This window comes from Physella acuta, unplaced genomic scaffold, assembly GCF_028476545.2.
Source record: "Physella acuta isolate Inbredline_101_S28 unplaced genomic scaffold, ASM2847654v3 ptg001947l, whole genome shotgun sequence".
In the NCBI taxonomy this organism is placed as follows: domain Eukaryota; kingdom Metazoa; phylum Mollusca; class Gastropoda; family Physidae; genus Physella; species Physella acuta.
Genome location: NW_026733452.1, coordinates 16,290 through 160,468, shown reverse-complemented (window position 1 = coordinate 160,468; position 144,179 = coordinate 16,290). Strand labels below are relative to the sequence as shown.

Sequence of the window (144,179 nt, the reverse complement as noted above, 5' to 3'; positions counted from 1 at the left end):
AGATCTCGAGTCTAGATAGGATATATTGTGCGAATAATATGAATAACTTTTTGTATAATACGATTACCGATTTACTTCCGGTGTCAAGTTAGCAACACTGTAAACTGAGGCAGTGCTATGCTATTTTTTCATGATTCTTTTGTGATTGTTATGGATCTACGTTTTACAATTGGAAATTTGTTTTGAACTGAAAGTTGATACTGCCATTTAAAAGATCATGGGTAGGGTTTTAAAGTTAGTATGTGTGACAGTGTGTGACTGTGTTGTGTTGTGTAAGTCGTAAGTAAGTACTATCTAGATCTAAAAGTCATAAAATGTAGTTTAAAAAAAGTTAAGTAGATCTACATCTAGAATCTAATCTAGATCTGATTCTAGAAAATCTAGATCTAGTTAACTAGTAGTACTACTAGTCTCAGTCAGTAGTACTAGATCTAGAATCTAATAATATAATCTATCTATTTTGTTTCCTAGATCTAGATCTATTTTCTAGATTCACCAGATTGCCCTCTGAATCTAGATGCTAGGTTCTGTCTATGATTTACTTTTTTCGAGTCTACTTAGAGTGACTTAGACTGACTTAGAGTACTCAAACTCTTAAATACCACAACTACGTCTTTTGTGCTTGATAAACAGTTTACTGAGTTTAGTCAACTAACTCTCTAGATCTAGTTGAAGTAGTTGTTAGTTGTGTTACTAGTACTAGTCTTACTCTTATGATGATTACTACACAGTGAGTGACCCGAGTCTCTTACTAGATCTTATACTACTTAGTACTTAAGGGGTCATCCATAAATGTAAATGACGTCATGCTTTTTTTTGACGATTTTTACCTCCCTCCCTCCCCTCCGTCACACATCATCACAAAAAGCCAGACCCCCCCCCCTAAAATGATGTCACACCTCAGCCCACAACCCCCCTCAAAATTGCAGTTGAATTTTTTTTTAAACATCGATATTTTTCCAAAATCTTGTCTGAATTCTGTTGAAATAGAGTATTTTAATCAAATTCCTATTACAATTTATTTAAACAGTTTTCTAAAACGCGAAATAACGTCTAAAATATGTTTTCTAACATTGCTTTTTTATAATGCAAAAGTGTGACGTCGCACCATCTGACTCCCCCCTCCCTGTCACCGTCACAAAATTATGGACCCCCTCCCCTCTACAAGTGTGACGTCATTTATGGACAACCCCTAAGTACTTTAGATGTAAAAGACTAGAACTAATTCAAGATCAACTTGCAGTAGACTGAGTAGTCAACATATATTTAATCCCATTATTTATTTATTTTTAATTTTTAGGCCCTAATATTTAGATTTTAGATATTAAAGCCTATTTACTAATTTTATAACTTTGTCAAAAAAATGCAAATTAATTTGAAATTTTAATGATTTAACTTTGCCCATCTGTACAATTCATTCATTGTTATTATTAAAAAATCCTACACTTTGTTTTTAGGATTTGGAGAAAACATTTAACTCACTAAATGGGATATGTGTTATACCACTCTCTGATAATGTCACAATAATGGAGTCTTCTTTTTATGTAAAAAGAGCTTAGATTACTTGTAGTTAACTTGACAGAAATGTTACTTGCTAATGTTAATGCCATCTTCAAAACCTGAACTTTAGTCCTATCATAGCGCTAACTCAATAATTTCTGATCATAACATTAAATCTGAGATTACAAAACTACAATCTAACACACCTATTTTCAGAAGAGTATTATCAGACATTAGTAGTACCAATACTCCCACTTTATAAATATGTAATAATTAAAGCAAATAACTTGATAGATACTCATATAAACCGATCACATTTAATTTTAGATTAGAAAAGAATTAGACTGAAATAATGACCAGTAGGTAGGTGATAGTGATAATTTTCTAACATAATAAAATAGGCTAAATTTGAATTTAAAAAGATATAGACCATAGGCATTGTGTTTTAAAAGTAGTTTAAAATGTATTACCTTTTAACATTATCAATCTGATTATGTTGTTTTGGTCAAAGTATATTTTTAAATAACTATTTTCCAGACAATTTAATGGATTTGTTGTCAAAGATGAATATGAATGACTCGGATAGTCTGGTTGAAAAGGTTTCACAGCTCATCAAATTAGTGTGTGAGCTAAGTAAGTGCTTACTAATTACTTACCAATAGAACGTATTTCTAAACTTAAGAATATGAGCTTTTACTTTTCTGTTTCAAACACAGCTTAGTTGTATATTTGTAAAATCATTTAATATTTTTGCCTATGTAACTAGATATTTCTTTCTTCTCATTCAAGATGAAAGTGAGTCAGAGAAAGACAAAATACAAGATTCGATCATACATCATAGTTCTATGGATCTCGTTTTTAAGAAACTAGAGAGTGAGAGAAAAGAAGAGGAATCACTCTTAGCCAGCTGTGCGCAGTTGATTGCTGAACTTGCTAAAACAGGTTTGGGAAAGCTTAAACCTGAATGTATGCTACAGCGTTTTTTTTAAATTCTGATTGAATCATTAAACAACTAATGTATTATGACATTAATTTCTGTTATAGAGAGTTTAAGAGAACCGCTAGTGGACAAAGGTGTGATACCCAGTTTACTCAAGCATCTAACGAGCGATAACATTTCCCTGGCAACTCAAGTGTGTCGGGCACTAGGGAATATATGCTATGATAATGGTGAGTTGTTATAAAATAGATGCTATGATAATGGCCATTTGATATAAAATAAATGTTATTATAATGGAGAGTTCTTATGACAAATGTGGTATGATAATGATGAATTTCTATGAAATATGTGCATTGCTAATGGTAAGTTGTTATGAATTAAAATGTTTTGATTATGACAAATTGTTAAGAAAATTGTGCTCTATGGTGATTTGCAACAGTCTTCTAAAAATACGATGAGTTGCTTTTCCTTTTAAAAAATGTTCAATAAATAGCTTTATTTGATTTTTATTTCTCTATAATTCGTTATGATTTTGTTGTACAGACCAAGCTCGTATTGCTGTAGAGAAAGAAAAGAGTTTACCAATGATATTAAATGTGCTGTCTAAACAAAATAATAGCACAGAGGATGGGGCATCTCGTCTGCGAATTATTTTATGTGGCTTCCTTTTGAACCTCACCAACAACTGTGGTAAGTTCAGATATTGATGTTTTGTACTTATAGCAAAAACAAGCAGCTTTGATCATTTAAGTCTGGTTGCTTTTACAACTTGGATTCTTACAACCAGGTGAATTATATAAAAGCCTAATGTTGGTTTTTTTAAAATTGATAACATTAAACACAATTTTTTTTTTGGGGGGGGGGGGGGGGGGGAAGTCTTTTTATGTAGCTAATTTCTATGTCTAGTTATAATCCAAATGCCACTTAAGTTGCCTTATGTATGTTTTCTAGTAGTGCTGACAGTGGTATATGACATTTATTCTAATTATCTAATTTATTAAGTTGAGTGTGGCAACCTTTTATTGATGTGGTTTATTTATTATGTTAGGTGATATTTTTGTCACTATCATAATACTTATGTTGCTGTTTTTTTCTATTATCCTAGATCCACATAATTATAATTCACTGATACATTCAAATGATTAAGCTATATAGTTTTTAATTTGACATGCATTGATGATTCTATATGGTTAAAATATCATTTCTGAAAAAATATTATTTCTGAAAAAAACTGAAATGTAATGATTAGTCAAATAAAAATGTTATTAACTTAGTATGTTAAAAAAAGAGGTAAACTTTGAACTTGTTAGATGGAAAGTAAAAGCTTCTGGTAAGAATTAATACAGGAATTCTGTTTTAGCAGTTCTGTATAATATTCAAACACTGTTGATTTGTTTGTGAAATACTTGTATGGAATAGTCTAAAATTATTTTTCTAAATGGAATAATATCTTTAGATACTTGTTCTTAAAGTATTATCCATAAAAACTTTAGCTATATTGTTATATACTATCTCTGTTATATAATTTCTTGATTCTATTGTTATTAATTTGTTTTGTTGAGTATTCACTAATATGTTTGCTTAACTTAGTATCTCACGTTGTAAATATGTACTCCAAGAAGTCTAGTCATGTTCTTGTAACGTCCCCTGAGCTTAATATGTATGTGGTTTATAGAGAATTAAGCTCAACTTTTCCTAAGACTGTCAAATTTGTATGCCAGAGCTAAGAGAGGTGGGGCGAAAGGGAGACAATTCTGTTCACTGTGAAATCATGTTTTGTTGGTTCAGGGAAAGATAACCACTGTAATGGGCTACAGCTGCTACACTGCCTAGATGTGGCAGACATTGATTTGAATAATGAGATTCCCCCTGTGATGCCAAGCCCATTTTAAATTCCATTCTTCAAGACTGGACTTCTGTCTTCTTCAAGATGCAGGCATATCTTTAGATGTCTACTTGAATCATGTTTGTTATTGTTTAACATCAAGATGGGCTCAAAATCTTTGAATGTCTACCGTAATCTTATCTGCTACTCTATACATATCCTTTACAGAAATCAAGTTTAAAACAACAGTAACCTTTAAGCTCAATACACATTTAGTTGTACATTTTGATATTTAAATTTGAAATCTTTAACTGATTACAAGGTTTTGCTTCTTAAATTATAACTATCATTTCCTAAATATTCATTAACTTGTCCAAAAAATCATGCCCTAAATGTTCACTTATACTTCCTACATGTTCTCCAACATTTTCTAAATGTTCACTAATTTTTCCTAATTAATGACAAACATGTAACAGTATCCATGTAAATCCACTAACAATTTCGTGATTCATGACTAAGTTACTGATTGACAAGATGAAACAACCATCACCTACTTATGCCTCATTTAAGTATTGAATGACGTGAATCACCAATGATATCCATTCCCATCAACCCCTGTTGTATCAGGGAGCCTTTCATTACATATTCACTCTGTAATGGGGGCTCCTTTCATTACATATTCAATCTGTAATGGATAGAACTAAATTATTGATCAATTCCCGGCCATTACATTGTTCATGATGTACTGATTGATCATAGTTAAGTAAATCTAGTTCTCATTTTTTTCTCACTCTGGTGCAATAGCGTAGACAGGATCGTCTCATGTGGGGGGGGGGGGGGTTCAAATTTTTACCCGGGGACAAACTTTCTATTTGCACCCCCCTCCTCATACTTTATATATATATCGAGGGGTCTATGGGGGGGGGGGTTATGACCCCCCTGCCTACGCCACTGCTCTGGTGGAGTTCCCCAGTTTCAGGCATATACCAGATGGTCACGACTTGGTCAAATAAATAGAGTACATTTTGTTTTTCGCCATTCTTATAACAAGATAGATGGCCAATCAACCTTTAGTTATCATCTGAAGTATGAAGATGGTTGATTTATTCACTTTTAATGTTGGTTTTTTAGTCAGTTAAGGTAGGGCTGTGTGGAGTCACAACTACACCTGTTTTAAGTACAGTCAAACAGCACTAGGGAAGTAGCAACATGTTTGTCACGCAGATATTTCACCAGATAACTGTGTTTTTACTGAAGTTGTCAGATATTTCACCAGGATAACTGTGTTTTTACTGAAGTTGTCAGATATTTCAGCAGATAACTGTGTTTTTACTGAAGTTGTCAGATATTTCACCAGGATAACTGTGTTTTTACTGAAGTTGTCAGATATTTCACCAGGATAACTGTGTTTTTACTGAAGTTGTCAGATATTTCACCAGGATAACTGTGTTTTTACTGAAGTTGTCAGATATTTCACCAGGATAACTGTGTTTTTACTGAAGTTGTCAGATATTTCACCAGGATAACTGTGTTTTTACTGAAGTTGTCAGATATTTCACCAGGATAACTGTGTTTTTACTGAAGTTGTCAGATATTTCACCAGGATAACTGTGTTTTTACTGAAGTTGTCAGATATTTCACCAGGATAACTGTGTTTTTACTGAAGTTGTCAAGTATCAACTAGGAATTATGTAGGCCGCCTTCTTGTACCAGATTATCCAGTACAAAATGCTTAAGCATAATTTAGCAACATGGGAACCAAGTATAAAATAAATCATACTTGTCTAGCTTTGCATTTTCCATTTTAAGTAACTGGACATTCTAAAGAGTTGATTTCTGTATCATTTACCATTCTTTAAATTCTTTAAATTCTTAGCTACATTTAAAAAGGTAAACATTGTTGCAGCATCGTGTAACTAGATCATTTACCTACTAATTATCTTATTTTTATCGTTAAGTCGCTGTTTTTGACATGGGGGCCGAGTTGCTTGTTGCAGGAAGTTATCTCCCTTTAACCAAAGCAATTTTCTCTGATTTTCTCCCCTGTTCATTCCCCGAGCGTGGTGTTGTGTTCCGGCTAAATTAGATGATCAATTACGATAAAGTTGAATGTGTGGGCGGCAGGCTGACGTCATTGATTTTTGCTGAGGCTATCGTTCCGTGAACTCCAGGGACCAATGATAGGCTGGTAGTTTAGCGGTAGTACTGGACCGTTTTTTTGTTTCAGATCTTTTCCTCTTGATGATTTTTAAACTAGCCGACTGTTTGCATCGACTTGACCACTCTACTTTCTTCTCTTTAACTTGATTTACAAAAGTTTGAGTGCGACTGATATTATAATTGAGGAACCAATTTTACAATAGTATCGAGGGAAAGTATATAAAATAGGTTACCTCAATATAGCTATATCCGGTGAAGATACCAAAGCCCAGTTTTAAGCCCTAAGGTGTTGTTCATGTGACTAGGTGCCAAAATGGGTTGCAAAAAGTAATCGAAAGTTTGAGGGGGGGGGGGGTGCAAATCGAACGTTTGAGGGGAGGGTGCAAATCGAAAGTTTGTCCCCGGGCGCCGGGAAGGGTCGCTACGCCTGTGGGGAGAGGAAAGTATGACCAGACACTTTGAAATTTTAAAAAGGAACTTTTTAAAGAATTCTTAGAAGGCGCAATTGAAAACCTTTTTTTTTTTTTGTAAATTGAACTAAAAATATATTAGTATTATCAGTATACTTATACCTAATATTGACCCAGCTCATTTAATGTGAGAACAAAATTGCCGTTTAAACAAAACGAAACTTGCGGTGAGGACGGGGGAGGGAGGTATGCTGCAGTGTGATATTTTCTAAAGGGGGTCAGACTTTATGACGCGGGGAGCCCAGATGTCGTTTAAAAAAAGCGTGACCCCTAATCTCAAATTTATAGAATAGTCAAAGAGAAAACGGAGTATCGTAGGTGCAGTGTGTCTTCCAGACACTTGATATTTTCGGGGGGAGGGAGGGGGCGATCAACATTTTCAGGGGGGGGGGGGCGGACACTGGTAAAAGTATATGTTTTCTATATAAATTCCATTTCGCTCGAAGAGATGTCTGGAAGAAACTCTGCGTAGGTGAGGTGCTGACTGAAGATATGTAGCACAATGAAATAACGGCTGAGAAACTCAGCTAGTCTCCATCATCATCACCAAACGCCCCCCGCCCCTACAATCAATCTGTATCAGAGGGTCGCTTGGTCTGGTCATCGATTTGTCTGAGAGTTCTGACCTTGGAACTCGTCGGCTGCGTGGGAGTCATAATCATCGTTACCATAATCGTGTGTGGGGGAGGGGGAGATATGATAACAATACAGGGGGAGGGGTACGCCACACAACTACTGAACCACTAGATAAACTTGTGGGAGCGAGTATCTCCCCTTTTGAATGGTACCCATTTATAGCTGCCTGCTGTAGATGTCCATCACTTTGATCATCGTGTAATGACACCCCGCCCCATGTCTATGGTTGGGGGTGAGGGGAGACGCGTATGCCTATCTTCACATGCTCCTTATCTTGACGACAGCAACTAGAAGCTCTACACTGTGAGTCCCCTTGACATGGCCAGGTATTTGTCAGAATTGCTGTCAAACCTGAAACATTTCAACTGCGATTCGTTGTCAGAGACCACCTAACACAAAACATTGAAGAGCACAGAAGATCTAGCATTGTTCACTCGGGGTGTTTTTATTGGTACTGTTCTACTACTATGGTTTTTTTTTTTTTACTTTCTTGAAATCCGAGTACAAGGTGGAAGTATTTTAATATCGAAATCAAGATTTTGACAAATCTCGGCGTTTTACACCTTTCTGGGTGGGAAAAAACGAGGTTTGCAATCTTGTATGTATTGGTGTGTCTCTGTGTGTAAACACGATCTAAAGTAGCGTTTCAGTTAGGTTGATATTTCATATATTAGAATTAGATCCTTTACATAGCCTTCTATAAAATTTTGGTGATTTCCGGTGACGATATATTTTACTTTTTTATTAGCGGTTTCCAAAAAAAAAAAAAAAAACGAGCGGTTTCGTCACACACTTACCCTACCAATTATTTTACTAGCCCAATACCACTGGAAGTGTCCATTCTACATCGATCTACAAATAGACAAATAGACTAGAAAGTTAGGGGAGCTCACTCCCACTTCTTAAAATCTCACTGTTGTAAAGTTAGGGATCGTATTTTGAGTTTATTTTCGACAACTCGGGTCAATCAAGGGAGGCTAGCAAAATCTACTGAAGACAACTCCCGGTTACTTTTTTTTTACTCCCCCCATCGACTGTTTACTTTTATTTGATGACTCAGCTGTTTAGGCCTAGCTCGTATCCACTCTGGTAATATCAAATTATTAATCTATTGTGTGTGTGTATGTATGCGTGTGTGTAGGCTACTAGCATACACGTGACTGGGGGCTCATGTAGCTGTAGTGGACCAATGCAAGCTAGATAAAATCTACATCGATTTCCTGGTCCTATGCTAGATAGAGGAACTTGTAGACGTGTAGCCAACTTGTGTACTGTATTCTGTTTACGGCTTCTGTCCTTATATATTGTTACACATTGACGTGTGTGCTTGCTGCTCATATGACCTTTTTATAACCTGACCCTCAATGGGTTAATGATCCACTTGTTTGGACATTAAGGGTTAATGACTCACATATTAAGACAGAATAGGGTTAATGACTTACATATTACATATCAGAACTGAATAGGGTTAATGACTTACATATCAGGACAGAATAGGGTTAATGACTTACATATCAGGACAGAATAGGGTTAATGACTTACATATTACATATCAGGACAGAATAGGGTTAATGACTTACATATTACATATCAGAACTGAATAGGGTTAATGACTTACATATTACATATCAGGACAGAATAGGGTTAATGACTTACATATCAGGACAGAATAGGGTTAATGACTTACATATCAGGACTGAATAGGGTTAATGACTTACATATTAGGACAGAATAGGGTTAATGACTTACATATCAGGACAGAATAGGGTTAATGACTTACATATCAGGACTGAATAGGGTTAATGACTATCATATTAGGACTGAATATGGTTAATAACCAATTTATTTTGACAGGAGGATTTAACAACCTATATATTATGACAGAAATATTTAATGTGACAGAATGACCAACATTTTGTGACAGAATGGGTTAGGATGTATCTTGTTAGAATGCATGACTTCAACAGAATGCTGCCATCAGACATGTACTAGGCTAGGGACCCTCCCTGTAAATATCAAGTTTACTTGATTAGGGCCCCTCCCTGTAAATATCAAGTTTACCTGACAAGGGCCCCTCCCTGTAAATGTCAAGTTTGACTTAAGATGTCCGTTATACCAGTGAGGCTACACTATGCCACATCCATGTAGTGTCCTTGAGTCCCATCCACTGATGCTATGCCACCCCATTTTAGTGATACTTTACAATGCTCAACTCTCTTTGAGAATATTAATAGTTACCATTTTATACTGTTTATACTATTGCATTGTATTGGATTGTAAGTAATTGTAATAAGAATGAGATCTTGACAATATTGTTACAACTGCAATATTTCTAGTTTTTTGTTGTCTTGACAGAATTACTTCAGGATAGTGCAATAGATGAGAATGTGTTTGTCTCTTGTCTTGACAGAATTACCACAGGATAGTGCAATAGATGAGAATGTGTTTGACTCTAGTCTATTCTTGTCTTGACAGAATTACTTCAGGATAGTGCAATAGATGAGAATGTGTTTGACTCTTGTCTTGTCTTGATAGAATTACTACAGGACAGTGCAATAGATGAGAATGTGTTTGACTCTTGTCTTGTCTTGACAGAATTACTACAGGATAGTGCAATCGATGAGAATGTGTTTGACTCTAGTCTATTCTTGTCTTGACAGAATTACTACAAGACAGTGCAATAGATGAGAATGTGTTTGAGTACCTCAACACCTGCCTGAGCTCACACATGGAGGACGGTGACCTAGTCAACATGGCATTACTTACCATTGGCAGTATTACAGAGTCAGGTAGGAGCTCAGCCCTATTTTTTTACCAGCATGTGTTTGGAAGGCAGTAGCTTTGGTTTTACTTGTGTTTATACCTGTGTTATTATACATCAACATTGAGGATGTGTTGGAAAGGGGGAGTAGCAAAAATCTTTATTTAAGTATCAACATAGAGCATGTGAGCCATATATTCATCAATAGTCAGTATTCTTGTTTTAATCAATTAAATATTAGTTAGTTTGTTGATGGCTTGGTTTGAGATCTGTAATAAGAATTGGGACATTTTTTTTTAAAAAGATTGTGTTGCTAAATAGAAGCAGTTGACCTGTTGTCTTGATTAGGTTTGACAAAACTTAATTTAACTTGAATTTTAAAGAAAGAACACATACAAGAAAAACATGGAATTTTATACATACATTTGACATGTGAAGGATTAGAAGGCTTTAAGTTGGTTCTTATGTTGACTTTTGTTTTCAGACTCAGGGAAGGCCGCAGCCATCAAGTCTGGACTTCTGGACACATTCAAACAACTGCTGGACACATCAGTGGAAGAAAATATTCTGGTCATGATAGTGGACCTGCTGGCCAATCTAACAGAATCAGGTCAGGGGGTCTTCTAACTCATTTTATTTCAGGTCAGGTTGGGTAATTCACTAACTGATTATGTTCAGTCTTATTGGATTTGTTTTCATCTCATCCTTATTTGACTTGTAAAATGTTTATATTTGCATTCATAGAGACCGCTAAAGACATAGCAGCTGAGAATGGACTGTGTCAATGTCTTGTCAACATTGTCAACTCTGATGCCCATGATGCAGAGCTGGTCAAGACAGCCTCTGATGTTTTGGTCTCTATTCTAGTAGGAGGTTAGTTTATGTTGACTTTATAGTGCAGCCTCTGTTTTGGTCTCTATTCTAGTAGGAGGTTAGTTTATGTTGACTTTATAGTGCAGCTTCTGATGTTTTGGTCTCTATTCTATTAGGAGGTCAGTTTTTGTTGCTTTTATTGTGCTAGAAGTCAGTTAATCCACTGCGGATCAATTTTAATTATCCTAGGGGTCAATATCTTTTGCATTATTCCCCCTAGGTTTTACTTACTTAACCCTGCTTAAGGCTAGTCTCATTTTCTTTAATCCAATAATAGACAAACAAAGCCTTGCTCTGCAAAAAAAAAATATGAATTCCATTGTTAATGTAAACAGCATTAGTGTCTGCAATGATATTGTTGTTTACTGAACTGAAATTTGATTCTTAGCTCTTGTGATGAAGAGGTATTCAAAAGTTTTAGCACTATGAAGATTGTATCAGAAAAGAGGTGTCATGGTGTGTAAGGTGCATTAAACTGGTATGGGCTGTACACGACTGCTGTAAGGTGCACCACACTGGTGTGAGGTGCACAAGACTTGTGTAAGGTGCACATGACTGGTGTATGGTGCACAGGACTGGTGTAAGGTGCACCAAACTAGTGTAAGGTACACCAAACTTGTGTAAGGTGCACATGACTGGTGTAAGGTGCACCAAACTAGTGTAAGGTACACCAAACTTGTGTAAGGTGCACATGACTTGTGTAAGGTGCACCAAACTAGTGTGAGGTGTACAGGACTGGTTTAAGGTGCACCAAACTGGTGTGAGGTGCACCAGACTGATGTAAGGTGCACAGGACTGGTGTAAAGTGCAGCTACATGTGTGAGGTGCACCAAACTGGTGTAAGGTGCACCAAACTGGTGTCTCAGTTGAACTGATAGTCATGTGTCTTCCTAGTCTATTAAAAGTTTTTTATCATCTCTTCTTTTATACTACACTGGCTGATTAAAATATATAGAGAAAATAAATAATGAAGAGATTAAGTTGGAGGATGTACTGTGCAGGTAAAAAGGGAGGGTGTACTGGAAGTCCCCCCCCCCCCCCCATCTGTTTGACACCCATTAGAGAACACCTTGTGTTGGAATGTTAAGTGGAACCACCTGTCTAGATGGTGGGAGAGTGAGTTGTTTACCTGAGGTGCCCTGCTCACACAGTCCTCAAGGTGATACAGTCAGGTTGTTGTGGTCAGGTCCTGGCTGCTGTCTCACTTGTAAGCCACTAGCTGGGCTTTTGTAGTGCAGATAGGGTAGGCTTTATTTGGCAGACAGGTTAAGAACATCAATGAATCTCAGCCTTTGTAATTTCTGTATCATATCATAAAGATCTTGCTCCATGTCACATGATCTGGTACCATGTCACATGATCTGGTACCATGTCACATGATCTAGTACCACATTACAATGATCTTGCACCCCTGCAGATAACAGCATGGAGAAGCTGTACATGGGTGGGACAGGACCAATCCTTCTACAGTCTATAGCCTGGCTCTCCTCAGAGAAAGACACCCTCAAGGCTCTAGGCACACTGGCCATTGGCAACTTTGCTAGAAGAGGTAAGTAGAGGTTGACCTTCAGGTACACAGCATCCAGGTGTTGACTTACCTCCACTGTGAAGGTGTGTTGTGTTGACCTACCCCCACTGTGAAGGTGTGTTACCACCTGTGTTGACCTACCCCCACAGTGAAGGTGTGTTGTGTTGACCTACCCCCACAGTGAAGGTGTGTTGTGTTGACCTCCCCCCACTGTGGAGGTGTGTTGTGTTGACCTACCCCCACAGTGAAGGTGTGTTGTGTCGACCTACCTTCCACTGTGGAGGTGTGTTGTGTTGACCTACCCCACTGTGAAGGTGTGTTACCTCCTACCTCCACTGTGAAGGTTTGTTACCTCCTACCCCCCCCCCCCCCCTGTGATGCTGTGTTGTGTTGACCTACCCCCACTGTAAAGGTGTGTTATGTTGACCTACCCTCACTGTGAAGATGTGTTGTGTTGATCTACCCCCACTGTGAAGGTGTGTTGTGTTGACCTTCCCCCCCCCCCCACTGTGAAGGTGTGTTGTGTTGACCTAACCCCACTGTGAAGGTGTGTTGTGTTGACCTACCCCCACTGTGAAGGTGTGTTGTGTTGACCTACCCCCACTGTGAAGGTGTGTTGTGTTGACCTACCCCCACTGTGAAGGTGTGTTATGTTGGCCTACCCCCACTGTGAAGATGTGTTACCACCTGTGTTGACCTACCCCCACTGTGAAGATGTGTTGTGTTGACCTACCCCCACTGTGAAGGTGTGTTGTGTTGACCTACCCCCACTGTGAAGGTGTGTTGTGTTGACCTACCCCCACTGTGAAGGTGTGTTGTGTTGACCTACCCCCACTGTGAAGGTGTGTTACCTCCTACCCCCACTGTGAAGGTGTGTTACCTCCTACCCCCACTGTGAAGGTGTGTTGTGTTGAAATAACCCCACTGTGATGTTGTGTTGTGTTGACCTGTGAAGATGTGCTACTCTCCTGCAGACACCTACTGCCTCCAGCTGGTGGAGATGGGCATCATAGAACAGTTGGTGACCCTCCTCAAGTCTAGTGGGCCAGGACCTGATTCAAGTTTTACATTACAGCATGCAGTGCTGAGTACACTGAGGAATCTGGCTATACCAGGTACTCATTTTCTCTAATACAAATATATGCCACATGAACAGTGTCATGATTTATTATTTTAACATTGTATCATTTCATGCTAAAAAAAACTCACATAAACTGCACAATTATCTTTTTTTGTTACATAATGTTTTATATATACATAATGTCTATAATTAAAATATTTTCAAATGACTAATAATAATACTACCTGTTATGTGAAAATAAATTATAATAAGTTTTTTTACAATAGTCATTGAAAGTTTGAGGTTTTTAAAAAGTTAGAACATGAACTGACTGTAGAATATTTCTAAACAAACTATGGTGTACATTCTCTGTTACCTTTTAGTGGATAACAAGTCTCGCCTGTTTGAGGCCGGAGTGCTAGAGGTCTGCATGAGTCTGATACATTCTGAAGTCATGGCCGTGGTCTTCAAGCTTCTGGGTGTTCTACGCATGTTGATAGAAGGTCAAGGTGAGATGCCTGCTGCACATGTGTGTCATTGTTTTTTAAGTAAATTTTACACCAATTATTATGATACACTGGTTTTATTCCTAAATACAGCTGATCAATGTGCAGTTTATAGGTTTCAAAGTATTAATGAAGTATTGCTGAATTAGATGCCAAGGGAAGTAATAAGTTTCCATTTTGTTATTTCACCATCTATTCCTGGCAGTCAATTTTAATGATTTTTTTAAAGAGAGGAATTTTTTTTAAAAGTAAAGGCAGTGAAACTATTGAAACTATAATCAATCAGAATGTCTTGGCTGATGAATCAGACTTCGATTACAATGAAAATAGATGTAGTTATAGTGCTTTTCCATGTTTTTTAGCACTGTCTAGGTTTGATACAAATTTTTTGAATATATAAATATCATTTCATTATTTAAACTCAAACAAGACTATATTCTTATATAGTCTTATAATGCTTTAATTTTTTTTTAAAGTATTATGGTTCTTGTCATAACAAAAATAATGCTAAAAATTATTTTTTAAAGTTCAGAAGTTAAAAAATTGTGAGATCTTTTTACATACTGAATTTAGCTAAGGTAGAAAGTCTACTTTAATTATCTGTTAGCCTTTTCTGTTCTAGATTTATTTAATCAACCAAATATTTGTATGTGATGATTTTACTGGAGCCCTTAGCCATCTTGTATAAAGTATTCAATTGCCCCATGTTATAATCCCATTAGAGGCTGCTGCTATGTTGTATAAAGTATTCAATTGTTCCATGTTATAATCCCATTATAGGCTGTGGCTATCTTGTATGAAGTATTCAATTGCCACATGTTATAATCCCATTAGAGGCTGTATAAAGTATTCAATTGCCCCATGTTATAATCCCATTAGAGGCTGTATAAAGTATTCAATTGCCCCATGCTATAATCCCATTAGAGGCTGTATAAAGTATTCAATTGCCCCATGTTATAATCCCATTAGAGGCTGTATAAAGTATTCAATTGCCCCATGTTATAATCCCATTAGAGGCTGTATAAAGTATTCAATTGCCCCATGTTATAATCCCATTAGAGGCTGTATAAAGTATTCAATTGCCCCATGCTATAATCCCATTAGAGGCTGTATAAAGTATTCAATTGCCCCATGTTATAATCCCATTAGAGGCTGTATAAAGTATTCAATTGCCCCATGCTATAATCCCATTAGAGGCTGTATAAAGTATTCAATTGCCCCATGTTATAATCCCATTAGAGGCTGTATAAAGTATTCAATTGCCCCATGTTATAATCCCATTAGAGGCTGTATAAAGTATTCAATTGCCCCATGTTATAATCCCATTAGAGGCTGTATAAAGTATTCAATTGCCCCATGTTATAATCCCATTAGAGGCTGTATAAAGTATTCAATTGCCCCATGCTATAATCCCATTAGAGGCTGTATAAAGTATTCAATTGCCCCATGTTATAATCCCATTAGAGGCTGTATAAAGTATTCAATTGCCCCATGTTATAATCCCATTAGAGGCCGCTGCCATCAAGTTGGGACAAGAGAGAGCTTTTCTTGACTGTTTGAGTGACTGGTGTGGGGTGGAAGCCCATGCTGGGGTTAAAGGTAAGAGGTCAGATTTTCTTGCAAAAATATAATAAATACAAATATAATAAGAACTCTGCTTCATCTGTCCAATGGATTGCTAGGCTTAGAGAGGATTCTATCAGGCATCTTTTTAAACTCAATACAACAAAGCTAATTTTTGCTATAGAACACAAAAATTAGTGTTGTCACGCATTTGTGTTCAATGTTTGCCTTTTTCTGATCAGCACAAGACATGGGATTAAGAGTTAAATATGGTATGTCATGGTAATACTGGTTCAAAGTATCAGTATGTTGATTATAAAAATACAAGCCGACCAGCGGTGTAGCTTATGCCTCTATTTAGTTGTTTTATTTTCTACTTTTCAGTAATTCATAATTTGGGAATTCAACACTACCAATGTTGCGACTAAAAATATTTTGCTTTAAAACACTGGAGAGCGAGGAGGGAGTGGTGGGAGGAGGGTTAGAGAGTCTAGAAAGTTATACAGATAGATGTAGGCCTACTGATCATTTGTGTGTTCTAGGGGAAGCAACCAGGGTAATGGCATCCCTGGTAAAGAACAGCAGGTCCTCAGCAGTTATACAGAACCTCATCAGAGCTGAGGGCATCGGACATTTGGTATCTATGGCAACCTCAGAGCATCTAGTCATGCAGAATGAAGCCATATTGGCACTGACCATGATAGCCAGTACAGCACTTGGTATGTAGTGTTTCTCATGCGGAAGTTAATGAGTACTCTGTACATGACTGAGTGACCCTAACCTTTATAGACGTCAACAATGTATGTAGTTTTATTGTACTGAAATAACTCGCAGAGTACTGTGACCTCTAGAAGTGACTCTACATGACTGAGTGACACAAACCTTTAAAGATGGCAACAATGTGTGTAATTATCTCCCCCCCCCCCAGCTGAAGCAGCTATACCACTGAAGGAAGCCAACCTGGCAGAGACCATAGTGACGCTGTTGAAGGATGAGAAGCTGCCTGCGGAGATGGTGTGCAATATTTTTAGTCTCCTCAAGTCTCTCTCCAATGCAGGTAAACATTCACTGTGTTTAGTATATTCTACAACATACGGTTTCAGTTTCAGTGACTGTAAAACAAAGTAGGAGTGACTTTTTTCATACAGGGTGATATGTTTCTACACTCTGCTAGAAAACAAAATGACAGGGTTAGTTAAAATAAAAAATTTGCTTCAACCAATACCTTTTAGTCTAAATCTCATAGCTTTTCAATTTTTTCCTTACTAACCTAATAGAGGATCTATTGAAATTTTGAATACTTCAAACTAGTTTAAAGATTGTTTGCTTAAAGTAGTGAGATCTATCTAGATAAGGGTTTACTGTGTGGCTCTTTTGTATAATGTGACACTTTTAATTAGGGTCATAGTCTAAGAAAAAAAAATTTCATTTGTATAAAACGATTTTCTCTGGAGTTTCTAGAATCTATATCTTATCAGAACTAAACATAACTTTCAGTATCTTAACATTATCATAAATAAATATAACTTTCAGTGTTGCAATAACAAAATTATCAACTACTACAGGTGACTGACCCCTGACACAAACCAATATTTGACACTATCTATAAGGTTACTGACACCTGACATTTAACCATGTCTACATAATGTCCACTGTGTGATCTGGTATTGTTGATCAGCTGCTACTCAGCACATCACATGGTAGTCATTCCTCTTTGAAAAGCCCCTCCCTCTGTCTTAAGTTTTTACATGATTTTTTTTTAGATTTGTATAGATTAACCTTATGATTCTTCCCTGTAACTTATTATCCTATTTCCTATTAGGTTAACTGTACATTTCCAGCTTTCTATAGATTAGTTAACCTTATCATTTAACTCCCCTGTTTTTGTTTATCTCCTTTGATATCTAGTACACCCAACTGTTTAAAGATTTAGCAAACTAGGAATAAGAAAAAAAATGTTTGTTGGATGTTGGTGGTGTATACAAAATGTTAGTCTGGCAAACTGTTGTGACTAACACTGGCCATTATTTCAGCATCCTTGTCTGTGCATCCACCCTGTGCGCTACTCGCCTGCACTGGTCTTATGCCCGACGTTCGCAGTAGGCTCCCTTTCTTTTTTCCTTCTCTTCCTCTTGTTTTTGGGTTGAGACTTCGCGGGCACCATGGTAATATCATCATTATATTTCCACAGTTAGCCCGCACTCTTTGCATCTTTGACATGTTTTTAAATTGTGTGGCCACAATTCAATACTGGCACAAGTTATTTAATTAGATTTTAAAGTTAATTAAAACCAAATGTAAACCTGCCCCTGAAGTCTTTACATGTTGTTCCAACTCTTCCTGTCTCACTCAGTGATGTGTTCATCTTTTTACGTGCATGCTTATTCACTTCAAATAAATATTATTACTGCAGAAAAAATGTAAAGAAATATTTGTTTTCTTTATGTTTTGTCTTTTTTTATTTTTATTTATTCAAAACTTTTTGACTAAGTGAGATAAAGGAATCAATTATAATTTCTGCTTTTTTTTCTATGCTTTATTTTTTTCTATACCTTTAAAAATTATTTGATTCCTTCCCTTTCATCATAAATTTGCTATGATAATATTAGTTTATTATTTGATTGCTTCCCTTTAAACATAAAATGGGTAATATTTATTTAAATTAAATTTTAAAGTAAATAAAAAAAAATTAATTACAAATTTTCAAGAGATAGGAATGTTTGTTCTTTGATGTAGTAAAATCTATCAGTTTTTCTGCTTTGTTTAGGTTTTTTAAGGTTGTCTTAAGGCAAACTATACTCCAAACCTTCAATTTGTCCTTTTATAAAGTCTTGGTAACTTTATAATTATAAAGCAAAAGTAATAATTAATTCAACATCTAGAATTTTAAAAATATCAGTTACTTATAAAAAACTCCATCATTTAAAACCTTGTATTTATTTTGTCAAAAACTAAAATGATTTTTTTTTTAATTGCATCATTTTAGTTTTATTGTTTGTCAAAGTACCAAAAATAAAGTTTTTTAAAATTGCTAGCCTTCTACCACTATCCTTGCGCAGATACACCTGTTTTCATAGATCATTAAAGCACAGCATAATGAAATCAATACAGCATGCCTTAACATGTGATCATTTTGCTAGCCGCTGATAATTTATTTCATGCAACATTTCCACGTACCTATTGATGTTTTAGCTCCTCAGTTTTTATAGCCTGGTGTAACAGGTGTTTGCTAGCTGTTGATATGTTTTCCAAGCTTGCCTGGCTGAGTTTTGTTCACAGTTAATCCTTTCAAATATTGACCCTTTACTGGCTGGTTGTTTTATGTATTCTGTATGTTTCAATGTTTAATCTATACTTGCCTGGGAGACTAGAAAAAAAGATGTTAGCCCAATTGATTGAAAAGCTGACTCAGTAATGATTTCTTCTTGTTGAAAGAGTTTGTTATTACTCCTTATGAGCATAAATCTTCAGCTACTGACCATTTGTTATAACTAATATTCAATTAACCGGCTAAATAAGAAAACATTTGTATTCTTAATTAATGAAGATAATTCAATTATAATACTTTTTTTTAATAGAGAGAATGATTATTACTTCTCATTCAAACAGTTCCTATTTTGTAATTAATTGAATTCTCCTAGTTTTAAGCACTTGTAAAGTTCTGACTGTGTATGTGACTATTACTTAATTTTTTCCCAGGAAACCTTCAAGAAGAAATTTTAACCTCAGGTGTGATAGACCTGGTCCGATCTGTAGGTGAACGTCACGCAGACCAGAGGGTCAAGGATGCAGCAGTGTCCACACTGCATTTATTAGAAGAGTCCATGATTTGTAGCTGAAAATGTTCCCCTCACTCTTGCTGAATTCTTGATATAACTTGTGTTCTAGAAGCATCTTATTGCTTGGCATTCCTAAATTAGGTCAGTGTGCCCAGTGTTGGAACGTACTTCCTGTGCTGCCTGCAAAATTAGCTGCCGTAAAAAAAAAATGTATGTATAGCCAAGTATCCAATTTTGGTTTATTCAGAGAATATTTGTTTGATTAGACAACACTGTCTAAAAAATGTTCTGTTTGATGCTGTCATTCCATAAATTAATAATTTTTTTATTGTAATTATTGGACCATGTCCAAAAAAACTGACGACCTACAAATTAAGTTGTTTGATTCATGTAGAAAAACCATGTTTTTTTTTTAACATTACGTTGATTAAGATATATTTTATTGTCTATGCATCTTTAAAAATGTTGCATGTTTGGTTGTGTGACTTTGAGGCTCACAGTGTAATAGAACATATATTAACATCTTGAGTGTGTTGCTGTTAATTTTTCCTCATCAAATGTCAATGATTTTTTAAAATTTAAATGTAATTTTGAAGGAAATTGAATCTTCTGAAACCAAAAAATTGTAAACTTACACTTAGTCACTACTTTACCATTGTTTTTTTTTTTTACCTGTGGAACTTATTTATCAAAGTTTGTATGAAAATCTAGTATGACTGCTTATTTTTTTAAAAAGCTATAATTAATTTTTTGTTTAAATCCTTTCTAGTCATATGATGGAGAGGTTCAAAGTTCCTATGTAATGTAGTGGCTGGACATGTGAGGTTTGAAGTTTTGGTTTTGTGTGCAGCATTTGCCTGATACAGTGGACTAATCAGCATTAGAACTATTTGTGTCTTAGTAAGTCTAGCAGATCAAACCTTGGCAGTGAATAGAAAGTTTGACAATTGAAGGCCAGGCTTAGAAAGTCTGGCAGGCCAAAGTTCAACTATCCTGCAGTGCATTTAGCATAAAAATGTGTCAGGCCTTGCTGACTTTCAAATGTTTGGCCATGCTGATGTGTACAGTTGTTGACATTTTTCAAGTTTCTGAATTTTTTTTTCTGTGCCAATTTATAAATCACAATAAATGTTTGTGTTTGTTATAAACTTTGATGTCAAATTTCTAATGCTTGGGTGTTTTTCACAAGTTCACAGCTGTTTGCTACAAGTGCTTTTTATGCCCTGTCTCTGTATCATTTATAAATTTAGACTTAGATGGTATTTGTGATAAAAACATGATTATTTGTTACTGTGTGGTCAATTTTCATGCAGATGACATGCATATTAGCATCCATTTTATTTTCTCCTTTACTGTCTGTTTTGTTCTTCTGGGACCATAGAGTTGCTCATTAGTTTTCCAGATTTTTTTGTAAATGCAAAGTGTTTTGTGCCTTAAGAATTTCAAGACAAAAAACACTCAAAATCATTCCTTTTTTTTTCCCATTCAAAACATGCACAAGATCCACCAGGATAGTAGAATAAAAAAGATATTTCTGTGTAATACTTTTCTGTATTGTTGAAAATTAGATCAGTGCAGGGGGTCGGTGTGGTTGCGCAGGAGACTGTTTGATTGCTAACTGCAATAGTGCCGAGTTCAGACCCTGAGCAGATGAGGCTCATTAGCAACCCATCTAGGAGAGAAAACTCCAAAATCAAACGATAGCTGTCTTGTTTGTTCTTGGGTTGACAAAGGCTATGGAAGCAAATCCATAAAGAACAGTAGGCTTAAGTCTGGGGAAAACAAGCCATATGATGCATAAAATGGGGGAGAGTTAGAAGATCCCTGCTGCCCAGACCATTTGACCCATGTAGTCTCACATCTTCTTATACATCTGAGTTTAAACTTGTCGCCACCTTCTTTGAATGATTGTCAATGTCAGGTTTTAAATTGGTCTTCCACATATAACATGTACCAGCTTTCCATTAACCATTTAGTTGAAACGACTTTAGTTGCACATCTGGGTACTAGACACTTGTCTTGCATGAATTTTCTTTTTTCAATTGTCCAACCTCTATGAATTTTATAAATACTAATGATGTTTATTTTTGTGCAATACGGGCTTGAGCAAAGTTGTTTTCCAAATTGAACATCACTTTTTCAATCTTGTTTTCTTGTCATAAAGGTCACAAACTATTTTTTTATGATGGTCACAAAACACTAAATGATGGACAAATGTCTTTTTATTTTTTTAATTAAATTTGCTGTTTCAAATAAACTGTCATGGCAATCTGCTTTAGCATTTTAAAGCATTTGTCAGAAGTTTTGCTTTTAGAATTAAATATAATTCATTGTCATTTTTTTTTCTTGCAAACATATAGAATCTACTATTATACTATATTAAATACAGTTTTATCCATAATTAATTAATAATAAACTTAAAATGAGTAGATCTAGACTCTAGACCTTCATAAATTTAAACACCAGTGATTGTCATTTTTCCAATTATTTTTACTTTTAATAAATGTAAATTAGTATTAAATTATATTAGGCCTATTGTGTTCTAATACTATGAAATTATAAAATATTCAATATTGATTATTATTCATCAGACATCAAATCATTAATATTATTTTTAATATTTAGAATTAGAATCAATAAAATTATTAAAAGTTGACTTCAATTTGAATATTAACTAAATTTTAGCCTCTTTGCTTCAGCTGCTTGGCCAGTTGATTTTAGATTTTTAAAAGTGTTTATAATGAAAAGCATTAGATGTGATAACATAAACAAATTTGGCTTATTGTTAAACTGGTTTTGTTTAATTAAGCTTTCACGAGCCTTTGTATTATTGTGTTGTGCTTTGATCGTTGCCTCAACACTCTGCAGGTAAAATACAATGGCCAGATTAAATGGTAATACAACATGCCATATAAAATTAGTCTCATGTGCCAAATCTGACGTTTAAAGTAATTCTCTCTCGACTTGTAGAAACAATGATGTCAACGTGTATGTGTTGTTTCGCTCTTACAAATTCCATGTGGAAAATAAACTTTTTTTTCTAGCATCAACATCTTGTCTTTTAATTATTTGTAAACATGTTTTAGTTATCATTTATATTTAATATCTATTAAAAACTTGTTGGGTTGGCTTTGTATTCGATTTGTATTTATAAATTAAATAGGACAGGGAATACGCCAGTGTTTCTTCCAGACTTTTTTTTCGGGGGGGGGGGGGGCGGACACTGTTAAAAGTATATATTTTCTATATAAATTCCATTTTGTTCTGGGGGGGGGGGGGCTGTAGACGTCTTGAGGGGGGGGGGCAGTCCCTGAAGAGATGCCTGGAAGAAATTCGGGAATACGCCAATAACGCCATGGTTTGATACGTTAAGAAATATTGTATTGGGGTATGTTACATTTTGGCCAAACTCAGATTTCCTACTACAGACTTTTATGCCTTTTAAAACCAACTTTTCACTTTGTACAATTGTTGAGAATCCAGATCTGAGATGAAGCTCTTTAACTTCAGGGGGTCTATGGTTTAATTTCGTCCATAAATGACTTCGCACTCGTAGATGGGGGGGGGGGGGGGGGGGGGCTCCGTAATTTTGTTACGGGGGGGGGGGGGGGTAATAGATAATGTGACGTCAGACTTTTGCATTATAAAAAAAATAATGTTAGAAAACATAATTAAGCCGTTATTTCGCGTTTTAGATAACTGTTGTAACAATGAATTATAATATAAATTTATTAAAATAGTCTGTTGACCTAGCTATGAGGAGATTTAAGTTAATTATCGATATTTTAAGAGAAATTCAACTGCAATTTTTAGGTGGCCCCAAAGTGACTGATTCTAGGGACAGATTAAGTAGGTCAGCGTTTTTTTTTTTCTTTTAAATAACTATTTTTGCGTCCACCCTATGGTCACAAAAAGACAGACATCCCCCCCCCCCCCTTAGTTAAAATTACTTTTTAAAAATTGAAACCGTTTTCTTTCTAAAATATTTACTGAACTTGGTCAATATGGCTATTTTATTTAGGGTTGCCAGGTGTCCAGTTTTGAACTGGACAGTCCAGTATTTGAGCAGACTCTCCAGGATAAAATAAATATAAATACTGGACAAGTATATGAATAATACTGTTACCCCCCTTCTTCTGCTTTGCGGCATACCTGAGAAGGGAAGGATGGAAAGGTGTCCAGTATTTTCGGAAAAGGTATCTGGCCAGGGGCGGAACTACAGTGCCGCCAGACCCCGCAATGCGGGGGGGGGGGGGCCCACGCCATTTAGGGGCCCACGGCCGACCCTAATAGTTTTTATTATAGTTTAAAAAATCTAATTTTCTTGCAATTTTTTACTTGATGTTTGTTTTGTAAAACGATTACCATAGCTGCGGTTTGATTATCTTTATTCTATAGACACCATATATTCTTGTATATTCTTTTTCCGTTTCTTTTTAAACCACTGTGAAAGCCAAGTCCTCTCTCCTCTACAATTAAACTTAACAAAGATAAGGAAACGTTCAAACCACTTCCATGACTTATTTCTTTTTAAAATAGTCAAATTGGGGTGCTCATAAGCTCCTTTTAATATAATTGTTCTAAACAAATTAAAAAGCAATTACTTCTCTTACTAAATATTTTTTCATAAAATACTTTCTAAAGAATGACCTTTGTATAAAAAGGAAATGTATTTAAAATTAATAATATAAATACAAAAAAACATAAAAATAATCACAACACGAGACACCATTACTTCTACAAAGATTTTATGTTTTATATTCTTTTGACCAGTTAGATGTTAAGAGAATCCATAACAGATAAAATGAAAACTGATTTTCTCAAAACACACTAAAGCACGTGCACACATGACATGTAGTAATTTGTTTTAATTGAAAAAAACCCATTTTTTTTTCAAAACCTGAACAGGTCAGCAATGAGCATCCTATGCTCTGCTCGTATTTTGTGTTTATATATATATATATATATATATATATATATATATATATATATATATATATATATATATATATATATATATATATATATATATATATATATATATATATATATATATATATATATATATATATATATATATATATATATATATATATATATATATATATACATATACATATACATATATATGGGTGGGGGGGGGGGCCTAAAATTTTTTTTGCGGGGTGGCCCTTTTTTTCTAGTTCCGCCACTGTATCTGGCAACCCTAATTTTATTTGAACTATACTACAAATTACAAAAACGTTTACAAACGCGAAATAACGGCTAAATTTCTGTTTCGACAATATCTTTTTTAAAGACTGACCCCCCCCCCCCCCTACGAGTGTATCCCGTTGGGCGTCTTGACTTTCCTCGAATTTAGTGACCTACTCACCGTAGCTGGAACCGAACTCGACCACAGTTTTTACAAATAGGTCAACGTGTGCTCGATCGTACAGGGGAAAAAAATATCGCAGTATTTTCACACCTAGATCTAGCTATCTCAACTAGAATCTATCTGTATTGCAAAAGTCACTTACCGATGACTGAATCATTGCACCTTGCTATCTGTAGAGCTAAAAATTACCGATGACAATTGTTGCTTTGGTCGGGAGTTGTATTTATAACAGTGTAGCACTGAATTCAAATGTTTGTTTTTGATAACACAGTACGTGTGTAACATGTTAGATACACTCACAATTCAACAAGTGAACTGTTTTGATACGTGACCGTGTTACTGCGTGATAGCTGCCCAGTGTGACGTCAGTTACAAGACCTACGGAGTTATTGACACACTTTTTGAAATGTAAGATTGATTCGAAGCTCGGAATTTCATTTTTTTTAAAGAGGCGCTGGTTGGGCGATTAATGGGTTTTTTTACTTTCTTGATCGGATTCAGAAATGTAATTTGGCATAGTTCATAACTGTAGTGTATACTAACACTACCAAACAATCGTGATTGAATATGTTTTTGTAAAGAAATCCTTCGCATTTTGTAAACATTTGGTGTCGAATCCGCCAGTAATACAGCCTCCTGGGGTGGGGCCAGTGCTTCTTGCAGACTTTTTTTCTCCGGGGGGGGGGGGGGGGCGGTAGACTTTCTTCGGGGGGGGGGGGGGGTAAAAAAATTTCCCCGAAGAGATGCCTGGAAGAAACTCTGGGTGGGGCTACTGGATATATTCTTTACTATTCTGACAGATAAAATATAAACAGTTTGCTGGGGGAAAAACAGCGATCAATGACCTTTAACTTAAATCTCAGCCACTGAATTTGGGGCTGCATTCATGAAACATTCTGCAAATGCAAAGACAATGCGAGTAGAGAATCGGCAAGACCCCCCCCCCCCCCTCCATATATTGAGATGTAGGGCCGATCATATGGGTGTTATCTCAAATTTTCTGCCATAACTACCCACAGTCGTTCAGTTAAGACAAAGACACCTACCTAACCAAACCATACATTTTTCTTGTCTAGTTTATCCACCTACCTAACCAAACCATAAATTTTACTTGTCTAGTTTATCGTTCAGGCTTTAGTACTTTTCACATCTTGTAGGCAGATACCTTGAGTCTCCATTTATCTGAGAACCACATGTAGTGATTTAATATGGACACCATGAACAAACCAAGTTTCAAGTAACAAGAAAAGCGTGTTTTAAGTTTGAATATTTGTCTAGATTTATTGGCTTAAGATCATCACATAGACTGGGAGCTGAACACTCGCCCACTGCATCAGTTGTACACAGCGCTACAAGCACTGTGCTCAACAACAAACGAACAAAGATTCTTTACATTTTACATCAGTTTCAAAAGAACAACAAAACAAAAACAAAAATTAAATACAATTAAAAAAACATGTCTAAAACTGAGTTATTTAAAAACATGGAACCCAGATAGTGTAATGTACAGAAATCACACAAAACAAACATTCTCCACAATTTGTGTGTGGGGTACAGACAAAGCTAATCAAATCATCATATGCAAATCTGGTTTCATTCAGACAATGGATGCTCAGTGGGGATCAAAGAAATTCTGTCTATTAGATTCTAAATGAGTGAGTGATCATTTTTACAGGACATTCAAAGGCATTTAAAAGGGTCTGACTCCTACAGTAAATACTTTTAATAGTTTTTTTAAACAGTTTTCTTTTAAAAATCTGAAATATAATATACAATACCCATTTTGTTTTGACATAAAAACCTGTTTGCACTAACAATGTTACTGAGGCAGAGACCAATTTTTCAACACTACACTGTTGCTTCCTTCCATACATATACAGAATATGTTATGTGTTCAACTAATTTTAACAAACATTACAAAGAGAAAAATAGAAATTTCATTCTCAAGTAGCGGGGAGGATTGTTTTAAAAACGTTTTGTACAATTCTGCTGTTTAGTATACGTATTAGTTTAAAAGACATACAATGACTATTTCATACATTAAAGTTATAATACCAAAATGTCTTATTAAAGCGTTCTACTGGGGAACAATGAAAAACTAACTCATGTCGTGTCGGTCCAAATCAAACTTAAATTAATCCTCTATTCAAATCCATTCATATTCGTGATAGTCATTTCAAAACTGAAGCCAAGTATTCTAGTACATTAAAAATTTCTGTTTAAAAATATAATGTAATACAATTAGGTAACCAAAGAAAATTGAAAAGTGCCTTATAAAATAATTTCAACAAAAATAAAATTTGTATACCTATTTTTAAATTGTTACAACTTTTGAGATAAAATATTTGATTATTAAATATGCCTTTGAAGAACACTAAGTATTAAGGAGAGCCATTCTGGTTGTAATGATAGAATGAAATAGGTTTAGATGGAAACAGGAAGAGTCATTCTTTGCACAGGATCTGTTTCGAATAGGTCAGAACAATTTCTTTAGCACTGAAACATAAGACAGGCAAGGAAATTATGGGATGGAAAACTAAAGAGTCAGAAAGAAAAAAATAAATAAATTAAGCCTTATATAGAAGATATTACAAAGGTGAGGGAGCAGGTCACAACGACCTGCCCCAATACTGTAATTGTCACAAATCAAAGCTGTACACAGGTCAAGGAATAAAAACAAGGTCATGTGGTCATCAAAAGGTCATCTTGTAAATCAGGGAGGGAGGAGAGGAAAAAAAAGATAAATACAAAATATTGGTTTCATATGCAATAAATTAGCCAGATAACGATTGAAAAACATGTTGAATCAATTAACCAAATGATGAGTGTACACACTGATCAGTGTACATGCTGATAATTGTACACATGCATATGTCAGACAATCAGTCGCTTTGTACAAAGTGTTTTTTATTTTCACAACCAGACTTAATAGCATCAGCCCTCTGACAGATTCCCCCCTACCACTGCTGGACATTTGTGTTCCCTTGCATCTTTTGTTTCCCACTTGGGAAGATTGAAATAATAGAGATAAATTCTACAATTATTTTGTCTTTATTTTAAATAGATCTGTGAATTATAACCGTAACAAGGTTATTACCCTCCATCAGTTACAGGAAATATTAAGTTACAACTGTTATCTTTGTGTAAAGACTATTCAATGCATTTTTTTAAAACTTAGTTTTACTATTATTTACGTTAAACAATAAAAGTATCTTATTTTCGTAAAAATCGAACTAAAATTTAAAACATTTTTAAATAAAAGATGAGGCTACTAACAGCTATACTGTTGGAAGTTGGTTTTTCTTTAAAAGACCTACACTATGTAAGTTTTAAAAAAGCAAATTAATTATCTGCAGACATAAACCAGAATTTAAAAAAAAAAAGATAATTGCACAGCTTGTTGAGGAGACAAATCATTCAAAAATCGATTGCATAAAATGGAGAAAAAAAAAAATTTACTGCACTTTATTGTTTCTGCAGCTGGTGGTTGCATTCAGATTAGGGGGGGGGGGGGGGGGGAAACTAAAAACATGATAAATTAGGGAAATAGCTTTTGAAACAAATCATAATTAAACCTGGGAGAATATCTAAAAACATGATAAAATTTAAATGGGGAAAATAATTAGAAAGACAATAGTATTGTATATGTTTTACCATGCTGTTGAAAGTATTTAATTCCAGGGAAACAGTGCATGCCAGTCCTTGATTGTAACAAAGCTTTACTCAATGCTTGCTTGCAGTGGTTTAGAGCACTAGGGGCTAGGCTCAGAAATTTATAGGATTGTTAAACAAAAGATGATTTTATTTGAATTGAATCCCTTCACACACAGGATTTTTTTGTTCTTTTACTGACAAATTTTAAAAGATATCTAAAAATAAAGAAAATGTCTGCATATAGTATTGAAATTCTGCAACATTTTGGTAATATGTCTGAGAAAAGATTCCTTCTCATCGTCAAAAATGCTATTTATTAAACAAATACTTGTATCTCTTCTTATTCCATATAAAAATTCCAACATTTTTTAAACATTTATTTAAAAATTAACTTTCTTATCAGATTTTGATAGATTTAAAGTAACCAAACCTTTTTATTTAAAAGAATGGGTCAGTTTAAAAATTCACAAATGTCACCGTCCTTTAAAAGTATTTTGATTTAAAAAATATATATAGGACAGACTGAATTGCTTATCGTGTCCAAATTTTCTAAACACTAAAATAACTCAACCAACGTTTATCATCATAGATATATTTAAAATTTGTTTTAAAAAAGGAAACAGATATTGCTATGTAATTTGCTAGTTGGACAACAAATAGTAGAATAAAATCAAAACATTGATAAAATCCTGTACAAGACATTCATTTACAGATATTGTAGATAATATGTATAGATATTTAAAATAATGATAAAACTTTGTACAACAATCATGTAACACAAGAAAAAATGGTTGCCTGGATGGCCACTGAGAGCCAAATTTAAATACTTTTAAAATAAATGTTATGAAAACGTGATGATAATAAAATGTCATGAGAAATTCTGATATGATAAAACCAATGTATAAACATAGATCTTTGTGATGAACTTTCAGGTGACTGGGATGATGAAGTGCTGTTGTGATTTGCTGCCTAGGAACCTACCAGTTCCATCAGTTTTTTTTTTAAATTTAGAAGTTAATTTGTTAGCCAAATATTTAACATAAAGCACACACAAATCCTTCAGTACTGAAAAATAAAATTATTTTTTTTACAGTAACAAAGAAAAGTAAATCTTCAACTGCAGTGAATATTTGATTAGTAAATTTATATAATGAAAATACATTGCTATAAATACTCTCTACATTAAATACTATTTAAATATTTTATGCTTCTTGCTTTTGACAATAAATATTAAATATAGCCGAGTGCACTGTCTTTAAAGTTACTGAATTATTTATTAAAAAAATGGATTCTCTTGATTGTTATTCTTGCTATTCCCTGAGCTTTATACATAGCAGAAAAGTTATATTCATAATCTAATAAAGTGTCTGCGGACACTTAAATTTTATACACACATTTTTTTTAATGGCAAAAAAGTTATATTAAAACTTTTGAATACTATTTCTAATTGCTATCGCTTTTATTTTCAGTTGTAAGACTTGTAATATGAACTGTCTATTTAACAAAATTTTGATGAGGTAATGAAATGACTATAGTGAAATTAATCAAATGTATACAGCAAAACAATCTGCTCTTAAAACAATTACTTCATGTTTTAACTGCACATCAGCTATTGCAATTTATTTCTTTATTCCTATTTAAACTCATTCCTGAATTTTAAATATCAATACAATTACAATACAGAATAAACACTATAGAATCAGATGAGCTTTGCTGAATTGATATTACACTTGAAAAATTTTTTAAAAATTTAAACAGTTTCTAGTGAGAGATCTTTTAATCAAAATCTGAATATATAGCACATTACGTTTATTTAATCCTATGCTGAAAATTTTTAAACAGTGCAAGTAGTTGCTATATTTACTGTGATCAGATCAAATAAATGTTAATTGTAAATCAATTTAAAGTGAACAGTATAATAAATTTAATAAACTGTTACACAGAAGGTTATTCAAACTCATTTTAGTTTGCCATTGCATTTAATTTATATAGTTCATCATTCTAAAATTAACTATATATATATATATTTATAATATATATAGTCCAAATCAAAATGACTGTCTTTTAGATTAAAGTTATGTTTTAAACAGCAATTTTATTTCTCCTTACACATAGCCAACACAATGAGATTAGTTTCAACAACAGGTCATCCAACTAAGAATTGTTTATATCCCAGCTTTAGTCTGTTTCAAGTAAGTAAGGAGGACTACAAATATGTAACACACTCTAAAAACTGTTCCACATTTTAAAAAATAGTTTTGGAATCTTGAGCCATGGGCTCTCACTCTTGCGAATACGAAGATAAGTAATTTAAAGCAGAACCCCCTTTGTCTAGTCCCACCTTGACGAAGGATGAAAGCACTTTTATCCATATGTGCATATTTAAAGTCTGATTGGTGATTGTAGTACTTGTCATTTTTTTGATTGGTTAGCAGGGTGAGGGGTGAAAATCTGCTTGCGAGGTTGTCAAGTACAAGTGAACCAGCAGAATACTTGTCCCTGGCGATATCATTGGTGGCACAGAGCTGTGAGATTCACAACTGTGATAAAAGATCTCAAGTTTTAACATTTGCTAGTTTTTTTCTCAGTCTTTCCCCAGCCTTGAAGGCAAGGAGGGTGTTTTAAATCTCCTGTTGTAAAGTTAGCTTGTTGTTTGGTAGCATTATACTCCATGGCTACTGAATGAAATCACAACAGTTTCACAATCACTTGCAGTGGCTCCAGCAGAGACAGGCATGTAATCCAGTGAATAATCCCTACAAGTGTACAAGGGTTGATGGCTGTTGACAAGCCAGATCAGGAGCCAAACCATGACAGTTTTCATGGGGTAGGCACTTCACCTATGCGAAGATGAATGTAGAATTTGTACTCTTGGCTTCTACTGCATGTGCCTTTATGTCAGGTTGATGATGGGTCAGTAATAAGGTCAGTCTCACTTTGGTTTTAGCTTGAATTTTTTGTATTAAAATAGCTTCATTGCCGAACAAATGTGTTGCTCACTGGGCGATGGTTTGAAGAAATGCATAGCATCTCACCACGGACTATCAAGTAAATACAACCACGCTGCAACACTCAAATCAGTGGGCAAATGAAATGTCATTTGTGACGGTGCCAAGTTCTGCTAACAATCAAAAGTAAGCCTGAGACTTGCAGCTTCGACTGGCAAAAGTCTTCAGCAGAACTGTTGGGTCAGGTTGATGAAAGAACGTTTGCTCTAGTTCTCAAACAAAGCTAACAGGTCATCCCCAGTGCTAGAAGAGTTCTGTCCATTGTCGCCCGTAGAATCTGAGGGTCCCAAATACGCAGTCAATAACTCCATATCACTGAGATTGTCTGCCAACAACTGAGGACACAGTGAAATTTACAAATTAATTTCATCATAATCTGCTATTTCAAAAAATTAAAACTTCTCTATTATAAAAATATTTCATATCTAAGACCTAAATTGAACTTAGTATAGTACTTAAATATATAATCCTTTAAGACAAGGTACTGCACGAGAAAAAAAAATGGGGAGGGAGGAGTATGACAAATTAAAGACTAAGGTTAGCAACTTAAGTAAAAAGATTTTGATTCAAATTAAGTGTGAAGAGCCCATTGGAAATTACTTACATCAAGCCCCTGAGCAGCACTCGTGTCTCCATTAATGATTGCTGTTGGGTCAAAGTTCAGATCCCCTAACGAATGACAGTCAGTTGGTAATGAGCTGTTCATACTATTGTTAGAGATACCATTACTTAGGTTGTTGTTGCAGTTGTTGGGGGTGGATGATGTGTTGTTGTTGCCGGGGGATGGGTGGGATAAGTTGCTGAGGCTGCCGTTCTGTGGATGAGGTTGTGATGATGGACGAGGGGTCATGTGATTGTTGCTTGGGGGTCTTGAGGGGTCTGGATGCCTTAAACCCTGGCTCATTGGATCTCCTGAAATGATTAAAAAAAAACCATAAGTACTTATAATTTAAGGTTTTGGAACATAGAAAACTACATTTGTTTTCAATAAATCAATTAAGCTCATGTATTCTTATTTTAATGAAAGCACGTATGAAGAAATTACTGTAAAAATTTCAAGAACTGACCAGGTGTAGATGGGGGTGGAAGGTTATAGGGAGATGCCTGAGGTCCTGCATCCCAAGATGTCATTGTTGGCAACTGCATACTCGATGGTGACATAGCCTTCATCCAACTATTTTGACAAGAATCTGGATTTCCTGAAAACAAATTTCAAATATTTATAGATACAGTGAATGCAAAGTTTTAAAAAAAAAAAACATTTACAAACATGTACAAATTAACAAGTTTTAAAATATTTATAGATACATTGGATATTTTCTTAAAAGATGCTATTTGAAAAATTATTTAAATTTTTTTAATATATTCAATTATAAATTAACATAATGTTCAAAATTTAAACTTTTTCATATCAACCAATTATTTTTTTTTAAAACTGGCTTTTTAATATAGCATTATGATATAAAAATAAAATGTAGGGTTAATGTTAAAAATGTGAACAAAATGTTTGATGAAGCAGTAACTAGATAATACAAGTAAAAAAAAAAAGCAAAATGTTAAATTACAACTGTATACATATAAAGTTGAATAACAATGTTTTTTAAATATATCTAATAAATGTTAGTTAGTAGTGGTGTTAAATGGGTTAACGTTGCGAAATGCTCTGTCAATGATAATTTCATGTTCTAATACCGATCATTTGAAATAAGAATCTTTTTTTCCCTCTTTATTTTAGCTAACTATTTTTTAAACCAAGCTAGACACACGATTGACATCCACATTTTGGGTGAGCTTACTTGTTGGTTAGGGTTTTAGCGTGAGTTTAACGCTAGGTCAGCAAGTAAACACAAGGAATTGTTCTAATGACATACCATACAGGAGACTAGGACAGCTGGACCTACCACTATCTTCCTCTTTGACCATAGATTTGATAGGGACAGGCTTCCAGCTGGCTGTTTGGTTGATGGTCACCTCCTCAAACTGTTGATTTGTCATATTTGTTAAAATGCCCCAGATGTACTGGTCAATTTCCAGGCCTTCCAGCAGTGCTGATTTACTGCAGGTGAATAAACACGCTCTTTAAGCATTGGTTTTACATAACTTGTATCAAAATACCCAATTAATATTTTAGCGGTAGATTCAAAACAAAATTATGCATCAAATATCTTACTTGCACACTGGGCACTTCCATAAGCCTTTGTCACAATTTAGCTGTAGGTAGGATTCAAGGTCGAAACACTGTAAAGAAATGTTTAGTTGTATTAAGCTTTACATGACAATAGAAGACAATACTAACTTAAATATACAAAAGATGATAGCCAAATGTTGGTCAAAAATCAAACCAGTGCTACCTGTATGTGTTTACAGTCATGCCCTCTAGCTGGTAATGTTATTCTCCGGCATGTGATAGGACATTTCAATGGTACTTTAATTGCTGTTTGTTCTACCCCATCTTCTCCATTCACTGCATTGTTAGGTGGGACATTGGAGAAATTTCTTTTGACTGGAAAAATTAAAAATTGATGATTATAAAAAAACAGAAAATTATTTAGTTGTCAATGTACATTTTAAATTGAAGTTTAATTCTTGAAAATTTTGTATAAATTATGATAAAACAAAAGACTCACTTTTTGTGATACAGTGTTCAGCAGGTAACAAACGTTTCCGCAACAAGCCTTGTAACACTGATCTGATACTCGGCCGGTGGACTAGTTGAAGCACAAACAGGTGAGACTGTAACAAGGGAAATAAAGTTGAGTTTCTTACACTTCTTGGTTTTTGATACAATCAATACATCATGTTGGGGGTGGTCATGTGGAGGGTGGAAATAAAGACTTACACAGCAGCATGCAGTCACTGTGATCTGTATGGTGTTGCGCCCTGCTTGGCAGACTTCCTTGAGGTAAAGTGGTTTATGTGTTGATTTGTTGTCACCCCTTTCAATGTTCAAGGGTGTGGCATTGACGCTGACCGTGACAGATGCTGGCCAGTTGGTACTCATTTGACGGTCTTCATGATGGAAGCATTTTAATTGCAGTTCAAGGTCAGATCTGAGAGTGTAAATTTTTTGTTAAAAATATTAAATTACACAGCAGTTAATGAAACAATCTAAAATGTTTACTTCTGTGAATTAATTAATTTGGACTTAAGACTGAGCTATTTTAGGTCTCACCTGTACATAAGTGTGTTGTACACTGTGTCTCTCAACTGGAACACATGGTTACTAACTGCCAGATTGTGTTCCAGCCGAAATGGAGGTAAGACAACTCCATCTCTTACAGGGAATGTAAGCCGTAATTCGTCAGGACCTTTCAAAACAAAAATCAAATATAATAGGTGAAAAGTTTTACTAGGGGTTTTAAAAAGTTTATTTAAAAGATAACATTTCCCCACCACAAAGACTCTAAACTTCACATTATGTCAATTTATAAATAACTTTTCCTTACCATAACCAAAACTTTAAGTTTATCTGAGGTAAACATGTGTGATGTAATACTTACTTGATTTGACAACCATGGGTTTTACATCCGGTGGATAACTGGGTTTCATATCACCTGGATAACCTGGTACTGACCCGGGTGTGATTGGTGGTGTTGGGTTGCCAGGTATGGGCGAGTGTGGGAAGCTATTGGGCTGGAAAAATTCATTGAAAAATTCAAGTATTGGCTATTTAAACTTAAACCATACCATAAACTAAGTTAACCGTTGTAATATATAGCAGTGAAAGTATTCTCTGAATAAAGATGTTAAATAAAGCCAGGTATTGTTTTGGCTCAAATAAATATATAAACACTAAAGCAATGTTTCTTACTGTTTGCCCAGGGTATTGGCTATAGTTTGGCGTTGGGCCTGTAGGTCGCTGGGGATGACCGTATTGCCCTTGCGTCATGTACGGGTGCTGACCATTGGGGTATGGTGAAGGTCCTCCCTGCCTCATCTGTGTCATGCCCTGGGGCATCACATACGTGGGGGAGGGTAGGGGCTGCTGGGCCGGAGGGTAGCCAGGCTTGCCTGTGTATTGCTGATGTGGCATGTAGGGGCCATGTGGGCCGGGACCACCAGAGACAAACTGAAACATCAAGCACACTGTGTTAGAGCATGACAAGCTACACCACCAGTGATGTATACATTGGTAAACTGCTGGCTACACAACAGCTGTTGGCCTGATTTTATGAATTCATTAAACAAAGATCCATAAAAATGTACAACATATTGCTAGCTTTAGCATAAACAGGTCTGTTGTGTGTCCAAATTAATTTTTTCCCTATTATACAAACAAGCTTGTATGTCGAAATGTAGATGGTTATTTTAGCTAACCATTTTAGTTTGAATACATTTTTTTAAATGGGTGCTGCATTAGCACTTTTTAAAAATGTAAACAGGTAATAGAAAATTAACAGAGTTAAAATTGTGACAAGTCATGAAGTGATAAGGTAGAGTTAACTAGCGGTATACACACCTCCATCTGTGCACCATTTTGATACATTGGTGGTCTCTTCTGGATGTAAGGGTTATGGTAGGGGGCTGGTCGTCTGTGGTACATGTTTGGCTTCATAGGGCCTGGACATGGGCCACCCCCCATAGACATGGGGGGCCCCGGATGTCTCTGGCCTGGCATACCAGGTGGATACTGGGGCCCATATTGATGCTGGTTGGGTGGCATCTGAGGATAAGATTCCATATACTTATAAAACACAGGCATGACACTGTGTCCAGTTGAATAAGTGGAAACTTTTAACAAACTGAGCATGTTACAATTGTCATTTCAATCTTAGCACCCAATTTCAATACAAGTATAAACATGCTCATTTTGTTGTATTTTATATTAAGCCTAATAGAATTTCAATGGCGAGCAGTGAACCTCTAGAGTCTGTTCATACCTGCATGCCAGATGCGTACTGGTTATTCATGTTCATTTGCATGTTGATGTTCATCTGCTGCTGATTCTGCTGTTCCTGGATGGCCACCATGCTAGCTGTGGCCGTGGCTGTAGCTGTGGCCGTTGCAGCTGCAGCCACATAGGCCGCTGCTGAAAGTGCTCCAGGCGGGGCCGTGTAGTCGTTGGGGGCTCCACCTGACATCTGCGGCTGGTTAGAGCCAGGTGTGTTAGGGGTGGGTGGGTAGCCACTGAAATCACATTAAATAGAGAAAAATTTGATTATATCCCAAGTGTCAATTTTTGGTATAAAAAAAATCAAATAAAATGATTTTGATATGACTTTTTTGAAATAAAAGTTGGGAAAATCTGTATGATTAGATTTTCAAAAAGTTGTTATGCCTAGGCCATTAATTTTTTATATAAATGCTATGCTTGTCAAATTTAAACAAGTCTAGAGACAACACTAGACAATCTATACCAATAAACCTACAAGAAACCAAGATTGAATGTGTTGACAAAACTCACTTGTAGGGTGCCATAGCTTGGGGGTTGTAGCCAGGTTTGTTCATGCTGGGGTACCCCTGGGGCGGCTGACCATGACCAGATGCTCCAGTCATGGTCGTGTTGGCAAAGCCGGGTGTGTTGTGTGTAAATGGTCCACTCTGTGTCGTGTGTACTGGGAAGATGGTGGTGACAACATTCAGTTGAGTCTGGCCTGGATTTGGTCCTCCCCATCCTGCATTTGGGTCTCCACTAAAGAAAAAAAAATTAAAATTAAACATTTGTTTTAGAAAACTAAGAAGGCAGTTAGTGCCTGTAAATGCTTTTCTTGGTAAAAAGTAAACCTTAATCTCATAGCAAAAAGTGAATGTTCACATAGCACTAGTATCATATTCAAAGTCTGAACATCCAATACTTTTTATGGCTACATGCAATGTTTAATAGAGCTTTAATAATATTTGAATGTAATAAAAACCTTGGGGGAAATTAACAAAGCAAAAGAGAAGTGTTTCTAATAATAAATTACTTTTTGGGAAAACTAAGAGATAACTTGTTTGCTCTAGTCCACATCCCCCCTTCCCCCCCCCCCCCCCCCCCAATTAATTTAGTCAATGTTGGTTATCATAAAAGGTGACAAACCCTGTTGACTCAAATACTAAAATGTTAAAAATAGATTTCTGTTTACAATACTGTTGTAGGATACTGGTTCAAAATATAAAAAAACACAATGTTTCAGGTGATAAACATGTACAAATTTAACTGGACCAGAATATTATAGATCAAGAACTATTCACTAGATCTAGATGTTGATTAATGATTTAGCACAGCAGCAATACATAGACGTCTAATTCTCAGTGAGAGTAATAAGTCAATGCAGGTTAAATATATAAATCTAGACTAGATCTAGATCTAAATAAAAACTAGAAGTCTACTGGTTTACCAGGTTTTAAAAAAAGCTTATGCCGCCTTATGAGGCAATATAAAAAAAATGTAAATATGTAATATGCCAAGATTAGCCAACTGGTAAACCAATTAGCCAGAAGAGAAGTCCTTGTATTTTATCTTTGATTTCTATCTCCCAATTAAAAGGGGGCAGGCCATGTTATGTATAATAAAATACCACCCATTCCCTTATCTCGCTTCTCAGCCGAAACCTGGTTTCAAATAAAAATGTCAAAAGTTTAAGGTTTCTCTCCACCTGTTTCGGTGGTTTCAAAAGTAGGTGAAACAAGGCGAAAATTTCTCCGTTTGATAAATGAGTTACACAATTCTGGTCTTCCCCCATGAACTACTGTAAGGTGTTTTCATTTTTCTCCCTCCAGAGAATGTTGTTTTGTTATGGCGTACACTCGGACTGTCGTGTCTGCCATCTTGTTCGTTTTTTGGGACAAGTGACATGGAAGTGGCCTCCCTTGTCATTAAATAAAATATTGGATGGCTTCACGTCCGTTGTAACGGGTTGCCACATTGTAATATATTTTGCTGAACAGCATTTTTTAAAAATACAGTGTTTAAGTCAAGACAACATAAGGGTGAAATGATTAAATAAACGGCATAAAATTATTGTCAACGTGGTAAACAATTTAAGTATTCACAAGTGTACTTTTCAGTTAGCAGTACCATACAATAAAAGGCGTGTGTTTATCACAATCTGATATATCATATAGGTCTACAAATATTGAACTTAGGGTTTGGAATTTAATATCAACAAACTCTGTTTGAATAAGGTTTATGAAACATGGGCAATGAGAATAAATTAAGAAAAAGCTAAAAACAACCACCAAGAGGCGATGACGTCACCCGCGTGTCGAATTTCCCGACTGCCCTACCACAAACAATCATTCACTGGCAGTCAACAATCTATTGACATCCCAGAAAGTTCTGGAATCCTGATAACGCCCTGTTTACGGGCTGGATGCTCAACTATCGTGTACATGTACACCAAACCACCAGGAGTCGGGGGGGGGGGGACACTGTTAAAAGTATATATTTTCTATATAAATTTCATTTCGTTCGGGGGGGGGGGGGGCGGTAAACTCTGGACATCAGGGTGACTTAACCATTCGTTGGGTGACTGGTACGATTGTCAACACCAGTCATACACCTGTTGCACTGAGCGAAAACAAATGCTCTGGTGACAGCTTCCTGCCTAACACCACGCCAACACCAACAAATGTCACCACTGCAAAACATCAAATCACCCACAAAATGTCACTTAAAACACCATGTCACTACTACAAAATGTGTCACAAATACAAAAGAACACGTGTCACCACACCAGTCTCACCCCTTCTCTCCAGAACAACGACATAAATGTTTTCAACGGGTTAGCTATTAGCAATTGTGAGCATGCACTGCAAGTCCCCCCCCCCCCCCCCCATCACAAGTGTCACCAACACACATATCACACAGACACTAACACCATTTTCTATTATTTACTGACATATAGTTTTAAAACAATAAAAAAACAACTATTTCGTCACACGACAAAAAAAAAATTAAACTTTAAAATTTTCTAGCAGAAGACAGTGCCGACGTCAGAGTTCGCGCCGCGACCTTTCCCGCCCCAACACTTGTGATTTCCCTCCCCCTCCCCCCCCCCCCCTCTCGCAGCCGTCAGTGGCAAAGCGTGATGACGTCACGTAACAGAAATCAATTGGTAATTGAGTTTCCGTCATTTAGACGCAATCTGCTTATAGGCAATTTAAACTTTTTCTTTTTTTGTTTGTTTCATATACGTGGGCGAGTGGATAAGGGGACAAATAGTGGGGGGTCACCATTGCGGAAGAAGGGGGTGGGGGAGTGTGGTTACGACAACAAAGCGGTGTCACTATTGAGGGGGTGGGGCCAGTATGTCGCACCCACTCATCCGCTGGTTATTAAACACCACCAACACCTTGCGGTCGACAACATCAAATTTTATGTTCAATTACAGCAGGTGATCACAGAGTGATTTTTTTCGATCACTGCCATCGATTTTTTAGTATGGAAATTGGATCAGCGTGTTGCCGCAGCACAGGTGAAGGAAATTAACGTCTGCTAATTCAGGTCTGAGAGGTCATTTGTTCATGTACAACTGACAATGTACGCAAGTGCTGGTGTACATAGCCGAACGTGTACATAAATGTCCATGTACACAACTTGCCGGTATACAATACTTGTTATGCTATTTTATGTACCACACACATAGTCAAATGTTGTATGTATATTTACAACTGGTCATACGCTAAACTGGACCTATGTAAAACTAGCCATGGTGTCAATTAAGGACATGTTAGGACCAACAGACAGCTGAGGACTATCAGGACTTGTGATGCGGCTTTCCATCAAGACATAAGAACTTGTCTCATAAAACAGAACACAACCTTACACACGCTCTCTATAAGCCGGGGTATGATTGGTTTTTAGTGGACACACAATCCCCCCCCCCCATCTCCCACGCGCCCCCCCCCCCCCCCCGCATCCACATGTTCCACAGCGCACAGAACCATCAACCATCTAACAGCAGCAATCAATACGACAACAGCCTGAACCACAACCAACCAGAGTACACCTGACTGAAAACATCAGCTCATCATTTCAAAAAGTTACTTACTGTCGGGGGGGGGGGGGGGTGGAGTAGGGGGTGGGGCAGATGCAAGGTATAGGATACCTGTTTGACTCGTGGGGGGGGGGGGGAGGAAGTCAAATGTCCCAGTAGTTAAAAAAAGGTTGTAGTTATTGACCTAAATAATTGTTATAAGATGGATAAGGAACCAGATACAGCGGATTATGTAGGTTGGGTAGGATTAACCTGCAAGAATGTTGATTAAGATTAACTTGCAGGATTATCCTGCAAGTGTGTAGATTAAAATGAAACTGTGTGCGGAGTTCTATGAAGCATGAGATCAGCATTTGTGGGAGAGAAAAAAAAAAACGTCCCATGCTATTTTTTTTTTTAAGCAGTGGAAACGAATGAACGTTAAAAACAACAACAAAATGGTAACCGATAGCTGGCTATTGATTGGGCGGAGGGGGTCACGTGAATGAGGAGGGGGGGAGGGAGGGGAAAATGTCAACAGGACGGAAAGCAGAGAGCGAAGGGGGTGGGGAAGGGGGGGGGGAGCAAATAATGACACGAGGGGCGGGGGAAATAACGGGAAACTATATTTTTACGTTCAGCTAAAGTGTTGGATATTTTTAGACAATTTTAAACAGAGAGTCGCGGTTGTATAAATAAAATGACGGATGAGGGAGCAGTGAGAAAGATGCATGGGGGACGGGGGACGGGGGGAGTGGGCATGGGCTGAAATCAGATAATTAATTCAATATTGTATTGCCATGGTAAAATAAAAAAAAAATAAAAAGAATAACACTGCTAAAAGACGGAGCAAAAATCAATTTGGCGGATAACAGTGGTGGGTTGGGGATAATAGAAGGGAGGGTGGGGCAGGGAGGGAGAGAGGACGAGGGCGTAGCGGTGGTTAAGTAGACGTGTGGTGGTACAGAGAGAGTGGGGTGGGGTGGGGGGGGGTTGCTCGATTTTGAAATGTGGTCAACTATTTTTTTTTTGTCAAATAAAAAATTGAACTATTGTAAGTTTTTTTTTTTAACACTGATTTTGACATTGATATGGCAAAAGTGAGACAACCTACGTCATTGAAACTTTATGCAGGCTTCTGGGAATTTCCTAGACGCGACGAGATGACGTCACCTGGCATGACACGGTTCCAGCCCCACACTGCCCGTGCGGTGCCATTTTGTTTTTCCTGTCGTGAGGCCTGCACTCAAAGAGTTGGTCTATTTTCTGCTGCTAATAATTTCTATTTATGTGTATTGACCGCTGCTAAATTCGCTCCCATGAAGTCGCTTAAGTGAAGCTCCCACCAAGGGATGAGTGGATGTGTGGGTTGTGTGCGGGTGTGGGTTGTGTGCGGGTGTGTGGATGTATCATGTCTTGAAGGGAAAAAAATCTTTAAAGACTGAGTAAGTTTGGAAGAAACTCTGAGAAAATTCGAATTAAAAATAAGCTCAAACGGAACTTTTCTAGAAAACGCAAATCATACAAGTTAGGGTAATTAAATCTTTGGAGAAAGTCAAACTAAAAATAACATAGCTCTCATGCTGCACAATGTAACTGGCAACTCGCAACGATGTGGCACATGGTATCTTTGTTGAGCGTGTTTAACACGGATTAACCAAATGGATTAGCCATATGGATTAACCATAGACCAACATGCTGTAGCTGATATGCACTAGTAACAGTTGCATTGTGCAATAAATGATCTCTATGCGCTAACCTAGTTATAATTTAAAAAAAAAACAAGACGAATTTAAAACGAGGCTCGAATGATGACGTGTAAACATTTATGCGTGAACTCATCCGGGATTTCCCATAATGCAGCTCATCCAAATCGAGGAAGTTGAGTTTATTAACTTTAAGAGTGTCTTCATTCATAAGGAACACAAATCAATGGTAGGCCGTGTGGCCTAATTGGCGAAGTGACTTTCGGCTAGGCAGGGGGAGCTGTCCACCAACAAAGGGAAACTACCTACTACCTAAGATTAGAAAACAACGGGACTGCACATAGCAACAACATAGGCAAGCAAGCGATCACCAAACACACCAATCCGATTATCTGACATAAAGTTAACAACGTCGAGACTCCTCCCAGAATCCACAGTCACCCAAACACTTCACTAATATTATGTTAATTGAAGGGAAAAAACCAATGAAAGAATCAACAAGGGCGATAATTAAGCTCGGCAACAGGAAATCACGACTTGAGTTTGTGTATTAAAATATGTTTACAGTGTGTGATTCAAATATGAGAGGCACAAACTGAAGAACTTGAGCACACGAGAGTTTCACACATACATGGTAGAAAAGTTCTTACAGAATGTGGGGTTCGAGGGTCGTGGTGGTGGGGTTTTAAGGTTGGGTTCGGTGGGTTTAGAGTTTAGAGATGGCTGTTGATATGAATACTATGTTAGGGGATTTAGGGTGGGGCTCGATGGACGGTATAGTGATAAGGGTTGATATGGTTTTGGAGGTTGGGCTAGTGGGGTTTTAGATGGGGTTCAGAGATGGGGTTCAAAACTGTGTTCTGGAGATCAGGAGAGGGAGAGTAACGTGGCCGAGTGGGTAGTGCACGTGTTATCGTGAGAGACAAAAGTCTCTTTATGCCAGGAGGTTCACGCTGACCTACAAGGTCAAGGATGTGTCAGACCAGTCTGGTGCGCACTTCATCAGCCGCCATGACAGGTGATAGCTGGGGGTCATGGGCTGGGGCTGTGAGGGAGGGGGTCATGTGCCGGGGAGGGGGGTCATTGGGGCGAGAGGTGGGGGACGGTATTGGACTAGAGGAGGGCTGGCTAATTTGACGATGGAGATAATTTACGATAGAGTTTCATGACTATCTGATATTTGTATCTGATATTCCATGTAATATTACATTGGCATTTATTCTGGTACAGTCTCATCAAAAAATTATAGTTGTATGGTGTCCAAATACGATTTTACTTGTAGGTAAACGTTACATTCTTAGACTCGACAACCTACCTACATTAGAAAGGTGTAGCTAGCAAAACCAATTACATTTTTGTGTCGATCCTACTTTATCTAAACAGAGCACGAGAATTCTTTGAGTATTTTAATTTAAAATAAAAAGAAACGGGGTCAAAGTTCAATGAAGGGGACACAACTCGGTTTGTTGACCAAGTTCAAAAGATGCAAACTAAACATCCCCTGCTCCACTAACACAGGAGGGAGGCTGCGACAGGGCCCGTGCTACCGTCTCTCATTCATGGGGAGATGTTAAAGTAGGGGGGGGGGAAGGAAAGTGAGAGTGTAAACACGGTGATTAAAATACTTAAGGAAAGTGTAGCCAAAAAAAAGCAGTTTCTTGAACGGAGCAAATATACAAAACGGAAGTTAGCGGGAGTTGATTTAATTTCTACTTGTAAAGTAGGCGGAACTTTCAATTCTGGACATGCGCAATGGGAGTTTTGTTTTTCTTCAAATTGAACTCATAATTGAAGTGTGTATATTAAATGTGACGAGGCAAAGAGTGACTGTGAAAACTGTGCTGTAGATGCTAAATGATTTGATCACGTGACAGACGTCTTGACATAAAGCTACACCAGGCTACATTAGGCTACAGCAGACAGATTAAAGGGGTGATTGTTTATGGGCAGGGTGTATGGGGCGACAGTGAAAGTATCACAGGGGGTAGTGTCGAGGTTGTGGGCGGGTGGTACATTGGTGTGTCGTGTGGCAGGTAGTGAAGGTCACGTGAGTGTCACGCCAAGGAGGTCACAGCGTGAAAGTGTTTGCTAAGAGAATTTGTCACGTGGTTTATAAATTACAATTACAGAGAGTTACATAGACACCTGCAGCCATATTGCCTGTACAGGCAGACACCTGCAGCCCTATTGCCTGCCCATACACCTGAACTGTTAAGGTGTGTTTACACTACCTGTCCTGATAAAAAAACACTAGCATGCAAATGACACAATAGTCACTAAAACAGTAAGTTAAATGACATAACAGTCAATTAAACAATACAGTCATCTAAACGATAAAGTCAAATGACATAATAGTCAATTAAACAATACAGTCAAATGACACAACAGTCATTTAAGTCAAATAAACGAGACAACAGTCAAATAAACGAGACAGCAGTCATATACACGAGACAACAGCCGTATCAACGATTGGAGTCAAATAATCGATACCGCGTAAAGCTTACCGATACCACAGGTGTCCGACTCTACATTGGCCCACATAGTGTACACGAATGATAAAACCGACCGACTGGTATCGTACAATTAACATCGGCTTTACCTATTAGCCCCCATCCCGCCCCCTCTCTTTGCCCAGTCACCCCCCCCCCCCCCCCCCATCCAAACCAGGCTGACAGAAATAAAGCAAAAATCAATGAACGCGAGTGAGTTATTACACAACACAGAACGCACACCACAAGACAGTGTGCATCTGTTGCCGCGGTCGGTCATGTAAGCTGAACAACGTATTAGCCCTTAAATGCGCCAGCAAGCACATTAACCCTATAACATTCGAGTGTACTAAAACCCTATAACATTCCAGTGTACTAAAACTTGAGTTATGGACGGGCAGAAATCAAGGAAAAACTGGTAGTTAACCCTATAACATTCGAGTGTACCAAAATCTGAGTTATGGACGGTCAGAAATCAAGGAAAAACTGGTAGCCGTGTATGGCCGGGTTAATTGGGGTAGGGTCAAATCGGCGCAATTATTACTGTGTGCGTGCGGTTCGAAACTAACGTATGAATGTGTAGTACGGTAGTTTTTTTAACCTATAAGTTACGATGTTTTGAGATTTACGCTGAAGGTTCGAAACGCAGTCGAATCTAGTAAGCCCAGTAGGTAAGAAACGTTAAGAGGGGAGGGAAGGGTGGGGGACGCTGCGGAGCTCTCGAGATGGGCGTGTTGAAAACGTCATCAGTTTTAGTGTAGAAGGGTTAATGATAAGAGTGTCGTTTTAGTGCCGGAGCTCAGGAAAAATTGGTGCACAAATTAAGTGCGAGGGTTTAAACCGGCTCTCATCTTTTTTCCCTGGGTCCTGAGGTGGTGGTGGGGGGGGGGGGGGGGGGGGGGGAGATTGAGGTAAAGTGATGTGGGTCGGCATTAAGGTTATCTAATTTAAGTCATAGACATCATGATACTTTTAAAAGTCAAATTTAAGCAGTACGTGGCACATGGACATCATGATACTAGCAGCATACTGTGACGTAACTGTGACAACTGTCAATGTTTACCTCGGTCACCATGGAGATGACGATCTAAATGGGACAAGACAGGATATTGGTGGGGGGGGGGGGTAGATCCATAGATCCCACAGAGAATCTATCATCTGGGTGAAAGATGTATAACAGTTTCACAATAAACTATTGACGGGCAAGGGAGGGGGGGGGGGACGTGTAGGTTCTAGCTAGTGTTAATCTGTGCCAAAACGCTGGCCAATTAGCAGGTCATGTCGACATATTAACGGTGCAAAGTTCACCCGCGTTTTGGTTACGTCATTTACCACTCACTGTTCGGTTTTACTCCCTGTTTCACCCACCCTTTCCCTGTTTCACTCATCCTATGCCTTCTTCACTCATCCTATGCCTTCTTCACTCATCCCATCCCTGCTTCACTCATCCCTTCCCGTTTCACTCATCCCATCCCTGCTTCACTCATCCCTTCCCGTTTCACTCATCCCATCCCTGCTTCACTCATCCCATCCCTTCTGCTTCACTCATCCCTCCTGTTTCACTCATCCTATGCCTTCTTCCCTCATCCCATCCCTGCTTCACTCATCCCATCCCTTCTGCTTTACTCATCTCTTCCCTGTTTCACTCACCCCTTCCCTGTTTTCATCCCCCCTTCCCCGACTTCCCTGAATGATCATAACGTTGTCGTAGAACAGTGCAGTTGTTTTGGTTTAAAAAAATTAGCTGCTGGTACGTAAAACTGGTGGGTAAAATTAGTTTAATTTACTCAAGTCGTCTCTCCTCAAGTGGTTAGTTAAGGAAAAACATTAGCCTGTTTAGCCATAAACCTCCTGACTTATTCATCCTAATACATTCAAATGTTGCAAGTAACAACTAACCTTAGACCAACCTACAACTTTGGTCTGATATCTTCAAATGTTGCAAGGAACAACTAACCATAAACTAAGCAGCAACTTAATACCTTCAAATGTTGCAAGTAACAAGTAACCATAACTAAGCAGCAACTTCGACTTGATACTTTCAAATGTTCAAGTAACATTGTTTATGTTTTGTCAATACGAGTCAGGTAACAAAAAAATTTAAAGCTAATTTTTCAGATTACCCCCCCCTCCCCCTCATGCCTCCCCCGGGCTCAGCCCATAGCTCTCAGCCAAGAGGTGCAAGCACACACGCCGGATTCGTTTGTTTACTTGTCGTGGCCCGCGGTAAACAAGCGAATTTTTAAAATAACAATTTTGAGGTTTCTGATGTGTAGCGGTTCATGGGGTCGATCTAATTGTGGTGCGGGGTCTCTATTTTTGTCTGAGTTTGGAAAGGCTGCTGAACTGGTTGTATGTAAGGGTAGGGGAGGGGTAGGGGGGATTTCAAAAATAGTTTTAAAATATCTAATAATTTTTTTTAACATTGAGTGAACTTTTTTTTAAAAGGGAAATCATAAAAATCAGGAATTAGCACTAGACGGGGGAGAAGGGGCAGGCAACCAGTGTTCGACTAAACGTAAGGGGAGACAAACCATTCACATTTGAGGTCACGTCTATTTACGGTGCGTCGTTTATTCTGGTGCAGGCAGGTAAAAAAAAGTGGTGTTTAAGTTAGAGGACAACCCTAGCGCAACCCTAACACAACCACGCCTAAATTGTTTCACTCCAGTCGCCCATGAAACACTTGTGAGATCTGGCGTCCGCGATCCGTTTCACTTTTTTAAAAACTTAATTTTGTTTTTATATTGTTTAATTTCTAATCGAATGCTTCAATCTCCGCCCACGCCTTGTTGCGTCACGCAGAAGCCCTCAAACAGCAGTTCACGTGAACAAACTCGCTCGCAAGGGGAGCTAACACTGACACTTGTCTAGGAAGTCGAACTAGGCAAAAAAAAAACGAACGAGCTGGTTATTTTATACAAGTGTGTAACTTGAGCAACTGCTTTCATGAGCCAGATTTTTCTAACGTTTTATGCCATGCCTCGTTCTAGATACCGCTGGCTGTGATTCCCCAACCCTTCCCTTCTTCTCATCCCACAAGACTTAACCCATGGGGAACTCACTGTCGTAACACACGGGGAAACCCACTATTTTAACTTATGAGGAAACCATTATTCAACAGGAAACCCATTATTTTAGCCATAGGGAAGCCAATTTAAAATCACGAACCGATTATTTTAACATGGAAACCTATTTTTATCCCGTGATAATACAAAGAAAATTAACATTTGTATAACAACGGAAAGGAATCTCAACAAACCAAACCTACAGTTCACAGCCCCACAAACCTATCACAATGCCTGCAGCTTTGGGGTACATGAAAGACGACAATACAATCCGTTTTAGAAGCAGTTAACCGATTATTTCAGCCAGGCCAATTTGAAAAGAATACCCCCTCATTTCCCAGAATATCAATACAAGTTAGACGGCTGGCACCAGGAGAGACGCCCTACGCGGCAATTATAGTCTTTGAAGCAAGGCGTGCAGGCGTATATGCTAGGTAAAAAAAAAAATTACAGGTAGACATACTTCAATTGAACGTTTTAAAGGTTTTCTATTAAGATTAGATTTTACAACAATATAGTGTTTAATTATTAACACACAAAACTAATTAAGAAAAAATAATTAAAACAGGTTAGATAAAAAATGATAAACCAGTTGCTATATACTAATACTGTCATTTACGTTCGATTTCCAATCCTGGAATCCCACGCACAAGGGAGGGTATACATGACTCGACTAATTGACGGAAACAATTCTCGCGGTATTTCCCCTTTATTGTGCGACCGCCACTGCTGATATAGGCTTACCCTGAGCTTACAGGGAGCGGGGCGATGATGCGAGTTTCTGACGCGCGAAATTAAGTCGCAATTAGAAAATCAAAAGTAAACCGAATACGAGCTGGTACAAACAATGCGAAGTAAAAATTCGACGCACGTGGAAGGTTGACTTCCTGTCACATATTTAGGTATTAGTAATGTGTCAAATTGGAATAACACGAGCTGGGTTATTTATAGAAGTACCTGACTGGGTATTTCGTCATAGCTATTATCAGTGACGTAATCAGTAGTGTCAAGTATTTGATAAGACTATTCAAAAACATAACTAAATTTTAAAATTTAAAAAGGTTTTAATTTAATGATTTATCGAGGGATTAATTCAACGTTTTCGTATAATCTGGTTAAAATACACTTCGTGTAATTAATTATCTATGGATTGTGATACGTAAGATTAATTTAGCTGGAGTTTAAGAGTACTGGAAGTATATGGTTCGATAAATCACAGTACGACATGTGAACAAAGAACCCATGTAGTAGAAGAAAAAATCACAACAAATAAAACCCTTTCGATTCTCCAGCATAAGCCGACCAATCATATTAGGCTCTCACAACCAATCATATTAGCTTCTCACCTATTTGAAATCGCTCCCTTACAAGATATGCAGTTAAACACTTCGATTTTCCTCGAAACAAAGACAGGCAATATGCTTGTAGGCTTGGGTATGTTTACTCATTTGCCGAGGACATTTTTTCATTCCTTTGTCGCGACGCCGGATTTTAATCAATTGAAAGATAATTACAGTAATGGGATCTTGCATGGAGCATGGTAGCAGTTACGGGATGTAATGGATTTATTGGTGCAGTGAGCAGATAGGGGGGGGGGGTAGGACAACACGCTACCGTTAGTAAGGGGTCTTGAGGGAGGGGGGGGTAGACATGGATCTGATGGAAACAATGGGATGTTTCTAGAGAAGTGGGTTTTGGTGTGTTTTTAATGACTTTTTGGAGTGCTATTTGTGTCATTTGATGGGTGTTTAGTGGGTTTGTTGTGGGCTGGTATCTTTTTAATACACATTTTGTGTTTTTGGTGGGTTTTTTGTGTGGGTTTTATGGTCTTTGTTGTGGATTTTCGGCGATTGCTAAAAGTGCTTTCGATGTATTCTTACTACGCTGTGATGCCACCAATGGCTTACATTAAATTAAGATAATAAAGGCAGTTTATTAAATGTGTCAATCTAAACATTGATCACCAACGAAAACACCACCATCCAATGTAGGTGGGTAGTACGGTAATAGTCACACAACATCACAAAGTCAAAGGTCAGATGGACAAATTATTGGGTTTTTTAGTTAGACCTGTGCGATATGGGATTATGGGATGGGGGTTTCAGCTCTGAGAAATCACGCCAGATAAGCCGTAAGTCACGTGGCAGACGCTGGTGGACGAGCCACCAGTTGCCAGGTAATAGTACACGGGTCTGGCCAGGTAATATTACAAGGGTCAGGTTATGAATATTCAATAGCCAGATAAGACTTGGGTACTGGACTAGTAAGTGACGTAAGGTGTAAGATGTGTCTCTTTAAAAAAAAACGTAGGCGCATGTAATCTCAGTATTGTAAGGTAGTCAATGGTAACGAGATTCCCAGTTGATATTGTTATGTTTGTCTAATCTCTGAAGATGGCGCTACGCTAACAGAGTAAATAGTCTGTATTTATTATTGAAGTTGGCTTTGTAGTTGTCTTCCGTGTGGGGTCGAACAAGTAGATGTGTACTGTGTACTGTGTGTAGTGTACATGGTGTAGTGTACAAATGGTGTTGAGTACATTCTGCTGAGTGTACAGGGTGCAGAGTGTACAAAGTGCTGTGTATATGTGTGTGTATATGGTGTATACTTGGTGTTTTGTACATCGTGTTGTTACATGGAGCAGGGTGTACTTGGTGTAGTGTACATGAGTACAGGGTGATTGTGTGTACATGTTACGTACATGGTGTTTTGTACATGTTTTTGTGTTTACATGGTGTTGTGTACATCGTGTTGTGTACATGAGAGTATCTACTCACTGACCCACCGAATATGTTAGACGGACGAATGACTGCCACTTGTATAACCACCCACTGTTGACTAAACTGTTTTTAAATATGACTTGACAACATTAGGCATCGAATCAATCAATCAATGCACTTAATTAATTCACCCACGGTTACAACTTTTAAAAGAGATATTTTAAAAGAACAGAATTCGAAAGCATTTTTTTTTCTAATTGAAAAAGCCTTGGTTTAAAAAGATCGGGTATACAAGCAAATGTATTAACCCTTTACCAGGCACTGTGTAGGACCCCCGTTAACATGGCCAGTGAATAAAAGGGAGCCGAGTATGAAGCCAATGCGTTTAGAAAGCCACTTAACACTGTATCAATAGTTAGCTTATTTACAACCTCGCTAACACTTCGCTCTGTGCGGGAACACAAGTCACTTCTATTTTAAAAGAGGTCTTTAGAAAAACGAATGACCTACTAAAACCGGAGGAATGACTGAGGGTATATGAACGAGAGAAAATCTAGCAGACGACTTCTTTCTGGTCTCGTTTTCAGACGGAGGGGGGCGATACATTCAATAACGGTTGGGTAGATTATTAAAATCGAACACGAGTTTCGATGAACGGGAACAAATCATACAAGCATGAGGAGGGTGTGGGGTTGGGTTGGGTCTGGGGTTCAGTGACGAAGAAAGAACTACGGTGTTCAGTTGGTGTCGTCTTAGTGTGTAGTGCTAAAAATAGAAATGTTTATCCTACTTTTCAAATCGTGTAATTAAGGGTCCTGGTATACTGTTTGATAAAAAAAGTTATTACAGAATTTTAAAACATCCTGAATGTAGCCATAGAGTATTTCATAAAATGGTTTATAAACAATAGCATAAAAATCTTTATTAAGATTCAATTAACATTCTAACCCTAATCAACAATCAGTTTAGATGAAGGTAAAGTTTAGAAGTAATAAAACACAAGCCAAGTACAAAGAGTGCATATTGTTCAAACGAAAACAAAGTTTAAATTAGAAATTTTCCATTTAAGATTTGTAAACATAGGCTCAAGGCGAAGATTAGGCCTAGTGTCTGACAGCTATAAGGCAAAGATTAGGCGTAATGGTTAACTGTAGTTACGTGTAACTTCTTTGTCTCAGCACATGAGATAAGACTGCAGTTTGATAATAAATAAAACACCACAGTAGACAGAAGGGTATAACAGAAGTAACCATTAGTTTAACCTTTAGATTAGTGACAATATAATTCTGTAGTTGTGGGTGTTTGTTGATACGGCGTCTAAACACTGTTGATGTTATGAATTTGGATGAGTATTTGTTTTAGTATGTTCCAGAATCTGTTGTATACGTTTTTATAAGGTCCAGTTTTGTATATTTTATATAGTGTTTGTATGTGCTTGATGTGTCTAATAAACATGAGTGTGTCTAATACAGTCGAGTGTGTCTAATACAGGCGAGTGTGTATGATACAGGCGAGTGTGTCTAATACAGGCGAGTGTGTCTAATACAAACGAGTGTGTCTATTACAGAGTGTCTGCTATCATTACATGTTGACCAGCCCAGACAACAAAGACCAGACAATCCATGTTGTCTCACCCTTATCAGCTTATCATACACAGCATCACATACACAACACACAACCACAACATGGAGTACACACCATCACATAACACATAAACAACACACAACCACAACATGTAGTACACACCATCCCCAAACAACACAGAAACAACACACAACCACAACATGTAGTACACATCATCTCCAAACAACACATAAACAACCACCACATGTAGTACACACCATCCCCAAACAACACATAAACAACACACAACCACAACATGTAGTACACATCATCCCCAAACAACACATAAACAACACACAACCACCACATGTAGTACACATCATCCCCAAACAACACATAAACAACACACAACCACCACATGCAGTACACACAATCACCAAACAGTACGTAAACAACACACCATCATCATACCCAACACCACATGAAGTACACACCACCACCTCATAAACTACACACCACCATACTCAACATCACCTAAACTACACACCACCATACCCAACACCACCACATGAACTACACACTACCATACCCAACACCACCACACGAACTACACACCACCACCCGTACTACACACGACTGGACCCAGCAGAACACTTCGCCACATTTCAGACTTCGGACTGGGGAGAGGTACACGTGTGTAGGTGGACTCGTGAGAAGTGTGTTCACGAGAGATGTGTTGGCGAGGTGTATGTTGACGAGGGGTTCGTGTTGATATACGGAGATTGACTCTGATAAAACCTCGGACTGAATAAACAAACACAAGCTTCGCTGCTTCACAAACTTAAATAACATGGCATGTCTCGTACAGTCTATAGATTGCTTTTAATTTCAATGTGTCGTATACACATAATTTCATGTTGAACACAACAAAGCCATCATTATGTTAAAATAGGCTATACAGAAAGTCCCATTTCTCAATGTCTATTGTATAACGAAGGAATTTTTGGAAATACAATAATAATAGGCTATATTACCAGGATAAGTAAATGTGAAGAAACTAATTGAGCCTATTGTACAGTCAGTCTAAAGTGACTATAGTACACACACACAGGCCTACACTAAACGTACTACAAATCTATACTCCAGAGTAGACTAGTTGAAATTTTATAAATGGAAGCAAATGTTAATTAATATTAAGATACAAAAATATAGGTGTAGTCTGAAAGTTAAACTGTACGTTTCACTAGACTAAGTTAGTCAATAAGTAACAGCAAATACATTCAGTAAACAAGTACTTTAGTATCCCCCCCCCCAGCACACACACCTATACTAACGTCAGCTGCTGGTGTATGAAGCTCAGGTATCTAATTACTAATTAATTACATTAAGTGATCAATTAGCTCAGCTGCAATACTGTTGACACTACTTCGAGTATCTCCATTCACTCCTTTTTGATCTGAAATAAGGCCCTCGAACAACCATCGCAGTAGATGGTACACGAGTGCTATTAACTTGAATAAGCAGAGAAACAAAACAATTACCCTGCACTTTCTGCACTGAGTACATGTAATTAAAACTAAATCGATGTTTGTATACTTGATGTGTACTAGTCTAAGTATTGTACACGGTAGCTTTGTATTGTACACAATAAAATAAAAAGTGAATTATTTTTTTTTTTACCTGAGAAAGGATAACTGAATCGAGCCAGTTAATGCAGTCTCTGTGCCCTCCATCCCTCTCTCCAAACACATTCACAAGAAACAGGGAGCACACATGTTTATTTAGTAATAGTCCACAGCGGAATGTAAGAATGAATGAATAAGCACTAGCGAAGGTGTAAATAAGGCGGGAGGTCACACGGGCTGAGTCCGCTTATCATCACGACATGGCCGTATTAGAAAGCTCGAATTCAGCATTGACACAAAGGAGAATATATGTCGTAAAATTTCTGTGTGATGATAAAAATAAAAAAAAAACACACGAGCCACTTTTCCGACGCAGGCTCAGCCAACGAGCGAAGAGGCGAGGGCTGAGGCGGGAAGGGCCGAGGAGAGGGAATGTTGTGGCGGTGTTTTGTATCGTGCGTATTTTTTCCCCCCTCGAAATGTGTTGTGCTGGCTAACTGGCTTTATCTGCGTGCCTGCCTTCTCGTCTCAACAGTGGAGAAGTACGGGGGTGAAGGGACCGAAGCGGTGGTTAAGATATCGGTGTGGTAGTCGGCCCATCTGACACACCGCGAAAAAAAAGGGGAGAGAAACAAAAATCTGCCCATGGCTGGTTGGTACGGTGGGAGAAAAGCGGTAACTATACTGCGATCATTAAACGAGAGAGTGGGGGGAAGCGCTCGGCGGGGCACTAACCCTCGAGATTTTCCAGTATTTGTTGCAACAAGAATAATGCGGCTCATGGCTTGTTGTAGTTGAATAACTGCATAACCTCTTTTGACTGGGGAAATATTGAGATAAATATTCGCTTAAACATACCGATCGCTTCATTGATTTTCGCGTCGATTCGCCTAGAGATTTATACGTGGAGAGGGGGGTTTAAAAAAAAGAAACTATTTTTAAACAGGTATTAGTCACCGAGCTAAACATTAAGTGACAATATTGAATTCCATTGACGTGGTACTAAACACGCACTGACCCCTGTATTTTACTAGATACACCCTAAATCACTGAGGCGAAGATCTGACAATTAGAAATTCAGAAAGTCGTATTTGTCTCCCTTGATAAAGTATTTTTTTTTCAATGGCGTTGAATGGCTCTGAAAAGATTGATGATGAGGGGGTGTTAGCGAGGGGGTGGCGGGGTGAAGCGCGTGCCCTGTCGGAAGTAGAGCGAGAATAGATTTACTAGTGTGACTTAGATTAAGTTTTAATGGTGTAGAGCGGATTTGAAATTTTATGCGCCCGGTAGTGTAGGGCAAGGCGAGTCTCGCTGTTCCTTTCACAGGTAAAAGTATGCAAATAATGGCCGGTGATGACCCACTAAATGTGCGCATTCCTAGACAAGGACGAAGGAGGAGGTAGTTCGAGGTTCAGGTAGGGGTTCAGGTGGGGAGGGTCACGGAGGAGGTGAGACGATGAGGAAATGCCTGTTCATTTTCCTGCGCGGTAGGCACGTTGTTTAAAAAGTACAAAACCTAATTTTGTGAGAGCAAATCTAATGCTATTTACTATATGATGATAATGAAGTTTTTTTTTTTATTGTTGCTAAGACAGTTTTATTTATAAAAGTAAATTAATGAATAGTTATGTAGAAATTATAAGAATCTAGTCTAACCTGGTAAAAATAAATTTAGAAAATCTCAGGATTATAAAATAAAAATTGGCGATGCGCGGATGAGATGCGCGGTGTTAAATTAAAAAAAAAACAAATACAAAAAAAAAAACCCAACTAGATCTAGATTCTAGTTCTAATTTAAGCCACCGTTGACAGAAAAAGTGGTTTATCTGTAGCCGGTGGTATAAAGACAAGCGAGGAGACGAGGAAGGTCAAGGGCAACGGGTTGGCTGACAAAGAGAAAAAGACCAACCTGACACGGGGGGCCTGGGAACTACAATGCGAAAGCAAAAATCGCAATAAAATTCCCAACCACGACACGACCTCCCTTCTCTCGATCGCACCCCTCCCCCGTTCACCCCTACTCTCTATTTACACCCCCACCCCTCTCCTTTCCTTCTCACTCCGCGTTGAAACACGTCGTCCTTTTTTTTTTTTCAGAAAAATCGCCCAAGCGTGGATTTTTAAAACGGGAGAAGTTTATTCCCTCCCTTTCTGATGGCTGAAGTTCATTCCCTCCCCTTTCTGATGGCTATTTCTACATTTTACCTCGCCAGTTGTCGGCCACAAAAGGATACACACGCCGGTGACGTAGCTCGCCGAAGTGGGGCGTGTGGCTAATGAGGAAGGGGAGGGGGGGAGGCGGACTGGGGGAGGGGGGAGGCGGACTGGGACAGGGGAAAAGGAAGCGACATTCCACCGTTAATGTCCCAACTCAATATTAGTCTTAATCGGCGCGCTGGATCAATACGACACACGGTTAGCCTGTCGACATGTGTCGCTGTTCGCCCGGACTGAAAACTGGGGTGGGTGGGAGGGGGAGTATAGGGAAAAAAACAACTAGCCAAATAGAAGATTTATTAATTATTAACTTGGTTCGAATTTTTTTTTTCTCTATTGTCTTTCAGCCTACAAACAATGATTTATCGGTATTTGCTGTGTGCGATTACGACATGGCGTTTGTACTCGATACATGCATGGGATGTAATAAAAGCAGATTCGATTCTTAATAAAGCGAAGCGATGTTTTTCGGCCAACCTGAACTAAACAGTACACAGTACCGATAAACACTGGCTGATTTACAAGCGGTCTACGGGCGAAGGGGCGATAAGTCGAGACTTAAAATAGACACGAGGGCTCTTGTAAAGACCAGAGTCATCGTTACGTTGACACTACGCATGTCAGGACCGTTATTTATCAAAGCGTCCCCCCCCCCCTCACAACCTTACCTGGGTTTGTGACACATTGTCCATCACCCCCCCCCCCCCTACCTACCACGTGACGTACTAAAGATACAGGTACAGTAATGAACACACCGGCTGTACATGACGGCTAATACCTGGCTTTGTTGACTTGGTCGTTTCTTGGACGCCGCTTAGGATGTAGGTCAAAGGTCGAAAGATTAATTAGGCTTAGGTGATTAACACCTACATAACTGCGATGCGAGATAGGTACGGTACAATCTTCTGATTGAAATGGGGGGAAAAAATACAATTTGAAGTATGACTAGGTTGGATTCGAACTCACAAGTTTCATCGAACGTCAAATCATTCTGAAACTAATGAGGTATCTGTCAACTATTAGCACTACCTCAGACAGCCAGGAATAATGGCGTGGGGAGGGAGGGAAGGAGGGAGGGGCGCTTGATTGCTTTCAATAATTGGTGGCGTTATAATTGGGGGGGGGGGCAATAAGCAAGGTTTTGTGTTATGATTGGGGGGTGGGGGGGGGGGGGGCAATACGCAAGGTTTTGTGTTATGATTTGGGGGTGGGTAAAGTTTCGATCTCACGTTGCGGTTCTTTATCTCAAAGGCAATCGGAATTTCTCGCTTTGAAAGGTAATTAGTGTTCCGATATTGAGCAGCGGGTTTCAATTATTTCCAGACGAAAATAAACAAGAATAAATCGATGTTGTCAATGTCTCCGTTGGGCGGGGTTTATTTATAGCAGACGTAGACAGTAGGTTCGAATAAATATTTATTCGTCGTTCAGATCTGGTCGTCACTAGTAGCGCTAGGAGCCGTCATCAGCGACATATGAGCCACCCATCAGCACCATGAGCCGTCATAATCAGCTATATGAGCCACTGCATGAGCCGTCATAATCAGCTATATGAGCCACTCCATGAGCCGTCATAATCAGCTATATGAGCCACTCATCAGCACCATGAGCCGTCATAATCAGCTATATGAGCCACTCCATGAGCCGTCATAATCAGCTATATGAGCCACTCCATGAGCCGTCATAATCAGCTATATGAGCCACTCATCAGCACCATGAGCCGTCATAATCAGCTATATGAGCCACTCCATGAGCCGTCATAATCAGCTATATGAGCCACTCCATGAGCCGTCATAATCAGCTATATGAGCCACTCCATAAGCCGTCATAATCAGCTATATGAGCCACTCCATGAGCCGTCATAATCAGCTATATGAGCCACTCCATGAGCCGTCATAATCAGCTATATGAGCCACTCCATGAGCCGTCATAATCAGCTATATGAGCCACTCCATGAGCCGTCATAATCAGCTATATGAGCCACTCCATGAGCCGTCATAATCAGCTATATGAGCCACTCCATGAGCCGTCATAATCAGCTATATGAGCCACTCCATGAGCCGTCATAATCAGCTATATGAGCCACTTTAGTAGGCTCCGTGAGTCGCTTTACTCATAAGGTCACTATCATAAGGTCACTATGTATATCGTAAGGTCAGCCCGGGTACTAGGTGCAAGATTGGAGAAGCCTTCATGATATCAGATTGATCAACAGACAGCTCAGTCGAAAACCGCTGAGCACTTGATCTAATTCTGTTGTGTTTCCAAACACGTACTCACACCACACTAAGGGGTCTTCACATTGGCCTAGTTTGTCCATGCAACTTACGGAGTCTTCACACTGGGCGATAAATTGGCAGGGGTGTTGTTACAAATTGGAAGTTGAAATATTGACATGACTTTTGATTAAATATACAACTTCTGAGATCTAGGTGGTCCAGGTAATGAGCTGTTAGTGTGGGCGTGTGGGTGTCAAATGGGCTTGATAGCGTATGTAGCTTGCTGTGTTTATTTGTGTGTGTGTGTGTGTGTGTGTGTGTGTGTGTGTGTGTGTGTGTGTGTGTGTGTGTGTGTGTGTGTGTGTGTGTGTGAGTGATTCTGTTCGAGAAATGAACGTGCAACTAGCCACAACGCATATCAAAATAGACTCTCCACCCCCCCCCCCCCCTACCCCCAATCCACAGAGTTGAAGAAAGTCTAAAAACAACAGTTTCATTACACATTTGTTTGCTGAAGGGGCGTGGTCACTTAGATGCTTACTGAAGGGGCGTGATCCCAAGAACGTGTAAAAACTGTAATCAGAGGTTAAAAAAAACCTCCTTACCTATAGCCGTCATCTTTACCTACCCCGCCCAACTCCGTCATGTTGATTTAACTTCACTAAGTTGGGACTTCATTTCATAGGGCTAAAACGTCATTCAAGTTAGGACCTAGTGGTCAACGCTTTATAAAGTTAGGACCTAGTGGTCAACGCTTTATAAAGTTAGGACCTAGTGGTCAACGTTTTATCAAGTTAGGACCTAGTGGTCAACGATTTATAAAGTTAGGACCTAGTGGTCAACGCTTTATAAAGTTAGGACCTAGTGGTCAACGCTTTATAAAGTTAGGACCTAGTGGTCAACGTTTTATCAAGTTAGGACCTAGTGGTCAACGCTTTATAAAGTTAGGACCTAGTGGTCAACGCTTTATAAAGTTAGGACCTAGTGGTCAACGCTTTATAAAGTTAGGACCTAGTGGTCAACGCTTTATAAAGTTAGGACCTAGTGGTCAACGCTTTATAAAGTTAGGACCTAGTGGTCAACGTTTTATCAAGTTAGGACCTAGTGGTCAACGCTTTATAAAGTTAGGACCTAGTGGTCAACGCTTTATAAAGTTAGGACCTAGTGGTCAACGCTTTATAAAGTTAGGACCTAGTGGTCAACGCTTTATCAAGGTAGGACCCACGACAAGCATTTTGGATACAGGAGCACCTCACAAAACCGTTTTTTTTTCTCCTGAACGTATTGACATCGTATATAAGACAACAAATGCAACCAGAGACAACAGACAACCATCGACAACCAGAGACAACCAGAGACAACCAGAGACAAGCATTGTTCCATCCATCCACCCACACATGTTTGAAACTAGAGACACGTTAAATTTTGTCAAGGCAGGAACGACAAACCGCGTCATCTGTCCGCAGCTTCTAACATGACTGTATGTGTTTCAATAGACAGTTAAAAACCTAGCTTTTATGAAAACTAATTGTGTCCATAGACTATAGACGTAGTAACACGTACTTTCTATAAAAACTACTTGTGTATATAGAATTAATTTTTAACATCTTCTATGAAAGCTGTTTTTTTGTGTCTATAAATATGGTGTTAAACTGAAGCATTAGAAACTAGAGAGTGCTATATGGCTGGTGCTATATGGCCGCTGCCAGAGAAAAAATCTGGAATTCGTTGGCGTTCTCCAAGAATGGCCTCCCGCCTAGAGAGAGATACAACCTACACGGAAATAGGGCCGCGACCAGGAAATGATTTACAGCGTGCTATTTAACAGGTTGAAGTTTGTTACTCCTGGACTTTGTGTTTGTTATAAAATATGTTAATCAGTTCATGCATTCTGTAATAAAATATGTTAATCTCTTCAAGCGATCTGTAATAAAATAGAAATGCAAACAGCTGTTTCTATTTATAGACTAGATATCAAATGGTATATCTGGAGTCAGTGAAAGCAGTCTTTAGCCTAGAGTCAGCATTTAGCCTAGAGTCAGCAGCGTTTAAAAAATATAGACTAATTATTTCAATCAGTAACGCAAGCAAAGAGTTTTCAACATAAGGCAAGAGTCAGTAAATAGGGGCAAGAGTCTGCAACATAAGGCAAGAGTCAGCAAATAGGGGCAAGAGTCTACAACATAAGGCAAGAGTCTACAACATAAGGCAAGAGTCTACAACATAAGGCAAGAGTCTGCAACGTAGGCAAGAGTCTGCAGCATTGGGCAAAGAGTCTGCAGCACCAGTCAAGAGTCAGCAACTCCGTAAAAGCATCAGCACCATCAGTCCGATGTTCACCAACGCTAGCGACCTGCCACCAGTCAGCTTGATAGATATTGCACCCCACTTAACACACACGGGCGCAACGCCGTTGCTATTTTAAACGCCATCCAATCCCCCGCCCCACCCCACCCCCCACCCCGGTGGTGGGGAAGGAAGGGTGAAGGAAGAAATAAGCCGAAGAATCTGAAATAGGTTTGACGTCAATAATGTCAGAATGGGGAGGGGGAGGTAACAAATCTATGCCGGGCTGCACGCGATTGTCGGGACTCGAGGCCCAGCGAGCGAGGGGGGGGGGGGGGGAGCGAGGGAGAGCAGAATACACCGAGGGAATGAATGAGTAACAAATTGATGAATGTATGTGAGTGTGTCTGAAGAGAGAGAGTAGGGGAAAGGGGGAGGGTGGGTGTCTTAACTTGAAGATGAAATTATCAACCCACAATCCCCCACCACCTCTCGCTCTCGTCCAAGAATTAGAAAAAAGGAAAAAAAAAATCTCTCGCAATATTGTGATAAAATTACAGAGCTATAAATAGGCACATTTAACATTAACATCTCGTCTATTGACTTACAAGTCTACGCCGAGGGAAGAGATACACGCGCAGTTGTGACGTCGTTACGATTAACTACGTCACTATTGCTTTTATGTTATTTTAATGGCTGATTTCAGCCCGCCGACAATACAGAGATCGTGTTTCGCTATCTGAATTTGATATTTTATTATCCGAATTAATATTTAAAATACGCCGTTAAATTATTTTTTTATAATATCTTAACATTTTAAAAATACGTTTTTAAAAAATAATTTCAAAATGTTTTTTTTTTAATCGACTACTGAAAGATGTGAAATGATTATAAGAAAATAATTCTAGCAACTATATTAGGTGCAATTAATTCCAACGATAAGGTAGGGTGGGGACGAGGGTGGGGGGAACTAACTAGCGAGTGACATTTTAAACTCGGTCTACTTGTTCAATGAGCTAAACTAGTTATTGATCTCTCGTCAGCACGCGTTTCTTCCACCGTCCACAAAATCTTGGAATGTTTTCAGTCACTTTTCTGGCCAGGTGACCTACAAACATCACCCACACAATGCTCACGTGACTTTTTGCTTAAATGATCTTCCAACATCTAAATGACATTTTGATGCATTAAATGATCTTCCAACATCTAAATGACATTTTGATGCATTAAATGACCTTCCAATATCTAAATGACATTTTCATGCATTAAATGATCTTCCAGCGTCTCAAATATTTTAAAATAATTCTCATTTTATAACAACTCAACAACCTTAATATATTTAATGGAAAGTCCAAAATAAACTACCAGGATCCAAAAGATACATTTCCTTAAAAAAAAAAAATCCATTTTTTTTTTCCAAATCCGACCATCTATTTTGGACGAATACTGTTTTAAGTGTTACCAAAGACTTCTGCTTGAGAACCGTTCACTGTAGTAAACAAACGGAGATTCGAAGCATCGCATTACAAAATAAGAATATATTCGCGCTTTTTCTGTAACAAAAAACACAAACATAAAAATAATTCTTTTATAACAAGCATCCAAAACATGTACATAACAAAACTATACGTATATAACAATACCCTAAAAGAAACATAAATTCACATTTTCGACAGTTTTCTGCTGTATTCGATACCTCAGGACAACTCGAACTCGATACCAAAATGACGAGTCGATGCTTCACTTCTTGATCAATAGGACAATAAGAACTCGATACCAAAGCGAAGATTCGATACCGGAGAATTGAATAATTCCGTGGGTCAATAGTTAGCTGGAGCAGTGATCCCCGCATGCAGGTAGAGAACGATCGATCTACTGACTTTCTTCTGACGCAGCTAATTCACGCGTCGTGCGACAGATCTCTGGGTATTCCCGATCTCTGCACGCTATAGCACGCAGTGGCACTGTAGATCATAGCAGATCACTGCAGATCTTTGGATCTTTGTAGGGCAGTGGCACTGTAGATCATAGCAGATCACTGCAGATCATTGGATCTTTATAGGGCAGTGGCACTGTAGATCATAGCAGATCACTGCAGATCATTTGGATCTTTGTAGGGCAGTGACACTGTAGATCATAGCAGATCACTGCAGATCATTGGATCTTTATAGGCCTATGCGGTGGCGTTGGAGATCTTTGGATCTCTTTATGCGGTGGTACTGCAGATCATTTGGATCTTTATATGCGGTGGTATTGCAGATTATGTACTGTGGCACTGAAGAATAGTGGATCTTGATACACCGGTGTAGCTTTGAAGATCTAGTTGTGTTTGTTCTTAGACACAGCACCACTACTTTTAGTTCTAACTAGAATACCCGTCATCCGTTGGATAACTGTGGGTTTCGGGGGTCATCCATCAAAAAACATCACGTCTGTCACTCAGAGGCATAGCGACCCTTCCCGGCGCCCGGGGACAAACTTTTCGATTTGAACCCCCCCCCCCAAGATTTCGATTTTCAACCCCCCCCCCACCCCCTTCAAACTTTTGATGTGCACCCCCCCCCCCACTCAAAATTTCCATTTGAACCCCCCTCAACCTTTCAATTTATTTTTCCAAATTATTTTGGCGCCCCAACATGTCCCCCCCCCACCCCCCCCCCTCCACCTCCCCCCGCCTCCCCTTCCCTCCCGCCCCCCCCCCCCCCCTCCTCGCTACGCTACTGCAGTGTCACTTATCGTCACAAAAAACAGAACCCACATTCAAAAATATGTTTTTTATCTTTTAAAAACACCGAAAACAACGATTTCGGACTATCCCTTCATATATTGACGTCACAGGTGACCTACTCAACTCTACTTCACCTGCCCAGTGTCCCGCCAAGTCTCAGACAACAAAAACGATTCCAGCCAAGCATGTCTCTGACCACACTATCCCTTCATTTGCTTAGGACAAAGAAACAGATGAACCCTACTTCACGTGCCCTGTGCCCCGCGAGGTCCTGATAGTCAACCTTATCATTCACATATAGGGCTTAAGAAAAAATAATTGAAAACGTAAAAAAAAAAAAAGTTCTATTAATGTTTATGACACTGGCTTTAAAATTTAGCCTTCATTCTCCAAAGCAAATTTTAAAATGCTTTTCTGGCATATCTAGCCCTGGCCACCTATACCATGTTTAAATAATGTGAACACCCGCCATTTTGCTCGTGGTAAACATGGCCTAAAAATGTTAGGAAGTCATTCGTCCGGTCCGTACGCCATATTGTTGTTAGCAGCCGACCACGCCTCCAAGTTAGTGAGTAATCCTACTATATCTAGATATAAAACCTAGATAACAAAAAAATCCCATGTATTCTCGAATTAGATGATCATTGAAGCTAAACAAAGATTTATATAAAATAATTAAGGCCCGAAATAGATTCTAGATGTAGAATTTACATTAAGTCTAGATCTATGACTCTAGTGACCTAGATCTAGATTCTAGGCCCTAGGCTAGATTCTCGACAGCTGATCTTTAGATCTAGAGAAATTTATCGTAAAACTAAATGAAAAAGACAGTTGAAAATTGATATAAGTGTTGGAACGTAATAAATACAGCAAACGGACGTATTGTTAAAGTTATGACCGACAGAAAATTAGATTTAGAACGCGTTAAACTTTGGAATGGGAACACAATTTTCTTCGATAGACGCGCCGCCATTTTATTGTACTAAAGAGTCAACAAAAAACTCTGACGTCACTATCAAGGGACGTCACTATCCCCACAAAGTTTATTCAAAGTATTAACATTTTAAAAAAAATACGGTTAATTTAACTATGAATAAATCAATAAATTAATTAACGTCTTTAAATAAATGTGTGATTAACAGTCTGTCTGCATTAAAAAATTATTCTCTACCTACATACTATTTTACAGCTTTCCAGATAGAGCCGAACATATCAGGATACTTGATCAGGCAAACAAACAAATAAATATTCAAACATGTAAACAAACTTGACTTTTAGTAGTATAATATAGATTAGACACAACGCCACTACTTTTGGTTCTAATTAAACACAACGCCACTGCCACTACTTATGTTCGAGATAACGCCTTGGTCCCGTTAACCTTTTAACCTTTTCACCTTTTCCCTATTGTTTTTTAACAAAGCATCGTTTGTAGAATTACTAATCTGTTGAAAGATATCTTTGTTTACTTTTAAATACCTGTCTTTATTGGTATAGTTTTCTCACTTGATTGAATTAATCTTTGTATTTTCTTCAGTTAAGTACATGTTGATAGTTGTATACTTTATTTTTATAGTAATGTAATGTTTATTTTGCTTTTAGTAAGAGCTGATCTAAAATAAAATTAATGTTGATAGGCGTTTGGATGACTTGAAAGTCTAAAACTGATGACGGCTAATTAGTATCTTCTGACTTGCGGGAATACACGCCTAGGTAAAAACCAATCGATTGGACACTTGATCTGTCTGTCCTGATCGATGTAGGTCAGGGGTACCTTCGTGGCACAGGTGGCTGTCTATTAATAGACAATGCTGAGATCAGATACTCTCGAGAAATATTAGCTGAGGCTACCTCTGGCTAGGTGTCGTACGGCTACAGTTCAGGCTACCTCTGGCTAGGTGTCGTACGTAAGGCTACATTTCAGGCTACCTCTGGCTAGGTGTCGTAAGGCTACATTTCAGGCTACCTGTGATTGTAGGATTAACGCTGAGGCTACCTCTGGCTAGGTGTCGTAAGGCTACATTTCAGGCTACCTGTGATTGTAGGATTAACGTTGGGGCTACATGTGGTTGAAGTAGGGCTACAGTTCAGGCTACCTGTGATTGTAGGACAGTAGGGTTAACGTTGAGGCTACCTGTGGCTAGGTGTCGCAATGCTACATTTCAGGATACCTGAGGTTAGGTTAATAGGGCTAGAGTTGAGTCTAATCTGAAGGGGTCATACATTTCACTAGTGTGAAGGGCTAATGCTCGCCTTTAGTTTCCATACATAGGTCAATAATCAAAACCAATTTGGGTCTGGGTAGTGTCAGTTAGTGTTTTAATACAATCTTTGCCGTCAGTGGTTTAGGGTCAGTCTATACCCACGCTGATCAAAACCTTAACGACAACATCCAACACCACGCGACACGTCATCAACTCACAGGTGACATCAGCTTTTAAAATACACAATACATCTCTAATCCACTCACAGCGATTACACCAGCTAATCAATACATTAATTAATTACAGTGATTACTTTTATAACATGTTACACAACCAGAAGATTTTGTGTAAAAAAAAAACACGTGACTAAAATTATCGTCGACTCAGCTTTATAGATAATTAACTATAATTATTTAAAAAAAAAACGTACAAATTGGCATGAAGCTACTATGTAATTTTAAAAGTTAACACTAATCAATTACACAATTAGGACATTTATCCCATCCACCCTTCTAATACAACAGAAAAACTATTTCAACTCTGTCCCATACGCCAGCACCCTGCTAAGGGGGATAACTGATACAACCAAGAAAAAGAGAGATAACTCGCACATGAGCACCATAACGTAAGGGCGTGTCTGTTCGTTACGCGTGTGTGTGTGTGTTTTACAGCAGGAAACGTGTAAACGTAGACGGTTTATCAAGGTAGGTTTCATAAGTCTGGCTCCCTCACACCACAGAGGTTCTCACATGTGTGTGTGTGGGGGGGGGGGGGGTCATAAGTCTGGCTCCCTCACACCACAGAGGTTCTCACATGTGTGTGTGTGGTGGGGGGTCATAAGTCTGGCTCCCTCACACCACAGAGGTTCTCACATGTGTGTGTGGTGGGGGGGGGGGGCATAAGTCTGGCTCCATCACACCCACAACGGTTCTAACACGTGTGTGTCGGGGGTAGGGGTGGGGGGTCATACGTCTGATCCCTTCACATCCACAACGGTTCAAATATGCGTGAAATGGAGGGGGGGGGGGGGGCTCATACAAGACCAGTGAGTTATCCCCCCTCCATACAAAGTATGACATTGAAAAAAACATTTAGATGCATCACGAAATCAAGAGCCCATACTGTCCACCTTATGAGAACCCCCCTCTAAACAATCTGTTACATACACAATTAAAGCATATCATTTTTCTTCCAGCATACTCTTTAATTATATCACGAATCGTTGTAACAGAATCTCATAATGGTATACAGTCGCGCATAATAAAAGTCTAAAAACACACGGGAATAGAAATTAACGAAACAATTCAAGAAAAAAAAAAGAGCACAATTTCCCTAAATGTACAGAGCTAGAACAGAAGCAATAAAAAAAAGATGGTGTCAATGTGTGTGTGTACAATCGAGCAACTTGCGTGGATCAGCCGTGGCCAAAGATTACGGCCCTAATATTATGTAGTGTTAAACTATTCAAACGTTAACGCCCTTCTAACTAGTGACACGAATTTTGCAGCGATTCTTCCTGCTACAGAAACCCGCATAACGCCAACCGTATTGCCTTTAAACCGAAAGTGTCCATTATCGGAATAGCGTTTTTTTAAAACCTGCCGAATAAAGAGTTCATTACTTGAAAGCAGAGTAATGTCCCTTTATCGCGAGGTGTTGTTTAGACGAGTTGTTCCTACCGTGAAGGCATACATCACATCACGGGGAGAGAGCGACGCTGTTTTGTTCTGGGTTTTTCTTCCCTCCTCTCTCCCTCCTCCTCCCCCTCCCACTTGAGGGTTCGGGTTATAAAATAGTTGAGTGTACGAGCCGGCGTGTGTCCTTGTGTCTTCTCGTGTCTTGTGTGTGTCTGTATGGGCTGAGTGTGCTTGTCCTTGTATAGGGAGGTTTTAACATATGTATGTTTGTATAATTGTCTGGGGCTTTTCATTTCTTCTGTTGTAGATGCTTGCATGCGTGTTTATATTAGGCTCTCAATGTATGTGTATGTGTGAAGTATTCATAAATGATAGTATGGGATTATGATGTGGGACATTTAATGTATGTCTATGTAAACATATGGGCAGGCATTGACTATATGTTTATGTGACTATGTGGAACGCCTTCTCTGTCTGTAAACTATCAAGAGTTCACACACGTTCAAGGTAAAAAAAAAAAGTTCCAGAAATTCAGCGAGTTTCCCATTGTCGTACCTGTATCTTAACCTTCTGGGTTCACACAGGGGTCAGAGAGGGGTCACCGGTGCTCATAACACTAATGATTTAGTAATGACCCGTAACCCCACTGGCCTGCTCCTTCGTCAACAGCTTCAACAGCATTTTTTTTTCTTACAGGAAACTCACATTTGGGTTAGCCGTACCCAGACAACATTGCCGTTTAGTGTGAATTGTGTAGGTGAGATAAAGACAGGTGAGATATGTAGGTGGACCTGGTCCATGTGTGTAATATACTGGCGTGGGGTTGACAAGCGCCAACACCTCGGTAAAACACCAACCCCGGTTCAACCAGTAACAACACTCCAAAGTTTAACCGTCTACCTAAGTTTAACCAACGTCAGCACAAGTTTACCTAGCGACCACCCCCACAAAATTTATCCAGTGACAACCCAACAGTTAAACCAGTAACAACCCCACAGTTAAAACAGTGACAACCCCACAGTTTAACCAGTGACAACCCCAGTTTTACCAACGACCCCCCCCCCCCCCCCAACAGGTTGTACGTACCACTAACGCGTCATGCTGGTGCCTGTACCAGGCATTGATTCCTGACTGCATGGAACCACAAAGGGCGGAGGGACTCGTCTTAAAAGTGCAGCCGTCGTACGCTCTCTGCACAAGTCAAAACCACTCGCTCAATCTAATCAACAAAGGGGAGATAACACTCTCGGCGAGAGGGGGGCATACAGGGAGACAACAAGGGGGCACAGACTGAAGAGATAGACTCGTGCTCTGCTTCATTGCAACTGTAACGGCTGTTTGGGTGCGTGCAAATGGGGCGAACTAATGTAGGCCAGCATAAATTAATTCTTAAACGGGGCAGGTTAAGTGCGTTAGGATTTCACCCTGCAGTCAGTGAATAATGGGGAATATAAGCTTTCGTGGCGGGCCGAGAAGGTGGCCTTGTTACCACCGGCAACGTGGTTTTATTAATTGTAATTAGGGCAGATCTGCCATGGCATATCTGCCAAATTAAGGCAACGATATGAACTACTTGGATAAAAAAACAGGTAAAATCGATGAGATCTAGTTTCAAAATAAAAATAGCTTTCATTAGCTCCACCCCCACCCCCGCCCTCACACACTCCCATCATCGTATGTTTATCCATAACTTAGCTTAGCCTTGTCTTGTGTTGGCCTTAAGTTGGTGACAGCCAGTAAAACAAACCTTGTCGAATGGATTAGCCTTAATCTATAGTAATACATCCATTTTCCAACTATCAAACTAACGTGTTATTTATTCCAAGGTAAACTAATGCAAATGTCATGCTTAGTGAAGCTAATTAATAATTAGTGTTAAAGGAATATGTCGAGGAAAACATCACTAAACTGACTAGATACGGTCACATAAAAAAGATACAGCCATTTGGTCGTTGCTTAAGTCAAGTGATGGTACCAGCGAGATGGGTGTGACATAATGGTAGTGGTGAGATCGTAGTGGTGAGATGGTAGTGGTGGAATGGTTGTGGTGAGATGGTAATTGTGAGATGGTAATGGGGAGTTGATAGTGGTGAGATAGTAATGGTGATATGGTAAAGGTGAGATGGTAGAGACAAAATGGTATTGACGAGATAGTATTTATGGGATGGTAGATGTGTGATGGTAGCGGAGCACGCTGGGGACTACATCACTGAAGAGTCACGTCACCCCCCTGCATGCTAGTCACGTGACGTGTATCCAGTCATGTGACCTGTTGCTTATCACGATCCGGTACTGACAGTCGGAGCACTACTGGGACAAAAGGTCACCATCAGGCCTAGTCCAGGTGACTGTCAATAAGGTGGAGTCAGGTAGACGGTTGGTGGTGGTGGTGGTGGTGGTGATGGTGGTGGTGGTGGTGGTCAGGCCTGGCCCAGGTGACTGTTAATAAGGTGGAGTCAGGTAGACGATTGGTGGTGGTGGTGGTGGTCAGGTGAGATGGTGGTGGTTAGGTGAGATGGTGGTGGTGGTGGTGGTGAGATGGTGGTGGTGGTGGTGAGATGGTGGTGGTGGTCAGCTGAGGTGGTGGTGGTTAGGTGAGATGGTGGTGGTGGTGGTGAGATGGTGGTGGTGGTCAGGTGAGGTGGTGGTGGTGGTCAGGTGAGATGGCGGGTGGGGGGGGGGGGGTCAGGCCAGGCCCAGGTGACTGACTGTCAATAAGGTGTAGTCAGGTAAACAATTGACAGTGGTGGTGGCCAGGTAAGCTTAAGTGTATTACACTTTTTTTAACAAGTGTAACCAGGTAAGTGACATAACATGGTACATATAAACAAAAACAGAAAACATTTTAACTATGGGGGGGGGGGGGGGGGGGGGAAGGGAGTATAGCAAGAAGTGAGAGAACATGTCTAAGAACAAAAACGTTTGGCTAACGACAAAAATTAAGGAGAAGTAAATTTTAAAACATATAACTACGAGAACAAGTAGAGAACAAGTAAAACACATAAGATACACAACATATGAATCTGTCAATTACAATCGTCTGACCCCTTCACCGGCTTTTCTAAAACAACTTGACCTTTGACCTTCGATCTCAATGTTGGGAGCACCGTGGCCGTGTTGGGCATGTGATCAGATATTCCAAGGAAATTCTCCTGTAGTCTCAATAATGACTGCGACCTTTGTGGGGGATTAGGGGGTGGGGAAGACAACTCATCTCAAGGGGAGTGACCTATAACCCGTATTGCTTCCCTTTGTTTATGTGAGTTTTATTAAAAAAACAATACGAGAAAGATGATCAAATATTTAATGATTCTATAATGAGATCATTTCCTTAACAAACCACTTTATGCAACTGTAACGGTAACTTTTGCATGGTGAATTTAAAAATTACATTATACAAAGGATTTTTCGAGACAAGCCTGATTGTAACGGTTTCAATTCAATTAATTACATGACGTAATTAACGAGCTAGGCGACGTCAGTGTCTTTTAAAAGTAAGGCGAAAGTAGACGAAAAAAAATGCCACGTTGAGGACGGACGTGACACAGCTGTTGACAAAACGTGACATCATTATCAGGTAGCGTGACATTATATTGACTATACATTTCATGTGAAAACAAAACAAAGTTTTTACACTAAATATGGTAGGATAATAACCAGAGGTGTTATAAAAAGTTAGCTGTGTGCTCGAGTATTTGTTTATTTGAAGTTTAAGTAGCGACGTTTATTTATGTTGATCAGTGGCGAACACCCTTATACTGCATGTGACAGTTAACCCCCCCCCCCCCTCCCCCCATTTTTGGTGGGTGAATTATTAGCGGCGCGTGTAAGTATAAACAATGGTAAGTAGGGCCAATGTCAAGGTCTCGAGTGAAACACGACGAAGCGGGATGTCGCGTGTTAAACTAGTGGCATGTGTTGTGTTTAGTGTTCATCTCTGGGCATGTGTTGTGTGTTAATCTTGGGGCGTCTGTTGTGTGTTAATCTTGGTGCGTCTTCTGTGTGTTAAACTATAGACGTATGTTAGTTAAAATTAAACCAAGTCAGCACACAGAAAGTGTAAGCACATGACCACGCCATGGGGCGCCTTGCCTACTTTTACACCCCACCCCACCGTTGCCCAGGGCCGAATCCAGCAACCCCCATCACACCATTAGTGAAGCTGATACACCACTGTAACCAACGCTAAGAAAAGTGTTAACGGGACAGTATTTTCTTACACACTAAGTGAGGGAACTAGTCGAAAAACGAAGACAGGGGCATTTAGTGCACTCTCTTAACCCTTTACGATCTAAATATAGAACTGGGAGCTAGTGTCTTTACAATGGTTGGATCGTGTGGGCAAGCGTTGTGTGGAGAGGTGTGTGGTGATGTAGGTGTGTGGGGTGATGGTCCAAGTGTGTGGGGATGTTTGAGGTGTGTTGGGAAATTCGTGGTGTGTGGGTGATGATGCAGGTGTATGGGGATCTTTGAGGTGTGTGGGGAAGTTCGCGGTGTGTGGGTTATGTTCGAAGTGTGTGGTGAAATGTCCTAATGGCCCCAACACGAAGTGTTCACGGGGAGCAACATATCAGTGGCTACAGTCATTTAACTAGTCTAAATCTTTCAATCTACAACCAGGCCTTACTTTCGCAGACTAGTAAATTCACCATCCAACTAACAAAACTTTCACCGACTGTCTCCATCTGCCTAACAAAACTTTCGCCGACTGTCTCGATCTGCCTAACAAAACTTTCGCCGACTGTCTCGATCTGTCTAACAATACATTCACCTACCAATACATCCACCACAATACCCCTCACCTCGTCAACCACACAATAACATTTTTGTTTTTCCCACCATCCGTGACCCCCCTCCCCCTCCAACTCCACCCCAGTGATGACTATGACCCCATAACGGGCACGCGTTGTCCCTTACCTCTCAAGAAATGATCAACAGAAGAGTGAACACAGGGGCGGTAATCGCCGTTGAATTGGAGCAGAGAGTCTAGAGGGCAGTTTACTAGGTCTGACACGGTACGGGGCGGGCATAAGTTGGTGATTTCAACACCCAACTCTAGTAGGTGAGAGTGGAGGTATCTAGACGGTTCTCACGAGGGGCTGTAGGGTACTGCTTCACCCAGCGATTCTCATAATCATACTTCATAAACCTTGACGGACACATGCGGCGAGTTATGTTATATATACATAACGCCCTCATTACCAACGATGTTTGAATTACAACCCTAACTATTATAGCCTCATAGTTCGGTATCAGTCGTTAAAACTCCACGTTGGTAAAGCTAACGATAAATTTTGTTTCAGATTACTACATTTTTAAGACTTAGGAAAAGAAGTATAACGTAATTATATTGCTCGTGTCTGTGTGGACTTGCTAATTTAACACTAATTGATCACAACCTTCCGAGAAATGCATGAGTGTATTTGTGAATCGTCCATGAATAGATGACTCACATTGCAAGGATCATCAGACCCGACCCCAGGATCCGAACTCATGTGCTCTACCATCTGACCATAAGCACACAGTAGTTGTGGGAGTACATCATTTGACCAATGTGCTGGTCAGTGTGTGACCCCAGGATCCGAACTCATGTGCTCTACCATCTGACCACACAGTAGTTGTGTGAGTACATCATTTGACCAAGGTGCTGGTTAGTGTGTGAGTATGTGTGGATGCCTAGAGATATAAACTACACCAGAAAAGATGACACGGGATGGGAGATGTAAACTAGAGCATATTGGGTTGTAGAATGTTATGGAAGGGATTCTTGGCCCATGACTCACTAGAAGTCTTGGCCATTGGGAATCTGTTGACCATTAACACCTACATGTAGTGGCCATCAATGACAATGTATGGCCATGTGATGGACAAGATATTTCTAACTGCTGGACAGGACATTGCTATGTGCTGGACAGGATATGGCCATGTGCTAGACACACGTCGTCTGACTTACCCAGGGTGCATCGGCTGCATGGCCTTGTGCATCTGCGGGTGCATGCTGCTGGCGCTGGGTGGTGGCTGACCTTTGTTGCCGTCAGGGGGTCGATTCTTGGGGTGGCGCAGCAATAAAGACTGGCCGAGTACCTCACACCATTCACTCAGTTGGCCTGAAAGGTAAGAGTTCAAATCTTCGTTAGAACTCAATACACACACCATTCTCTCAGTTGGCCTGAAAGGTAAGAGTTCAAATCTTCGTTAAAACTCAATACACACACCATTCACTCAGTTGGCCTGAAAGGTAAGAGTTCAAATCTTCGTTAAAACTCAATACACAGATCATTTATTCGGATGTCATGTCATACATGTCACATTATCTTCGTCATGTGTTAACTTAAAAATAACTAGGAGTACCAAGCAATAAAAAAATAAGTTTATTTTCTCTCTTCAAAAGCCTTTTAAACCTCAATACATGTTGAACATATGTAAATAGAATGGACAAGTTGGAGCGGTTTGGATGGGGGGGGGGGGGGGGGGTTAAGAAACATTAAAATACAATATAAAAAAAAATTTATAGAAGAGATGTGATAAAACGAACTACACAAACATTGAGGCAGGAGCATGCTATGGTAATGATTTAAAAAACAGCATGTATTAGGGCTAGACCTCCTCAGAGTTTGAGAACCACTGTCGACATCAGATAGGAGATTGGTTGTACCGATTGATATCTTCTGTGGCGTTACATCACAACCACGTGGATGCAAAGTTCCCCGGTTTAAGTAAGGCAAAATTTGCCATAACCGGTTAAGTTCACTTTCTGTCTCCCCCCACCCCCACCCCCTCAACTGTTTTGAGGAATGCCCCCACAGGGATTTCATTTCTAGACCAATCGAAATTGTGGCCGGGTAGACGGCCGTGACCTTTGCCCCCCGCGACGGTGAAGTGGTTAGATAAGATTTTTGTTATACTTCCCTCTAAACTAGCGAAACGGCCTAAAACAATAGCGGGTCGCTGATTGGTCCAAATCTGGGAAGTCGGGTCACGTGTCCATGGTCAAGCCTGGGGTTATTTTTTTCTTTTTGGGTGGGGGGGGGGGGGAGTTATGAAGTGGTCCTCATACTGTAGGCCTATACAGTTATAGGAAGTCTAACCAGACAATTTTTTTTTTTTTTTTTAGAAAATAGAAAAAAAGTTTTCATAATTATTTATTGATTTCAAAAAGTAATTTTCAAATACGTATTATATATTATAATATAATTATCGTTACATTAAAAAAAAAGCAATTTAATTTTTATACATGATAACAACAACACGACATCCTTCACTTAGCTTCATCACACCCCCAACAGACAAACTTCGAGTTAAAAAATCTCCGCGGGGTGTGGGTGTGGGATGGGGAGGGGGTGATTCAGACTAAATAGGAAGTCGTTTAGAACCCACTCGGTGTGAGGGTTATTCTTCGGCTGACTCAAGCAGTGTGTTTAAAAAAAGGGAGTTCACTCCCGATTGTAGGTCAAGGGAAATAATCCACGAACGTTTCGTATTGTCGTCATTTGGCGTGAGTGTTGAGTTCACGAGGGTGTGTTTACCTCTGTGTTCACGCGCGTGCCGGTATACCTCCCAGGTCAGGCGCTCGTCTTCCTAGTCGTAACTAGATTTCTCGGCTGTTCGAGGGTGGGAGGGTGGAGGAGGGTGGAAGAGTGGAGGAGGGTTCGATAGTAAAAACTCGGTGTGTGGTTTGTGGGAGGGGGCGCAAGGGGCGCTTTAGGTGGGGCCGAGTAGACTTCAAGATTAACCGGGTCGTGGTCGGACAAAACGCCGTATTTGAGATTTTAGACTGCTAGGTGGTGGGGAGGTTTAGGAGGATAGGTTTATGAGGGTAGGTCTAGTGAGCTAGATGTTGGGTAGGTTTAGTAAAATGCAGTGCAGGCTTAGGAGGATAGGTTTGAGAAACTAGGTGGTGGGTAGGTTTAGGAGGATAGGTTTTGGAAGTAATCTAGTTTAGTAGAATACAGTGCAGGCTTAGAAGGATAGGTTTAGGAAACTAGTAGGTGGGTAGGTTTAGTAAGATAAAAGAAGTGTAGGTTTGGTAGGCTAGGTGGTAGGTGTATCTAGAAGGATAGGTTTAGGGAGGTATGTGGTGAGTGGGATAAAGAATGATAGGTTTGGGAGGTTGGATGGAAGGTAGATTTTATCCGGGTGGGGGGATGGTAGATACAGGCTGGTGGTTAGTGCTGCATAGTGAATGGTAGGCTGGAAATTATAGGAGGTAATACAGGGTAGGAGGTAATACAGGGTGGGGGGAGGAGATATGTTATGTAAGGGTTCGTATGGCTTTTTTTGTAATGGGAGCTGGTTGAATTATTCCACTGGACCTGTTAATTTGTTTTTTTAAACCAACTCAACAATGTCAGATGTGCATCAAACAAACATGGATGTTTCCACTTTTTGGATGTTAGTACTGTTGTTTAGCACATCTACAGGTGGAGATGCGGGGTTTTATCAGAGGGCGAACTATCTGCTGGGGTTGGACAATTCAGGTCACGTGATTAAGCATGGGAATGCTGTCTTGTGAATGGGATTTAGCATGTGATGCTTTTGAATGGGGTTTAACGTGGGGTGGTTTCAAATGGGGTTTAGCGTGGGGTGGTTTTAAATGGGGTTTAGCGTGGGGTGGTTTCAAATGGGGTTTAGCGTGGGGTGGTTTTAATTGGGGTTTAGCGTGGGGTGGTTTTAAATGGGCTTTAGCGAAGGGTGGTTTCAAATGGAGTTTTAAATGGGGTTTAGCATGAGAACGGGTTCAAGTCAAAAGGATGTTACTGAGTCCACTCAGCTCTGATGGGTACCTGACACACGTTAGGGAAAATATCAGTGCCGAGGTAAGAGAAACAAGCGAACTCTACTTCATCTGTCTTTTGGACGCCAGGTTGAAAGCGTATCAGAGCATGGGAAGGTTTAGACTGGGTTTTGAGTGGGGCTTAGAGTAGGAAGACTTTTTAATGGGATGTTGTATTAGAAGATTGTATAATTATTTTACCAAGATATTGTTTGATTGTATCAAGAGTCAAACAACGAAGATACTGCTTACACATGGGCCTAAATGTTTAACATGTAAATAGGATTATATAACTGCGAAAAATGCAAGGATAATGTAAATCAGTACGCTTGCTGTATTGATAGAAAATGCAATAGGATAATATAACAGACTGTAGTAGGCTTACTGTATTGACGGAACAGTGCAATAGGATTAGACTAAAAGGGACGAGAATGAAAAGAAAGCTTACGAACAGTGTGATCTAGACTTAGCGTATGGCTGAGCTGACTGTCCCCGCCTGTGTGATGAGCTGTCTGTTGTCGTCTGCAACAAAGTCGTGAGCTGACACTTGATCAATGCACAGTACACACATGTTAACTTGTGTTTGTGACAAAAAGCAGGTGTTTGTGACAGGCTTGGCGATACCGACTCAACAAATATTGGGATGTTCGCGCAGGTACGATTAATGTTTAATGAGAGGTCAAAGGTCGCAAGATCCTGTCCATTTTACAGCACTTCACTCCCGTAATCCACATTCGCTTCCACAATCATATATTCACTCACGCAATCATATATTCACTCCCACAATCGAATATTCACTCACGCAATCATATATTCAATTCACACAATCCATACTCAATCCCATAATCAACATTCCCTTTCACGATCAAATATTCACTTCCATAATCCATATTCAATCCCACGATCCATACGCACATCTACAATCAACATTCACATCCACAATCATATATTCATTCCCACAATCCACATACTTCCACCATCCATATTCGCTTCCCCAATCCACCATATTAATTCATATAATCCACATTCACTTCCACGATCAAGTGTTTTTACACAATCTATAATCACTCTCACAATCATATATTCACTCACATAATTCATACTAATTTCCACAATCAACATTAACTTCCACAATCCACATTAACTTCTACAATCATACATTCACTTTCACAACCATATTCACAACTACAATCCATATTCACAACTACAATCCATATTCACAACTACAATCCATATTCACAACTATAATCCACATCTACTTCTAAATTCCAAATTCCATACTTCCACAACCCACATTCAGTTCCACAATCATATAATCATTTCCCCAATGAACTATTCACTTTAACATTTACACATCGACAGGTACAGTACTACAGTACTACAATACATTCTCCACAACCACAATCCACTACCACTCTCCCAACTCAGTAAAGCAAGCACCAAACATCCCATAATTATCGTCCCCGGCTCATCTAAATATATATTTTTTGAATTTACTGAAGTGACGAACGCCCTGTATGAATTATACCAGTGTTATCGTGAACATTATAATTACTCAAACGTATCTAAGCTAACACCCCTCCTTTTAGATAAATAACCTCGCCCTCCGCTCGTTGTAACTTACATTTTCGGAAAGCTACACAGGGGGTGGGTAAGACCCGACAGGCACATTACGAAAGGGAGAGCCGAGCGTAAAAATATAATTATTAAAAAAGTAAAAAGTTGAAAAGGTAGATCTGATGATTCGCCGACTCGGGGGTTTCTGCAATTAGGTGAAGACAGTGTTGTCCGGGGGTGGGGGAGGATGGGGGTGGGGGTGTTTCTAGCTGGTGAGTGATGAGGGGTGAGGAAAGGTGGACATACCGGGGGTGTTAAGGTGCAGATCTAGGCTAAATTTAACCTCTAACGAACTCAACAAGTTCCGAACGTGAAAGTGTGCGTGGTTTAAAGCTTTCGTGTCCCACTCACTTTGATTTGGGTTAAGTTTAGGTTTATTTCATTTCCCAACTACAACATTGTAAGCCTTTGTTTGCGGTGTGTGTTGTTTGACCCAGGAGAAGACAACTGTTTTAAAAATCCTTCTTTTGTGTTTATTCTCTAAAATAATTTGCTTTATTGATTAACTGTGGTGCGAAATCCATCAGGCCTGTATAATTGATTAAGATTTTTTTTTTACAGTTATTGATTAGGTTTATGGTTTTGGTCAAGTTACGCGACGCGTTATGGCTAAGGTCTGTACTAGATAGATCGTATGGGTTGAAAATAGTTACTTCAGTAGAAAATGTCCGTATAGAATTGTGTTATATGTTTGGTCGTCATTTTGTGTTTTTCAATAGCAGCACAACACAGGGTGGGATGGGGTGTGATAAAGTGTCCTCCCGGCCCTTGTGTATTGTGGCTCATGTGGCTCCCATAGGGTCACTGGTCTGGTTTCCTGACGGCCCAGTCGCCGGCCCGGCTCTAGCAGCCGTGGATCAGCTCCAGTACCTGGTGAGCTACATGACGGTGGGTTACGTAACTAATCAATCGTTGCCAGCCAGCTAGGCCATGGTGCCGGCGGCGGCTAGCAGAACCAGCCTGGGAGTATCCACAAGGTGGGTGTGAACACAGGTAGGTCCAGTACAGGTAGGTCCAGTACAGGTAGGTGAGGTACATGTAGGTCCAGTACATAGAGGTAGGTCAATTACAGGTAGGTCCAGTACAGGTATGTGACAAGTAGGACCAGTACAGGTACAGGTGACCTGTAGAACCAGTACAGGCAAAGGGGCAGGCAGGTTCAGTACAGATATGTCAAATACAGGTAGGTGACAGGTAGGTACGGTACAGGTAGGTTTAGTACAGGTAGGTTCAGTATAGGTAGGTCCAGTACAGGTAGGTCCAGTACAGGTAGGTCCAGTACAGGGAGGTCTAGTACAGGTAGTTCCAGTACAGGTAGGTTCAGTACAGGTAGGTCCAGTACAGGTAGTTCCAGTACAGGTAGGTCCAGTACAGGTAGCAAACACATGAGTGAAACAAGTTAACTCTACTGAGATGATCAGGTAGAGTTTCACTTGTTTCTGTACAGGGATAGTGCGGTCAGAGATATGCCCAGCTACCTGTATTTTCCTTAACGTGAGTCAGGTACTCATTAGAGCTGGGTGGACTGAGCGACGTCCTAGGGACTCAAGCCTGGGATATGAACTCGAGACTGTCGGGTTAGCACACACACGCTCTACCATTCAACCACACGACCACACCGACTTAACTGAACATCGTAGACTCAATACAAACATCTTGTCAGACTAAAACTTTTTTGTCAATTCATTGAGATAAGTAAATAGGGCAGCTTGCAAAAAAAAATGTAATCGCTTCTTTGAACACTAATCGACATACAGAGGTCAAAAGTTGGACGTTTTTTATGCGCCACACAGGTCACCATAACCTGTATGACTGACACCACGTGCACCATCTATCATCACGTGATATTAATGTCTAGTTTGTTTACCTGCATCACGTGGTGCTGTGTTGTCTGTATCAATTACAAGTCATGACGTCATAGGTCATTGTGTTCTAGGGCGACATAGCCCGTGACGTAGTATGTGCCTTGTGGCAGCTGTGTTGTGACGTAGCTGTGTTGTGACGTACCTGTGTTGTGACGTAGCTGTGTTGAGACGTAGCTGTGTTGTGACGTAGCTGTGTAGCGACAGTATTGTCACACGATTTCAATGTGACAGTTGTGATGTAACATCGTTACGCGACGTAGACATTGTGTAACGTATCCTTGAGGTGTGACAAAGTGAGGTATAACCTTGTATGACGTAACACAATTCTCTGACGTAATCTACTCGAGTGACGCAACACGAAGTTTCTGCCACCATCCCACTGACGGGTGAAACTAGGCTAACGGCTGACTCTGGTGTAATTAACGGCTGACTCTGGTGTAATTATCATCTGCCCATGTCAGCCGTTTCACGCTGTGAATAAACTACCTGATTAACCAAGGCACAGTGGGTGCGACACATATGTGGACAGACTCGCTCGGCAATCGGTGGAGATCTGTAATGTAATACGTTATGTAAAAATATACGAGCAAACGAGTGATTAGCACAATTGATATGGGTGAAATAAGCATTTTGTAACACACGTACTCTGCTTAGTAAAAAACTGTATTAAGTAAATTACTTCCCCCCCCCCGGCTTAATTTCTCGTCACCTGACTCCTCCCCCTCCACCCCGACGATAAAAACCGACACATGAAATGATTGTGGGTAATTGACCAATTTAGCGTCATCCATCTTTCTGTTTAGAAGGTGTTTAAAAAACAGCATTTGTATTTAATTTTTTAGTTAATTGCATTTTGAATGGGGGGAACCGTCATTAAAACAGCATGCACTGTTTGACATCGGAAGCGTACAAGTGGCGCGATGAAATCAAAGATGAAAAAAAAAAGTAATCCCCATCAGATTGTATATGTTTCGTTAAGTCGTCTGCTCTTTCACTACATGTGGTTGTTCCTGTCTCAATACATGTGATGGTGATGGTGTGTGTAGGGTGGGGGGTTAGGTCACCCCTACCACTTCAGATACTATTTAAACCAAGTTGCGTGTGATTAGCTGTATTAGGCAATATTATATGGGATATGTCATACTGGTTTATTTGAGAGCCGCTAGGGTGGGGACAGAAAGCTAGCTCGGAAGGAAGTGTATTGTCAGTTAAATATGACAAAAGTAACAGTTTAAAAAAACACGCACAAAATATATAAGTCTACTTTAAGAGCTCATATTTATAATTATTGTTTCATGACTGTATTGAATAATACCCACATGGGTCATTGGTCTACTTGGGTCATTGGGTCTACTGGGTTCGCTGGATTACATGGGTCGTTGGTTTATTTGGGTCGCCAGTCCCCTTGCCCCACATGTTCAGGTATAAACTATCAAGGTTTTCTGTGGTCAGGTGTGTCCAGGTAACTTGGGGGACCATGTAATATGTTTTCACTTGATGCGTGGTCGAGTTGTTACACATACACAGTTTTTCCTCCATGATTATGTAAATGTTTTGTCTAACATACTACACTTGTAAATTTTACATTTCTTCATAAAATTTGAAATTGATTGAAAATTAATTAACACCAGAAAAAAAATCCTGATTACTTTATTTTTTGTTTTGTTTTGTAAAATTTACCTTTTTTTAATTAAAAGATCACAATGGGGTGAAATATGGGTGGGGTGGAGTATGCGTGGGGTGGAATACGCGTGGGGTGGAATATGCGTGGGGTGGAATATGCGTGGGGTGGAATACGCGTGGGGTGGAATACGCGTGGGGTGGAATATGCGTGGGGTGGAGTATGCGTGGGCGTGTAGCATATGTGTATGTCTAGTACAACTAGAATCGAGGCAGGGTGTATGTAGCCTGTGAGTTTCCAGGTTTTTATTTTGTTCACGGTTTACGTCAGGGTGGGGTGGGGGGGGTGGGGGCTGACCACTTGCTATATCCATGGTTAGATACCACGAACCGGACCTGTGGAGACTTATAAGTCTGTCAGATATGACATCCGGGTGTCCAAGCTTCTGGCAGGTTCTTCTGCGGTATCGATACTGTGGGGGTCGGGGGGGGGGGGGGGGTCGGGGTCCTGGCCTGACAGGGTCTTCTGCTGTGTCGATACTGTGTGTGTGGGGGGGGGGGGGGGGCTAGGGTAGGGTTATGTTCTGGTTAGATGATCGAGCTAATACAGATACATTTTACCGTTTGGGTACTTTATAAAGGAAAAGTTCATTGGTAATTATGAAATCGTGTCAAGTAACAGCGAAACCCCAGACATAGAAGAAAGATACGACAGCACCGACGTAGTGAAAGTTCAGATGTACTTAACCCAATCCATTGTCGCTGTAAGATCGTCAGTCTACAGAATGTATTCATTGTGACACACTAGGGAGAAATTCAGTTTTAATCGTGGTGTCCACCCACCACACCCCCTCCCCCCACACACAAATTAGGCTTAGCATTTCATGAGTCAGTTTCGGCTATTGTTTTAATAATAATGGTCCCATATTCTGTTACCTTTCGTCCTAATACGGTCCCACATTGAAACCAACAGTCCCACACTGAATCCATGGTCGCCCCCAACACGTGCTTATCGATTGGACGGAGGCGGCGACATGACGACAACAGCGCGCGCGCGTGCGTGAGCAGGACCGGGCGAGTCTATTAACAGTGTCACGCTGGAGAAGAGGGGTGTCAGGCTGGGGTGGTTGATATTAATTTTATTGTCCTCCTGTGAAGGGATGGGATGGGTTTTTTTTTCTCTAAACACGACGTGAAAGAGTGAGGGAAAAAATATTGTGATTGTTAATTTTTTTTTATCTCGCTGACAAAGTGGCGGAGCAGTACTTTGTGTCGGGCTGGGGACACCAAACAAAGGGAAAGAATCGGTGCCCAGAGGATGACGAGAGTGACGGTTATTTGTTGTTTTGAGCATCTGTGCTTGTTAAGGCTTGAAAAAAAAAAATCACGGCCCTAATGACCACGTGATGTGTCGGGGTGGGAGGGGGGGGGGAGATAATAAAATTTTTGGGAGACAGCGAGAAACTACGGTAAACAAAACAATTATGGCGAGTAGATTCGAATGCGTAGGCAGGATAGAGATATATTTTTAGGGGATGTTTTGCCGTGTCTGTTAACCCGTCCATAAACCTCACCCTAGTGAATGCCTAAACCTAACCCTAGCTTCTATGCTGGTAAAAATCCGAAATAAAATTTAATCATCAGCCATATGTGTTATAACAGTATCGTTTCAACCTCGACAGATGCTGGAGCAGATGAAGTAGAGTCTGACTAATTAAACTGACTGATTAACTCAGAAGCTAACCAGCCCCCACCCACTTCACAGTTCACAACCAGGATGAGGTGTCTGATTGTGTTGAAATGAAGGTCGCGGTAACGTAAGGAACCGAACCCACGACTTTTAGGATAGCGATCGAGTGCTCTATCTAGTCGGGATTAACCAGGGTAACTTTGTAAACAATAGATTCACTAGCACTAAATAAATGATGGTCATTCGATATAACCCTGAAATAGTGGCAGTATATGCTGGTCATTCGGTATAACCCTAAAATAGTGGCAGTATATGTTGGTCATTTGGTATAACCCTGAAATAGTAGCAGTATATGCTCGTGATTTGGTATAACCCTGAAATAGTGGCAGTATATGCTGGTCATTCGGTATAACCCTGAAATACATTCACTACCAGTATCTACTGGTTATTTGTTATATAGCCCTCGCCCATTCAATGTAGACCAACATAATCCGGTAATTAGACGTGAAGCCTACCAGAAATCGATCATAGTGCCAAACTAACTTGCTACTAAAACAAATAGTTGTGTTATTGAGGATTAAAAGCCTATTGAGCTGGTATCGATAAAGTAACAGTGATAGATCTCATAGTGAAATTATCGTTCGTTTCGATAACGTCAATATCCGCCTCGCAATACCAGTTCTAATAAAACCAGAGCAGAAGTCAACTGTCACGAGGTAAACAATAGCTGTCTCGTCAGCTAAATCGCGCAAACAATAGCAAAAATCACCTGTACGGTTGTGCTAAATATAGATCAGCGAGCAGCTCAAATCTAGGACACAATTTTTGTGTGGACACACTAGTGCTAATTTCTCCGTCACACTGTAGCCTGTTGATCAAAGTCGGAAGTGACGTATGAGTGACGTATCTTAGTGCTTTTATGGCCCGGCAGACGGCAAAAATGCCGGAGTCACATGTCTGTTTGTGCCGTCTGTGTTTGAAGTCACAGATAAAAAAATGTCACCGTAGGTTTTTAATCTCTAAATTCTTCAAAACGCCTGTTCTAATGTTTCGGAGTAGTCTGGGTGATAATCGTACAGGTCGAGAATGTTTGGGGAGAGGGGGGGGGGGGGTAAGAAAGTTGGGGAGAGGGGGAGTGGACGAGACGTCGACAGTGTGTAGAGACGTGTTGACTGCGTCACGGCGTCGGTCAAGCGGGGCGTCAAGACGATCAGACAGCCGGGAGGGGTGGGTGTGTCCGAGTGATTGTCCGGTTTCGATTTTTTTTAACAAATTGAGAGAACGTGTAATGACGTCTTGCTACTTGATAAAGGAGAAGATGGGGGGGGGGGGGGGGGATGGGCGGACTCACAGGTGTGAACACAGGCTACTTTCTGGCTACCTGTGTTGACCGAGATGGTGGGGAGGGAATGGTTTGTTCTATTTACGGCACAATAGATTAGTGAACACGGGAGGCAACCAAGAAGGTATCCTTGTGTATAAGGCGAGGGGGAGGTGTGGGGTGGGGGGGGGGGGGGTAACTTGTGAGGTGGGAGATAAGAAAGGAGAAAGGGAGATTTGATTTGGAGGACGAACGTTCTAAACGTGCTACACACGCCTAGAGCACGTCTGTGCTACTTTTCACTACATCGCCACCCGCACATAGCCCACATCTTTAGCACAGGGGTGGGGGGAGGTAGAGGGGGGGGGGCTGCTGAGAGGAAGGGACAGACATGTGTAGGTATGGCTAGTCGAGTCTTGGAGTTGGCTTTGATTGCTGTAAAGCACTAGCTAGCTGTGATGATGGTAGCACTGACTAGCTGTGATGATGGTAGCACTGGCTAGCTGTGATGATGGTAGCTGTGAATCAGGTAGCACTGGCTAGCTGTGAATCAGGTAGCACTGGCTAGATCTGAATCAGGTAGCACTGGCTAGCTGTGAATCAGGTAGCACTGGCTAGCTGTGAATCAGGTAGCACTGGCTAGCTGTGAAGCAGGTAGCACTGGCTAGCTGTGAATCAGGTAGCACTGGCTAGCTGTGAATCAGACAGAACATGCTAGCGTGAACTCTCACTGGAGGTACAACACGACTGCACGTGCCGGCAATACCACACGGCTGCCGGCATTAATTAGAATAACGTCAAGGTGATAGGTCCCTAGTTGTCCATCCCCCTTCCCACCCACGCGTTGTTGACCATAGCAAACCAGCGGGGGTGGCGGGCGGTAAGTGTAAGATTGTAGGAAAAAAAGTCACAGGAAAAAAAAACACAGGAAAAAAAAAACACAGAAAAAAAGTCACAGGAAAAAAAGTCACAGGAAAAAAAGTCACAGGAAAAAAAGTCACAAATATATATTTGCATGATACTTGTTAATACTTTTATGTATATTAAATATTTAGAGAGTGCAAATTAACTTAGGATTAATTAAATGTAATGTGTGTAGGCTGTATACGCATAGTAATTTTTATAATTCATCTAAAAATATTTAGTATGAAGTATGTAGATTGTAATTATGTTAAATCTAAGATTAGTAGCGTTTAATAGAATGCTCCAAAGTCCACGGTTTTCATCGTGTGTTTTTTTTAAAATACCAATATTAAATTACCGTAAAATGGTAAGTTCATCTGACTTGCTGCCCTCAACTCATGGCAACAATAGTTATGTTTAGTTCAACCACCTTTACTGCCCACATTTATCACGCTCATTGCATAACAAAACTTAGGATCAAAACAGAAAGCCGACAAGGTTCAAAGGCTGTCATTGACGCGTAACGTCAACAACACAAAATATGTTCGGACAATGCCTACTGAGGAGAGGCCGACCAGAGAATAGCCTACGGCAAAATTTGCCTAAATTTCATTTATAATTAAATTTTCTACCGCGTTTTTAACTAAATACGTAACAAATGTTGAGATTGTTGTGTAAATTATATTAGAATATTTTTACTTACAATTGTTATAAACCATAATGCTTTTAACGTCTATAAATAATTTATGCTATGAAAAATACAACCCACAACAATAAACATACAAAATTTACAATTCTAAACAAATAAATAAAAATATTTCTAAAAATATTTTTGTGACTTTTTTTCTGTGACTTTATTTCTGTGACTTTTTTTCCGATAAAATTTTTCCACTGTGACTTTTTTTCTGTGACTTTTTTTCCTAGCAAAAACTGTGACTTTTTTTCTGTGTTTTTTTTTTCCTGTGACTTTTTTTCCGTTTACCAAGTGTAACTAGGTCACACAGGCCCATCTCCCACAACCCCCCCCCCCCCCCCCACTCCCAGTGTAAAGGTATTCGTAGTAGAATAAGTAGATTCTAGATTACTCGTCGTACAATGAGTCTTAATTGTCTACTATAATTATTTAAAGATCAAGGAGAAAAAACTGCATATGCCTACTACATAAAAGTGTATTGATTTTAAAGAGTTAAAAATAAAATAAGTAACTTCTTTTCAAAGATCTGTCTAGGTCTATTCCATTGAATCAAAGGGGGGAAAGCAAGATTATATAGCAACGGAACAATGCTTAAAAATCAAGAGCATTACAGACAACCAACAATATCATAAGCGACGACGCGCGCTATTTAATGAGTTATCTCCCCTAGACCGTATTGTCGCCTCTCGTGTCTGCGCCATTGAGCCGGTCTGTGAATGGGGGAAATGTGTACCGCGAACACGGCGAGGAATTCGAGGGCACTAAACGCTTCGTCGCTGGCTCAATGTTTAAAGCACTTTTTAATCACGGTAAATATTAGATCGACATGGATTGCCTCTCGCTACACAATACGCTGGCTGTATTAGCACAACCCGCCTACAATAAACTGTCATTTCTTCAGTTACTTTAAGTAACACATTAATGTGTGTGTGTGGTGGGGGGGGGGGGGGGGGGGGTGGGGGGAGTTACAAAATGTAATACACGAAATCAACATTACTTGTAACAAACATACAACCACATATTTTTTTTTAATTTAGCACATTAAACTATAACGTCACTACCATTAACTTACTTTTATCTTATTAAGTAAATAATATTTTTATAAATCTAAACCTAATGTAAATAAGCAACTCTAGATCTTTCTATATAAAAATAAAACAATAACTAGATCTAGAATATCTAGATCTTTACACAACTAGTGTATTAAAGGACTCACTACTTAGTTTAGTTTATGTTTAGCGTTTACTGCTTAGAAACAACTTTCGTTATCTAGATCTAAAATCTAAATCTTATCAAGTTATTTTTATTCATTCTAGATCTAGATCTGTTTCTTATACAAATCAAATAGGCTTCAAATATGTTAACAATGTCAATTAATACTTCCTGCAGGCTTATTAATGTTATTTAAAAATGCAAAGAGTAACATTCTTTATAGAAGACGCGATTTAAATCATCAACTTTAAAAGCCTATTAAATTAAACCAAATCTCGTGGAATTATCTCTTCAAGTGATCAAGCTATCATTCAGCATCCGACTTAGTTTATAATAATCCAATTACGAGGCTACGCCGTGTCGGTTTTAACTAGGCGGGAACAGATTTAAACATTTACGTACACAAAAAAACAACAACAAAGTAATAAGCAAGTTAGCATGTTTTTAAATAGCTGTCTCTAATACAGCCCTCGGATCTAATCTATCTTCCTTAGCTCGCCACTAATGTTTCCTTAAAGATAGTTTTAACATAAAGCGATTAGCACGCAGCCCTCGCTTCAGTCTCGTCAGTGTAAACACACTTCCCGCGAACAACACTAAGCGCGGTTTAAAAAAAAAAAAAACTTTTTAAAAACAAATAAATTTTAAACCCTGACCTGTGATGATTGATATCCATATATCCTGGTTTTATCGAATAATATTTAATCCAGTGTGTACAATCCGGTGTGAATAGGACACTTTTCACTCACACAATTTCACAGTTCAACGATAGTAAACACAATGTCAAGTCCCACACAGTCTCGCATACACGCTCGCCGGAACAGCCTCCATAAGCGCTTTCGCACAATAGAGTCATGAATATTCATTTAGCGCCCCTGAACCAGCATTACTCGCGAGGCTCTGCACTGCACGAGGCTGACCTGTAAGCCAGACCGAGACTCCGCCGTGTGATTTATTTCACTCGCGGTAAAGTAAAGGATTAACCGATGATTAAGTTGTGCTGTGAATAGATCTTTTCACTAATTCATAAATAAGAATAATAAACTGCAAATTTTTTTTTTTTCTTGCTTCTCTACTTCTCGTTGGATTTCACGCTTTCTCGTTTCGTGTCGAGGCGGGGGGAGGCGTAGCGAGGGCAAGAAGACTTGACAAAGAGAGATCAGTGTCGGTGAGCAAATCAGAAGGAATTACAAGCACAGATGTGTGTAGAACCGACCGCGGACGCTTTGTGTCCATTGATCGTTTGCGTCAGATAACTCGCCGGCCCGGATAAACAAAGAAGAAACTGGATTTAATTAGTCGTGAAAAGGGGGAGAGGGGGTCGGACTTGATCGGGTGCTAGGGCGTTAAACAGTCGGAAAATTTATCGGGTGCTACTAGGGCACTACTGGTGGGGGTGAATTAGGGAGTTAGGGCGCTTATAAACTCGTCAGGGCGCTAAACACGAGCATTTTAAGAATGTTTAAAGTTGCTTGGACGCTGAATATACAAATTGTAACAATACTTGAGGATAGTAGGGCGCCAAATACCAGGAGCCGGAGATGGCGTCAAAGCTGCCCCCCTCCTAGCACATTTAATTGACCTCGTAATTAACGAGCGCTAATTACTGAAATTAAATGTAAAATTTCTAATTGGAATCTAGTTGACATCGTGACGTTAAACTTGTCATTTTCAAAATATTTTTTGTAAAATAATGAATAAGAATTTTATATTAGTTGTGATTTTTTTTTTAAATAATGGGCCTCAGGTCGACCAACATACTGTGATCCTCTGGTCCATCAACATAGTGTGGGACTCATGTCCATCAACATACTGTGGGCCTCAGGTCCAAAATACTGTGGGGCCTCAGGTCCACCAACATAGTGTGGGCCTCAGGTCCAAAATAATGTGGGCCTCAGGTCCACCAAACATAGTGTGGGCCTCAGGTCCACCAACATAGTGTGGGGCCTCAGGTCCACCAACATACTGTGGGCCTCATGTCCACCAACATACTGTGGGCCTCAGGTGGACCAACATACTGTGGGCTTCAGGTCCACCAACTTACTGTGGGCCTCTGGTGGACCAACATACTGTGGGCCTCTGGTCCACCAACATACCGTGGGCCTCTGGTCCAAACCCCCCCAACCCCCCACTTGACCCGTCCCTGGCGAGGCGGGGCGGTGACGGCGTGATGCCAACCGGTTTTGTCCCGGGCGTGTGACCACTGGTCATCTGACCGTGGCACGGGGCCGGGCTGACCTTGTGACGACACTTGCCGTGTTGATATAAGCGCCATAAAATTCCAGGGAGATTATGTAGGTTAATCCCCCGCCCCTTCCCCCACTGTATCATAATCCGACCGACGAAACCATTACCCAAGTAGGTCAGACGATCTGGATTGGTCGATTTATGATCGATCACGTGATTCTAATTTGTTTTTTATTGAGTGCATTCGGCTACTATAAATAGATAATGGTATTAGACACCCAAATGAGTTCATCTGTATTTTTAAACTGGTTAATTATTATCCCTTAAATTAAATTAATTAATCAATTAATAAAGGTGATTTCAGCCTACGAGATTTAGAAGTTACCAGCTGACGTGGTCGAGGTTGTGTTAGAAATATTAAAGCGACCCCTAAACTAAGCCTAGCTCTATGACCAACAGAATGATGTTGGTGCGGTTTAAATTAGTTTTAAGTCCACCCTATTTCAAGGCTCATAGAGGTTTAGTTTTGAGTTAAGCTTAACGATACGTGTAAACATTGTGTTAGGTGTGTAGTTTGGTTTAAGATCTGGTTAACAATATCACAGGACGGCTTACAATTCGCTGTTTGGTTTGGTATTAACATATTTTGGTTTAATAGATATCTTGATTTACGGTTTAATTTTCCAACCTCGACGGCGCCTTTTTAAATCTCCCCCCCCCCAGCTGAAATAAATCTGGTGCGGGGTGGGAGGACTTGACCACTTCAATCTGGAGGTTGCTGTGGTGTATGGTGACAGGCCCCCGTGAATTCACTCACACAGATTGTCACCATGTAATTACACATCATCAACCACACCATCAAGCAGGCGGTGTTTGCTTCTCCAAAAAAAAAAAAAGTCAACAACCATTTTAACGTGAATACTGAATGGCGAAACGCCCTGACGATTCCCCCCCCCCCCTCCCCCCGCTTCTCTCGTCTTCAATTAAATAAAATCAATACCGTGAAGGGGAGGAGCATTCCCCTTGTTTTCTATTGATTAAAAGCTATCACTGGATATAAGGGGGCGGTGGGGGGAGATTGGTGGCGAGGACTGCCGAGAAGATAGTTCACTACGATCAATAACCAACGAGGTCCCCCGCTGTCGTCACAGTCCCTCTCGCTAACCACTTGGTCCGAGGCGAGGCGAGTTCACCGCGCTACCAAACTTGCGCCGTCGAGAGCTTCGTGTTTTGTTTAGAAAAGATTGAACGGGCCCCACAACCAGCTATTTCACGTCAAGATTGGTTTTTAAACGAAAACAGCTCACTTGCCCATCAGTGGTTTCCGACCCACTAAACGGTTATGATTATATCGTGACGTGTTGTAGTGGTGGTGGGGTGGTTGGGGGGGGGGGGGGGGTTACATACACGTGACATATTGGCGGGAAGAAAGACGAGACGCAGACGAGAAGAAGAGCAGACTTGAAAGTTACAGATCGACACTAAATGATGGGAAAGGTCTGCGTGTCAGCCGGCGTCAACGATTTGTTGTGTAACATTATGATGAATCAATCTTACGCTTGGGGAAGAAGTAGAGAAAAAAAACAACTAGATCGTGCGCACCGATTCGGGATTTCCCTTTAAACTAGAAATAAAAAGACATGGTTTTACAAAACTGTTTATATTTTGGAAGTGTTTGATGGATTGAAATACACACAAAACTCGAAGTATTTCGATAATAAACACTTAAAGAAGATGATTGGATCGGTTTTTGATTAGCTCGTTTAGATAAGGTCTAGTATAAAAATTATTTCAAATTACAATTAAAAAAAAAAAAAAAAAAAAAAACCAAACAAATTAACTTATTTTAATTAAGTTGTTTTCCTTTTTTTTAAATTACCGTTTTATGCAGTATATATATATATATTTTCGAGTTTTTCTAGGCGCCATTAAAAGATGATTCAAAATGATGTAACATTTATTATATACTTTGATCTGTTGAATAAAAAAAAGTTTTAATTAAAAACATTAAAATATAGCAACTGTATGCTTACAGTTTAACATGCAACGCCAATGACAGCGTGCCTCATCAGTTTGCTAGCGTGTCGCTATATATTACCTGCTAAATTAGCGTGGAGGATAGGCTACTTCCGCTGCTAACGCTAACAACATAATACGAGGTTGTATAAAAAAAACGCGTTTCTTACCTGAATTTGATGATGTCACTCAGGTATTTTTTATTACCTTACATATACCAGGTACCGAATTCGCGCGATGCGGGATAAAGGTAATAGAAGTAGGTGTGGGGGGAGGGAGGGGGGGAGGGGTACCTGGCCCTTCCCGTCTTGCACCTGGAAGATAACCCCTTTCATTCTTCCGCTCCCAGAGAATGAAAATTGATGCTGGCAAGGAGCCAATCAAAGTCCCGAGAGGTTTAAAACTTACCGGCACGTAGTTCAAGGGGTACCACCCGACCCCCCCCCCCCCCCCCCCCCCCCCCGCCCCCCATTTACCTCCCTCCCAACAAGTAAAAGCGTGGAATTCACGGATATGATTAGCTATTTACACACACAATTTTACGTAAAATGTACACACATCTTATTATTAACTTTACTCACCATTTGCACCTACGCTGTCACTCTACTTCTTTTTTAAACCCAATTTGACATGGTTTGCTCTTTGCAAACACAAACTCGTATTCGCCATTCGTACACATAATCGAACATAACTTGCAATTTCCGCACACAATCTTACATTACTTGCTTTTCACACTTACATATTCAATTACATACATTTTAATTGCACTTAGATAATATCAAAACGCTAAAGGCATACACTATTTTGAAGGTTTTTTTTTTTTGCACCCACAATCTTATATACTATATATGACGCACACAGTGTTTATTCCAGGCATCTCTTCGTGGGGGGGGGGGGGGGGGCGAAGTGAGTCTATCTAGAATATATATACTTTTAACAGTGTCGTCGTCCCCCTAAATTCCAAATGCCCCCCCCCCCCCCCCCTCACCGGAGAAAAAAGTCTGGAAGAAACAATGGACGCACAACAAATCAGAAATGCTACTAGCACACGTAAAATGCGACATGTCATTTTCCACAGACTATTTACACTCTAAAATCTGAAATGCTATTCATAAACTATAATCTTAAATTCTACTTAAGCCTACACAATAAAAATCCGGGATACTATTTACAAACTAAATTGCTAGTTAGCACACCATTGTTAGAATGTTGCTATTATCACACTCGAGGTGATATTTCCTAGAAGAAACACGATAAGTCTAACTCACCTGAATTAAACCGCCAAATGAACGGAAACAAATCAATTAAATAATGATTTAATGGTTAATCAGATAGATGATATGGAAACAAAACCGTGTATATTGATCAATACATAAATGAGAGGTTTTAATAAATTATGCCATACCGTTTTAAGTAAACAGTCGTAGTATAAAAGTATATTGTTTCGAAAATCTAAAAGTAAAAATATGATTTGTTAGATTAATTCATCAATTATGAAATTTAAATTCCATTAAAACTTATTACAAGTGAATTGTAATAGTGTTTGTCATATATAATTTTTTTTTAACTAAACAAATAAACTTAAGCCAGCTTTAAGTCTAGTTCTAAGCGAAGCAATGAAATCGATTAGAATTGTATGGAGTAGCTCAAGAATGAGTACAAGAAACAGAAAAGAGTGTTGTAGTCGGCCAAGAAACATCTACACCATCCCATTAGATTAATTACAGTTGTGAAATTGTTTTCAAGCAAAAATCTTAGTCGTAGTAGGGTAGTGAGTGTGAGTTATTAGGTGATTTCCTGTTAAATGTTACAGGCATTATGCCCAGTGTCATATCTATCCAGTCATTTGTACAATGTTACGGGCATGTTGTCCTCTGTATACTGTCATATCTATCCAGTCATATGTTGTCCTCTGTATAATGTTACAAGCACCATGTTAGGCCTGTCATTGTTACTCCCTCAACACTTGATAACACTTTATCCAATTGACTTTCCCCGATGGTAGCCATACCATACAAACCCACACGGTGCGTGAAGTTGATCCACGCTCTGTCTCCCCCCCCCCCTCTCCCCCCCCCTCCCCCACTCGACCAGCAGGTACCCAACCTCACCGAAACACTGCGCATATGTAAACCGTTCTGGGCGAGTGTGAGACGGCCGGGGGAGTGGGGCGGGATGGAGGGAGGGGTGGGAAAGGAGTGAGACGGCGGGGAGGGGTGCGATGAATAAGCGGCGGTACTCGCCGCCATAAATCACTTGTCTCGCTCGTACCCACGCCCTTACCCCCCCTCCCCCTTGCTAAACGCTACACGGCCAAGTTCGCAGCCCTAACCCAGGGGCCACCTGCAGAGGGTGGGGCGGAGAGCGTACTAGCGGCCCAGCGTGAGTACTCCGCGCCTGTCCTCGCTCACTCCCCGTGCAGCCTGCCCCCTTTGTGCGAGCCTGACCAAATATTTTGTTAGCATGCCACAATTATCCACGTGCGCACCACTGAATGGATTGGCCAATTGTCGCTGTTTTCCGCGGGTGATTACTGCTTTAAAACCAAACACAAGGGGTTAAACACAATATTATTTTACAACACAATTAGAGAAATTAATACAATCAAGATAATCTGTGGATTAATAACTCTAATCAGTCAAGAAATGACATGAGTTAAAAAGATCATTTTCGTTCGGCTAGATAACTGATAATATTGCATTTTGGGGGAGAATATAGATAGTATCTCATTGTTTACATAGAGGAAAGGGAAGTAACGCCGCTTCTAATTGTCTCAACCGCAAGCAAAAAGTTAAATCAGGATATAATCTAGGTTTTGGGGGTGGGGGGTGTGGTGGAGGGGGTGAAGATTTCATCGAAAGAAAAAAAAAACTTGAAATAAATTTTCCGCGTAAACGGGGAAGGTTAATTAATTCTGTTACGTCGTGCGAGATAGATCAGACTATTAAATCGTTTTCTTTTCAAATGTTGAAATATTGAAATAAAATTTATGTCAATGGACTTATCCATTTCTTGTTTGAAGGCCAACAAAGAACACCGATTACTGGGGAAGTGATGCGTTAAAGACCATTGCTTAATAGAATATGTCACGGGTGTATGGAGGTCGATCGCTTATTAAGTAATCTGAAGGGTTCAACGCTGGGCGTTTGCGCCCCAGTAATTAGGAGGGAAGCCAATTTGGCTTACCACAGAGGAGTATCTTGAAATATACTACACTGTAAATATAAAAAAAATTTTTTGTAAGAATTGTGTAGTTGATTGACCAATAGAAAAGACCGATCCCTATAAACAGCACATCCTAAAAACGACTGATCCCTAGAAACATCAGATCCCAAAAATGGCTGACCCCTGGAAATAACAGATCCCAAAACTGGCTGACCCCTGAAAATAACAGATACCAAAAAATGACCGACCCCTGGTAATAACAGATCCCAAAAATGACTGACCCCTGGAAACAAAAGATCCACACAAAAAAACCGACTGACCCCCTAGAAGCAACAGACCCCGTAGCGACGCCCCGACTCTGCACGGGTTAAGTTGTAGACCCGTGAATAAATCGTGACGCCAGGTCCCGCAACTGTCCGGAGGGGGGGGGGGGGAAGAGCAGGTGATCCCCAGCCCGACCATCGGGGCGCTACAGTATTTTAAGTGCCAGTGAGCTGCGGCTCCCTGCGGAATTTCCCCCTCCCCCTCCCCTGCACACAGGTTCCTAGTTGTAAAAGATTCACTAACCCGTTATTGTGTAAGAAAACGATGTGGGTTCTCGGAAAAGGTGAAAAAAAATCGTAAGTGTTCATCAGGGGTATAAATAAACCCGACCTTGGTGTCCCCCGCCCCCCAACTTCCCCCCCCCCCCCCCCACCCCCAGACATCTTCCGCGAGCATCTCTGAGTACCTGTGAATTGTCAGAACGCTTCCAGAGTGAGGGCTTTGCTGATAGACAGGGGGAGAAGGGGTGAGTGAGGAATGTGGCAGCTCTTTAAAAAATGGCGACGCCTACGTTACAATGTCGTCTGCTACGGTTTGATTTACGTCTGCTTGCACGTAACTTCACACCAAAAACTTCGGATTTCGGAAAATTAAAATTCGTGTTTGAACGTTCAATTCCAGATTTGACTCGCATTGGGTTTATTAATAGCAATTAACTGCATTCCTGGCCAACGAGTTGCCAAGTAGTTTGCAGCCAAATTAAAAAATCGCGAGCCAAATTCTGGCTTTAAGTCGACAGAAAGCCAGACTAAAACTTCGTCGACTGGGACGGCTGATGTTACGTTTTAATTTTTTTTTAAGGCGCATGCGCGGATAAACAATTACATAATTTTTTTTTTAACCTGTATCATGAACTTTTTTTAAAAAATTCGACATTTACTCATTTGTTTAGGACGATTAATCTTATGTAATAGGCTAAAGTATTATCACGTGGTATCACATCCTGATTTTACACTTATCACTCAAGTCTCAAGATAAACTTACAGTGGTAGAAAAAGCTTGAATGATACCCCTGAAGAAAACTATCTAGTGTTTCTGAGCCTGTTATATCCCACAGAGTATTTACATATTTTATGTAGTCGGAAGATAATTTTTGGCCCTTAATATTTGGAGGCGCCTGAGGGTTGTTTGGTCATCCTATCCATCAATTGTGTTTTTTTGGTCCATATATCCATCAATCCACCACTGTATACGGCCACATGTATATTTGCTTTAATATGCCTATCATAACTATTATCCGGGTATCATTAAAACCTAGCAATTTTAAGAAAATCATAGCATTTTTTACCCTGTTTGTCTTAGCTTATCAGGTATTTACCTTCAATAGGAGACCCGAATGTTCACGTGTTATAGCATTAGTGTGATCATGCAAGAGGTAAATTATCTGCACGATAAGACGTTATATAGGGATATGCTAGGGGTAGGGGGTTAAAAAAATCAAGTCTGTGCCAAGCAAGTGCAAGTTTGAGAACTACTGCTATAAAAGATCACTAAATCCAGCCAGGGGGAAAAACTCTAAAAACCCAGACAAGGGAAATAACTAGGTCTTCACGTGTTTTTTTTTTTTTTTTTAGACATCCTAGCATGTGTTGTTGATTAACGTTTCAGTTTAAGAATTTCGCCGGTCAAAGTTTTTATTTTTCCTCCTTTAGATTCCTTTCTACACGTATTAAAATAGATCTGATACCCCCCCCCCCCACACCACCTTTCCCAGCCCATCTCCGGGCAATAGCTCTCGTGAAAAAAAATTGAATCCTCACCCTAACCCCCCCCCCCCCCCCCACCCCTCCTCCTTTTTTTTTTCTAGCACAGTTCTTGTGTCGTTTATTCCACACTTCATGCCAGCAGTCGGGGTTTTTAACATGGGATTTTTTTTAAACGGGGGAGTACGTGGAGGGGGGGGGGGGGGGGGGGGGAGAAGAGGGGGAGGATCCGTGACCCTATAAACTTAGCGGGAGTGAATACGAGAAATTGGTGTAATGGTGTCTGGGACTGGTGTTAGAAGACGAGGGGTTGTGGTGTTAAGTGGGGCGCTTACAGCAGACGGCAGTGACCACGTCAGGGGGGGGGGGGGGATACAGGTGACCGTGTTCTATGTAAGGTTACACTGACCAGAGGGTTAAGGCTCGTATGCCCAGCATCCGCCCTTGCCCATAACCAAATGCACATCCACATAAATCATCAGTTATTAAAACCTCATATATATATATATATATATATATATATATATATATATATATATATATACCTACATATGTATATCCGTCTCTACTGTTATGAAAGCCGTACATTTATTGAGTTAATCCTTGACCTATAGAGAAACGGTTGTATCTGAAGCTCTGGGTCAATAAATGACTCGTTTAAACGCAACTGTGTTTGATTAGCTGTGTTTAGACTAGCCGGGTCTTTGTCGATTCAAGGGAAGCCACTCTGGTGAAATGGATAGGTCGACACCGTTTTAAAGTTGTGTCAATCAAGCAACACGGTGGGGGTTGTCTGCCCGTTAGTTGCTGGTGGAGCAGTGATTTGTTGGTGGAGCAGTGATTTGTTGGTGGAGAAGTGATTTGTTGGTGGAGCAGTCATTTGTTGGTGGAGCAGTGATTTGTTGGTGGAGCAGTGATTTGTTGGTGGAGCAATGATTTGTTGGTGGAGCAGTGATTTGTTGGTGGAGCTGTCATTTGTTGATGAAACAGTCATTTGCTGGTGGATTCATTTGTTGGTGGAGCACTGATTTGTTGGTGGAGCAGTGATTTGTTGGTGGTGCTGTCATTTGCTGGTGGAGCAGTGATTTGTTGGTGGAGCAGTGATTTGTTGGTGGAGCAGTTATTTGTTGGTGGAGCACTGATTTGTTGGTGGAGCAGTCATTTGTTGGTGGAGCAGTCATTTGTTTTTGTTAGTTTTTTGTTTAAGAATAAAAAATAGGCTCATACATAACAAGCAATATTCAAACCTATTAAAAGTCTGTGCATAAAAGAGTATGCAATAAACGGCAAACGACTGCATTTCATAATTAACAGTTGATGAATCATGCAGATATAGTCTTACCCGTAAGTCTAGTTAGGTTAAAAACTAAATTTCAACTTGAAAAGCACTTGGCTAGTTATTGACTAATCAGCAACAAGCAATTTATGAAAAACAAAATAATTTTTATCCTGGGTGTGGGAAGTATTCGAACCCCGGACCAGACCACGCCAGCATCAGAGAACACTTGCACTGACTATAAAAGGACGTCTGTCTCGCGAGCACAGACCGAGGACGAAAGTGAGCCAGCTCGCCTTATGATTCACCAGGGGGCGCCAGGATAGTTTTTATATGTATTATGTGTATGTCACCCCGGGATCGGAAACGCCATATTGTTTCATTTCCTTTTGCGTCAGAAAGGAAAGAAAATATTCCGCCAGAATTGAGTATCAAACTAGTTTCTAAAAGTGCTGGAAGAGACGCGAGTCCCGTGGTCCAGATTCATCGCACATTTGGGAGCACAATCTGGCAACCAGGCTGCCTGGCTACCTATTTGTTATTGTAAGCAACGTTACGAATGTTGCCAGATTTTTTTTTTCGTAAAAAAAAAAACAACCTCACAATACTTTGTTTAAAATATTTTCACGCGTCGTGATCTAAAACACCGCGATTGTTAATTACCATGAATGTCACTGACATGTTAAACAATTACCCCACCCTGGATTCAGCCCACCCAAAACCTGCACCTAACTCTAACCCTTCGCCGCCGTACTAAGCCATAATCACATCACAAGCCCTCAGATCCACAGGGCGAGCAGGAAAACCAAGAGCTTAACCCAAGCGTTGAAAGCCCGACGAAGGAGCTAACGATGGTAAAACGGCTGCTCTATCAAAGGATGTGTTAACTCAATTAAAATGCTTGCGTGCTGTCTCGAATATCGCTGTTTCTTTTATGTCCCGAGCGCGCGTGCAAATGTGCTCACGTTCAGGCACTGGCTACAAAAATTTTATACGTGCTGGAAGCGGATTTCCAGGGATGCGCAGAAGGGTCTTTGCGCATCGTACAGGAAGTCAAGGCAGGTCAACTGGGATACGAATCCGCCGGACGTAGGGCTTGGTTAAAGTTTAAGCTAGGGCATAAGGCGACTGCAAGATTTAGTGGACAAGGCATAATGCACCTGCAAGATTTTGTGGACAGGGCATAGGGCGCCTGAAAGATTTAGTGGACAGGGCATAAGGCGCCAGAGCTTAAGGCTCCTACAACATTTTGTTGGCAGAACATAAGGCACTTGGACGATTTTCTTGGTAGGGTATCTTCTTCTTCTTCTTCGTTCTTAATTATTAATGTTGAAGGGGATCGAGATTTATCTGCCAGTGGGTTTGAACTCGAGACTTTCTTCGAATTTATCAAACATGAGCTTTCTGTCGACTCGACCACGCCTCCAACACAATTAAGCGTTACGTGTCAACGGTTATGCGCCATTGAGGCCATTGACTACGATTTCAGCCTGCTTTTCTTTTTGGATTTGCTTCCATAGCCTTTGTCCAACCAAGAACAAACTACAAGGCAGCAGTTGTTTAATTTTGGAGTTGACTCTCCAAGAAGAGTGGCTGTCCCCAGCTAACGAGCCTCATCTGCCCGAGGATTCGAACTCGAGACTTTTCGGTTTAGCAGGGTATAAGGGTATAAGGCGCAAGATTTTGTGGACAGTGCATAAGGAGCAGACTAGAATCTGCAAGATATTGTGAGCAGGGAATAATGCACCAGCAAGATTTTCTGGAAAAGGCATAAGGCGCCTGCAGGATTTAGTGGACATTTATTCATCCAGGACGTCTGCTGGTCAAGACAAAAGTAAGACGCTTGACACCGGAAGTTTGCACAACTCGAAGTTTGTCGAGTTAACAAATGATAGCTAAGTCGTAAGGCGAGATTGGAAGAAAATCAGAAACCTCGTAACGAGGCGACAATTGCACACGCTATTGCAAAGCAGCAATGCACAATTGTACATGCCTAAAGCAGGCAAGGTAGAGTTGCACGTGGTATAGCCAGGCAAGGTAAAGTTGCACGTGGTATAACCAGGCAAGGTAAAGTTGCACGTGTTTGAACCAGGCAAGGTAAAGTTGCGCGTGTTTGAACCAGGCAATGTAAAGTTTCACGTGTTTGAACCAGGCAAGGTAAAGTTTCACGTGGTATAGCCAGGCAAGGTAAAGTTTCACGCGGTATAGCCAGGCAATATAAAGTTTCACGTGGTATAGCCAGGCAATGTAAAGTTGCACGTATTTGAACCAGGAAAGGTAAAGTTTCACGTGGTATAACCAGGCAAGGTAAAGTTTCACGTGTTTGAATCAGGAAAGGTAAAGTTGCACGTGGTATAGCCAGGCAAGGTAAAGTTTCACGTGGTATAGCCAGGCAAGGTAAAGTTGCACGTGGTATAGCCAGGCAAGGTAAAGTTTCACGTGGTATAGCCAAGCAAGGTAAAGTTGCACGTGGTATAGCCAGGCAAGGTAAAGTTTCACGTGGTATAGCCAGGCAAGGTAAAGTTGCACGTGGTATAGCCAGGCAAGGTAAAGTTTCACGTGGTATAACCAGTGTTAAGTTGCACGTGGTTACATACGGCAGTCGCACGTGGTCCAGTGTGAGTTAAACAATATTTACACACCTGTAACAGCGAGCATGTCAAGTTGATTACCCCCCCCCCTCCCCCCACCCGCTCAGCCTAACGGTGTCAGTGTGTCCTGTTGATGCTATCTACGGTCCTGTTGATGCTATCTACGGTCCTGTTGGTTATCTACGGTCCTGTTGGCTATCTACGGTCCTGTTGGCTATCTACGGTCCTGTTGGCTATCTACGGTCCTGTTGATGCTATCTACGGTCCTGTTGATGCTATCTACGGTCATGTTGGTTATCTACGGTCCTGTTGGTTATCTACGGTCCTGTTGGTTATCTACGGTCCTGTTGGTTATCTTCTGTCCTGTTGGTTATCTACGGTCCTGTTGATGCTGGCTCTCTACGGTCCTGTTGATGCTATCTACGGTCCTGTTGGTTATGTAGTGTCCTATTGATGCTGGCTATCTACGGTCCTGCTGGCTATCTACGGTCCTGTTGGTTATCTACGGTCCTGTTGATGCTGGCTATCTACGGTCCTGCCGATCCACACATATTAAGAAACAGGTGCACGACGCAAAAAACCGCCGCATGCAATACGGACCAGAGTTGCGGGTGCTCCGCCTATGCACGTGCACAAGGAAGAGCATCGTGAGCACACACTTCAGGAATAAATTGGTTTCCGACGTGAGCAAGATAGTGTGGGAAACAGGAGCGCATGAGGGAGGGGGAGTAAGGGAGGGGGAGTCAGGGAGGGGAGGAGGGGTGGGGCAGGAGGACCGACAGACAGAAATAAATTTGTAGATACCACGTGACAGACGTTAGTTTTACCTGGTCAGCAGAACAATGGGAGATAAGACGGGCACGAGAAAGGTGAGACAAGGGTGAGACTAAAGAAATGGTGAGACAAGGGTGAGACGAAACAAAGGTGAGACAAGGTGAGACTTAAGAAAGGGTGAGATTAAAGAAATGGTGAGACAAGGGTGAGATTAAAGAAATGGTGAGACAAGGGTGAGACGAAACAAAGGTGAGACAAGGGTGAGACTAAATAAAGGTGAGACAAGGGTGAGACCAACAAGGTGAGACAAGGATGAGACTAAAGAAAGGTGAGACAAGGGTGAGACTAAAGAAAGGTGAGACAAGGGTGAGACTAAAGAAAGGTGAGACAAGGGTGAGACCAAACAAAGGTGAGACCAACAAGGTGAGACAAGGGTGAGACTAAAGAAAGGTGAGACATGTGAGACCAAATAAAGGTGAGACAAGGGTGAGACTAAAGAAAGGTGAGACAAGGGTGAGACCAACACGGTGAGACAAGGTGAGACTAAACAAAGGTTACAGCAAACAATGGTGAATGAAAAGAGAGAGACAAGACAATGGTGAGACAAGTTTAGACTGAGATGAAACAGTAGTGAGACAATAGAATGGTTTTATAAAGAAATGGTGAGACAAGAAAATGGTGCGACAACATACTGGTGAGACCATGCAGTTGTTTGACAATGTAATAATTAGACTAGGTTGATGTAAGAGTGAGACAATACATAGGTGATACGAGACAAGTGATGGATAGTGGTGACACCAAGACAAGAGAGGGAAATGGTGACATCAAACTTGCACCAGGATGAGATAAGATAAATGGTGATTCAAGAGTAAGACAATACAATACAGAAAAAAACCAAGGGTTAGCTTGTACTACACAGACAAAATTATACACAAAAAAAGCAGTCAACAGACAAACAGACAGACAAACAGACAGACAAACAGACAGACAAACAGACAGACAAACAGACAGACAAACAGACAGACAAACAAACAGACAGACAAACAGACAGACAAACAGACTCACTGGCTGCCTTGGGGGAGAAGAGGTCCTTGTGGGATGAGCAGACTGCAAGAAGTCGGTAGCCCAAGTCAAAGTCATACCCGGGCTGCGAGGCTACCTTGTACACAACCTGGGGAGGAGAAAGGTAGCACATGGTTACATCAAGGTAGCACATGGTTACATCAAGGTAGCACATGGTTACATCAAGGTAGCACATGGTTACATCAAGGTAGCACATGGTTACATCAAGGTAGCACATGGTTACATCAAGGTAGCACATGGTTACATCAAGGTAGCACATGGTTACATCAAGGTAGCACATGGTTACATCAAGGTAGCACATGGTTACATCAAGGTAGCACGGAGTTACATAAGGGTAGCACATGGTTACATCAAGGTAGCACGGAGTTACATAAAGGTAGCACATGGTTACATCAAGGTAGCACATGGTTACATCAAGGTAGCACGGAGTTACATAAAGGTAGCACATGGTTACATCAAGGTAGCACGGAGTTACATAAAGGTAGCACATGGTTACATCAAGGTAGCACATAGTTACACAAGGTAGCACGGAGTTACATCAAGGTAGCACAGGGTTACATAAGGTAGCACATAGTTACATCAAGGTAGCACGGAGTTACATAAGGTAGCACGGAGTTACATAAGGTAGCACATAGTTACATAAGGTAGCACAATGCCCTACTTTATGTAAACCTGTGCTACCTTATGTAAGCACAATGTTACATAAGGTAGCACATGGTTACATGTTACACAACGTGACACAACGTGAAACAAAGGTAGCACGGAGTTACATAAGGTAGCACGGAGTTACTTAAAGGTAGCACATAGCTACATGATGTTACACAACGTGACACATTTTTACCCAACGTAACTCAACCTTATATAACGTTATTTAATTATATTCTTCGTACAACATTGCTTGATGTGAGGGTGAGGGGGGGGGGGGGGGAGCGGGCGCACTAATTAGGGAGATATCATGAGTGACCAAAGCTTTTATTAAAGAAAGCAAGTTTGTTTTATTTTTCTTATTTTCAGCACATGAAATAATTTTTCAAGTTTTTCCTATTACTATTTAATTGTTGACATAACTTTGACAATACAGCACAAAACATTGTATACAAATTGCCAAGCACTAAGTCATTGCGCAACATCCAGATGACAGGGGGTATTGGCCGCTCCAACTTCTAGGTACCTAATGTTGCTACACCTAGTCCAGAAACACGACCAACATCCAGATGACAGGGGGGGTATTGGCCGCTCCAACTTCTAGGTACCTAATGTTGCTACACCTAGTCCAGAAACACTACCAACAGCCAGATGAAAGGGGGGGTATTGGCCGCTCCAATTTCTAGGTACCAATGTCGCTACATCTAGTCCAGAAACACTACCAACAAAAAGATCTCCTCCAAGTTAATTTAATCGCTAATTTTATTTTTACAAGGTAAAAAAACTTCGGCCTCTAAAAAAAAAATAAACCCTCCATTTTGGCAAACATGAAGACGCCGTGTTGTCGCCATCATTGGATGCCGTACCGTGTACATCACCCCCCCCCCATCTCTACCTGGCCACTGCCTCATTACAAGAGGGCCGGTATTTTTGTGTCTAGAGAGGGAGCAAGAAGAGGAGGGAGGGGGGAGGGAGATATTATGTGAGATTGAGGGGGAACTTCGTGAGGTTTCGGAGTTTGTGGGGAGGGGGTGGGTTATATTGTAGGCATTTAGGTACATCGCAAGTTTAAATTAAAAATATGTAAGATCCTGGAAATTTTGTGTTGAGTGTGTGTGTGTGGGGGGGGGGGGCGGTCGATAACCAAGAAGGGGACTAAGAGAATAGAGGGATAGAAAAGAAAATCGCCACACAAGAACAATTATTAAATAGCCAGTTCACCGTTCATTAATTTCGTGAAACTTCAAATAAGATTTAATACCGAAAAAAAATCAATTTTAACAAAACAGTTGAATATTTACGTCAAAATAAAATGACGTATAAAGTGACCATACATGACATTTTTTTTTATATTGCAAGCTGATTGTTTTATAGTTTCCAAGAGTATCCGATTTAAACCAGAGGCGTAGCGACCCTTCTCGGCGCCCGGGGACAAACTTTTAATTTGGCGCCCCCCCCCCCCCCTCCATATATATTTTTTAAATTTATAATTTGCAGCTAAAATGAGCTTTTATTTTTTTATAACTCATTTTGGCGCCCGCTGGGGTCGGCGCCCGGGGACATATGTACCCCCCGCCCCTCCCCCCTCGCTACGCCTCTGATTCAAACATTTGCCAGACTTTAAAACGTGGTTAGATGATCAGTGGAGACATCAGCTCACCACTGTGTGCTGGCAGGATTTGAACCCGCGTAATGTGCCGTGTAGGACCGATCGTGTACGGCCGCCGGCAAGGTGGATGGTGCGTGTGTGGAAAATGGAGATGGGTACTGTAACCAACCAGTCGATCACGCTACACTGATCACGCCACGTGACGACAACACGGCTACGTGACGTCTGACGCGTCAGCGTTAAAGTTACTCCGGTGGGATTCGTGATCGCGTGACTGTGTTACACAAATTCTACCAGTAACAAAGTCATCACAACAGTCGGTAACAAAGTTATCTCAAAAGTCAATAACAAAGTCATCTCAACGATCAATAACAAAGTCATCTCAACAATCAATAACAAAGTCATCTCAACAGTAAATAACAAAGTCATCTCAACAGTCAATAACAAAGTCATCTCAACATAAAAAAATCAAAGTCATCTAAGCAAGCGAATAAAGTCATCTAATCTACCACACCGTATAAATCAGAGGCTTCTTATCTCACTATGGTTGTGAGGCATCTATCTCGTCACGATTGTAGGAAAAAAAGTCAGAGAAAAAACAGAAAAAAAAGTCACAGGAAAAAAGTCACATTTATGTTTGTGCATGGAATTTGTTAATATGTGTATGTGTAAAATATTCAGTGAGCGCAAATCAACTTAGATCAATTAACTGTAATGTAGTGAGCGTAGGTTGTATATGTATAGTAAAATTTATACCAATGAATGCTGATGTATCTCATCACACACCAAAGAGTACTGAGCTATCTCACCACACACAAGATATAGCTCTCATGTATCTCGATACGCGCATGAAATCGCATACAGTTCTATACCCAGGCTATTCCCTTACCCCCCCCCCCCCCCCATCTCACTTGCGGTATCAGGGGAAGGGTATGAGACGGTGCAACAAGACCGCAAGGCAAGACAGGATCACCAGAGCTTGGCGTTGTCCGAAAGGTCAAGTTCATTGCGTAAGGCGGCAGGTCAGAAGTTATGCAAGACCTTCCCCCTTCTCCCCCCCCCCCCACACCTCCCCAGCGGTCGTCTTGACCGTAGCACGGTGAGAGTCTGGTCAAAAGATGCGTGTAGTCCAGCGGCGCGTCACGTGACCCAAGCCGTGTTGTACCTGGTGGTACGTGAGCAAACTCACATGGTCTAATGTGTACAAGGTCACAAAGTCTAACGTGTATAAGGTCATAGGTTCATGTGTACAAGGTCACATGGGTACAAGGTCACAGGTTAAATGTGTACAAGGGCACAGGTTGAATGTGTACACGTTCACAGGCTGTGTACAAGGTCACAGGTTAAATACGTACATGGGCAATGGTTACATGTGTACAAGGTCATATGTTGACGTGTACAAGGTCCCAGGTTAAATGTGTACACGGTCACATGTTCGATATGTACAAGGTCACAGGTTAAATGTGTACAAACTCAAGTCTATAGTCACGTGTATGTGCCCACATATCCGATTTTTTTGACACATATCATTTCACATAAGCTTCAAATAATTCCAAACTTCTGCGGAACTCTCTTGTTTGCTTGTTAAAGCTTTCTTCAAATATTTCTTTAAAACCCACAATACAACTGTTTTTAAACCGCAATAATTGAAGCCTAAGTCCACACATAGCATAAGCAGCACATTGCTCAGACAGGAGAGCATCAGATGCTACATTTGTCCTGTACTTCCTTACACCTACACATCTGTTCAAGGGACGGAACTCTCAAACTTTGAGTGATACACAAAATAGAAGGATCGGAAATCTGAAAACAGATGCGCTTTTTTAACGCCACATGATTTGCTTGGATGTGTGTTGGCATTTTATTTTTCGCCACGTCATTAACGACGTTGTGTCTTATTAATTAATTTTAAATGAAAACAAAATTGCCTTAATGTCGTATGGCGTTTCCAAATAATTTTAAACGGAAACAAAGTTTACGAAATGTGGTATGGCGTTTCCAAATAATTTTAAATGGAACAAAGTTTACAGATTGTGGTATGGATATTCCCCCCAATTGCGTCATAAACAGGAATAGTTTCACCAGCAGCCGATGTCAAGCTTCCCAGGCCAATACAGGCCCATCTTATCAATACTGTGTAGAGGGATGTGGTCAAAGGAGGGGTCATAGGGGCTGGGGTGGGGACGGCGGAGGGAGAGGGGGACGGCGGAGCTAGGAGGGGGTGGCGAAGTTGAGAAGGTGGTGTGGGGGAGGCGATAGGACAACAAAGGAGGTTGGCCATTGCGCCACAGCTTTGAGAAGATGGCCTGACTTCTACACACGCCGGCCAGATTGGGGGAACAGGGCCAGATAACAACCGTGATAAATGGGGGATCTGACCCCCCCCCCCCCCCCCCCCCACAGCACAGGGGTGATGTTGCTACCCTCCAAGACTAACTGTTGTGTCCATACAACATAGTTCAAACAAAGCTATCACAGTAAAGCAAGCAAAACGGTGAGAAAAGTAGCGATCTTGGCGCTTTACACAAGTCCACACTAGATGTAAGAAAACTAGAGAGTTGGTGCTATACACAAGTCCACACTAGATGTAAGAAAACTTACTTGGCGCTTTACACAAGTCCACACTAGATGTAAGAAAACTAGAGATTTGGTGCTTTACACAAGTCCACACTAGATGTTAGAAAACTTACTTGGCGCTTTACACAAGTCCACACTAGATGTTAGAAAACTTACTTGGCGCTTTACAGAAGTCCACACTAGATGTTAGAAAACTAGAGAGTTGGGCGCCTTCCTTAGTCTGCTCACTAGTGATCTAGAATGTTCCCCTATACCCCAATAGCAGCTAAAACTAGGAAATGTGTATAATACTCTAAAAAAATTAGACCTATAAGCACTAACTGTTATACTATCTCCACTAATAATAACTTCCTTACAATGGAACGCTGACATAAGCTTCATAATAAATTTGGTTTTTCAAATGGCTATAATAAAAATTGTTTACCGGAAATTTATTTTACAACAATATAAAATTGTTTTTTGAATTAATTAAATAAAATACTTAAAAAAAAACTTTTTAAAATACCACGTTTTTCTTGTGGACTAAAAAGTAGAAAATAAATTTTCATACATTTGATGACGAAAAACGTGGGTACGTTCACCATCAAAGTTCCCGACCCATCTGCCCGACCCACGTTTTTTGTCATCAAATGTATGAAAATTTATTTTCTACTTTTTAGTCCACAAGAAAAACGTGGTATTTTAAAAAGTTTTTTTTAAGTATTTTATTTTCTCCTTTTTAGTCCGTTGCTACACATGAAAAACGTGGTTTTTAAAAAAGTTTTTTATATAGTTTATTTTCTACTTTATCTAATGACTTCATTAAGTATGACTTGACTAAGTGTTTATAAATACACGGACTAAAAATCTTGAGCGACCAGGATTCGAACCTGGATTGTCGCGGCCACAAAGCGAAGTACTAACGACCACGGCCAGCGCGCTCACATCGATTGGGGCCGAAGTAACTGTGTCAATAGGCCTCCAGTCTTGTCGGTATCTTTAGAAATCATGTCCTCAATTTTATGGTCCTTGGGGCGTAATTAAATTAAGCTAATTACGGTCTCTAATTGCTAGTTTTTATGATTGCATCTGAAATTGTTAGGCGAAAGTAGCCTACATGCCAAATTTCAGATCTCTAGAGCAATCAGAAGTGTGCTAATTTTCGATGTCAATTTTAACAACAAACATCCAAACAAACAAACAAACAACCGCGAAGCTGATTTAAGAAAAAAAACGTGTTAAAAATCATAATATTTGTAAAAATGAGTATGGATTGAATTTTGAAAAATATTTCTACCAACAAATACAAACAAAACACTAAAGAAATGAAAATAAAGGGAGAACTGAGAGTCCTTACTCTCTTGACAAGTGTGAGAGAAATTTAAATGAAAAAAAATATTCTTCAAACTTTAATTGATTTGTAATAATTATGTATATGTTTTTGTGTTTGTGCATACTAAAGACGAAATTGACTTTATATCTGTATCGTTACATCAGAGTACGTAAAGCATTGCCAAGTAATAAACGAAATGAAATTTATATAATTTCTATAAAAAATATATACTTTTAACAGTGTCCGTCCCCTTTCCCCCCCCCCCCCCGAAAATTTCAATTGCACCCCCCCCCCCCCCCACGGAGAAAAAAGTCTGGAAGAAACACTGGAAATAATGCTCAGTCTTAATGTATAAAGAAATACATCTTCGTCATATTGCTTCATCACAGGGTATAGAGGCATTGCTGTTTCAGGCAGTATAAAGACATAACTTGTGTATAAGATATACAGCTATGTCATATTGCTTAGACCTTGTGAATAAAGCATTCTGCTACAACATACTGCTACGTCAGTTTATAAAGACATTACTAGTGTATACACATTTTCAGCAACGTCATATTGCAACGTCCTAGTGTATACATATTTTGCAAGTGTATAAGGACATACTGCTACGTCATGGTGTATAAAGCCATATTGCTACGTCATAGTGAACAACGACTTATACACACCTTGTACACAACAGCCGCAGGTACAGCAAAAGATGAACATAGTAAAGCCCATATTTATTTCTATTTCTTGAACAATTCTTAGTGCTTAAAGGGCGTGTTATTTCTGAACATTTGTTTTTCAATGTTCATAATTGAAAGTATGGTTTATACAACAAAAGATACACATGATGTGGGTGTCTGGGAAGGTTTACTGTATACACCACTAACACACTCTTGTTACACGTCTGCTTACATTATGTGTATTTGAAACGGAGTAGTATGATTTTTGAACTCTGAATGTGCTCCTATGTGAGTTCGTACATAGCTCAATTTGTCTAAACTCTAAACTATTTTTACACTTTTTAATATGCAGCCAACAAAATAATTACTGTAATAATTATCTGCTTTGATTAATAAAATCGAATTAAATATATTTATTGTAATAATTATCTCATGTTTTTTTTTGGGGGGGGGGGTGGTAATATCTTAGTTCAACATCACCACCAATAAATGTGTAAATATTATACGTAAAAAACTCTGTTGACAGGTACTCGGGAAACGGTCTAGTAACAATTAAATTGTGAATTTGATAATATATATTAAAAGGTTAGTTAAAAAAACTAAAGTTCGAAGAATATAATATATTGTATTTTAGAAGCACAACGGAAATGAGTCCATGTTTAATTTCTGCTTAGACGAAATTACTAATATGGCGTATTTGTGTTATACAATAAAACAAATAAATTGTTTTACCTCTACAAAAAAAGTTTTTAAAAAATCGACGTTTTTACACGAGTATACATTTGTCTTTGTGCTCTCCCTTGATATCAGGCACGAGTTATCTGTCTTTGTCCGAGTAATCTCTTCGCCCTTAGATAGGGGGCGCAGTGATGGTAGCCATCAACTTGGATGACGCCCCCGTCTACATTTCTCGCTTGCCAGAACAAAACGCTAGAAAAGGGTCAAAGATAGGGGAAATGTTTGCCAAGAAATTCGCTCCAGGAGAAAAAAAATCTGTTAGGTTACCCTAGAAAACAATAAATCCACAAGACATTAAATTCCGGACTAAATTCCTGAACATTTGCGTACATTATTTTCACACTGTTGTTATGTCACCAGTAAATGTTAAAGGTTGATAAAATAAATTATAGGTGAATTAGCTGATAGGCGAGGGTGTTGTTTTATGATAAAAGTGTTGGTTTAAATGTATTGAATAGAACTTCATGTTGAGTGTTAACACATTTAGGGTGGTCAGTGTTAGTACAGGTAAGACAATATGGCGTTATCACAGGTAAACATGTTATGGTAGGCACAACGATAGGACCAACCGTAGGAATACATTTTAGGAACTGTAGGACCAATTGGTAGGACCAACGGTAGGACCAAATGGTAGGACCAATTGGTAGGACCAACGGTAGGACCGATTGGTAGGACTTCTAGTATAAGTATTAAACACGAACCTTAGACGCACATTTAGGCACATTTACCTTGAAAGATCTCATTACAACGTACCACATTACAACAGGCTAAGACCACAGAGCTAAGAGACCGAAGCTAAGACCACACAGCTAAGACCACACAGCTAAGAACAAAGAGCTAAGACCACAGAGCTAAGAGAGCTAAGACCACAGAGCTAAGAGAGCTAAGATCACGGAGCTAAGACCACTGGCCTTGCTACATTGGCACCAAACAGGTCTGGCACCATCCTACCGCTAGACGGCGTTCTTCCTGAAGGTCACGCAATGGTCAGCCGGTCAACATCTTGTATACTGGTTGAAACCCATTAGCTGACCACTTGCCTGCACGGCAATAAAACATGACCGCGTGCAGAGCAATCATTATCTAATTAATTATCTCAGTACATTTTTGGCTGCATGAGTGGTCAGTGGTGTCTACCCTTAGTACGAAGACGTTATTTGAAAAACAAATGTGTTGATGTGGTGGTAGAGGTAGCACAGCGTTTGTCTGTCTACTGGACAACGGTACATATTTATTTGTACAGTTGTAACAGGTATGCGTCTTGTATCATTAGTTTAATTAATCAACCAGACGCCCCCCCTTACCCTCAATTGGATGATAAAAAAATAAAAAAATAAAATAAATTAATAATAAAACACGTAATGGTTTAATTGATATTCCTGATGTTAATCCTAAACCTTACTTTATGATAAAAAATAACTCAAAATAATAATTTAAAAAAATACCACGCAAGGGGCTTAAGCCTTACTTCGCACACATTATATACAACTGCTAAAAATATGGCCCTTTTTTTTAATAATACGCAATATTTCGCTTACTTTTAATGATAAGCAAAATATCGCTTTATTTTAAAAACAAGCAATAGTTCGCTTACAAAGTATGAAGGGTCCATTGACCATAAATGTGCAACTATGTTTATGCGCCGATAGAGTATTTTTTTTAATGTGGTGGTGTAGGAGGTGGTTTAATTTATTGATGGTGTGGACACTATTGGTCAAAAGGTGGTGTTTTGGGACTTGACCACACAAAGGTCAATCTATACAGTTCTTAAATTGACATGCGTAGTTGATTACTAATTGGTTTCACCAACTATTTTAGACAGATAGATAACAGTATTTTGACTGTTTTTTTATAGGCGCTTCAGTAATAGTGGGATAAATAATATACTAGTATATCGGTATTTTAGAACACTTGTGTTGGTTAGTTTGGGATGGCGTGCTCTAACGGTAGAGTGTTCGACTGCTAAACTGAAAGTCTCAAGTTCGGGTCCCTGACTAGAATCGTAACACGTCCACCTGATTTACCTCACCGAAATTAATGTGTCCCGCATCAAATTTTAACAACATAGCAATCAATGCATCACAAATCATATTTAAACATCAAAATCAATATATCACACGTCATATTTAAACAACATCACAATCAATATCTTACATCATATTAAAACAACATCACAATCAATACATCACACATCATATTTGAACAGCATCACAATCAATACATCACACGTCATATTTAAACAACATCACAATCAATACATCACATATTATATTTAAACAACATCACAATCAATATCTTACATCATATTTATACAACATCTCAATCAATATATCACACATTATATTTAAACAACATCTCAATCAATATATTACACTGTCGCACATCATATTTGAACAGCATCACAATAAATACATCACACATCATATTTGAACAGCACCACAATCAATACACCACACATAATATTTTAACAACATCACAATTAATATCTTACATCATATTTAAACAACATCTCAATCAATATATTACACTGTCGCACATCATATTTGAGCAGCATCACAATCAATACATCACACATCATATTTGAACAGCATCACAATCAATACATCACACATCATATTTGAACAGCATCACAATCAATACCTCACACATCATATTTGAACAGCACCACAATCAATACATCACACATCATATTTGAACATCATCACAATCAATACATCACACATCATATTTGAACAGCATCACAATCAATACATCACACATCATATTTGAACAGCATCACAATCAATACATCACACATCATATTTGAACAACATCACAATCAATACATCACACATCATATTTAAACAACATCACAGCCAATCACACCATCACTACCAGTGGTTACGTAATGAAATCAGATCAATGATATCTTACACAAACCTAATGAATTACTATTTTTAACAAGCGAATAAAAAATTTATCATCGTCACATTTGCCAGCTTCGGAGTATCATATTCATTCTGAAGTATTTTTATACCGGTCGTTAGAATAATTATTTTTAGTTAAAAAAAAACACTTGCATCACATTTTTATCGTGTGATTTCTTATCAGCTACAAGTTTATTACTTCCCTTTCCTGTGAGTTATATCATTGATGGCATATGGGGAAAATATTTAAAAGAAAAAATATATTTGGCTGAAATATTAGTAAAATGATCCGGCCAACAAGTCAAAACGCAGATTTCTGTTCAACACAAACCTTCCTCCTATTCGCTGATTATTCATCTCGCGTTTCTAAAATACAAACTGCTGCTTGGAAAAAAAAAACATGAATAGAAAAACCAAACCCTCTTAATTAATTTTTAAGATCCTAACATCAACTCAGGGAGGGGAAATCGACTTTCTCGTAAAAACATGTTGTGGATATTTGTCCGCCTTGTGACAGCTTTCATATGGCGGGTGTATTGCAATTCGCACCGTGAATTCGCGCACATGCGCACCAGGCCGCATCATAAAACGTTGTTTGCTCGTGAATGATTCATGAGCTAGAACACACCGCACGCCGCGCTACTCCAGCTAGATGACGTCGCTCTACAACCCTACACCAAATATTGTTCAGTATTGAATAATGCATTTTTCATTGAAGGGGCTAGTACGAGAAATTAACAGCGGGGAAAGGACACTTTTGGCGTAGAAAATAAAAAGACGAAATCGGATGAGTAAATAAGATCCGGGTATCGGTAATCTCGGCGGCAATTACTTAAAATAATTGCAGGAGTTCGAGTTTAGACATTAGGACATTTTTTTTTAAAAGGCCGGCATTCAAGATTCGTGCAGGGATTTTGTGTTAGGTCAACCGAATTATCCAGAACAACGCGAAAGTCTCACAAAGGTCTATTGTCTGCTCGCCCGTGACCGTACCAAAATCTCGTGCCGGTCTTCTCCGCGCCGGAGAACAATGCCGGTTGAAGCCGGTGGATGTCCCTCGGGTATGGGGCAATGTGCCGGCAGATGAAGCCGGAGAATGATTGACGATGAACACTGGCAAGTTGTATGTAGATGCTGACCTAATCCTTTAGTCTCGCTGGAGAGGAATTAGAAAGAAAAAAATTCTGATGTTAAACTGAGTATTTTTTTAAAACCAAGTTGTAAAACTGATTTGACAGCTAACATTTAGCTGGTGTAATCGGGTTTTCATGCGGTGGATTCGATTTGGTGTGCTGGGAAATGAGGTGGCGATTAACGCGACGATTAGCATAGCAAACCCGCGAAATTACAGGGTTGCAATATCCACATGTGGATAATGTATCCACAAGCAATTACAGGGTTGCAATATCCACATGTGGATAAGGTATCCACAAGCAATTACAGGGTTAAAATATCCACATGTGGATAAGGTATCCACAAGCAATTACAGGGTTACAATATCCACATGTGGATAAGGTATCCACAAGCAATTACAGGGTTACAATATCCACATGTGGATAAGGTATCCACAAGCAATTACAGGGTTAAAATATCCACATGTGGATAAGGTATCCACAAGCAATTACAGGGTTAAAATATCCACATGTGGATAAGGTATCCACAAGGTTTCGGACATAATGGAACAATTAGTCTAGGTCGATGTGACCCAGGTTCAAATCACCTGAAAAGTTCGATACTGAACTCAAGGTTACCGAACCCAATGTCACCTTCAGAACACCCAAAACTTTTTTTTATCTTTGGCATCCAATGTACTACATGTTAAAGGCAAGCCACCCGTTGATTAAATGAATGTTAATTAATGTTAATCAGGAGGAGTAATTATTATTTGATTGGTTTTACAGATGCTGGCTATCACTGTGCTTAAAGTTTAAACTTACGTTACTAGATACACCGTGACCGTAACGTTGCAATGTTTACACATGATTAAATAACAGCACAAAAAACATGCTAGTTCGAAAAAACCAATCTCCATTTTTTTTTCTCACTACGATCATTATTTTAAAAAAAAATTCAATCTGTTTTTACAATTACAAGTATCATCTTTAGCAATGTACCGGCGTTTGGTTTCGTCCAAAACCGAACAGTTGTAAACTATTTTTATTAATTAGCGGATTATCTGTCAATTGAGTGTTTCAAATAAAGTTACACTAAGTCTACGGAAAACCAAACACCAGGTTATTGTACACTCTGATCGTGAGAATAAATAATTAGGAAAAACCCACTGAATCATCTGGGAGGCGTGTATAAATATTTTTTTTTATAATGGTGAATGGAATATTTGTTTCTGATAAAAAATAATTAATGAACAGATCATCTGACAATAGACAGTTTTAAGTCAGTGTTTCTTCCAGACTTTTTTCTCCGGGTGGGCACTTGGAATTTTCGGGGGGGGGGGGGGGGGGGCGGTAGACTTTCTTCGGGGGGGCGGACACTGTTAAAAGTATATATTTTCTATATAAATTATATAAATTTCATTTCGTTCGGGGGGGGGGGGGGAGGTGGTAAAAAATTTTCGGGGGGACGGGACTCCCCCCCCCCCCCGAAGAGATGCCTGGAAGAAACTCTGTTTTAAGTTGTGTTGAGATTTTATTTTAAAGAGAAGCTGACTAAACACATGGCAATGGAAGATTATGATCGTGATGGAAATAAAAATTGGGAGGTAATTACTGAACAATCTGGCAATAGTAAACTTGGATGATGTTGAAATTAAAATGAAAAGCGGAAAATCTGGCAAAGTGTTGGTGGAAAATCTGGCAATGTGTTTTGTAATGGGAAGATTTGCGGTCGCTGGTGTTAGGTTAGTCACCGTCGTAGATGTACCCCAGAGTGTGGACCTTATGAGTCATCAAACACCAGCACTCCCCTCAACTAGAAAGTGACGATACCCCCCTCCCCTACCCCCAGCTTGGATTAAGTGAACGGACCAGGGATGAGGCCCCTTTACCATAAAACTAGCAACATGAAATAGTTTCGAGACAATTACAGTTGTCACGTGATCCACTGCCCCATCGCTGATTGGTTTAACCCGTGAGCGTGGGATTGTTTGGGAGGGGGGTGGGGGTCTGGGGCTAATCCTAAGGAACCCTCCCTCAAGGCAGATAATGACGGCCATACTGACCAGGATGTGAATCGTGTCAATTCGGTTTTGGTTATCGTTGGGTTTCTAGGTATTAGGGTTTAGAGGAGGTTTGATAGATAATGGCGTGTGTGGGTTGACGAGAGATGATTGAGTTGATAGGGGTGGGCGGTGGGGTGGGTGGGTGGGGGTGGGGTGTCTAGTTAAAGCTATGATGTATGGACAAGACACAGATTTAAGTTTTAACTTGTTCCGCGTTAGCCAGTAAGTGCCCCTTACACAAATCTGGTAGCCCCCCCCCCCCTAAACACACACGAGATTCTTTCCCAAACTTAACATTCACCATGTAGCCATTCCCAACTCTAACCTCCCAAAATTTTACGTATCCCCTACCCCACACTTTACATGCATCCCCTACCCCACACTTTACATATATCCCCTCCCCCACACTTTACATATATCCCCTCCCCCACACTTTACATATATCCCCTCCCCCACACTTTACATGCATCCCCTACCCCACACTTTACATATATCCCCTCCCCCACACTTTACATGCATCCCCTACCCCACACTTTACATATATCCCCTACCCCCACACTTAACATACATATTTCCCCTACCCCACACTTTACATGCATCCCCTACCCCACACTTTACATATATCCCCTCCCCCACACTTTACATATATCCCCTCCCCCACACTTTACATATATCCCCTACCCCACACTTTACATATATCCCCTACCCCACACTTTACATATATCCCCTCCCCCACACTTTACATGCATCCCCTCCCCACATTTTACATGTATCCCTTTCCAACACAATCGCTGCTGCCCAAGAATACAACCCTCGCCTCGCCACCAAACTCACACTATCTTAATCTTTCGGCAAGCACCATCTAATGATACCATCATCCACCCAGCACCATCTAATGATACCATCTTTCAGCCAGCACCATCTAATGATACCCACCCCCATACGGCCAGTGTCCGATCGTTCACCAAGGCCACCGGCAGTGTCCACCTCCACATATTTCCCCACTGGGAACATCACCAAACACGCCCGTAGTGAAAGCCGGTCTGACCGGACACACCATTCTGACAGCTGGGTCGCCATTGTCCCCCCCCCCATGTCCCCCCACCCCCAGGTGACCGTTTGGATACGGAGGTGCCAGTTAGCATTGTCACCCGTGTCTTATTCACCTGTCGAAGTTGACCAGACCTTGGCCATCTGATAGTCAATAAAGCCGTCAGCATTCCTAAACAGGTGACCAGGTAACGGAGGGAAAAAAACAGCCCCATTCAACTTTTTCTCAGGGAGGTTAAAAGCTACAGTGCATTGTTAGTACTATTATGTTTCATGTTAAACAAAAAAAAAAAAAAATAATAATGATATAGTTAATTTTTAAAGTTTAAAAATGTATTGTTGATCATATTTTATAGAAGAAAAAATAATTTAAAACGGTTTAAAGTTAGAACCAGAATTAATCTGCACAAGAACTAAAAGGGGATTACAGTTTATATCCCGTGAATGGCAAAACAAAAAGTAATTTACCACATAAAAACTAAATCCCAGTTGTCTTACAAAAAAAATGAAGTTTCCTATGTTCATTCGGCAGATGTAGGGTCGCATAAAGGTGAGGTTTCCCAGCCCGTCCACCAAGAGGTGGGGGGGGGGGGTGCGGTCAAACAAACTAACCCAGCGCCGGCGACTTTTTTTTTGTGAAACATGGGACAAACACCCGACTGGCAAAAACTCTCAAGGACATTGTCATGTTGAAGGTCATGTGAATGGGTGAGCAGTAAATTACTCCGCCGGACAGGATGTTTGAGTCCAGGGTTTTTGTCCGCACATGCGCAGTCCACCCACTTCCTGTTTCTACAGTATGGTTGAGGTATGGTTGGCGACGCCTTAATCAGACGGAGCGAGAAGTCGAGGGTTTAATTACTGGTAGGGACCGAGCATTTCAACGTGTGGGTGTGTGTGTGTATTTGTCAGTGGAGGGGGGGTATTAAAATGAGTATATATGTATACGTTAGTTGGGGTGGGGGCTTCCTAAATGGATATGTACTAGTGTAAAAGAGTTTTGAAATGTGTATATATATGTGTGTGGGGGGTATTAATATAAAATGTAAATTATTTACTTATACTTAGTGTGAGTGTGTGAGGGATGTATAAAGTGAATAAATGTTCGCATAAATTAGTAGATAACGAATCTCAACGCTTTGTAAAGACTTGCAATATGAACACCTATAAACTTAATAAACATGGGTTAGCGTTAGCCCAAGGGTTAAGATATCATTACTTGTGTTCTTATGTAGAATCATGTAATAAAGTTCAGGTGACCAGATTATTTTTTTATCCTTACTTTGATGGCACGTGACCAGTAATTAGATATTTTTAGATTGTTGACTCGGGTACGGCTATATCACAAACGGCACATCATGTTTACTACTTCCGTCAAAGAGTCAATGAAGTCAACGACAAAAAAACTTGACGTCTAGTCTCAGATGCTGTCAAGTCTGTGAGAGGTCTAGTGGATCACGGAGGGGGAGCTCTTTGTCCAACTAATGTGTCAATGACCACTTGGTCAGAGCATCTTGCACTCTGGACATTTTGCCGCATGGGGGAATAGGGCTTGTGGTCATCAACTCTTGCACTCTAGACATATTGTCGCAGTGGAGGTGGGGTTAGAGCGATTAGTCATTTCATGTTGCATTCTCGGGATTTTGACGGATTTCAGGAGGGGGGGGGGGGGGGGGGGGAGGGGTAATAGGTAGGTGCGAATGTCATAGAATTATTTTTTAAATATAAAATGCTCCTTTGTATGATGTAAATGGTAAGCTTAAATGTAAAGATGTCACTTAAATTTGGCTAGCAATTGAAAAACACAACGGAAGTACCCTCCGTATAAATGCACCCTCAGTATAAATGTCCTCTAGTTGTGTATGTCCCCTCGGTATAAATGTCCCCTCAGTTTAGATGTCCCCACGGTGTAAATGTCCCCTCAGTTTAAATGTCCCCACATTGAAAATGTCCTTTCAGTATAAATGTCCCCTCGGTATAAATGTCTCTTCAGTTTAGATGTCCCCACAGCGTAAATGTCCCTTAGTATAAATGCCCCACCAGGATGAAACTAAAAAAAAAAATGTCACGTGAACTTTGACAACTGGGCCGTGTCTGCTGTGATGTGACCTCAAGGTCTAGGCCATTGTCACCCCTCCCCCTCCCCTCCCCCAACGCGGGTGGGGCCAAGCGAGAAAGGATTGTTAGAAAAAAAAATGTACACGTGTAAGCTGGCGACGGTATCGGGAAAACCCCCAGTCTCCGTGCGGAAAAGCACGACCGCGGTGCGAAAATAGTTTGCGCCTACCTGACAAAGGCTAGCAGTCAACATTTTGTTCTGGGCTGTTTAAACTGGATTACACTTTAACGCGGAGTTTATGCCTCTAAGACCAGGGGTAGACTTTAAACAATTACAAGGGAAAACCGACAATAAGAGCGTGTGATGTTTTGAATAGTTTGAACTGCATTAAACACTGAGTAGCATTGGGTAAGATTTAATAGCGTTGATGTTCAGATTGTATGTTTGTTGTTTAGCAAGGGAAGGGGGTAGAAGCAGGTGGAAGGGGGGGGGGGGGGGGGTGAAGCATAAGTCGCCCCCCCCCCCCACCGAAGAACATCTACCACCCCCACCCCCGAAAGAATACAATTATTTACAAAATATATAGGGCTCTTCAACCAGTGTCCACCCCCCAACCGAAAGTTTCTAGTGCCCCCCCCCCCCCCGAAGAAAAATAAATGTCTAAAAGAAACACTTTGCGAGTAGAGGTGGGTGAGGGGTGATCAGTGCCAAACATGGGGGAGGGGGGTCCCAATGTTTAAAGAGAGGGCCCAATTAAAAAGAGGTCTACAAATTTGTGTTACGAAAACGTTAACCAATTTCGCAACCTCTTGGACTCGCCTAATTAAACCAACATTAAGAAAATTGCTAGCAGGTTTTTAATAACAAAACTAATTCCACTTTATAGTCACTAAAGTCTACCCGACCCACCCGGCGTCTGACAATATTTACCTACAGATGTAAGATGTTGATTTCTTGACGCTCAGATAAATCATAATTACACATGTGTTGACGCTCAGATAAATCATAATTACACATGTGTTGACATCTGAAAGCCTTGTTCCTCCTTTGTTTTGAAACCTCACGCTCACGTTAGTAACTATATCTACACTCGATTATAACCAGCGCTTAACCAGACTTACATTAACTCTAACTTGATGAAATTGTTGAGGAAATATAAAGCGGAGGTAAGTGGAGTTAATTGCTGGGCCAGGGGGAGGTAACTAAAAATTCAGGGGAAGGGGATATAACCGAAATGAAGTCAAGGTGATCGCAGATGATTGATGTTGTTTAATTGACTGGGTGATGATTTTATCAGCCGTAGGACGGATGATTATTTAGTTGAAACGTGGGGTGATGAACGAGGATGAAAAGAGGATGAAAATATGGCGTGCTGTTAAGTTGTAGGTGTAAGTGAGTTACAGGTGTGGGGGGAGACCGGACACCTGGATCAGGTGTGTTCATGTTTTACACGGAGGTAAGGTGTGTTCGTGCTACACACTGAAACCAGGTGTGTTCATGTTTTACACGGAGGTAAGGTGTGTTCGTGCTACACACTGAAACCAGGTGTGCTCATGTTTTACAGGGAGGTAAGGTGTGTTCATGTTTTACACGGAGGTAATGTGTGTTCGTGTTACACACTGAAACCAGGTGTGTTCATGTTTTACAGGGAGGTAAGGTGTGTTCATGTTTTACACCGAGGTAAGGTGTAGTCGTGCTACACACTGAAACCAGGTGTGTTCTCTATTAAGTGTAGGACTTGTGTCTCCTAAAATGAACTAATGTTATAGACCTTGTCTAGTCCACACCAGTACGTGCATGTATATTGAGAGACAGCATATTGGACACTAGCAACTTCCCAGTTGTTACATGACCTGTTCTATATTGGTGTTTTATTACACGGTTGTCAAATGACCAGTTATCACGTGATCTGTTATATTATATATTATACGATATATGCAAATGACCTGTATTGACTTATTGGATGTTAGTAAATTTGTATTAAGTGACCTTTTTGTAAGATGAATTGTTATAATATGACATGTAATCAAATGACCTATTACCAAATGACCTGTTATGAAAAGATCTGTTATGAGATGACCTGTTATAATACGACATGTAATCAAATAATCAGTTATGAAAAGACATTTAATCAGATGCCCTTTTATAATATGACATATAATCCAATGACCTATTATCAAATGCCATATTTATTACAAGACCTTTTAGCAAATAACGTATTATTGTATTAACTGCAATCGAATTACCAAATAACATTTTTGAAAGACCTTTAACCAAATGACCTGTTATAACATGACCTGTCGTCGAATGACCTATTATCAATATCAAGTGACCTGCTGTCAAATGACAGGTCAGCACGCGCCTCAGGTAAAACATGAATTTAATGTTGTGCTGACCATTAGGGCGGGCAGTCTATCAACCCCATCACCCCCCCCCCCCCACCCCCCAGTCTCGCTCTGGCGAGGGTGCTCACGTGATACGTCACTTCCGCTCACAAAAGGCTGTTTCTCTTGCCGCGCCGTCAGAACACTGATCCCCCCACCCCTCTTCATATTCAGCATCTTGTTTAAAAAGTATGATTTATGCCCCCTCCCTCCCCCAACGCCCTCCTCCCCCTCCTCCCAGTTTGATATCACTCCTCCTCGTGGCCGCCTTAAACGCGAGGTGCCGCTGAGAGTCAATGACTAATGTCTGTGTCTGTCGACAGAAGGTTGGCCGCTGACTAAATACAGACTTTACTAGTCAAGGGGGGCGGGTGGGAGCTACACCACCCCCCCCCCCCCCACTCCTCAATCCGCTGAGGATTTCTTCCAGATTTTTCTTTTCTAGAATTTACGATTCAGGGGGTACGATGGTGGAGTTTAGTAGCGAATGGTGTGGATGGGGAGGGGTGGAGAGGAAAAAAAAAGTGGCAGTGAGCGGGGGTGTTGCGGCTTCGTTTTGGTATGTGGATGATGTTCATGCAAAGAGAGGTAATCAATGAATTAGGAAGGGGGATAATTATAACATTGTTGATTTTAGGAAACAACGCTAATAAACGGAAACGGAAATATCCGATATTGGCATGATGATGATTTCAGGTAAAAAATACAAATATAATTAAATTTTAGAGTAATTAAAGTCTGCTCCATCCACATCTGTGTGATGATATTTACATACATATGTAAACAAAGACTTATACCACTCTTTAAAAAAGTCATTAGAATATTGTTTATTGACATCCGGAAGTTTTGTTTAGCGTTGGTTATGGAATACGACTCGGTCGATGGTAACTAAATCTACCCTCCATTTGTACCTCTCGTTTAAGCATCAGCAGGGTTGTACATTAGGTTGTTTCGTCTGGGTGATTTACTTCCCCTGATCGTGTTTGCCTTCCCTTAACCCTTGCCGACTTACCTCCACTGAAACAAGTGAATTACCTCCCCTTTTCGGGGCGGGTGATTTACAGATATGGCGTCTTGCTAAATCGTAAGATGGGGAGGAGGTGGTGGTGGGGGGAGGGGGGGAAGGAGAGGATGAGAGTGGGGGGGGGGGGAGAATTAGTAAAAAAACAAGTAAAAGGGACAAGACAACTTCCTGTTTTTACTTAGTCATCTAAATTTTAACCCCCCCCCCCCCCCAGGTAGCTATTTAATGTGCCGGGTTGATGGAATATGTGTGCGTTACGCTTGACTGAACACGCCGATTTCTTCCACCCCCCTCCACCCGTACCCCCCCCCCCATCTGTGTTATCTCTACGGGTCAAATTGCCACAATCAAATTGTCACCCCATTGTCACACATTGCCTGTCACATCGGTACCTGGACACGGGAGTCACGTGGTCGGTTTCACCTGAGATAACCATCTCCCCTGTTACGGTAGATGGATGGTTAGGCGAGGATGAGACCTTGACTTTTGACCCCCGGGGGGTTCAACGATCGCAAGTGGGTTAACTTTTATTTTTTTATTTTCATTTATTTAGAGGAGCTCTCGCACAGATTCAACCTATCCCAGCTTCCATCAAAGCCCAGCTCCCATCACAGCTCCCACCAAAGCCCAGCTCCCATCACAGCTTCCACCACAGCTCCCACCAAAGCCCAGCTCCTATCACAGCTCCAAACAGCCCAGCGCCCATCAAAGCTCAGCTGCCATCAAAGCCCAGCTCCCATTAAAGCTCAGCTCCCATCAAAGCCCAGCTCACATCACAGCTCCCATCACAGCTCCCATCACAACACAGCTCTCATCACATCACAGCTCCCATCAAAGCTCAGCTGCCATCAAAGCCTAGCTCCCATCACAGCCCAGCTCCCATCACAGCTCCCATACACCTATCAAACATGTACCAAACACTAGACCACCTGAGTTGGCTTATGGCTATTCCGATTAAAGCGACAGGAGTAAAACAACCCTACTAATAAATCAACATTTAACTTCTACCCAGCTTTATATTTCATATTTCACCAGCCTTGTAACTCAACTACATATCAGCACAAAAATCCACCCCCCACCTTCCCAGATTATTCCATCTTTCACCATCCTACTCCACATTTTAACAGTACGATAACTACCCCCTCCCCCCCCCCCCCCCCTTATGTACGCCTGTCAAGATGGACTTGACATTCCAGCCGTACAACACCCCGACTAGCCCGACACTTGCGTCCATCTCCACCAGGTCGGCTATCTAAACTGACCGGTCATCTGGCTATCTGCTGACCGCACAGATACACGCCGCCCGTCGACACATCACCCACTGCCCCCACCCTCCCCCGTCTGCAGCTGACCACCCCCACCCCACCCCCACCCCACCGTGTTGAATTACAACGGGACAAGCGAGGATTTCTTGGTTGTTTCCCTTATTCCAGAAAATATCTGTCTAGTTTAACCACGTTTATGTATGCTGGCGAAGACCTACGATCGAAACGTCTATTGTATTGGTAAATGTCCTTAATTTGTGAGGCTACTAATACTATTTCTATTTCATACTTATTACAATAAATTAGCCCTCCATTGAAGAAGAAAACAAAACCAGGTTTGCACAAGAAAAAGAACAAAACATCTTAAATTTCTAAAGATTGTTTTTATATTTTGTCCCCGTTGTTTGCATAGAGTCAGGGTGTTAGTAAAAACGAAGTCTCGAGTTTGAGACTTCCGTCTCTGGTTGCCATGGTGACGGTGTAAGCAGTCCCATTGTTCTCCCATGTAAGAGACCAGCCCTCGGGGTATTTACATCTTACATAATTGTGTCATGGGGTGGAGGGTAAAACGGTACGTGTGGGCTTTGGTTAGTCGGAGGTGAATTAAGGCGAGACCCGTGTTTATGGGTTGTCAATGTGAGACCCGTGTTTATGGGTTGTCACGGTGAGACCCGTGTTTATGGGTTGTCAATGTGAGACCCGTGTTTATGGGTTGTCAGGGTGAGACCCGTGTTTATGGGTTGTCAATGTGAGACCCGTGTTTATGGGTTGTCACGATGAGACCCGTGTTTAAGGGTTGTCAGGGTGAGACCCGTGTTTATGGGTTGTCGAGGTGAGACCCGTGTTTATGGGTTGTCAATGTGAGACCCGTGTTTATGGGTTGTCACGATGAGACCCGTGTTTATGGGTTGTCAGGGTGAGACCCGTGTTTATGGGTTGTCGAGGTGAGACCCGTGTTTATGGGTTGTCGAGGTGAAACCCGTGTTTAAGGGTTGTCACGGTGAGACCCGTGTTTATGGGTTGTCACTGTGAGACCCGTTTTTATCGATTGTCAAGGTGAGACCCGTGTTTATGGGTTGTCAGGGTGAGACCCGTGTTTGTGGGTTGTCACGGTGAGACCCGTGTTTATGGGTTGTCGAGGTGAGACCCGTGTTTATGGGTTGTCACGCTGAGACCCGTGTTTATGGGTCAATGGATAAGTCGTGTTTGTGGGTTGTCAAGTTAAAACCCGAGATTGTGGGTTGTTGATGGGAAACCCATGGAACTATGTTTGCGGGTTGTCAATGAAATTTCAGTGTTTGTGGGTTTCCTGATAGAGACCCGTGTTTGTGGGTTTTCAATGAAAGCTTCGTGTTTGTGGTTTGTCACAAAGAGACCCGTGTTTGTGGGTTGTCAGGACCCGTATTTTCGGGTTCTAAAGACGAGACCCGTATTTGTGATGTGTCAAGAAGAACCCGATCTATACAAAACCAACCCAAGTGATGACGTATGACGGATGCTGGATGGAACGCAAGGGTTGCTGGACGGATGATCAGCCCGACACAACAATAAAATGCCTGTTTGCTGCCCAGATTAAATTAGTAATTTCAAAAATTAAATTTGTTTAGTTGAAAGGTAAACAACGTTTTTTTTTCTTTGTAAGGGAAGCAACCCATTGAACGGAAGCAACCTATTTAAAACAGGCAGCATCCAAGGGAAGTAAATGCTTACAAAAGAAAACTCGTGAGACAAAAAAAAATGGTTTTGTAAAGTTGATGATTCGCACTTAAAGCACCGTGTGTTCTCTAGCGTACAGGCTATCAACATGTTGATCTATACAGAGGTCTATCAACATGTTGATCTATACAGAGGTCTATCAAAATGTTGATTTATACATATATTTATCAACATGTTGATCTAGACATAGGTCTATCAAAATGTTGATTTATGCATATATTTATCAACATGTTGATCTAGACATAGGTCTATCAACATTTTGGTCTACTCACATACTGATCACCATTTTGAAATTAATCCATCACTTATTCCAGAACGTCATATTCCATAACGTATTCCTTCACATAGTCTACAATATATTCTATTACATACCACTACATATTCCTACACATATTGTACTCTATATTTCACTACTTATTCCATTTAATATTCCATTACATATCCGATTACATATTCCATTGCATAGTTTTAAGCTAGCCTCAGAAGTCAGAGGTTTATAGGTGAGAAATGGGTAGTAAAGTAGGGAGGGAGGGGATGGGGTAGGTATAGGAACAAAGAGGATGGGGTGGAGTGGGGGGGGGGGGGTCTGGCACTTATAGAAAGGAAAATCTACTTTGTTGTTTAGAATAAGATTCTGTAACTGTATGGTATTAAAAAGAATAACGTCTGTACACCAATAACACGAGTATAACAATACCAGTATAAAAATCATCATGCCTGTTGTTACAAAATAGATAACAAAGATTATTTCAAAATGTTCATAAACAATCCTAACCAGTGGCTTATATTGTGTGAAACAGCTGATCAAATATTAACAAAAAAAAATTAAAAATATTTAGCTTATAGTTCTCTTTGTCGTATAGTCAATACATAACCGGCATAGCATCTATCAAATGTTGCCTGTCTGAACATAACAGCATCTGTCGAAAGTTGTTAGTCTTAATTAACAACGAGACGGTACTAATTAGACAATCATTGCGGCTTAGTCCTATTAGTAACTGTTGACTTAGCGCCAAACACATGGGCTAAGTCCAAGAACTTGTATAGAGTCCTTGCAAACACGTGACCTAAATCACGTGATACCTACGCCCGCCGCCACAGTGGTGTACATCAGACGTAAACACAATCAGCTGTTCGCCAGCGCTGGACGTGTTCACCGTATGTAAAGAATCGCGCCCGCGGAAAAGGAAAAATATGTTAAAAAACTTGAACTCTTAGGAATTGAAGATCCTTATACAGTTATTGACAGTTTCGTGGATAATATAAATATGTGGCCGAAATTTCTAAATAAAAATACTGTTAGTAATACCGTTTGCGTTTAGAGTTTAAGTAGACGAAGCTGATCAAATGCAGTAATATATTATAGGTTATCTACTGTAGCAAACGTGAGACCACTTAACTCCTATAAAACCCACACTACAACGGCTAATATAATCCATGGGTAATAACCAATCTGGGTAGCATGTTATACAATTTAAGACCCTTATAATCCAGCAGGGAAGTAATCAGACACATTAATACTGACGTTCAACCCTCATAATGGCTGCCCCCACCTGTATCTAGCCCACAATAAAACCAAAGAGGAGTCTGCCCTGCCCTCCCCTGAAAATGTCTCACCTCCGTGATACCCAGCCCCACAGAGATAGTATTTCTTATATAATTTTGACCCTCAGGGCCCAGCAGGGAGAACAAAGGGGAAAGTCCCACTGCTCTCCCCTCAACACTTCTCACCTCGGTGTCATGTTATGTCATTTACAGCACACACGGCTTATCAGGGGAAAGCATTAAGAATCTTAACTCTGGACAGCTACACACTAGTATACTAGCTACACACTAGGTGCCTACTGTAAACTACTAGACTGTAGGCCCTATGTAGACCTGCAATTGTATCAATTGTAGACTGGATCCATTATTATTCTAAACCATCTCACTTATAATGTTTCTAGCTTGATTTGTTTCTTTTATAAACAGTGGATTTAAAAAAAAAATTAGCCTAATCATTAACCAAATAATAATAATGTGGTTATTTGTTGTTGGCTGGTATGATCCAGATTGTACTACTAGGCTACAAAAACTTAGTAGACCAATTACTAGATATGAATTTGAATTTAATTAAACTCAGTCCAGTATCAGATACATATTGCTGTAAAAAGACAACAAAGTAAGTAGGCCTTAGTAATTTATTAAAGCCTTCTACTACAATAATATCAACTACATGCTTGTATAAAGTTTTTACAATTTAAGTAGCAGATTCTAGATCTAAGTCTAGTCATACAATCTATTTCAATTTCAGAAAATTTCGTTTGCTAAAAAAATGATTAGATAATAGAGCGAGATTTTAGATCTTAGAGACAATTAAATGCTTTATTAGGTCTATTATGACTACTTTTGATTTATTATGGGTGTATTTTGAATCGAATGTAGATCTAAATTTTGTAATTAAATTTAAGTAAAGAAGTAGATTCTAGATTCTATGTCTACCCAGCGGAGCCAGGTATTGAACTATTAGGCCTACTATTAGATCTTATTATTCTTATTATTACTTTTGACTTTGTCTTTTACTATTAGTATTTGTGAAGGTCGAGCATATTTGTTTTATTAATAGTTATCTTTTATAATTAAAATGAAGTTTATTATTTTACTGTCCTTACCTGAAACAAAGTATCGAGAACTGCATTTGATCAGATTCGGCTACTTTAACTCTAAACGCAAACAGTATTACTAACAGTATTTTTATTTAGAAATTTTGTCCACATATTTATTTATACGAAACTGTCAATAACAGTATAAGAGTTCAAGTTTTTTAACGTATTTTTCCTTTTCCGCGGGTGCGGTTCTTTACATACAGTGAACGCGTCCAGCGCTGGTGAACACGTCCAGCGCTGGCGAACAGCTGATTGTGTTTACGTCTGGTGTACACCACTGTGGCGGCGGGCGTAGGTATCACGAACGGACGTGACGTCATATGAAAGGACTCTATTGTAACATTGGATCAGTACGGCAATGCTAATATGAGAAACAACAAACTGTACCAAGACATTTGTTCCGTATGTTTTGTGCTAACTGGAATAAAGAATCGGATTATGTAATGTTTATGTTATAATTATGTAAGGATTATGTAATGATTGATTCTGTAATGATTATGTAATGATTACATAATGATACTTTGGCCGTAGGTGTTTGTTTTAAAAAAGAAATAATAATAATTTTTTAAAAAAATCACGTCTGTTGGTTCGTCTTGACAAACAATAAATGCCCCCCCTCCCCCTCCCGCTTATTAAGTAGAATAGTGTAACAGAGACAGTGGCTGGTGATTTTAAAAACGCCCGGCGGCTAAATAAAGACACAAAGACACACGTTTCCTAGTAAATATACAGTCACCCTCACCCCCCCCCCCCCCCCATTACATTCAGACAATCGAACCAGACGGCAAACAAACCAATTGACTTCTGCAAATCTATCAAGTGAAAATAACATCCAATCCTCCAATCGATCGGCCGCCTCAATAAAAGCTGGTTTTATCACAAGCAATCAGGGGCGTCGAATTTAATTGCTGGGGGGAGGGTGTCAGGCGGCGGAAGACGTATTATAAGGAGTAATCGGTGTATAATTGTGCACCCATTGTGCAGACGTTGTGCGGATGTGCGGGGGTTTAATGTTGAGGCCTGGTGATGATGAAGAGGAGAAGATAATTTGTATCACGTGACTTGCTTGGCTCGTGCTTAATAAAATGACGTAGTCACTTTATGTGAACACAAAAAGTCATGACGTAGTCACTTTATGTGGACACAGAAAATGATGACGTAGTCATTTTATGTGAACACAAAAAGTAATGACGTAGTCACTTTATGTGGAACCAAAAATAATGACGTAGCCATTTTATGTGGACACCAACAAAGGGGATGTACTCACATTACGTGGACACAGAAAATGATGACGTAGTCACCTCAAGCAAGCACGAAACAGATGACACATTCACGTTAAAAACATGGCCATGAAATTAATTAAACAAAAATATGAATATGAATATTTTAAAAATTAATAATCATAAAACCTTTGATTAAAATCCCCCCCCCCCCTCCAACCATGTTCGTAAAGAAAATCTTGGTATCATGATCTTGCCTCAAACTATGTTCTATTTTTAGCTCACCTACTTTTATTCAAAGCTCAAAAGCTCGTTGTTATTTTATTTCCTGTAATATCATCAGTTCAATTTGAAGTTTTTTGGAGCTTAAGAACATAAAATGTCACTTCAATGACATTTGAAGTAAAATAACACAATATGTCATTAAATGACATTTGAAAAAAATATAGTAAAATACAATCTAGGTAATAATTAACAAACGTAAGTGCTTAACATGTCAGTTAAATGGCATTTAATTCAAACGAGCATAAGATGTCAGTTCAAGAGATTTGAAATAAAGTTAAAGAAACATTTGAAAATATCCTTAAGGTCTGACGTTTTAATTAAACTCATGCACCCTCTGATAACTAATTACACGAGCTATGTATTACACAACGCCCCCGCCCCTCCCCCCATTTGTTTGTGTTGTTATTGTCACTACCAGATCAATGACGATACAAAACTTTGATTAGGATAATAATTTTTGTTCTCTCTTGGTTTCTTTCACGTGGTGCATGGTAGCTGTTGGCTACAGGTAGCTGTGTTTGGGAGCTGTAATAGGTAGCTGTAATAGTACTACAGGTAGCTGTCTTTGGGAGCTGTAATAGGTAGCTGTAATAGTACTACAGCTAGCTGGGTGTGGAAGCTGTACCAGTCTACAGCCAACTGAAGCCGGTAACGCCCCAGCTGTTTAAAGCAGGACAAGTCCTCCAGGACGAACGGTCCATAAAATTGGCCATCACGAGATTAAGCATATCTATGACGCCAAAGACCGATAACTCCCGATTGTACACAAGAATCGATGACATCACTACATCTTGCTACCATCCATGTCGGCCGACTGTAAAACATCTTTCATCTCCTTCCCATTGCATTCATCATTCGCTTTACACAGCCCGGGTCAATCGGATCCTCTAATGTGATTTCTCTCCCCTTTTTACCACTTGGCACTGACAGATTCTCCCCCCTTTTCTTCCAGGCGACCAAATGACCTGATTCTGCGATTCGCCTTCTCTCCTCAAATTTTGTTTTCAGCAGTTAGATACATCCACCCTTCCATCCCCATCTACCCATCCCCATTCCCATCTCCATCCCCCCTCCTTCCTTAATCCCGTTTCATACGTCATCAGTTCGCTTCCACCGTTTCTACATGAGAGTTTTTTCCCCTGATAAATAAAAATAGGGAGTTGAGTGGGGGTGGGGGGGGGGGGGAGTTCTGGAGAGGGGGCAGGGGTCCAATCTTCGCTATAAATCAAGCCCTCAGCGCAAAGAAATCTGGCTAGTTCCGGGGTCGAAATCAATTGAACAGAGTAACACCATTAGGGGCTTCGACAATACCCACCCGCCCCCATCCCCTCCCCGGCAGGTTTTACACACAAGCTAACATGAGAAATATTCCAATGTTTTACATCAGCCATGTTCTCTACAGATTTCAGTAAAAAAAATGGCCGGTATTATTTTTAGCTTTTTTTTTTTAAAGACGGAGAACAGAACGATGACGTCACAGCCGACGGCCATTTTGATGAACAAGGGGAGCTCACCTCGCCGAGCATGGAAACGCTGATCAGTCTGTGTGGGGAGATTAATTAAGCAGGTCAAAAGGTTAATTATTGACGTCATTTAAGTATGGCGGCCGAGCCAGTGCATCGGCAGAATAGAGTTGACACGTGACGTCTAGATGGATCGATTTTTTTTGTCGAGTTAAATCTTTTTACTTTTGGTTTTTCCAGATAGTTCTATTCGCGATTATTCAATAATCTATTTTACAATCACGGGGTGAGGAGGGGGTGAGGGGGGGGGAACGACTACGACGACTCCAATTCACCACCACCCCCCATCTACCCACTTCACCAATCCCATACAACCAGTTTTATAACAAGTTTGTATGCACAAGACAAACTATCAAAAGGAAGCTGCTCAACTAGGAAACACCCAACTATACTCGGACTATATTCAGTACCCGTGACTACACTCGGCGTTGACATAACGCATACAACAAACGCAGGACACACACAACAAACCCAAGACACATACAACATAACTAGGACATATACAACAAACTCAGGACACATATAACAAACTCAGGACACACATAACAAACTCAGGACACATAAACAAACTCAGGGCACATATAACAAACCAGGACACATACAACAAACCTAGGACACATACAACAAACCAGGACACATACAACAAACCAGGACACATACAACAAACTCAGGACACATACAACAAACCCAGGACACATACAACAAACCCAGGACACATACAACAAACCTAGGACACATACAACAAACCCAGGACACATACAACAAACCTAGGACACATACAACAAACCAGGACACATACAACAAATCTAGGACACATACAAAAACCCCAGATACATACAACAAACCAGGACACATACAACAAACCAGGACATATACAACAAACCTAGGACACATACAACAAACAAGGTTGCCATACAACAAACCTAGGATGCCATACAACAAACCCAAATGCCGTTTACACGAGGCTGCGATAAAACGGGGCGGTGCTATTTGCTCTGTGACTCTAGTAGCAACCCCAAGTTTGCTCGTCCCTCCCCTCCCCTCCCCCACCCTCCCACCACGGCCGGTGCCTGGGACAGTCCAACTTGGAGAATTAATGAGCAATCAATTGAACCAACCAGCCTTGTCTTAATTTATGGCTGGCCCAGGGTGAAGCAGAGCGGGACCAACTGCAGTGACCTATTTGTACACAGTCCTTCACCAACATGTACACATATCATTCCCTGACCTGAACTGGAGTGATCTATTTGTACACAGTCCCTCACACAAATATCATTCCCTGACCTAGAGTGACCTATTTGTACACAGTCCCTCGCCAACATGCACAAATATCAATCTACTACAATCTACAATCTAATATCAATCTACAACAAAATCATTCGATCACATTCCCCAACCTACAACAAAATCATTCGATCACATTCCCCAACCTACAACAAAATCATTCGATCACATTCCCCAACCTACAAAAAAATCATTCGATCACATTCCCCAACCTACAACAAAATCATTCGATCACATTCCCCAACCTACAACAAAATCATTCGATCACATTCCCCAACCTACAACAAAATCATTCGATCACATTCCCCAACCTACAACAAAAAATATTATCAAAAACAAAATAATCTACTTTTAAGATCGATCACAAAAAAAGGGTCTATTTAGAAACACAAAACGACTAATGACGAGGGTAGACTTTTTTCAGTCTGATTCACACGTATTTAGACAAGACGACTTAGTCAATACAGATTTAAAAATAATTACCGATAACGCTCAATGAACGGAGTCAACGAATTAAATAATATCAAATCGTTTAAATTAATTTGTTTAAAAAAAAAAACGAATGTCTATACCGCTTGTTAGAAAAAAATTAAGTATGACGTCAACTATATCCGTCTTAATTTTTTGTATGTCTTCCTAAGTTTTTTTTTTTTATTTCCTGAAGTAAAACGAAGAAAAGTAAAGGGTAAAAAAATGACACACTGAAACATTAAGTAACAAATAATTGAACTATTACGACGTAAGGTTTACATTTTTTAATGCGAACTGATAAACAATAAACACGTTACAAAAACAAACTAAAAATAAAAGTACGATTAAAATTGATTAAAAAAAATAGATGTTAAAAAGAATGCGTAATGTATTTTTTAAAATATTAAATTGATAAAAATATATTGATTGTTAGAAAAAGTGTGCATAGAAATCAATGAAAATAGGAAACGTTTAAAACAAAAGTATCGCCCGATAACGAACGCCAGCAAGAAGTCGGCGAGCTAAAGAAAAAGTCCTGACAAAGTGAGTGAGAAAAAAACAACCTCAGCGGTGTTTGCTAGCTGATTACTCTGAATGTTGGAGTTGTAAAAAATCAATATTTACTTTCTTCATTGATTGTGTTGGTCTGATTGATTAGCACACAGGTAGCGAGATACGACGCCAGCCGGGGATTAACGGTGTCGCTGTAGGGATCATGGGGTCAAGATAACCTGTAGCGCTCCACAGATAGCGTTCGACAGACTGGAGACTTTTGTCTAACGATCATAACACGGAGGCTCCCTAACACCGGCGCCCCCTAACACCGACGCCCCCTAACACCGACGCCCCCTAACACCGACGCCCCCTAACACCGACGCCCCCTAACACCGACGCCCCTAACAACTTATTGACCAACGCCCAATAACACCGACGCCCCTAACAACTTATTGACCAACGCCCAATAACACCGACGCCCCCTAACACCCCTTGTGCAAAGAACAGTAAGACCGATGCTCCTTAACACCATATTGTCCAACGTTCATAAAACACACGCCCCATAACACCCCGTTATCCAACGCCCTATAGCACCGACGCCAAATAACACCTTGATGTCCACCCCAAAACAAGACGCCCCCTAATACCCTATTATCCGACTCCCCAAAACAAAACGCCCCCTAATACCCTATTGTCCAACGCCCCATAACACCGGCGCCCCTTAACACCCCAAGTCTAACTCCCCCAAAACACGACGCCCCCTAACACTTATGCCAAACTCCCCATAACATGACGCCCCTCAACACCCCATGTCAACGCCCTTGACACCCTTTGTTCAACATCCCATCAAATCCCCATCAAACGCCCCCCCCTCCCCCATCATTCACTTTCTCTTTGTCCACCCATCCTCAATTCCTCCCCCCCTGACTTGCCTCCCCCCTCCCTCCCTCGTCCAATCGCCTCACCCGTGCCCACATTTAAACTTGCCTCTACTCCACCCCCACCCCTTTCATTCGCAAATGACACGGTCCTTATAATTCAATATCCCCCATATTCATTAGCGAGTTTTTGTAATTAGTCTTGGCTATAACTAGGGGAGACAATGCGACAAGGGAGGGAACCTTAATCAGTTGGTCAACGCCATCACAACTTCCTCATCTGCCGCACTGGCTGACCCCTGTACCCCTCACCCCCGTACCCCACCCCCAAATTCTAAACGTGGACGCCCTAATCAATGTTGGGCAGGGAAATAGCTCTACTCTGAACACAGGGAGACAAAACTTAACTAGGTGGTTAAGGTTGAACAGATAACTCTAAGCCCTGAACACAGGGACAACAAATCTTAACTTGCTGGTTTAGTTTGAACACATAACTCTAAGCCCTGAACACAGGGAAATAAATCTTAACTTGCTGGTTTTGGGTTGAACACATAACTCTAAACCCTGAACACAGGGACAACAAATCTTAACTGTGCTGGTTTTGGTTGAACACATAACTCTAAACCAAGGTTTAACACATAACTCTAAACCCTGAACACAGGGACAACAAATCTTAACTTGCTGGTTTAAGGTTGAAGAGAACCAAGCGTCGTTTATAATCTGACGACATACGTTTCTTATGTAAGGTATTCGGGCTGTTTAAATGTGCTCTCATACTCGTGTGTTTAATACAATGTGGTGTGTTATTTCTGATGTGTTCAATGTAATGTAATCAATGTGTTGTGTTCAATGCTATGTGTTCAACATGATGTATTCACAGTGACGTATTCAATGTGCTGTGTTATTTCTGATGTGTTCAATGTAATGTAATCAATGTGCTGTGTTATTTCTGATGTATGCAATGTAATGTAATCAATGTGATGTGTTTAATATGATGTGTTCAACATGACGTATTCACAGTGACGTATTCAATGTGATGTGTCCATGTAACAGACTGATCACAAACACAGTGACAGAGATATCACAAGCACAATGCCTTACCGTCAGACAGCCCATAAGACTGTCCTCAAACTGCAGCTGGAAGGCCCTCTGGTCGGAACACCACTCCAACAGTTCCCTGGCCGCACTCTGGAATCCTCCTGGGTTGCTGAGATGCTGGGAGTAGGGGGGGGGGAGAGGAAAATATCAGTTAATTTGTTAATAGTCTAGAATAGCTAGGAATAAATACAACAAGCAGATACGCTCTACTGAACATATAGAAAGACAAACACGTTCGAGTCCGTAGAAAGTCATTCAGACAGATGTTAAAGTTAAAGACACTGTTACTGGCTTTATAAGATACACAAGGTGTATGAATTACAAGAAAATTTGACAACTTGAATACATTCACAACATTTATGTTAACACTACGTCAACATTTCTATCTTTCTCTCTCTCTCTCTCTCTCTATCTCTATCTATCTATCTCTCTCTCTTTCTCTCTCGTTCTGTCTAACCTAAATCCAATGTCGAATCTCTTAAAGAAAATAAAAATAAAACTAAACACAAATTCAATAATTTCTTTAAAACATATCATTGAGCTTGCAACAATGTTTGTGTATGTGTGTATATATGTGTATGTGAGTGTGTACACGTGTGTAAAGGTTGAGGTCTCTATTAATTAGCTGGTGACATAATTATTAGAGCTAATCCCATAATTCTTCAGATCAATACTAGACAAAGGGGAGGTAACTAAAACGAAGGGGAGGTAACTGACAAAGTTGTGGTGGAAAGAGAAATAACCATAGAAGTACAGACTAATTCATGTGACTGTACACTCAATTATTACCAAAATATATAACTAAATTCTAACAAAAATCAAACAAAGTTTTTACAAAAATGTAGGCCTATTTCAAATGTACACCAAATGTACACAAAATGTATAAAACAAACCTAAACAACCAACCCATACCACACTAATGTGATCATTATTTCACACAGACGCTCTCACATTACATTAAAACAATTCCACAGTGAATCGTAAACAGAGGGTTACTTTAATTTGGTAAGCATGTGTTCATCCCCTATTAATTAAGCCAGCAATTTGACCATGTCCCCCCCCCCCCCCCCCTTGCCTAAACCAACGGGCGGGTCAAGTTACTTGTAACGATTAGATCTTGCCGTAGAAGGGGGCGGGGGACGCTGGGTAGGGGTGGGATTTAGGGGGGGGGGGGTGATTGATCGAACCATTGAGATTTAGAAACAAAAGTTTGGGTTTGAATTTTAGGGGCGGGTAAACTGTGGGTGGAGGAATTGTGGGGAGGGTAAGGTGTGGGTGGAGGAATTGTGGGGCGGGTAAACTGTGGGTGGAGGAATTGTGGGGCGGGTAAACTGTGGGTGGAGGAATTGTGGGGTGGGTAAGGTGTGGGAGGAGAGATTACATGTCTATCTGATTAGATTTTAATCGGTCTGGGTCTCTATTTAAAATAAAAGTCGGTTATTAAGTTCCGTGATTGCTCGAATAAAACGTGGTTATGTAATTATTTTGATTGTAATCAAATGTAATTATAAAATTACTTTTTATAAAAAAAATGTTTAAGGAATTGAAAGTAATTTTTGTGTGTGAATTTGGTTAAAATGGAACAAGACAAGCATTAACAGATACAGTTTCGGTTGATTTTGATTAGATAAAGTAGTTATGTAGTAGTCCTACCACCATTTTGTCCTATTGTCCTACCGCTGCATAGTCCTCTTGTCCTACCGCCCTTAGTCCTAAGCAAAGGATAAAATATTTTCTTGATATCGTGATAGTTAGCACTTGATAAACGCGATATTGCTTAAATGGCGATTATCGTAAGGACAAAATTGTCGAATAGCTTCCTTAACTTCGCTGGTCAGTTATTTTAGGGGAAGGGGGGAGATTTTTTAGGCTGAATTTTGGTGACGAGGTGAAACGGTAATTGTAAGTGATTTATAGACAACTCCCCATCCTTCTATATGAGGTGTGTCTACGCACGTTACCGCCATATTACTAAACTCCTACCCCCAAATATGACCAATGCTACTAATCTCATATCGACTAGCAAAAAAGAAATGACCAACTCTACAAGGAAAATAAATGACCAACTCTACAAGAAAAAAACAAATGACCAACTCTACAAGAAAAAACCAAATGACCAATTCTACAAGCAAAAAAAAAATGGCCAATTCTACAAGCAAAAACCAAATGACCAATTCTAAAAGCAAAAACCAAATGACCAATTCTACAAGCAAAAAAACAAATGACCTATTCTACAAGCAAAACACAAATGACCTATTCTACAAGCAAAAACCAAATGACCAATTCTAAAAACAAGCAAAAAAACAAATGACATATTCTACAAGCAAAACACAAATGACCTATTCTACAAGCAAAACACAAATGACCAATTCTATTAATGTAGTGACGACCAACAAAAACCAAATGACCAATTCTACTAATGTAGTGGCGACCAACAAAAAACAAATGACCAACTCTACTAATGTAGTGACGACCAACAAAAACCAAATGACCAATTCTACTAATATAGTGACGACCAACAAAAATGACCAACTCTACTAATGTAGTGCCGACCAACAAAAACCAAATGACCAATTCTACAAGCAAAAAACAAATGTCCAATTTTACTAATGTAGTGACGACCAACAAAAATGACCAACTCTACTAATGTAGTGACGACCAATCAAAACCAAATGACCAATTCTACAAGCAAAAACCAAATGACCAACTCTACTAATGTAGTGACGACCAACCAAAACCAAATGACCAACTCTACTAATGTAGTGACGACCAACAAAAATGACCAACTCTACTAATCTATCCTTCAAGTAACAGACAACTCTTCCATGCGCGGTGTTTTAAAAGATTCCATTTTTTTTCTCCGGTTGTTAACATTCAGGCAGCTCCCAGGATTCGCTGCTCCGGCAGGGGGAGGGGAGGGGAGGGGAGGGGGGGGGGAGAGGCCCATAAAACTCCAGCAACTGTGTCGTCTGCTGGCCGGGCGGGGCGCGGTGGAGGGCCAAACAAAACAGCACTAATCAATATTATTGAGGAGCTCCCCCCGGGGCCACACCCCCGGGACTTGACTCTTTCCCGCCTCACCCAAACACCAAATCACGTGACCCACCGACGTCATCGAAACGGGTGGACCGGCGCAGTCCGCGGACGTGACAATGGCGTCTGTCGACGTGACAATGGAGATATAGGCGTGACAATGTGCTATCGATTTCCTTTCTAGTCTAACACAGTTTCTTTACACACTCAAAAAACCGACAACACCAAAGGGGCATAACTGGTAAATACAAAAACATAATCGAGTTTGAGAGGGAAAGTATAAATAATTGTCGGTAGCCGTGTATATCTTTTGAAATATTAAAGATGCTTAAAGGAATTTTTTGTGTGCTTATGTTGTAAATAGTAGGGGGGGGGGGCATAAAGAGGAGGTGGGGGTATGACGGAAAGGATGGACGGTACCTGTAGTGCCGGACAGGAACCCATAAGATCAGGATCGGAAATATGGCGCGGTTATGTTAGCACTAGCAGACGATACTACTAGATATGGAGACTGGGGGGAGGGGGTGTGGTGCAAAAAGTGGCTGGGGTGATGGGGACGTGGGGTTTGTTTTGGCTACCCTTCCATTTGTCAATTACGAAAATTGTGTACCATATTTTCTGGCCCTAAATTCCGTCGTTGGGGGGGGGGGGGGTGATTTTCGCGTATGTAGCAAAACCTCGTGACTTACATAGTTGGAATGTGTGATCTCGTCTACCATTGTGAGTGGTCTTTCAAATTGCTGTATGTGTGTTTGTACCTAGGCTGTATGTGTGTTTGTACCTAGGCTGTATGTGTGTTTGTACCTAGGCTGTATGTGTGTTTGTACCTAGGCTGTATGTGTGTTTGTACCTAGGCTGTATGTGTTTGTACCTAGGCTGTATGTGTGTTTGTACCTAAGCTGTATGTGTGTTTATACCTTGCTAATGTTTGAAAGCCAACAGGATACATAAGACAATGCTAAACAAAGACCCCCCACCCCACCCACACCACATCCAATATGACACCCCCCCCCCCCCCACTAGGGAAGGAATTATTGAGATGGCTCGTATTGATTATGTGGTCTGAACTAGCATTGCCAGTGAACATGGGGTATTTGACAGCTAATTAATTTGTTAACTGAGGGTTTGTGGGTTTTGTATTTGTTAACTGAGGGTGTGTGGGTTTTGTATTTGTTAACATTTGAACAATGTGTTTTGTATTTGTTAACTGAAGGTGTGTGGGGTTTGTATTTGTTAACTGAAGGTGTGTGAGTGTGTGGGTTTTGTATTTGTTAACTGAGGGTGTGTGGGTTTTGTATTTGTTAACTGAAGGTGTGTGGGTGTGTGGGTTTTGTATTTGTTAACTGACGGTGTGTGGGTTTGCTTTTTGTTAACATTTGAAGAATGGGTTTTGTATTTGTTAACTGACGGTGTGTGGGTTTGGTATTGGTTAACATTTGAAGAATTGGTTTTGTATTTGTTAACTGAAGGTGTATGGGTTTTGTATTTGTTAATTGATGGTGTGTGGGTGTGTGGGTTTTGTATTTGTTAACTGAAGGTGTGTGGGTTTTGTATTTATTAACTGAAGGTGTGTGGGTTTTGTATTTATTAAATGTGAGTGTGTGGGTTTTGTATTTGTTAACTGACGGTGTGTGTGTTTTGTATTTGTTAACTGAGGGTGTGTGAGTGTGTGGGTTTTGTATTTGTTAACTGATGGTGTGTGGGTTTGGTATTTGTTAACATTTGAAGAATGGGTTTTGTATTTGTTAACTGAAGGTGTGTGGGTTTTGTATTTGTTAATTGAGGGTGTGTGAGTGTGTGGGTTTTGTATTTGTAAACTGAAGGTGTGTGGGTTTGATATTTGTTAACATTTGAAGAATGGGTTTTGTATGGGGTCTCTATTTGTATGGGGTCTGTTTTTGTATGGGGTCTGTTTTTGAATGGTGTCCTGTGTTTGTAGTAGTGTAGGACTGATATAAAAATTAGCCAATCAAATTATCGACTCGCTTTGGTGCTTTAAGTTAATGAACAGACCACGTGACCGTAGCAAGTCACGTCATGTGACGTCACTTTTAGCCCAGCTATATTTAGTAACAGCATGACGTGCGTCGCGCCCCACCCCCCCCCCCCTACAGTAGCAGCATCAGCTAGATCTAGTAGCATATTTGAAGTTTAGCTGAAATGTGCTTGCAACATACCATGAAGGTAGCATATTAACTGCACTAGCATATAGGATGGGGAGCTTTTCTAGCAGCTTATAGCATACCTAGAGTGAAGCATAGTGCCAGTGGCGTAGCCAGGATCGTCTCAAGGCGGGGGGGGGGGGGGTTCCAATTTTTACCCGGGGACAAACTTTCGATTTGCACCCCCCTTCAAACTTTCGATTTGCACCCCCCCCCCCCTCAAACTTTCGATTTGCACCCCCCCCCCCTCAACCTTTCGGTTTGCATTTGCACCCCCCCCCCCCCTCAAACTTTCGATTTGCACCCCCCCCCCCCTTATACTTTTTATATATACCGAGGGGTCTATGGGGGGGGGGGTTATGACCCCCCATAACCCCCCCCCCCTGCCTACGCCACTGCATACTGCTAGTTAAAAAGACGAAAATCTATCACTTTAAAATGTGACGAAATGAGGCATTAATTTAACCTCAGATATTACCCCATTAAGTTGTAACCATTAATTTAACAGACCACAGTAGTAATAATATCGTCGGTCTATGCGATGCAAATCTTTGAACCCATACAGATCTAATCTATGTAGATTTACATACGTTTATGTGCAATCTAGAAGGAGCCAACACATTTTTTTTTTTGGAATTCACTAGAAAACAAACATTTGTTTTACTTGTAATTAAAACTAAAAAAAAAAAAATCCATTAAGTACACGGTGCATAGCTTGTGGTAAATTTCTGGGCATATGCCCACTCTGCCTTTAGGCGAACTTGGCACTTCCCAGCATGCAGTAGAGCACATCTTCCTGTCTACTCAGCTCTGTAATCCCGCCAGTTGAAGCCAACTAAAAACAATTGATTTATCATTACCTGCAATCGCGCGCGATTTAAGACGCGGGCAATGACGTCACAAACGTATCATTTATCAAGCGGTTCTTGATGTAATTAAAATGCTGAAGCATTTATTGTATTGCTGCTTACTCCAGCCTTAGGCTAATGGGGGAGAGAATTATTTTTATTTATTTTACTTTTTGACGTATTAACTAAACAAGGAACGCTGTCAACAAGTTGTGGTCACGACGTATTTCATCATCGCCACGATTTATTACACCATTAATACCACTCACAACGTCACTAATACCGCTTTTGACGTCATCACTACTACCCACAAGGTCAAACGAAGGACACATAACGTCCTGAAAACTACACATCACGTGATCAACATCGCTCAACACGTCATCAATATATTCCGTCACGACCACAACACATTATAACATCACTACCGCCCATACTGTTACCAACAGGACACATTACGTCACAAAAACCACACACTGCGCCATCTACATCGGCCACAACGTCATCAACGTGACACATGACGTCATCAACACGACATAGACTGTCACCAACACTACCCACAACGCCATCATCAACACGACACACAACATCATCTCGACAAAAAACATCAACACGACGACAAATCCCAAAACAAATGTTTTTAAAACCACGCATCACGTGATCACAAATTCAGTTCCCCCGGGGATTATAGAACAACCTGGAGATAAAACATAGATAAAGCAACACATTGCAATCGAGTCACCACCACAGGCCAGACCCTTATCGTGAGCACCAAGCCAAATCCGCTCAGCTGTTGCGCACATTAACATGGCCAGTTATGAATTTAATCTTCCTGAAGATTCGTCTGTTCATATGTTAGTAGCATGTGTTCACCTTTTTTTTTGTTTAAAGTACTCGTCATAACAAATGAGACGTACTTAGGGTTTAGATAACAAGGGGAGGGGGGAGGTAGAATGGATGTTTACAATGCTGGTGTGTTGTTCAGGTACTAATTAGTGATATGTGTAGTCGGGTGGATATTTATTCACTCTGTTTAATCATGTGACAGTTCGGTATAAAGCTAATGTATGGGTATGGGGGGGGGGGGTGGTTGCATAGAGGGAATGTTGGAGAAGGCAACTACTGGGGGCAGACTGGGGCAGAGGAACTACTGGGGAAGAGAGACTAAGAACTACTGGGGCAGAGAAAGAGAGGGAATTCTGGGGCAGAGGAGTATCTGAGGCAGAAGGACTGTTGGGACAGAGGGACTACTGGGGCAGAGCTACTAGGAACTAATGGGGCAGAGAGAGAGAGAGAGAGAGAGAGAGAGAGAGAGAGAGAGAGAGAGGGGGGGGGGAGGGGGAATACTGGGGCAGAGGAGTATCTGAGGCAGAAGGACTGTTGGGACAGAGGGACTATTGGGGCAGAGCTACTAGGAACTAATGGGGCAGAGAGAGAGAGAGAGAGGGGGGGGGGAGGGGGAATACTGGGGCAGAGGAGTATGAGAGGTAGAGGAACTATCGGGGCAGAGGGAATACTAGGGCTAGGGAATACTAGGGCTAGGGAATACTAGGGCTAGGGAATACTGGGGTATAAAAATAGTGTTTATGTTGACCATTGTCCACTGTGTATAGGTTAAGCGTATAGGTCGACCTATCTGTATGTGACCCTGTTGTATTTGACCCTGGTGTATGTGACCTTGACCTACCTGCTTTATACACTGCAGCCGATCGTTTGTCTGTTGTATGTGACCCTGTTTTATGTGACCTTGTTATATGTGACCTTGTTGTATGTGACCTTGTTGTATGTGACCTTGACCTACCTGCTTTATACACTGCAGCCGATCGTTTGTCTGTTGTATGTGACCCTGTTTTATGTGACCTTGTTATATGTGACCTTGTTGTATGTGACCTTGTTGTATGTGACCTTGTTGTATGTAACCTTGACCTACCTGCTTTATACACTGCAGCCGATCGTTTGTCTGTTGTATGTGACCTTGTTGTATGTGACCTTGTTGTATGTGACCTTGTTGTATGTGACCTTATTGTATGTGACCTTGGTGTATGTGACCTTGACCGACCTGCTTTATACACTGCAGTCGATCGTTTGTCTGTTGTATGTGACCTTGTTGTATGTGACCTTGTTGTATGTGACCCTGTTGTATGTGACCTTGTTGTATGTGACCTTGGTGTATGTGACCTTGACCGACCTGCTTTACACACTGCAGCCGATCGTTTGTCTCTTGTATGTGATCTTGTTGTGTGTGACCTTGTTGTGTGACCTTGACCTACCTGCTTTATACACTGCAGCCGATCGTTTGTCTGTTGTATGTGTTTTTCCATGTCAGGCCGGGACTAGCATGCCATTGGCTGGCGGCAGTCACATGGCGGCACATCCGATTGGTTGAGTTGGGATATGATGACGTCAGGCCAGCTCCCCGGGGGTTAGGCTAGGCTAATTTGTCTGGGGGTGGTCGTGCATGGTTGGTCACGAGGACAACCTGGCGGGTTGCTGGCAGGGTTGGTACAGTGGGTTGTCAGCCATCTGGGGAAAAATAAAACACGTCAGTAACGCTGAGCTGATCGTTGACAGGGTTGGCAGGGTGAGAAGTCAAGTTGACCACTGGTCAGTTAGTACTGGTTCAACCTAACCCTGAACTTGACCTTAATCTTAACATCATGCTTGACTTATTGTGGTTAAACATCATGCTTGACTTACAGTGTTTTAACTAAATCACCACATAACAAATCAACCGTGAGAAACTCAGATTTTCTTGAATTATCAGTCAGTTGATTATAAATACATGAGATTTTTTATCATGCATTTCAATATAGGAAAAAAATCATGTATGATTAAAGGTTTAACCCAGATTATTTTTGACGTGCTTGAATCAAAAGTCTTCACGCAATGTGGCCACGAGTTCAAATCCCATTTGAGACTACATATATCAATTGATCAAATAATTATTTTTTGTGTGTGTTGTATTTTAAAAATCTTTGACTAAAATATGAAGAATTGCCACCAGAACAAGAAATCGAAGACAAAGTTAGCTCTATATATAAATTGTTGATAAAATTAGTTTTAGACATAGTTGGTACTAACAGTATCTTTATAAAGCAATACATAATATAAGTATACGTAGAATGGGGCAGATGAAGTAGAGTTAACCTATTTATCCAAGGGAAACTGGTCAGCACTACGCTCGGTGGTCCTGAAATTCCGCGAATTGTGTCTGCACCATCAATAGCAGGGTGGACTAGTGGGATCGAACCCGTGAACCGAACTCGGGACTTTGGGCGAGTAATTGGACGCTT

General features: G+C 40.2%; 2 protein-coding genes across 10 annotated transcripts; one reads left to right on the top strand and one right to left on the bottom strand.

Moving 5' to 3' along the window:
- The first annotated feature begins 95 nt into the window (after positions 1 to 95).
- LOC131931347 (rap1 GTPase-GDP dissociation stimulator 1) lies at positions 96 to 19,661 on the top strand. 3 transcript variants are annotated; one of them, XM_059288132.1, is made up of 16 exons: positions 96 to 221; positions 2,038 to 2,133; positions 2,290 to 2,442; positions 2,545 to 2,670; positions 2,984 to 3,130; positions 10,192 to 10,320; positions 10,777 to 10,902; positions 11,037 to 11,165; positions 12,583 to 12,714; positions 13,668 to 13,808; positions 14,137 to 14,262; positions 15,769 to 15,858; positions 16,365 to 16,541; positions 16,751 to 16,879; positions 17,856 to 17,921; positions 19,522 to 19,661. In XM_059288132.1, the coding sequence occupies exons 1-16, from the start codon at positions 218 to 220 to the stop codon at positions 19,659 to 19,661; spliced, it is 1,911 nt and encodes a 636-aa protein (XP_059144115.1). In that variant the 5' UTR covers positions 96 to 217. The 3 variants fall into 3 exon arrangements, with proteins under 3 accessions (XP_059144115.1, XP_059144114.1, XP_059144116.1); XM_059288131.1 differs by having other exon boundaries at positions 17,856 to 17,987; XM_059288133.1 differs by lacking the exon at positions 17,856 to 17,921.
- Positions 19,662 to 28,504: 8,843 nt separating this feature from the next.
- Positions 28,505 to 143,392, bottom strand: LOC131931346 (zinc finger MIZ domain-containing protein 1). 7 transcript variants are annotated; one of them, XM_059288123.1, is made up of 18 exons: positions 143,157 to 143,392; positions 134,850 to 134,963; positions 101,799 to 101,904; positions 72,956 to 73,109; positions 37,045 to 37,272; positions 36,521 to 36,767; positions 36,100 to 36,324; positions 35,452 to 35,709; positions 35,141 to 35,273; positions 34,813 to 34,948; positions 34,480 to 34,690; positions 34,268 to 34,373; positions 33,992 to 34,143; positions 33,811 to 33,878; positions 33,512 to 33,696; positions 32,708 to 32,839; positions 32,245 to 32,552; positions 28,505 to 31,975 (listed from the first exon to the last, which is right to left on the bottom strand). In XM_059288123.1, exons 1-18 carry the CDS (start codon positions 143,205 to 143,207, stop codon positions 31,847 to 31,849), a joined length of 2,943 nt encoding a protein of 980 aa, XP_059144106.1. In that variant the 5' UTR covers positions 143,208 to 143,392; the 3' UTR covers positions 28,505 to 31,846. The 7 variants fall into 7 exon arrangements, with proteins under 7 accessions (XP_059144106.1, XP_059144108.1, XP_059144107.1 ...); XM_059288125.1 differs by having other exon boundaries at positions 33,542 to 33,696; XM_059288124.1 differs by having other exon boundaries at positions 36,100 to 36,303.
- Between the last annotated feature and the right edge of the window lie 787 nt (positions 143,393 to 144,179).

Coding starts and splice junctions, on each gene's coding strand:
- LOC131931346 (XM_059288123.1), bottom strand. CDS start 143,207: ATGGAAAAACACATACAACAGACAAACGATCGGCTGCAGTGTATAAAG. Junction 73,110..101,798: donor CTTCTCCCCCAAGGCAGCCA/GTGAGTCTGTTT, acceptor CTTACCTTTCAG/GCCAACTGAGTGAATGGTGT. Junction 34,949..35,140: donor ACCCATGGTTGTCAAATCAA/GTAAGTATTACA, acceptor TTGTTTTGAAAG/GTCCTGACGAATTACGGCTT.
- LOC131931347 (XM_059288131.1), top strand. Junction 2,671..2,983: donor GAATATATGCTATGATAATG/GTGAGTTGTTAT, acceptor TTTGTTGTACAG/ACCAAGCTCGTATTGCTGTA. Junction 13,809..14,136: donor GAGGAATCTGGCTATACCAG/GTACTCATTTTC, acceptor GTTACCTTTTAG/TGGATAACAAGTCTCGCCTG.